Below are 137,549 nucleotides of genomic sequence, written 5' to 3'. Positions count from 1 at the left end.
GTTTGTACAGGGGGGGGGGAAAGGATGTTTTACATTAATAAACTGATAAATAACCTCTGTCAATTTACTAAAATGTATTTTTGAATATTTTGTAATAGTTTTAATAGTTTTATAGAAATAAAATGTGCCATGCACAGTCTGGTTAGTATATAATAACAAAGAATTCCTGGTGCATCACATTGTTTTTTTCTTTTTAAAAAGCTGCGTAGGCAGAAATGTGAATGTTCAACCTCGAGCCAACTTTTACTGCATGACCAAAGCTGTCACAATATTGCAGATTCAGACAAATGGAAAGGAATATTGTACCATCAATAATCTGGTCCATGCCAATCGTGCCAGTTTGTCATGTGTGCCATTTTAAAACAAAGAGTTATGACATTTACAGCCCAATTCTATTGGGTGCTTATGGTGGCAGATCTCCTGATCCACTGCTGTAACTGCTGGTGCAGTGTCACCAAAAGTGCACGGCTGTCCCACACTGCAGTCCACCAGTGCAAACACCTGGAGGCCCTGCACACGCACCAACAGCTCACCCAAGCCATGCTGGAGCAGGTAAGGTGGTGCTGGGAGTGGATCATGGTCTGTTCAGGGGAGAATTAGGATGGAGAACAGGCAAGGCAGGGGTGGAAGGAAGTGGACCTCAGCAGCAGCAGCACATATACGAAGCTCCTACTCTCTTTCCTATATGTGAATCTGCCCCCAAGGCTCCTTGGGCTTGCACCAGCTAAATAGTTAAATAGCTAGTGTCAGTCTGAGAAGACCCATTGGTGGCCAGGTGGCCCACTGGGAGGTAAGTAACAAATATTTTTACTTACCTTTCCCAGGCCATCTGATCATCTCCTCACCAAAGGATACAGTGTGTGCTCAGTTGGCACGACTGCATTGTGTAAACCACTGGAGGGGGGAGAGGACTGGGGCATCCATCTTGGCAGTTTGTACAATAACTATTTCCACTTTAGAAGTAACATACTTCGGTTTTAAATTTTTTCAAGACTCAGTATTTAATGAGAAGTCTGACTAATCCTGCATTCTTTCACAGAAAAGGTTTAATATCTTCTTTTGATTTTTTTTTAAGCCTATAACAATTAGGAACTTAACGTGGCAGGTCTTTGACCAACCCTAAGCCTCTTGAGCATTGGGCAGAACCAGTGGCATAGCTAGTGGGGGTGCAAAGCACTAAGTTTTGCAGGAAGCCTCCCTGCGGCATGCAAGCGGCCCCTTCCTCTTCCCTTCAGAGCCATTCTGGGCAGTGGGAGCAAAACAGAGGCAAATGGAGGGAAGCAGGAAGGCAAATGCCTCTGTTTGGCCCACCCCAAATGGTTCAGAAGGGGAGAGGGAGCAGCTGCTTGCACCCCATGGTGAGGCTCCCTGCAAAACTTAGTGCGTTGCACCTCCTCTAGCTACACCATTGGGCAGAATGTTCCAAATATGGGATGTAATTCAAGCATCCCCATTGTGTCACAGACCATGCTGCCTGGTGACAAGTGAAATAGGTTGGAGTTAAGTCCCAACAGATAATTTGCTGTTTTTGGGAAGAACTTCAAAGAAGGAAAAAAAAAATTGAGAGGAAGGCTTAGAAGCTCCACTTCTTGCTTGGTACTCTAGAAGTCTAGTTTTAGAGCCATGTTTCAAGTTTCAATTCAAGGTAGGGAGGACTAGTGGTTTAAAACAAAGTGGCCTGGGGGTGGGAGTGGGACGTGAAACAGGGCAGAACAAAACAGAGGTTGGGGGGACTTTAGGATTTTGCCCTCCCTGTGTTTTTGATCCTGATGGTGCACCCTGCCAGTAGCGTAGCTGTTGGGGCAGCAGCGCAGTATGTATTTCAGGTATTGCAATGCACCATGTAAAAAAACCCCTCCCATTCGCCACCAGAGCCATTTGGGCAGGGACAGCAATGCGTTGCCATCACGGCCCAGAATGGCTCTGACAGCAAGTGGGAGGGGCCACATACATGGTACACTGCAGTGTCTGAAACACTTACCGTGTTGCCACTCCTGTAACTACATCACAGCTATCTGTAAGAGAAAAAAGAATCATCAATTGGCTTTCAATAAAAACTTGCTTCTCTTTAAAATAGTATGCTGAGGGGGTGCAGGTGACCAGGAGCAAAATGGTAGCAGGGCACAGTGCTAAAGCCCTACTACCACCTGGGCAAAAACATGCCCAGGTTGCTATTTAGAAAACAGATCTCTGTGCCACATTCTGCATTTAGCTTAAAATGTAATCAGGTCCTTGACTCTCTTTCTGCATAAATTGCCTTGCTCCAAAAAGGATCCCCCCTCCAGAGGCCACATCTTCTTAATGAATCTAAGTCAATCAAGAACAATTATAATGACACTGGGTCATGAGAGGCTGCTGTCTCCTCCACCTCCTCTACCTTGTCCTGGGGGGGAGGGTTATCTCATATGGGGTCAGGCAAGGCATGCTGGGTCCCTGGCGGTTCAAGAGGTCACACAAACGCAGGTTGTCTGCTTTAGGGAAGAAGAGTTATTGACAAAGTTTCCAGCCAAGCCTCTGACTACAAATAGGTGACAATGTCTAATCTTTGCACATAGTTCCCTCGCTGGGGGTTTTTGCCTCCTTCTCTTAATTGACCTCGACCTCCTGGGTACCCCAGGCTCCCAGGGAGGAAAGGCCTAAACCACAGGGAACTCCAGTGAGCCTGAAAGGTCCTGGGTCAACCCAAGTGCCAGGTTTACCTTGCCTTGCATTGCCACCTTACAAAATCTGGGTTATTTATAAGATGGCAATGCAGAATTAATTCATGGTGCCTGCACACAGCTCAGCTGAGATACAAGTATGTTGACAGATGTTATGGAAGGGGAGTGGGAATTTAATGTACGGTTGCCAAGTTTGGTAATAGCCACATATTTAACGTAATATAAAATTTCAGGCTGAGTTCCGTTTAATGGAGGAGGCTTTTAGAACAATGATCATCCTCAGTTCATATCAGAAGAAGAGCCTTGGCCCTTAATTGCCACAGCAGGATCTGTACTTCTCTTGTCCTCTCGGATGAGGATGGTGCATGCTGTTACACGCTTCTTCGGGGTGTGACAATAATATCAGGGTTGTAAACCCGCCTTTAAGTGGGGCGTTGGGAACTCTCTCCATGCAAGCTGCTGGCCTTTGGGCCCATGAAAACCATTCTCAGCTCACCCAATGCTGTGTCAATATCATCAAGGTTGTAAAGTCTCTGTTGCTGGGAGGTTGTTAATACACCTGAGGTTATAAACTCTTCTGAGTTTAGATTATATACATTTCTGGGTGTATGCTATGATCTTTAAAGACTCTTGAGTGATTGATAATACTCCCCCTAATTTCTCTGCAAACAAGCATCTAAGAGCTCTCTCATTATCGGCTGTACTAGTGAGACATTTTTCTTTGGGTGCCAGGTTCCAAACTTTGAAGCATGAGGTTATGTTGAGAGGCACCATATTGATAAAGATCAGTTTGGGCACCAATCTGTAGATGCTGGACAAGCAGAAGACCAACATTTACTATTAAAGGCCCTTCTTTTGCATGGGACCGAGAGCTGACTTGAATACCCTGGTGCACCATTTGTTATGAGAAATCATCCATCCTCCTGAGTACCCTAGCAGGTGTCCAACTTTTGCAATCTCCATGCTGTAGTTCAGATACAGATGGTCTGTGAAACTCCCATTTGCACCCCACCCTTCCTCCCAGGAGCTAGAATGCCAAACCATGGTTGCAGCCCCAAAGATTGATGAGAGAGAAATAGATATGCACAGCCGTGTGTTTTTGTTTTCATTTTAGCTTCAGGACCCAAACTGAAAATTATGAGCTGAATATAGGCAAGATTAACAATGTTTTTGCGCCCTAGCAAGCATTGCTTCCAGTTTTAAATAAAAAAAATGGCATGCACATGATATCTGGTGCACATCCGGTGCAATTACTGGTATACTTGGAGTTATTTTTGCCTTACAACAACACAGTGAGTAGGTTAGGCAGGCTGTAAGCAAGGATTTGAACCCAGGTCTCCCCTATTTGATGCTGTCCAAGGTGACCAGGATGTACAGCAGTTATAATAATAATAATAATAATAATAATAATAATAATAATAATAATAATAATAATAATAATAATATGTGTTGGCAACCTTCAGTCTCGAAAGACTATGGTATCGCGCTCTGAATGGTGGTTCTGGAACAGCGTCTAGTGTGGCTGAACAGGCCAATCCGGGAGTGACAATCCCTTCCACACTGGGAGCAAGTGCAGTAAAATAATAATAATAATAATAATAATAATAATAATAATAATAATAATAATAATAATAGTAGTAGTAGTAGTAGTAGTAGTAGTAGTAGTAGTAGTAGTAGTACAGGTATTTCTATACTGCCTTTCTTGGTTCTCAGATTTCTCCTTAGACTTTATTCAAGGCGGTTTACATAGGCAGGCAATTTTTTAAATCCCCGTAGGGATTTTTACAATTTGAAAGAAGGTTTCTATCTTGATTTTCACAACAGCCTTGTGAGATAGAGTAAACCACAAGATATTTATTTGTTGAAATGTTTAGTAGGGATTTGACCTCAGGTTGCTTAGGTCAGCACTTTAAAGGCCCAATCCTATCCAACTTTCCAGCACAAATGCAACCATAATGCAGCTTCAAGGTAATGGAACAAATGTCCCCTTTTAGACCTCCATTACTGCCTCCCCCCCTCCACTACAAGATAAAGCACATGCCCCATTGGCATGGTTGTATTGGTGCTGGAAAGTTGGATAGGATTGGGCCCTAACTATTACACCACACTGCTGGTGCACAAGCAACATTGCTTGAAAATGTACAATAAGCACAGACGGACAAAACACTTAGGCTACATAAGTATCTGTCCTGCCCTACCAGTTCACAAGAATGGTTACAGATATCCTTGAATAGTTATTATCTTCAGCCCTGGGCACCTCAGGTAGACAGGAATGCTGGTCACATCAATATGTTTAATGTTCTAAGTGCTTCACATATGCTAACTTAGTAGCTTTCACTAAGTAAGTGAGTACCCTGTACTATTGGTGAATATTATTATCCCCATATTGCAAACAGAGCTGGGCTGGGGCTGAGCAGAGAGAGAGAGAGGAGAGGCCTACCTGAGGCCACTTAGTGTGAGAGGTAAGATCTGAACCAGTGACTTGCTCGTTCACAGCTCAGCTTCTTAGCTACATCACAGTAGCATCTGTGGTGTATGTTATACGTGGGGCTCTTGTCAAGTGTGCGCACGGTTTGTTAACTAACTTGTACCTAATGTGAAGGTGAAAATGAAATTAATGTAGAAAACTGCCATCCTCATTCCCTGGTGTGTGATTAACTCAAGGACTTCCTGATGTGATGGTTACAAATCAGCATTCTTCACCACTAGCCGGTTAGCAGTGCCCCCACTCCAGTTCTCCTTATGATGTTTAGGACAGAATTCAAAGTGCTGCTCTCCTCTTATGTCTGCCCTGATGTGTACAGAACAGATCTCCTGAAGCCGCCTGAAAGGGAGAAGGCCTCCTGACTAGCTTCAAAAATGCAAGGAATTCTAGGTGTGTCTATAGGACCCTTCTCCTCCCCTCTCCTCACACACAGATTAAACACTGGGTGGACTGCATGATATTTGCACATGAAATAATCTATGGAAGTGCAAAGGAAGTCAATTTGTCAAAGGACCTTGGTGACAATAGGAGATGAGTGTGCTGGGCCTGTCCTCCCATCCTTTAGGTTGGCATTGATGGTGACAATGGAAAGCATATGTAGTCACTTATTTAACTATTTATTTCCCATCTTTCCCTCTGAATAAATGAAGCACTTTTGTGAAGACAAAAGAAAGGAAGGAAGGATGTTTACTACCCTTGATGCAAGGGCGATATAAACATGAGAAAAATAAAAATCAAATAATAATACTGAATAATACTGAAAGGCCACTCTCTACTCATGCAATGAGTTTATACAGTTGCTCTAGTGTGGGTTGTTTTCAGTGTGATTGCTTTATTGAAAAGTTGTATGTCATGTTCACCTTTTTGAACAAATATCTGACAACTGAATGAGCAATACATTACGAGCCTACTTCGCAGTGGATTTTCTATCCACGGATCTGGCTCAACCTGAACCTTCTGAAGGCGATTGGAGTTGCGCTCTGGTTGCCTCTGGAGGGCTTTCTGAAAGCCTTTTGAAATCTGGCCCTCTGAAAGCCTTCTAAAGGCGTAAAAACCTGGTTTCCCTCTGAAAAGTGGAAGTAGCATTTCTTTGCCTCTAGGAGGCCATCTGGATCCACAGAAGTCATGCACAGCATCTATGGGTTTCAGAAAGCCTTCAAGATGCTACCAGAGCAAAGTTCCAGCTGCCTTTGGAGGTTTTAGGGTCCGAAAACAATGGAAAACATTGTTTTCAGTATCCACAGGGTGGGGGCCCCCAGAATGGGTCCCCCAGGGACACCAAGGTCCCACCTGTAATTAATAATGGCTGGGTGATGTTCAAACAAGTGATCAAAGGCAAGTTTCTGAAGACTTAGATACAGTAACTGATTCACAAGTTTGGTCCTGCTGAATACAGTCAGTGGCCAGCAGGACTGCTAAGAGTTAGCATTGGGCCTGGAGCAAGATGCCTGATTGGCCCCCTCCCTTCCTAAATTTTCCTACAAACTAGATGTTACTACAGTTTTTAAACAAAATTTTAATTGAAAATTTTAACTCAGCATGAGCAAGACTGAAATGAAAGGAAAACACGTATCCGAATGGGATCAGTTCCTTACTTTGAGTAGTGCTACTGTTTTCCTGTTCTTCTATCTCAGTAAAGTCCTCATTTGCTTTTGCTTCTTCTAATAACAGACAGGCACTCAAGGACTGGCTTTCACTATCTCCCTCATTACTATGTGATAATTTTGAAACAAAGCCCAGGTGAAATAAACTTGCCTAGCCTTAAAAAAAAAATTACTCTCTTCCCCCTTCCCTTTTTTCTTTTCTCTTCTGTACTCCAGACTTATATTTGTACTCCATGCTGCTAATTTCACCTTCAAACAAAGCAAAAACACATGTAGACTTCATTCAATGCCATGCGTTCTGGACTCACACTAAAAGAAGGGGTGCAGCTTACTATTGGAGCCTAGAAATTATGTGAACTGAACTTGGTGACCTCCTGCTGGGACCTAGCAGTTCTGATCTGAAGGTACAAGGTGTTTGAATTGTGCAAATACATTTTGGTGCTTATGGAGAAGACCTGGGCTGCATTTCCACAGCAGCTTTAATCCACTTTCTGTTGCCTTTCTATTCCCCCAATGCATTCTGGAGGGACTGTAGTTTGTTAAGGAATCTGACAGCTGTTAGAGCTACCCTCAACTCATTGTTGCCTGGTTCACAGGTATGCATATTTGGTCCCTGTTGCATATATGGGTAGAAATGTTAATGAACTACCATCTCCAGAATCCATTGGGGTAACAGAAGTGGATTAAAGCTTTGTAATGGAAATGCAGCCGTGGATCGACTGAGATTGATGTACCCAGATTTATTTTGTAATAATTTTTTGTGCTTTATAGGTTGTTTTGCCATGGCCTGGGCCCCAGGGATTTTGCCAGTCTCTCCCCCCCCCCCTTCTCAGGCCAGTTGGCCAGGAGCCTAGGCTGGCACTCGCAATGTGCACAAGAGCCTTGGATCTTCAGCGAGCAGCTCATGCACCTGGTTACTCTCAGGCTATCTCCATCCCAGCTCATGTGTCCCAGCTCTTGGAGAGAGTAAAAACATCTTTATATTTTTTTAGAATCACAGTTGTACCCCACCCTTCCTTCAGGGAACTTGGGGAGCTGTGAATGGGTTTCCCCCACTTTATCTTCAGCCTGCACTCCAAACTGTTTGCCTGGATGAACTGCCCCACTGCCTCCCCACTTGTTTCCCCTGATCCAGACACTCAGAAAATAAAAAGTGCTCAACCTATCATCTGGTTCTTACAGGGTGAAAGGACATAATTGATTCATCAGTTAGTCTAATTGATTTAAAAGCTTGGAATGGACTAAAAAGATGCCCTGAATTAGTTAGGCAGCAGAGTTTTTACGATCTCATCTGATCTCAGAAGCTAAGCAGGGTCAGGCCTGGTTAGTACTTGGATGGGAGACCGCCTGGGAATACTGGGTGCTGTAGGCTTATACCAAAGTCTTTCGAGACTGAAGGTTGCCAACTAATCATAAGAGTACAGGTATTTATGAACATGGCAGATGGCAGCATCTTACAAGAGGCTTCCACCCGCCCCCCCTTGCCTTTTGTAAGATGAAGCCTGCTAGGATGAACATCAACTGACAAAAAGCAAGGTAGCAGGATGTGCAGTAGGTGGGTGGGGAGGTAGGTGAGGCAGAGCCTCCCCACCGAAGTCCTTCAAAAAGCACCACCACGATGTGAGGTGCGAAGCTTTTTGAAGGACTCTGGAGGGAATGCTCTGCCTCACCTGCCTCCCCACCCACCACACACACCTGCAACAGAGTGCATTCCCTGCTTCAAATTTTGTCTTTTTACCCATGCTACTATTTTTACAAATATTTATATGCTGCCTTTCAACGAAAAAGATGTTCGCAACACAATTTAAATAGCATAGATAAAGAAATGGTTTCCTGTCCCAAATGGGCTCACAATCTAAAAAGAAGCACCATCACACAGCCACTAGGAGAGACAGTGCTCTGCAGGTGAATAGGGAGAGTTGCTCTGGCAGGATATGTCCCCTAAGTAAATAAGAAGGGATCCACCATTTTAAGCATAATGAAATAATAAATGATGGATTGATTAACACCCTTGCAATTAGTTCACTTTAAGATGCCTTTAATCCAGTGATAAAGCTGGATTTTTATTTCAGGATCGTTTGATGTGCCACAAATTCCCACTGGTTTTAAATTTAAGCTCACAATGCTTACAAAAATCTGTACACATGTGAGAGGCTTCCTTCATTCTGTTGTCAACTGCATTGCAAGTGCAACCGATGAACTCTGAGTCGTGTCTATTTGATTCATTTCTGCATTCACAACATTCTTTATATATCATGCTTTCCAGCATCTATGACTGGTGTATTCTTAGCCTGTTCAACACTTCAAGGGTCCCCTTCTTTTAAAGTGGAATAAAAGTGACCTCTAGTGGCTCCTGGTCATCCTTGCAGGAACACATCATTGCTGAATAACACTGCTCACCAAGCCAAATCAAGGGCGTGCAGTAAGTTTTGCACTCATTTTTGATGGTAAAATGGCTAAACTGGGGACTCAATTTAGCCATGACTAACTTTACATCACATTTAGATGCCGGAGTAATAGAGACTTGCCATTGGCTTGCATCTGCAGGAAAGAGGACCTGACTGGATCTAAAGAAGCTGGTGTGGAATGAGAAAATGACCTACAGCTGTTCTGTGCACTTTTGTGCAAAGGATCCTAGATCCTAGAAGATTCCTTGCAGTGCAGAGCCACACTGTATGAGAGATTGCAGGGCAGTGGGAGAAGCATGATGAATAAGGACAATACAGACTGTAACATTTAACTATGGTGGGCTTGGGCCATAAAAAGTTTGAAGACTGGTCCCAGGGCATGCACAAATGGAAACAGCCTGTCCTAGTAACCTGAGCAAAATTCATTTACTTTTACTTTGAATGACACCAAGAGTCATTCCCAATCCTCAGAAGAACTACTGGGGAATGTTGTATCATCTAGAGATGCTTCTCATCTGCAGTGTTCTTTATGAAGTTTGTTGCACTCAGCAGTAGAAAGTGGGTCCTGCAAAACATTAAGGAGTTCTGCAGAAACATTTCACCAGCATTTACCAGTATGTTGAGGTTCCAGAACACAGTATAAAGGCATATGATACAACCAACATTGCTGAATGCAATAGATGTAGATCTGTGCCTGTTCAGTGCCTGGATAGGGGAATGACTGGCTCAAGACCTCTTAGTGCCCTAGTCAACATTTCAAATGCTGCCCACCACCTGGTGATGTGCCAGCCTCTGCTGGTTCCTCTGCTTGGCTTGGAAAAGAAAGTAGCTCTGATGCTCTAGCTTGCCATTCTTCTGTCCTCCACACATTCTCTTCTGTTCCATCTCCCCCTTCCTTTTTCTGTGAGAGGAGGAGGAGGAGGAACAGTAGTTGTGGTCTGGAGGAAGAGCTGCTTGAAAACTACCAGAAGCTAAGCAGGCACAGCATGGGACCTGTCTGGAGGAGAGACCAGAAAAATCACTGATAAGTTTTCCTCGATCAATATCTGAAGAGCGCTCTGAGGAGAAGGAGGTAGACGAACCAACAAACAGCTGAGGTGGTGGAGGTGGTTTGCGGCTGGAGGTAGCCACCTCAGGGCCCAATCCTATCTAATTTTCCAGCAATGCAGCCTCAAGGTAAGGGAACAAATGTTCCCATACCTTAAGGAGACCTCTGTGACTGCTGCCCCACCACAAGATGCAGTGCTTGCCCCATTGGCATGGCTTCACCGGCACTGGAAATTCGGATAGGATCGGGCCCTCAGTTGGCTTCATGAATTGGCTGGCCCTGGATGAGGAACTCCCTGAGAACCTTTGAATGCTGCCTTAAGTACCACGATAGAAGTAAGGTGGAATATAAGTGTGCCAAATTTGCTCAGAAGATCAGCATAACATTCCGGGAATGCCTGAAAAACAGTCAGTTCACTGCTGATGTCGTCCTTTTGATAACTTTGTAGGACAGGGAATCATTTTTGTCTCCCTCCCTCCCTCCCTCTCTCTCATGTTCTTCCAATAAACTCAGAATGGCCGAGGTGTCATTTCAAGCAATCTTCCTTCAGGACATCTTGACCTATTTAGCTTCTTCAACTGAACTGCATCATGGGCTCTGGGACCATTTAATTGTTTCAGAAGATGAGCAGTGTCTCATTCGCAGTAGCGTAGTGGGGGGGGGGAGCCGGGTAAGTACTGTAGGGGCTGCAAGTTCCAGTGTAAGTGGCTCCTCCCAGTTGGGGCAGTAATGGCAAAGCGCAGGCCCTCAGTCTGCTGTGAATGGCTCCAGCCGCGACTGGGAAAAACCCAATTACAAGGAGGGCACAAGCCTAACCAGGTCTACTCGGAAGTAAGTCCTATTTTGTTCAATGGGGCTTACTCTCAGGATAGTGTGGTAAGGATTGCAGCCGGCGAGTTGCAGAGCCTGCTGTACTTACCACACTGCGCTACTGCTAGTTCAAAAGAGAGAGCCCCACGTGTGCTTTGTTGCACAGAGAGCTCCTGAGCTAGCAGGGCTCCCCATCCATTTCTGAGGAGGGGGAAGCTTTGCCTGTTTGTGTCTCAGCATATGCAAAGCTGCCCCCTGACTATCTTTGCAATAACTTCTGGCAGCAACTGTTACCCTGCACATGCTGGATCTTGTCTGATCTCGGAAGCTAAGCAGGGTCACGCCTGGTTAGTACTTGGATGGGAGACTGCCTGGGAATACCGGGTGCTGTAGGCTTCTACCATAGTCTTTCCAGACTGAAGGTTGCCAACCATTAGACACAAAGCCCATTTTTTCAATTTTTGTTGTTGATGTTACCTTATTCAAAAATAGATTTTCAAACTATTGATCAAATAATATAATGAAGTAACTGTTGATTTTTATGAGTAAATAGAATTATTGTGAAGGAAATTTGCTTATACACAGTAATAAAAATGTAGCATTAAACCACAGACCATTAATGATAGTAAAAGACCAAAGTGGTGAGATTTTTCTATTGCATTGGAAACATTTTTGTAGCAAGAACATTAACAGAAAGGCTTGGCTGTAATCTTTCATTTGCCTTTAACATGTATACACTATACAAGTGTTTACATTCTCTGTTCAAAACTGAAGAAATCAGATCTGAGTGTGGAAATCCCCTTGCAGATGTCCTAATTTTACCAGTCATTTAAAGTCAATTAACTGCATCAGATCAGCTGTTGCAATGTTGTATTCAAGGGAAGGCAGCAAAGGAAAGATGGTCTGCAGTCATTACATATGTGGAGCGCCATCTCCTGGCCCATTTCTGGAACATCTCTTTTAGAACATGTGCCATTTCATGTGTTAACACAGATGCAAAGCCAGGTATGCTTCCAAGCTTAAAAGGTAGCTGTTGCCCCAGCATGGCTTCCTGACAGTTTGCCTCTGTGTGTTTCTAACACACACATTAAGGAGAGTGTGATATATTCCGTGGGGCTCAACTTCCACCTGTATCTCTGTGTTGCTATTATATGTTTTCCACTTGAATTTCGCCCTGGTCACTTACTTACTGAATCACTACATATAGAAAAGCACAGAAAGGAATATATGGACTCAGCTGCAAATATATTTAGTCCAGTTTGGCATCCAGAGGCTGGCTCATTAATGTAGTAATAAATAATATTTTAGGGAATACAGAATTCTTTGCTGACCGGTATATCAACACATGTGAAAGCTTGTCTGGAACAAGAGAGTTAACTTTTCTTTAAAATACTAAAGAAAAAATGACTGCAAAGTAAAAGACACTATTATTTCATACACCTCTACTCTCTCCTACTGAGAGATCCTACTGGTTTGGCTTCTCAGGGAAGCTACTGAGTATAGGAAGCTGTGTGATCTTGAGTCACATTGTTGGTCCAACTGGGTACCACATATCCTGACTGGTAGCAGTTTGCCAGGGTTTCCAATAGGGGCCTATCCCAGCCCCACCTGACAATGTCAGAGGTGGGACATTGGCCTGTCTGTATGCAAAATATGGGTTCTGAGCAACAGCCCCTCCCATACCTGTGGCTCAGGCAATTGGGGGCAGATTCCCTATGAATTGATTCATACAGCAGCTTTATTTACTTGACTCATTTTTGCCCAGCCTACAGATTTGGTCCCTCTTGCACATATGCAAAGTTGAGCAGAAACAGAGTGTAGTTCATTAAGGGTGTAACTCCTTCCTGCCCTTCTTCAAACTGAGCTCACGTTAACCATGAGGAGTTGTGGTTTGTATGCCATATGGGATAATAAAATAGATTTACATACAAGGAGCATAAGGTGACATAATTCTCTTTTCACAACTCAGCACCTTGTGAGCAAGACTTTTATGACCGAGTGGGGATATGGACCCAAATCTTGCCAGTCCTAATCCAACCACTAGACCGTGCTGGAGTGGCATATAGTTGGTGCTCCTTGGAGTGATGACATCTGCCATTCATGTTCAAAAGCAAGAATGGATCCATGCAGACCCTTCCTCTCACCAGGTAAGCTTCTGGTGGGTAGGCAAGATCTCATGGGCTTCTGGTTGGTCGAGCATGGAAAGTACATCTGAGAAGCCAGAGGGAATGATGCTTGTTGATATAATAATGAAGGAGAGTGGTCTCGATCTTTCCTGTACCTGACATTTGGTCCTAGACTTCCTAAAAGCAGCTGGGGCAGAGGAGGGATGAACCATTGGCCTTTGCAGATTAAAGAATTGGCTGTTTGAGCACACACAAAATTTGCTGCCACAAATTATGCAAATATTCACTTCCTGAGACAGAGAATCCACCCCATTCTAATCAGCACAAAGGGGGATTTTTGGCAGGAGCCCTACCACCAATTGAGGTTGGGAGGGGGGGAAGAGGAGCTGTTAAACTAATTGTCTTTGAAAATCCCAGGAAAGATGGAGTGACATGTCTTGACAATGCGAGATGTTGCTGCACATATTTTATATACCAAGGAGCTGATCTTTGCCGGCTTCAGCCACTGGAGGGGAAGGCATAATCTTTCCACCCAAGTGCTCTTGGCCTGAGTGCCCTCCAGGCCTCTCCCCGACTGAAGCCCCTTCATCAGTCACATTCAGCACAAGAGCCCATCTTGCTTCTTCGAGAGGAGGTAATTATTTCTTGGCAATTAGGTTCAATCAGCGCACCTTAAACAGCTGGCAGTCTATAATCATTCAGCCTCATTTACAAGCGTGATGGCCTTTTAGCTGTTCTAATTTTCAGGTGCTCAGGACCATTTTCCTCATAAATCCGAAGGAAAAAAAAATCATAAATGCACAAGGAAGGGAGCAGGAGGGGGGAGGGAAGGACCAGAAGCAGAGAAGAGATGAAGGACACTAAAAACTAATCTTCAATGAAAATTAGGGTTCCTGACCACCCGCTGTTCGAAGCAGAGTGATTGAGGGTTTGGCTGATGAGATGTGATGTTGCCACCTCCTTCCTCACAAGAGGAAATGAGTCCCCCATTCAAGATGTCGCTGATTAAATGGGACATATGGGCAAGGCCCAAGACAAAAACCATGACATCATATCTCGTTTCCTAAACATGCGCTCTGTTGCCAACTTTACCGAAAAGGGTGTTATCTGAGAAGAGGCGCTATGAAAGACTGACAAAATGAAGTACCTCAAACGAAGGAACAGAGCAAATCTACACAATTATGTGCTTCGGTTTTGTACGTGGTAGAAAGTGGTCACATGAGCATCTGAGGCCCCCCCAAAATCTCCATTCATTGACATTCTCTGCCTTCTCACGTGGTGAAGTTGAAATTGAGGCAGTGCCCCCATGTGGCACAGCTGCAGTATTAGCAAACACAGTCACACATACACACCACTACACTGAATGACAACTGAGAAGAGGTGTGTGTGAAGGGGGGTCTTTTATTTCAAAGAGATGTACAGCCCAGATAGCCCTTCTGTCTATAGCCCTGATCTTGTCTGATCTTGGAAGCTAAGCAGGGTCAGGTCTGGTTAGTACCTGGATGGGAGACCGCCTGGGCGTACTGCGTGCTGTAGGCTTATACCATAGTCTTTCGAGACTGAAGGTTGCCAACCATTGTACAGGCCAGGCACCACATAGCATTCAGAGCTTTGCAAGAGTGCAGGGAAAGTTTCATGCATTGAAGTGTATTGAACTGCTCCATAAGACTTTTAAATTCCCTTACAGCCGTGGTTCTCACACATTTAGCATTGGGACCCACTGTTTAGGATGAGAAACTGTCAGGACCTGGCGGACGTGATGTCATGACCAGAAGTGACATCGTCAAGCAGGAAAATGTTTAACAATCCTCGGCTGCAATCCTACCCACACTTACCCAGGAGTAAGTCCCACTGAGCATCATTTTAAAAGAATATACATAGTAGCTTGTTAAAAGTATAGGCCTGTAACATTTCCCCAAATGCAGTCACATACTATGGCAGCATCAAGTCTAATGTAGTAAAAATAAAATATTGAAATGAATGGGGACCCACCTGAAATTGGCTTGCGACCCACCTAGTGGGTCCTAGTGACCCACCATTTTAGAAACACTGCCATACAGATTTCACAAAATTGAAACACACTAGAAGAATGAACCCAATTACCAAGACTGTCAGCCAGTCTTTGTATTTTGTAGTCTGTTTTATAGCTGCTGCCAATCCTTTCTCTGATGGGGAGGTTTGAGGTACCGTCTCTCTGACTCATGTTCCCCTAGATAGGCAGAACTTGTGGCTACTGTGTCATCCCCTTCTTTGTTACCCTTGTACTATTCGAAAATACCAAGATTTTAAAAATTTTGGCCAGTAGTGGTACTATCCCCCCTCTCCGTACATGTCTCCCAGTGCAGCCTGTACCCCCTAGTGATGCCACTGACTTTGGCAAACTATGCAGTTGAAATTGTTGTCAGTTGCAACATTGCCTGCAGGGCTCTGGACAGCAGACTACTGGCTAGTCATCCAAGACCCTCTAGCTGTCCTCTTTGGGGACAGGTAGGTGTGTGGTATCCATTCTAGTTTCTTCCTCCCTTCCAAGCACATGTTCTCTTTTATTCCCAGACTGGATGTGGCTGCTGGAGCTCCTGTGCTCATGGTTATGTGCTGAGTACACAAGGGAAACAGCTTTAGAGTTTCCCCTTCCCTAGTAGAGCCTCTCATCCTAATGAGATGTATGTAACCTACGATCTGTTAAGCAAAACTTTTTCTTTCGAAACTGTATCCAAGCCAGTGGTGTAGCTAGCAGGGTGTGGGAGGTGGTTCACCCCGTGTACCACCCTAGTGACTAAAATAACAAAAATCATGGTTGTTAGGAATAATACCATCATGCTATATACCGGGGGTGCCCACACCCCAGCCCTGGGGCCACTTGTGGCCCTTGAGGGCTCCCAATCCAGCTTTCATGGAGCCCCCAGTGAGCCTCTGGCCCTTCAGAGAATGCTGACCTGACACAACTGCTCTCAGTGTGACTGCCAACTGTTCGACCTCTTGCGTGAGCTGTGGGACAAGGGCTCCCTCCACTGCTTGCTGTTTCGCATCTGTGATGCAGCAGCAGCAAAGAAAGCCTGACCTTGCTTTGTGCAAGGCCTTTTGTAGGCCTTCAGCTATTGCAAGACCTTCATTCATTCATATAAGTTCTATCTCTAATATATTAATATATGTAAATTCATTCAGATTTGAAATGTCAATTAATTCTTTTTTCCCCGGCCCCCACACAGTGTCAGAGAGATGTGGCCCTCCTGCCAAAAAGTTTGGACACCCCTGGTCTAAAGTAATTTCCTTAACTCCAAACAGACTTATGAGACTGATTAAGAGTGTAGAAGGCAGCAACACTGGGAATATAAACTTCAGGTGGTGAATTACACACAGTATGAAGGGAAGCAGTGAAGCCATTTCAGGGGGTTTGCAGCAGAACTTCAAAGTCCACTCCTGAATATTGTATTGGCAACCTTCAGTCTCGAAAGACTATGGTATCGCGCTCTGAAAGGTGGTTCTGGCACAGCGTCTAGTGTGGCTGAAAAGGCCAATCCGGGAGTGACAATCCCTTCCACACCGGGAGCAAGTGCAGTCTGTCCCTGGTCTGTCTCCCTGGCTATGGGCCTTCCTTCTTTGCCTCTTAGCCTCAGACTGTTGGCAAAGTGTCTCTTCAAACTGGGAAAGGCCATGCTGCACAGCCTGCCTCCAAGCGGGCCGCTCAGAGGCCAGGGTTTCCCACTTGTTGAGGTCCATCCCTAAGGCCTTCAGATCCCTCTTGCAGATGTCCTTGTATCGCAGCTGTGGTCTACCTGTAGGGCGCTTTCCTTGCACGAGTTCTCCATAGAGGAGATCCTTTGGGATCCGGCCATCATCCATTCTCACGACATGACCAAGCCAATGCAGGCGTCTCTGTTTCAGCAGTGAATACATGCTAGGGATTCCAGCACGTTCCAGGACTGTGTTGTTTGGAACTTTGTCCTGCCAGGTGATGCCGAGGATGCGTCGGAGGCAGCGCATGTGGAAAGCGCATATTCAGCGCATCCTGAATATATCCACGATTAAATTGCACCCGTCCTATAGCAAAGTTTTTGACATAGATACTAGTGCAATGGTTCCCAAAGTTTTTAGCACAAGGACCCACTTTTTAAGAGTAATCTATTAGGACCCACCTAGTTTTACAAAATTTTGAAAAAAAAAGATGTTTACCAGCCACTTGAGCCTCTGTTTTTATCCTTTTGACAATGGTGGTAGAGGGGGCACCATTTGGCATTTGTTGAGATCCATGTTCATTAGATTGGGACCATTCTGGTGGCCAGACATAGACAGGCATTCCCCTCTGCCTGGACTTCAAAAAGAGCAGAGGCATAATTGCCTATTCACAAGTAAATACACACGTGCGACTCAGCTTCACTTTCCATAGGGCTCAATTCCTTGTCAGCTTAGAGGGGGATTTTAACTGGAGAACTTTTGGGGACCTACGTTCATCAGATCAGGATCATTCCATTCTGGTTCCTCTCAGCCTGCTCTTCAAAGCGGACCAAGACATATGAGCATATACTCTTCCTTTCAGTTTCCATAGGGCTCTATACATTTTTCCTTGTCAGCTATCAGCTTGTCAGTTTCCGAGACCCACCAAAAATTGGGTTGCGACCTAGAGTTTGGAAACCACTGCACTAGAGGCTGGGAAGGATAATCTCCTGAAGTGAAACTCCAGTAACAGAGGGAAGAGAATAGAACTGGCCTATGGATGAGAAAGTGACCAGGAAGAATACAAAAGCCCTTAACCGAATATATTTTTTTCCATTAAAAAGTGAAGTAATACATTTTAACAAACCCATTGTCTTATGAACTCTTTTTTAAAATAGAGAGTAGGTTCTTAAGAATTTCATGGACTGCTAGAAAAAGGAGTCTTTAACCAATAGGCAAGGTGCAATGGGATGGAACCTCAAAGTTAGAACATGAAAACGCTTTGCTCAAAATGTTCAATTAAGAGCCCATTTACCTTATCAATATTTTGATTGAAAATGTGCTAGATAAAATACAGAAGACAATGCACTATTTAAAAAGTTTTTATTTACATAGTTACAGTAGATAAAATTGAACCGCATCATTTGAAATCTGGAACCACAAGATTTAAAAACAAAGCAGTTTGTACACTGATAATTTATATGAACTCATTCTTACATTTGTATTATGTCAACGAAATCCAGATGAATTTTTTAAGGTAAGCAGAAATAATTTAGCACTGAAAGGCACAAGTCTACAAATCTTAAATGTAATTTAACTTGGGTAGCAGATGCAGAAGAAAGCAGGAGGAAGGATGTGCCCCCCAAGTGGAGTAATGATACTGACACAACCATCTTTTGAAATTATCCTAACACGCACACTCACACAGACACACACACACACACACACAAAGACACACAAACTTCACAATCCAGATGAGAGAAGTACAAGTTTCAAAAGGCACTGCTGATGGTACTCAAATATATACAGTATTTCACGAGGTTACAGGTTAGGAAGGATCACATTCAATAATAGTAGTACATAACTCAACAATTTTATGCTATTGTTACATGACAAGCATTACAGACTGTATTATCATCAATGAGTACTATGAAAGCCTGCAAAAAGTAAGAGAAGGAAAAACGTGGTTAGCAAAGCCATATTCTTCAAATACAGGCATGGAAATGGCATCTTCCTGTAAAGATGATTAATCTGCATAAACAAAGGTTAAATGCTCTCGTTACCTAGGATACGCATCATTCCTAAAGGAGGAAAAAGAAAACCTGCAAAGAAAAGGTATCGGTTCCACTTTAGCAGCAGCTACTTGAAACCTCCTTCAAGGGAAGCAGGAGCACCTCTCTTCTATAATATAGGTATGAAGAGCCTTATTGGGGAAATAGGCCAAGGATTCCAAAATGGTGGATCAGCAAGGACCAATGAGGCACTGGGTGGAGGGATCCTGTGGTTGGGCAACTAGGTTGCTGACCATGGGTTCTGAGGTCAACAGGACTCAAAAGAGCTTTATTTCCTTGTCAGAAGTTTGCACTGACAGATGCAAATGGAAAGACAACGAGATTAAAACTTCTTTGATGGAAGGGCTTAATTTGGTTAAAGACCAAGTCCTGTATTGGTCTATATATTGAGAGCAGGTGGTAGAGTGGCTCAGTTGAGGCCAGCATAACCTATAGCTGCAAGGAAAGATTTGCTTTCCTTGTACACAAGCTGTACAAGGAAAGATTTGCTTTCCTTGTACACAAATCTAGTCAGAGCATTTGCATGATCCTTCCATGCCTCATATTCAAATAGCTACAGTTCCCCCTAGGTTTCTAGTATTTAAGCTGGGGGGGGGCACAGAAGGCCCAGATGTCCCTGTGTTAGCCCCTGAGTTGTTTTAAGAAGACTACGGAGACATGATTTGGCTGAAATTGGGAGGCAGTGAGAATTGGTCTTTTGGATTTCATTAAGCTCCCCAATCTTTCCTCCCCATAATCTGAGCACTGCTCAAGTTCCCAGCATTAACAGCTGTGCCTGGTAGAAACAGATCTGACTGTAAAGAGGAGAAAATGACTGAGTTTTCAATGCGAGGCAAATGCTCTGGTCACGACATAGCATAGCAGAGATCGCATGTAAGAGAATGAGAAGGCTATGCTGGCTTCCCGGACAACTACTATGCATTCTGCTTTCCAAGTACACCGAAACCAAGCAGGACTGTGCCCCAAAATAATTTTTCTAGGCACAAAATGGCTGAAGGGAAGTTTCTTGTTTGGCTTCAGCTTGTCTCCTAAGAAAGGAAGGAGAGCTGTGGAGCCTGATGGTAGTAAAGATGATGTAGGTAAATTGCCTATGAGAATGGACCTATCTAGTGTAGTGGACAGTGAAAGCTTTAGACATAAGGGAGCCAGATTCAAATCACTGTGGAGCTATCTGGATGGTCTTGGGTCTCTCACAGTTCTTTCAGTGGGGGTTGATGAGTTAAGAACTGTAATGCAGTCTTGTACACGGAGAAGTGCTATGGGGACACTAAAAAGCAAAAATAGGCAGAAAGAAAAAAGCAGTTAAAACAGTGCTAAGAATTGCATATGATGCACAAGCCAGAAACTCTGCTGTGAAGAAGTGAGTTTAGTGCATCTGTTGCACCTGCAAAAAGAAAAAGGTTTATTTCCCAGTCAAATTCTGGGGGCTGGAGGTGGGAATCATACGCCATCTCTCAAACCTGTGAAGAAAATTATTTGATTATTTAAAATTAAGTAGCATTTATTCCTAGTTATAGGAAAGTAGGAGAAAAATTATTGCACAAAGAAAAAACACCCCCTCATGTTCATAAGCACAATCATATAAATACGTTAAAAGTTAGCGATTTTTTCCCAAATCGCAGATAACATTTCTGTAATGGGTCATAAAAAAGGAGAACAAAATAACTGGATATCTCATTTAAGAATTAACTTCCGTTCCTCAGTATGCACTAACCACTTTTAGCAAAGACCTGCTGAAAAACTAGCAAATGTTAACATTGCCCTCTTTTTTGCAAGATCCAACTCACTAGAGAACAGTAATGTGTTTAAAAGAAACTGACCTTTCTCACCAAAACTCTAAATGTAGTGTGAAGACATTCCTACCAAAGATGAGAAGGGAAACTGGGAATATATTCTTTGAATGTCACAAAGGAATTAAAAAATGATCCTTCCAAACCATATTTTACCAGAAGATGGTATACATGAGATCCAATATGAATCAGTGGTCTGTACATAAGGCCTCTCCAGGCTTATGTTGATTAGTTAAAAGTGTGATAAAAAAGTTAAATAGGTTACAAAAAAACCTTACGCAAAATCCTTAGGATTAAATACTTTCGCAATACTATTTATAGTACTGTATTAATTCATTATGAATTACAAAATTCATATTGATATTTAATAGTGATGCTAACACAACATTCGACTGTCAAATTCCAACAAGTTGAGTCTAGAAGTGTCTTATGACTTATGCTCCTTTAAAATCGCACCCCTCTGGTGCCACTTAAGAGTTCTCCAAGCCTTAGCTTTGTTCGAAATTGCTGCTGCAAAACAAAGTTCAGAAGATAGTGAAAGTTCAGAAGTCAGTGAACAAGAAAAAGAAATCCAAAATAGTAAATATTGAGAGCACTAAAGTATAAAGGTTTTGACTAAAGCACAAGTAACAAAAGCCCAATGGAAAGCATAATATACTATCAACAGAACTAAGATAAAACAGGACATCTAGAGCCTACCCCAAAAAAGTTAAAGATCCAGGAACATATGCTGTTACTTTCCCTAATAACAGGGAGTCTATGGAAAAGGTTCTTAGGAAATGCCAACAAGTAGAAAGCTGACCAGCTCAAGGATATAACAGCAAGTCAGAAAGGCAGGGTACTGATTTATTAAATATAAACATACTAAAATATTTGCTACTGAACGAGTATCTTAAATGGATCCTATAGATAATTCTTAATCCAACTTTCAGATGTCACCTAAAACTTACAAACAAAATCATCCTGTGAAACTATGTTTCAAGTTTCATTATGCAGCAGACCAAAGCCATGGGCAACATATGGCAAAACTAACGGATAGAGAAACTAAAGTTTATACTGTTAATTCTCGCAGGGGAAAGTATCACCACACGATGACATTTTTCTTTTACTCCTCTGTGGTTGGTGCTGTTGGTATACATGCCTCCTTGGTAGGGAAATACAGATAGAACCATAAAACAGCCAGTCACTGAAAAACATATGGGCATCTTGATTTAAGGACATGCATCACATTTAGAAGAACAAGCAACAACCATGGAAGAATGAAGGTGAAATGTCACCTTATGCTGACAATTCCTCCATAAATATGACCACACAACTCACTCAAAATTTCTAGCAATCTGGTTCTGTCCCATATTTTGTGGCATTCACTAAGCTGCAATCCAGAGGCCAATTATTTTGAAGGGGAAGGGGGTCAATGCAACTACACTGAATTGTTCTAATAAATCCATTGCAATAGGGGGCTGAGGATTGCAGCCACATGCACCTCCCAGGCAATTTAGCTGTTCCATCTTTCTACTGCTGTTCCTTTAGTGGTATCAGACAAGTATGGGTGGGGCATAACCTGCATTTAGATATTTACTTGAGTACTTTTTTTTGTTAAATATTTCAACAAATCCTTTTGATAAGGTAGAGTTAACACTACTAAAGGGAAGAGTGCCACAAACTCCCAGGGACCACACTGACCCATGTGTATAAAGAAAGTCACCCCCTACTTCACAGTCTTGATGGAAACACTATCATCCAACTGATCTACTTATCTCATGAAATTAAATTATCAAAATCTTGGTCCAAGCTACAAAAAGCCCCCAATATGAAACTGAAAAAACCCAATCCTATCAAGACAATGGTAACTCTATTACCCATTTAACCTTCAACTATAAAGTCATGATTAATATCACACATAACCTGGCCATACTTTTTCCAGAAGAGGAAACATGAAAAAGTGAACTAGAGAATGATGCAAAATTAAATGAAGCTCACTCTAAAAAAGAGAAAATATAGCTCCACCTATTGGCTACAATATCCATACCAAAAGTTTCTGAAACTTTATGAACAAATAATACACGGATTGGGATACATGTATTGACTTGCTAGCATCTTTATAAAAAATGTAAGAGTTACACAGAAAAAGAACATGTACGGAACCATTTCCATTCAACTTTGATAAGACAACACAGCCCAAGTCCTCCCTACCCAAAGAGCTTTGATGCAGCTGAATTATAAGCATGTGAATAGCATCATTTAAAGTTCCATATTTACATAATACATTAAATGCAATTCTTGCATTTAGCATTTCGTTTTAAATGCATGATACAGAAAGAACAAGATAATGGTTGCCACAGATCTTCTACGAAAATTAAGTAGTGATGGGTTGTGAAGTGTTGTAGAAAAGGGCAGGACCTCCTATTTTTGCCTTTGCAGAAGGTGCTTCCAACTGTTAAGAGCCATGCACTGATCCTGCCTTAGAAATCCAGTTCTAAGTTATTGTATCTTAACCAACTTAGTGCTCTTACAATATTGATTACTCAAACTAGTGGCTGGGTGCCTGCCACCCAGGGTCATCAGATTCCTGCTGCCAGTTATGGAAGGAAAGAAGAGCAAGCACTTTGGGGGTTCATCCTTTTCCCATAACCAAACAAGGAAGTTCTTACACTGCAATAGTGAGCATACAAGCTACCAGTGTGTGCATACATGCACAATTACACGCACTTACATGACACATAATATCCTTCATAGCTGGAGGAGTCTGCCAAACACATGTCAAACTATACAAATGCACTCAACACAATTTTTTAAGTGCTGTATCATAGCGTATTACCCAATGATAGAGCTCTAAAACCTTTGAATAATTTTTTTAAAAGTCTCATGGTTTCCATAGCCACTTAAAGGTTATCTACCTAAGAAAAAGTCCCACTAAAGTAAGAAAAAAGGTTTTCCCAGATCTGAAATTGTGGACTTGTGGTTTAGGTAGATCCCCTCTTTTGGTAGATCTTTTAAAACTGCCGACTGCTGAATCCAAAGCATTAAAGCGATCCACATGCCAAGCAGTTCAATGATCACCTTGACCCATCTATTTTCCAGATGTAGGTTTTGCCCAACCTAGTTATTACGGAGAAGCAATTATTACTCGCTGCTATGCAGTGGGATGAAAAAAAACTAGTTTGGAAAACACAATCCTAACTGAAAGCTTAACTTCTGCAGAAGAGCCCAAAGCTCATTTGGAGATGGGCGCCATCCACTGTCATGTATATTCTTCTTATCCTTAGCCCAATACCCATAAACTTACAAAACAATCCTGAACAAACTGAAAAAAGCTAATGTTCCCCATAAACCAAGATTCAACTTTAGAAACATAAATGAATGGACCATATTGAGAAAGACAAACATTCACCTTCACCGCATGCTTCAGGGGTTAATTCTTCAAAGATGGTGCTTACAAGCTATTCATTAAAAACACCTTTAAAATAGCTGTACTTCGGTAGAGTATCTGAAACTATCTACAACACACCAATTAAACTACTCCTGCAATATTTCTACTGGAAAAATAAAGCAAATTGGCTTTAAGGAAAAGGCACTAAACAATATAGCTTAACTTCATTCTAACTGATTGCTCTCCACTGGGGATGTAGTTTTTTTAAAAAAACTACTCAATTTTTTCTTAAATTCTACTCAACCAGCAAAGATGAACCTCTTGTGCAATTTCATAAGGAGAAACGTTTTTCAATGGTTCATCTTTTCTCTGCTCTGTCATTTTAATTTTAGCCACCATTAAAAATAATACTTACGTTCACTTTCTAATGGCTGGTTATTATCAGTTTTACCGAATTATCCACAATTTCAAGGGGTGCTTCATTCAACTTATACATTAACACTAAAATGTATTTCTAAAAACAATTAAGGAAGCTCTCCCCAGCCCATCCTGGCTGGAAACACAAAGCAATTCTTGGTAACAAAGGAAGTTTTCATTTGGAAAAACTAGCAGGATATTATAGCAGGTTCTACTTACTGTAACACCTTAAATCTGGATATAATTTTCAGAAGTCCACATAATTTCACCTTGGTGGGGCAACACACAAACACCAGTCAATAGCCTCTGCCATTATTGTAGTTTCACAGCAAATCATTAAATAGAGTAAATCCCAAGGATAGTTGCTAATCAAAGTCACAGATTACAGAAAGCAAAATCAACACCAGTGGTACAGTTCACAATCACAGACCATCAAGAACAGACCTTGTTTTTTGTTTACTACCGTTTGAGTTATAATGAACCTGAACATTTATAGCTCTCACCATGTGCTTGCATCCTACAATTGCCCTTGAAAGCAATTTAAGTAAATGCTAATAGGCATGTCTCTAGGAGAGTCCAGGAGGGTGAAAAGAAAGATACTTTCTATGCCAAGAGGGGGACATGGCAAGGTTATTCCTATAAGGCAGTGATGGAGAGGAAAGATGGTTGAGAGGGTATGTTAGACCATGTTGCAAGGGTGGAATTAACTCATCCCATCAGGTATAGGAACTTTCAAGAATTGGCTTCCAAGCCCTGTGGTAAAACACCAACAAATTAGGTAGCCCATGTTTTATTCTACATATTATATGCACCTATCTGCTTGGCTACAAAAGGTATGTACAGATGCAATATATTGATTTCAATACCCCACACTGAAGATAAGAGCAACCATTATCAAATATTCTTTGCTATGAAGAACATAAAAAAGTTTCAAAGTTAGTGTTCTTTCAATCTGAGTCACTGCAATTTCACAGTATGTCTCTTGAAAAACAACATGAGTTTGTACCCTTTGTACACAAGGGCATGGGATCCGTAGTTCCATGAAGTTACACAGTAAAAGAATCACAAGGCCAAAACCTCTCCATTTCTTGATCCATGTAAATTCAGCTTCCTGTACAGCAAATGCAGTTGCGGTCTGCAGTGTCTCAGAGTAGTCTGAAGCTTCAAAGGAAAACTGCAAAGCTAGCACTGGAAATCACAGGGAGACCCTGCCTTGTGACTTCCTCCATAGCATGCTACCCGGAGAACAAGGACCCACTGCGTTCAGTAGGTCACTCCACTATCAGTGCCACGTTGATGTGGGACAAATCGATCATATGTCTGTAAAAAGGATGAACACACACTGTCAAGGTACAGGTGTCGTATAAATTGCACCAAAAAAACCTTATATACTGACTGTGCATGCTAAGGGCACTTCCTTGTTGCATATTTCTACCACAACTCTAAAGGCAAATCTAGAGGATCATAGATTGTATGACTCTTGTATAGATTGTATGATCCATATCTTTTTTTGTGAATGCAGAAAGAGCAGGCAAGCAGATCAAGACTCCAGTGGGGTGGGGACTTTGTCCTCACCATAGTCTTAATCTAGATTGCTTACAATGTTTTTGAATGCCCAGATTAACCACAAATATACCCCCCAGCATTATAAATAATTACGAAAAACATATATACTAGACAGACATATACACTCATAGTAATCACAAAGAGAATTCTTATGCTCAAATCTTATAAGGAGAAGTGACTAATTCAACAAAGAGTACAGTGGATAAGTATCCAGTCCATAATAACTACTCGTATTATAACATTTATAGCTGAAAAGAAAAATAACTGAGAATTAACAGGAGATGAGTCTTTGCTGGTTTAATCAAACTTCCATTTCACTGTTATTGCAATTAACACTGTCACATTTTTGTTCATGTGACAAAATGATTGAGGCAATGGTGGTTAACAGGCATTAATTCTGAGGTTGTATATTTATAATTCTCAAAAGAAAAAACAAATATCGTTTCAAACCAGACAGGCACAAAGGCACAGCTATCCTCTCGAAGACGTGGTTCAGATTTAGCCACTGAACATTCACCTTACTCTGTCTCCGCCCCACAGCCTGCTTTCTTCTAGTCCTAATCACAGGACTTCACCAAGATCTGGGTCCACAAACACGCAAATACAGTATGTGTATCCTTGTACTTGCAGCTTCAAAGGAGGTCAGTAAAACATTCCTCTGAATGCCAGATGCATTCAGGGAGTGGCAACAAGATGCAAGTACCTTGTTGTCTCGTGTGCTCCCAGACACAGCTGGTGGGCCATTGGGAGATATAGGAAACTAGACGAGATAGGCCCTTGGCCTGATTCAGGAAGGCTCCCTTTATGTTCTTAAAGCACCTTTTTCACTTCTACAAAGCCTTTGTGTGCTTTATGCAGAAGTGAGAAAACAAGATTACAAATCAAGATCAGCATTGAAAAATGTCTCGAGATTAAGTATCCACACAAAGACAAGGAATAGCATAAGTACAAATTACAAACAAGACTTTGGATTAATATTTACCTGTGAAACTTCTGTTGAAATTTCAAAGCATCCGCTGGCTCTTTAAATTTTGCTATGGCCTTTCGTTGTTGAGGAAGCATTTGTAAACTCTACGAGAGACAAAAAACCAAAAAGGATTTGATTTGTTCTTCTTAGAACATCAGTGATTGGAATCATTTTCCTTTTTTGAAAAGAGGAATCAGACTGCTGGAAGGAATCGGAGCATCAGGTTTAAAGGGATAAATATTATCTTTTTGTTACCTGCTATAGAGAGGTGGTTTAACATGAAAGCCATGGAAGGCCTCCAGTCTTTATATACAGTCACCCATAGTCACAGCTTTGCTGAATTCTGATGGGAAAAATCAGCTACTTGGAGAAGAGTTATGGTGCCATATCATTCCTCCCTCAATCCCCAAAAGCAATTTTAGAATTATTTTGAAACAGAACACCCCATTTCTCATATTAGTGAAAAGAATCTGCAGGTTAGGAATATTGCTTTAATATACTTTAACATAGTCAGTTCTCTACATGGCTCATCTGCTGATTCCTTCATATATGTGAACAAAGTTTGCACATTTAAATATTATTGCAGTAACCTGGTTTCTTTGGTACAAGCGATTAACAGATGGTTTAAGAATATTTCATGCTAAATATCCAGGCTCATCCTAATCTGTTATAATTTGAGGTGTTTGAAAACAGTGTTATTTACTTCACTCAGAAGTAAGTAAGTAAAGAGCCCATTGTGTTCAGTAAGGCTTAGGTTGTAATCCTATTTTACCAGAAACAAACACCTCTAGTTATAATGTTCGCATTCAAATTAATGGAGAGATACACATTATTGACTCCTCCCCTTCAGTCAAGTAATGGAGGGGACAGACAAGAGAAATTCTCAAAATATAAAAAGGGCAAAGACACTAAAGTAGAGGGTTCATTCTGGCTTGAACTCCTATGCTACACCATCAATACTAGTCCCCTACTGATGGAGAGGTTAGGGTCAGGAGGACTATATACAACTTTAAAAAGATAGAGGTGAAAACTGCTGGTCCTTGTCAGTCCAGTGCTATTACACGAGTGTAGAAGCCCCAGCAGGTGTACAGCACTTTTCATGCAAAGTGCCAATAAAATCTTCTGTAACTTGGATCTCAGTAAGTTGGGAAGCATGCGTATTAATCCTCCCATATATTCAAGTCAGTCTGGAAACCTATTATCTAGCTTTCTGAGCAAGATACCCTTGCAGGATCTTGTCCGTTTTGCATTTTGAGCCACTTCTTATTAGGATTAGAGTCCAGTTTTAATTTGACAATCTGTTGGGTTACAAAACCATCATTACAATATGCTCATTAGCTGACAATATCAAAACACACCAACCATAGTTTCATAATGTTGTCCATTTTTGCTAGTGTAAACTACCCTTTTCTACTTGCAGAGTTCTGCTTAGGAACTGTAGTGTTTGTCCTCCTAGATAAAAATGTAGATTTTTTGGGGCTCTTTTGCCCCTGTCACAGAAACCCTGAGGCATGGTAAGATGGGTGCAGTACTAAAAGGTGACTTTTGCATACATACAATCCCTGGATTTTGAATGGTTTTTTGTGAACTAGGGTTCCTTTCACACTAAGGCCCTTTAATACTGGTGAGTCCCCAATCATCTGAAAGTAGAATTAAAATGATAGTCCCACAGAACAAGTAATACAGTATATTATTCAATTATGCCTATTCCCAGGACCAAGATCCTCCTTTACTCAGAAGACAATTCCTTTCAAAGGTCCCCTGAAACTTAAATTACTAGCTTTTGCCTTGCAGGTTCTCCCTGTCACTGCTTCCTGTTGAGTATGGAAGCTTTATTACTGAAAGGCCACTTCATGGGAACTTCACCAGTTCTGGATGCCTGCAAATGGGGGGGGGGGTTGGCTTTAATTAATGATTGCCTCTCATAAATTTCATGCAGACAATGACTAGCATTATATCATGTGATATGTTTTTCTTTGGTTAATGAATGTATAATTGCAGAACACAGAAACAAAAGAATCAAGCAAGGAAAACACAATGTCACCAAGGGTAGAGATAAAGGGGCTTTGTTGTAACATTTTATGTTTCATTAAAATCTCTAGCCAACCAAGCTACTATCTTGCAACAATATTAGAATGACATTCCACTCCTAAAAGATTTGTATAGGTTGGTTCCAATGTAGGGCTTGGGGGCCCATATCCACAGTTCTGTTTTCTTGTTGTTCGAACACATGCTTAGAAATTTTCCTCTTTCACGAATGAAAGACAAAGATACAATGAGTCACTGCTGTGGCAGGAATTAATTCCTGTTAGTAAAATTATTTTTCCCCCTTCCCAGTTAAAAGTTAGAGAATACTGACTCTGCCAAGTTACACAACCCAAGGTTCAAAGGAGGAAGTATAAGGATAGGAACAGTCATGTTAAGGGCTGCCAACACCTACCTATAATACAGGCCGATTTAACAAGACTACAAAGTACCTATAACACAGGCCGTTTAACAAGACTACAAAGTCATTGCAAAGTTAGTTTATTATATTTTTATTATAAGCAGAAAACTACTTCACAAAGTGGGGGAAAAACTTTTGCACAATAATTATATATATATATATATATATATATATATATATATATATATATATATATATATATATATATATATATTTATTTATTTACAAAATCTCTAAGTTTTCCTTTTCTCAGGGCTCACATTACTTGAAAAATGTTAAATACAGAAACACAGATTCTTCCTTTTCTTACAGAGATAATTTTTAGCACACAGCTCATTGGTACTGAGAACATGTACACAAGGTTAATTATATTCCTCTGTTATCACCTTTCTTGAAAGTCAGCCTGTACATATAATCATTAAGTACATGTACTTAAGCACTAAAACTAGTTGCAAACATTCTTTTCAGTCACCTAAGGATAGACTTACATGACTAATTCAAGCAATAGCATACTGAAACATTGTGTCTCAATGACCAAGAAGTTGGCTACTTGAAGCTCTGATAACTGCCACAGTTCTGATAGCATGATAAACTCTCTCGGCTTAATGCTAAATTATGGTAGGCAAACCAATGAGATTGGCTTCATGCAGTGTAGCATTCAAGTGATACACAGGGCTACTTTCTACATTATCTTTAAACCAAGTAATGAAGATGCAACTGGATAGCCCAGGCATGGTCATAGTTCTGAGGTGGGTCTCTACAATTTTCAGAGCCTGAGAGTGATTTGAGATGTGACAGTGATGTGGAATCAAAAGGAAGCAACTATTCCTTGTATTATCTATTTGTTCTGTAACACTGCCATGTCCCAAAGCTTACTTTTGAAAATCCCCGTGCCTGAGAAGATACACAAGCTTCAATGGAAGGTTAGCTTGTGCATCTTCTGGGCAGGGAAACCACACTTCAGATGACTTAATGTTGCAGAAAAGCAAGGCACTATGCAACACCACCAATCTCTCTCATATGCTTTGAGGGCTGGCCACTGAACACCTGCTCCACATGACACAGAGATGCACATTTTTCCATGGCTTCATAACCACTAATTTGGAAAATGGACTTGGGTCAAGTTACATATGAAGTTTTCTACCATAAGCAACACTGGTTTCTACCTGGATATGTTATGAAATATTATGACTGAATAATCCATGTGCAGCAAGTTTCTTTATGAGCAGATGATGAGAGTTCTGAAAGTTTTGGTCACATATTTTCAGAAGGATCCATAACTCAGAAAAAGGTGATTAAAAAAAAACATTTCTGCTTCACAAACATGGGCAGAATGTTGACCTTTATATTTCAAAATACAAATAATGATGTGTGAGGCATTTGAAGCGTTCCATGAGGCTTCACAGGGAAGACACATACACACAATTCTTTCATAAGGAGTACTAAACAAAAGAACATTATCTGCTTTTAACTTAGACCCCTTCCCACCCCAACTGCCTTTCAGCAAAAATAATAGTAAATCTCAGCAGGACCAAACAGTTTAGGATATACATTTAGGGAAAAAAATCTAGCAATTTGAACACTGCAATAATAGGCGGTAATAATAAATAAATAATAAAGGAGATCCTTCAACTATTATTAAGCCCTGTTAAACGTATTTTTTATGAACACAATACAAACAAAACAGTGCTGTAAATATTACTACATAAGCTGGATAGAGAATCTCAGTTCCAGCTCCCAGGATGCTGATATGGGTAAGACATGATCAACCTGGGCTCGTTCCTTTGCTTGCTCCTTTGTAAGTGAAGCTGCTCTCTTCTATCTAGTAGAAACACCTTTTAATTCGCTAGGCTACCTTCCCACTGTTGTTTAAGCGGATTAATAAAATCTGTTGTCAGGTCAGTGTTAACCAAAGTACACTCAGTTAACATAAAATATTTACAAAAAACAGACACTGTTTGCATTTAATGAAAGGAATCACAGCTGGGATATCAACTGCTAATAATGAAAAACTTCTTCTACTCTCCGAGAGGAAAGACACACTTAAATGTCCATTCAAGTCAGCATGAGGGACAAGTGACCACAGGAGGACATCATCTCCCAACAGCGACATGCAGCAATTCCTCCTCTGTCAACTGGTGCTCTCCCCTCTCCTGAACTTTCTTCGGCCCTGCTGCTAATAACTGATCCTCACAACCAAGTTAGGTATGTCTCTCTCAACTACTGCAGAACATTCTCCCAATGCTTTAGCCTCCAGCTTCCTGTGAGAGCCAATTGGGAGAAAAAAGAAGAAGTTGTGTTTAGCTACTGCACCACTTCTCAGAATAACATTTTATACAACTCTTACGGTACCCAAAGCTAACAGTAATGTCATGAATTAAGCTGGCAAGTCAAACTGGAAAAGAGAAAAGCATAGCCTTGATTTATGAACAATGCAAGACTGGTGGTCAAAACAATGACCAAGCCAATTAAAAAAAAATCACTGTTAACTACAGAGCCAACAGTGACAGAACAGACCCACTTATAAAGGTCTGTGACCCAGCCTGAGCCCTTAGGACAAAGAATAACTTGGGGCTGTTGATGAAGGGAAGTCAAGTATGGAACCTTGTCCTTCCACTGAACACCAAACCAATTCTATAGTAAAGAGCAGTGGTTCTCAAACTGGTGGGCTGCGACCCACCAGTTTGTGTAATGCTTATCCTGTAAGGGGTGGGAGGAGAGGCAAGGAAGCAATCCCCAGGATCGTATCCCTAAGGGAGGGTGCTTTTGCTTACTTGATCTCAGTGCATGCTGCTGGAGCCTCCACAGGGCTCCCGAGGTTTGGAAACTTGAAAAGGAGTGACTGCAAAGCACTTCCTGTTTGCAGAAGGTGCAATGCAATCACTCAGTTTCAAGATTCCAAGCCTCAGGGAGCCCTGCAGAGGGCTGGCCTGGGCTCCCTGCATCTCCTGCAGCCTGCACTGGGACTCAATTAAGTGAAAGTACCGCCCTTTGTCCCCCTTAGGAATGTGATCCTGGGGCACACTTCCCTGCCCTTGCCCCTCTCCCACAAAGACTTACTGAAGGAGTAAAGCTCCCTCAAAGTTTGAATACTATTGATATAAATAGACTAATGGCTTCCCATCTCTTTAACTAGGGAATGTTGCCAACAAGTTTCATCTTTGGCCTACTGTCTTTTCCCACACAACATTGTCCCTGCTGCTAATCATTTGATTTTTTCATTCCTTCTGCCAAAGTTCCCAAGACACCAGCCTGTCTCTATATGCGGTTCACTTGAAAACAGTTTGCAAGTCACAGCCCAGAGCATGTTATCCTAGTTAAATAACACACTTATTATTTGTTAGGTTTTATTTTGTTTCACTCATTCTAAGTAAGAATTCTGCCAGTCCATCCTGCATGAATTTTAGCTCACTTTTCCTGTCTTCTGTCTGAAGATCAGCTTTCTATCCTTATCAGATTGTACTTTCGCTCTTTGTACACTGTACTATTTTCACTGGCACAGCTCACATGAGCAATAGTGGTTCACTAAGGCAGCCATGTGCTACTAGTTTAACCATGCGGTATATAAGCAAGTTAAGGTACTTTTACTGGCTTGTTCAGTCTACTCCGAAAAACTTATTTTTAGAGATCTTACTGTTAGGGGCAATAATTACACCATACACCTAAGATTTTCCATTATATTAAAATAAAACAGTAATTAGCACATTTTTGCCTGGCCCACAGGTATACACATTTGGTCCCTGCAACTTTGGGCAGAAATGTTAAGGAATGTTTAATGGATGTGAAGCATAGTTACTATATACAGTCAATCCCTGCTATCCACAGATTCACTTATCTGCAGGGGGCAGGGGTGCCACTTACCTCACACTATCCTGCTGACTGTTCTTGGCTACCTGCAGATGTTCACTGCATTCACAGGCATTCTAAAGTTCTCTGCAGCCTCCTGAAGCTATTTGTGGAGGCCATTTTAGCCCAATCCCTACTAATCTAAAAATCTTTTCTGCATACAGCAGGCATTAGGACCACTCTGCAGTCATCCTGACACTATTGGGACTACTTAGAGCTTTCTGCAAGCCTCCTGAAGCTATTCATGGCAGCCATTTTCAGCCCTGTCCTTGCCATTCTAAAGGTCTTCATAGCATCCATGACCTCTTTGCAGCCATCCTGACATTATTGGGACCATTTAGGAGCTCTCTGCATTCATCCTGAAGTTATGCACTATGGCCGTTTCTCATGCTATCCACACCATTCTGAAGGTACTGCATTTGCTGCTGGTATTCCTGACAGGGTGAGCTACCCTTCCCACTGAATCAATGATTTCCTATCCAGGGATCTGGTATCCGCCGAGATTTCCAGGAAGCTAACCCTTGTAGATACCAAGAACAGACTGTACATAAAATAGGAAATAGGCTAAATTAAATGCTTCTTTTACATCCAAAGTGCATTTCCATTCAAGTCTCTGCCTATTTAGATCAGGAGTCTCCAAACTCCAGTCCGGGGGCCAGATGTGATCAGCGACAAGCCTCTATCTGGCCAGTGGCAAGCTTCTGGTTCCCTGCAAGCCTCTGGCCCACTCAACCGAATGTGACCAGAGCTGTACTCCAGTTGATGCAACTGGAGGGTGCTCTGAGGGCCAGGGAGGCCATGCGCCTCCCCTCAGAATGTCTTCTAAAGGCCTAAAAACATCACTTCCTAGTTTTCCTGAAAAACCAAAAGTGACATTTTAGGGCCATCTGAAGGCCTTAGGCTTTCTAATGTATGTATCTAAATTTTATATTTAAAATTTATTTTTCTGGCCCTCGACACCATGCCAGGTATTTGATGTGGCCTAAAAATTTAGAGACCCCTGATTTAGATGAAGGGTATCTGTGCAATCCTAAGTATTTTCACTTGACGTTCTACTGTGTTCCAATGAGGCTTACTAAATACTTAATGGATTTATTGTGTTCCACCATGGACAGTCTTTGTGACTATAAACAAGCAAATTCCAAGGAGAAAATCATCATCTATTTGTCTAAAATGTCATCTTCATGGAAGAGCCCCAATATTTAAGCTTTGAAACTGATCTGAATAACTTACTTTACCAGGTTCTGCTTTTGGGATTCCAAATACAGGTGCTAGGAAAACATATAAAATGGAATTTAGTTACATATCTTAAGTTACTCTGTTACAGCAACAAGAAGGAGAGCTAGCATAGTACTGTAACTAAAGAGCCTGAGCACAACAGGTTGTCCCTGGTTAGAATCTCACCACCGCCATGAACTCACTAGATGGTCTCAGGCAAGCCACTACTTCTCAGTTTTGGTTTCCCCTCTGCAATATGGAGATAATACTACTTACCACCAGGGTTGTTGCAGGGTAAAATGTGTGCTAAATACTACTGTTACGTAGGTTGAAAGCTCGCTGAATGCTATTCCCAGTGAGTGCTAATAAATGGCTCCATATAAACCTGAAGAGAGGTATTGAGTGGATACCACAGGTCTCTGTCTTGGCCCTGTGCTGTTCAGCATGTTTATAAGTAACTTGGATGAGGCAACAGAGGAGATGCTTGCCAAATTTGCTGATGATACAAAGCTGGGGACATAACTCATACCCTGGAAGACCAACAGTGAGCAGTGTGAAACAGCTGCCGTAAAAGTTAATGCAACAACGGACTGCTTTAGCAGGAGCATCTGGATCTATTACTTCCAACTTCTACTTTGCAATAGTCAGACCTCACTTGGCGTACTGCATCCAGTTTTGGGTGCACACTTTAAGGAAGACATTGATAAGCTGGAACAGACTCCGGAGGGCAAAGATGGTCTGGAAACCACGTCCTATGAGGAACGGTTAAAACAGCTTGGTGATTTTAACCCAGAGAAGACAAGATTAAAGGGAGATATGACAGCCAAGAATCTGAAGGGCTGCCATACAAAAGGAGGGGCTTGCTCTCTGCAGCTCCCAAGGGCAGGACTACAGCCAATGAGTTGAAACTACAGGGAAGGAGATTTCAATGAGACATGAGGAATAATTTCCTAAGAGCTGTCAGGCCTGGGAATAGCCTTGCTCATGCACTACTAGGTTCTCAGTTGTTGGAAGTCTGTCAAGCAGAGGCTAAACAGCCACCTGTCAGGTATGCTGTTGTACCAATTGCCTGTACTGAACAGGGAGTTGACTAGATGGCCTCCAAAGTCCCTTTCAATTCTAATGATCTAACAAACCCCTGCAGATGCCAAAAACCACAGATAATGGAGGATAATGGCAGGAGGTCTGGCTCAGTTGGTAGAGCTGACGCCTTGTATGCCTGAAGATCCGAGGCTGCCAGTTTGAAACAACCGGAAGTACCCAAGAACTGACGACACGCTGATATACTGATGAGCTGACCCTTGGTGGCAGAGAGGAGTTGCCGTCAAGTGGAGCATAGAAGCGAAGGGCCAGAGAGAGGCCAGACCAGGAAGGAATCCAGCTGGAACGAGGAGTTCTATGAAAGACTAGAACTATTCAACTGTAAAAATCCCTACAGGGTTTAGAACAGCCTGCCTATGTAAATTGCCTTGGATTAAAGTCTGAGGAGAAATCTGACGATCAAAAAAAGGCGGTATATAAATACCTGTATAAATAAATAATAAAATTCATGGTCTGACTTATTTTCTGAGCTGTAGGGAGGTCGCAGATGCTGAAGACTGACCCGTATGTAAGAAAGTTTCATAAAGTTTTTAAAAACCTGGATACATTTGCAGTTAAACTAAGAACTCTGTGAACATAGTAATATCAGAGCTAGTCAAATGACAATTACAAAGCTTACTAGACACTAACAAGTTTAGAAACAGGGCACTGGAATCAGTGCAGAAAATAAGCAGTTATTCTTAAGCACATTTATATTTTTTACTGTTGGACTGAGTCCATAACCATAATGGAGTACAAGAAATTTTATAATCTCTCCTCCTGCACAGATCCATAAGTTTCAGTAGCATTTTCTTTTTGCTTGAAAATATAGAGTTTTGTTTTGAAGCAAGAGGCATAAAAGGATTTACATGGGGTTGATACAAGCTGTAGAAAACATAACAAATGCCACAAGGAGTTGCATACTGATATTATGTGCAACTCTTTTTCTAGAATTATACATCTTCACGACCACCCACAGGTAACTCTGCTCTTGAACTCAGCTTGAAGGACTCTACAGTTCAGTGGTAGAGCACCTGCTTTTGCTGTGCATACAAGGTCCCAGGTTAAATCCCTGCCAGTACCTCCAGTAAGGAATGAGAAAGACCTGTCTGAAACCTGGAGAGCAGCTGTCCATCAATGTAGACAATACTATGGACTAAGGGTCCATAGTCTAGGGTAGCTTCATGTAACAAATATGAACATATTTCTTATCTGGGCTGTTAGGTTTATGGTCTCTACATGTCACCACATTCTGCATTAATTGCAGTTTCCAAACAGTCTTTAAGGGTAGCTCCATGTAGACAGCATTATAGCAGTCGAGTATAGATGTGACCAAGTTAGGTCAGGTTGACTCAAGTACAAATGCAGCTGGCACAGCAGCCTCAACTTGGCAAAGGTCTCCATGGCCACTGCTGCCACCTGACCACCCAGGAGCAGTGAGGAATATAGAAGGACCCTCAAGCTGTGAACCTGCTCTTGCAGAGGGGCTGCAACTGCATTCAGGACAAGCTGATAATCTAGCACTTGAGTCGTAATTCACCAAACTAGGAGAACCTTTTTCTGGACTTTATTTTCAGCTTGATGACCCGTGTTCCCAGCTGCTCTCGGGCAGGCAGATAGTTCCCAGTTGGTATTACTATCTGCTAGATAGGACTGGAACCACCACTGAGTAGTGCCCCCATGTTCCAGACCAGGCAACTGGCCCAGAAGGACATCATGGTTGATGGTTTTGAAAGCTGCCGAGTAGTCCAGCAGGACTAACAGAGACACTCTCCCTGTCCAGTCCCCAGGGCAGATCATCCACCAAGGCAGTCTTTGTCCCAAATATTGGTCTGAAGTTAGACTGAAAGGGGTTCAGATGATCTGTTTCACCCAGGAGCTGAGGCACCAGCTGGAGCTGGTGCTTCAGAGACATCTACTGGAGATGAGACACCACCATCCTGTCAGCCGTGCAGAATTGGGAGATTTGTCGCTTAATTATCCAGTATGGTGGGGTCTAGGATTCACAGGAATGCCACCATTAGCTTTAGTATGGCTGGCAATACTCCTCTTTCAATCACCGTTCCTGCTCACCTGGCCAGCCCCCTCTGGATAGACAAAATAACCCAAGCTAGGCAAGAGACAAACACAGTGGTTCCCAAACTGTGAGCTGTGGTTCTCTGGGCAGCTGCAGAAAGCTGCCAGGGGAGCCAAAGAATCTTCAGGAAAATCTGCCTCCCTATAAAAGTTGGTCCTCTTTATCAGCAGATACAGTATCTGCGGATTTGACTATCTCTGCAGGTTCTGAACTTGTGATGTTGGACTGACCCATACCCTCCAGACACAACCGAAGGTTTCCTCTGGTTGCATATGGAGATGTTTTGAGACACAGGGAGGCTGCACAGTTTTTGGGAAAACCAAAAGTGCATCTTGGATGCCTCTGGCAGAAGATCCGGTAAGTGTTGGTTCATGGATTCCATTATCCATTGATTTTGGCATCTGCAGTGGTTCCAGGAATGGAACTCACATAGATGCCGAAATTCAACTATACAATGTATAGGATTGTAGCTCTAATGTGAAGCTGTGGCGAATGGCCTAGTAGATCAAGGGAGCCACCAGTCAAAAAAGTTTGGGAACTACTGCTCTAACAGACTGGTGGAAGATTTCACTTATTCATATCCTCAGGTATTCAAGCTGAAAAGAATCCAAAATAATGAACAGTGTCAACATGGCACCCAAGACGTGACAAATATGAACAATTTTATCTACAAAGTGCCTAGCAAACCAGTCACAATAAGCAGATGAGCTGACCTCCCGACCTCCCTGGGGAACCAAACTGAACAAGTCTTGGACAACCCAGAAAAGCTCAACAGGATGGCTCTCCAGGACACAACAGTGGCAAAGAAAAAACCTTCACAGCTATCAGACCACAGAGTAGGCTCTAACATGAGCCCTAAACAGTATTTAGATTCGTTGAGTTTTCTGCTACAGTTGTTCATATGTTTGCAAAGCCATTTCACTGCCTGCACTTGTAGGACAACCAAGCTACACTGGCACTATGACACAACAATGGTCGTTTAGGAGCAATGCGGTATGTGATCCTGACCATCTTCTCATTCCAGAGGGCAACCAGGGCTTTGGATTAGTCACTGGCCCTGGCAGCAGGGAAAATCCCCCCCCCCCCAGCCCTCAGAAAACTTTTTGGATTCCTCAACCTCCAGGGACGCACCATACAGTTCAGTCCCCCACCTCTGACAAAGGTAAGGGGCTGCAAGTAGCCTAAATCCTGCCAGAAAATGATCTACCCATGAAAAAAGAGTGAATTTTATCTCCTCCACATCCAGCTGACTAACAGTAAGCACTGGATTCAGGGCGTTTCCTGCTACATGTGTTGGGGCAGAAATAACCTGAGTGTCCCTGGCAGCCATGAGATCCGGAGTGGATCCACCACTGGGCTCCACAGATAATAAGTGAAATGCAAAGCGAAAGTAAAAGCCATCCATAAACTCTTATTGACATGCAAATCCTCTTTAGCCATTATGGTTTTGTGCTGGTCCCTGATATTCCTCCTGTCCCAAGCTTGCCCCCAATCCCAAGCTGGGAAGGAGAGCACTTCTAGTCCTGTCTTCCTATTTCAATTGTAAGAAAGAAATGCCAGCTATGACACAATTAAACAGAGGAAAGAAATGGCACGTCTTATCAGCAAGTCTCCTGGTGTAAGAGAGTGAAGGTGATTCTGCTGGAGAGGTTCCCACCAGACAACACCTGAGCAAGACTGCATTCTTATCAACTGCCCACTTCTTTTCAATGAAGTTTGCAAAGGGAAAGATACCAGGAGGTTGTGTTCAGGACAACAGATCTCTGTTCTACTTATCCAGAGGCCAGAGAACAATAACGTTCCATAACACAGTTCCCCTCCCCTGTACAATGGAGGAGAAGAATAAAAGCTTACGCTTTTCAACAAATCATGAGTTTCCAACTAATTAAAACTCAGGGAATTGTAAGTTAAAGCTGATATCAAACCATAATTTGATGTTAGTTTAACAAACCACAGTTCCCCAAGTTCAGACATACTGGGAAAAGTGTGGTTGGTTTAAAAGCAGCAGCAGTAGCGCTATCTCCTCTGGAGGAGGAGAGAGAAAGAGAGAGAAGGATGTGAGCCCAAGAGGAGGACAGGTTGACTCATTATAACCTGAAACCTCATCAGGTCAGTTTCAATGTTCACTGTTAGAGGGTGTATCACAATCAAAGGAATTGAGGATCCCACTTTTGACATTCAGTTCTATGTGGCAAGGGTATATTAGAGCCTGAAGATCACTTCTGATTTCACTACACCTATGTGAGGCAAGATGAGCGGTGAGGAGTATTTGAACAGCCTCTTAAGGTGTCACTCTGTTTATGTGGAAAATTAGGAGAAGCAGGTAAATTAGTCAGTTAATGCACCAGCAACCAAAATATGCCTTTAAGAGAATATTCACTTCTTTAGATTTTATTGCTCATCCACTATACTCTTAGTGAGAGAAGCTTTGAGCAAAACGCAAGAACATGAGTGATGCTGTACTCTGCTTACTGTGCGGTAGCTAAAAGACATTATTTGATCTGGAAATCTTTTTGTTTCAGACACACTGGGGGAAAGTATCTTTAAATATATGTAATTAACCACTAAAAGCCCTCCATTGTATTCCTCCCATCAGAGGTATTGAGCTTTGTAGGATGAAAGATTTCTGGCACGAATAACACAAGCAAAGGGTGTTCTACCTGAATGGGTCCTACTGACATCAGCAGGTTCTTCAGTTGGACATCAGTGGTTGATGAAGAAAGCCCTTCAACTGACACGACACAGGGCTGAGGTTTGCACTCCACCACTCGCAGGTTCTGCTTATTTGGCATCAAGCGTCCTCGGCCCATCTGGCCTGCAATGCCTCTGCCTCTCCCGTGCATAATGACCTGTCAACAACAAAAGTAAGCTCCGTTTTTTACTTACTTGCTCTCTCTTAACTGAATCTGACAGATAACACAAAAAGTTAGTAATTCACTTAGAAAGAAATGATGAAAGCAGAGGCCGATTAAAAGATGTCATGCTGCTGTTGGCAAGTTTTAAAGGCCCACAAGTCAGCTTGTTTGTCAGTGTAACAGCCAAACACTGCTCTGATTCATCACACATTATAAATGTACGACTCTGTTGAAATTCCAGTGTAACTTAATGAGGATTTGATCCACAGGGAAAAGTGACAGCCCAAGAAGGGCAAAGCCATCATTTCCCTAAGGACTTTTTAAAAACTTTTATTTGCACTGTTTTGGGTTCCCTAAGGGGGAGAAAGGTGAGATAAAAATGCAGTAAATATATAAACAAACATCTATAAGAACATAAGAACAGCCCCACTGGATCATGCCATTGGCCCATCTAGTCCAGCTTCCGGTATCTCACAGTGGCCCACCAAATGCCCCAGGGAGCACACAAGACAACAAGAGAAACTACATCCTGGTGCCCTCCCTTGCTGCTGCTTCCCTGCCCACTGCTTCCTGGCCCAGAATGAGAGGCTGGCATCCCTAAGATCTTGGTTCTGCCATGCCATCAGCCCAAATTTGCCCTCACTATTTTAGCAGGTGAACAACTTGGCTAGTCTGTGGGACAAATACAAGGAAAGGGCAACAGCCTGATATACAAAACTGGCAAGAAACCAATATGAGTTTGCAGATAAAAAGGAGCTGGTGATAATCTTTATCAGAATTATCAGATTATCAGAATAATTTGAAAAAGGAGTGATAATCTTTTTATCAACACCAAGAATCGCAAATATTTTATAAGCCACAATGAAGATGAGAAGGTTACTGTTAAAATGACAATTCAAAAGGTGCAAATACTTGGCATGCCAGCATTAGTGTCTCTAAATCAAACTTTCCTTCAGTTTCTTCTACATCCAGCTTAAATATTTAATTGGCAAAGGGTCTAACTAATCAGAAGCAGTTATAGTGCTAGTGAAGAAAGTACCCATACAAATTTGAATTGCTACACCACCTTTTTAGCTTGATGTATCCCCTGAATATTTTTCAGTCCTTGAGGAACTGTTGAGTGAATCTGTGCCAGTTGGTGCTGATGTAGCTGATGGGGTTGCTGGACTGTTCCCTTTGTCAGTGTGACCTTCCGCACTGGCTGATGTCTCTGTTCCGGTGGCGGCTGTAGGCGGTGGGGAAGCCCCTCTGCATGAGGAAAGCCAAGGTTCTCACCACTCTGTGGAAAGCAACCACACAACGTTCAGATCGGCAGTATGCAACATACCTTTCCTGAAAGAGCTACTATGAACCTAATAAGCTTGTCAATAGCACTGATGCCACATTCTGCAAAACACAGAATTTGCTTCAAAAATCAGGGCTATGCTAATTGAAATAGCTTCCTGAATATTCTGAAAGAAGGAGAAAGAATAGGGACTCCTTAATAGCTGCAATGTACAAATGCCCTGGATGTGTCTAGAATTCTCTTAACATCTGGGTGTGAACCAAATGCTCAAGCATGGGAACATCAGTGAAGAAAAGGTGGGCCCTCTCCACCTATCAAATTAGTCTGATGGCAGTGGGGGCTGCCCACTGAAAGTGGCTTAGGCCATATTCCTGGAGCTTTAGTGAACTAGGGCCAGTATCAGTCCATGTTAGTTTCTAGAACAAAGAATGAAGAAAGGGGATCTGAAGTTATCAAGATATTGAAGCATCTTCCCTATCATGAAAGGATATACTATTCAGGCTTTCTGTGAAAACTGATGATGCAATTGAGTTTTATAAAGTTATGAATGGCATGTAGAGAAATTTTTTTCCCCCTCTCATGTAATAGAAGAGCTCAGGGTTGCTCCATGAAACTGATTAGCTATAGATTCAGAGCCAACTAAAAAAATCACTCCTTCACACAATACATGATACTCATAGAACGGCCACTGGCTTAGATGGCTTTAAAAGAGGGTTAGTCATATTGACAGAGGAAAGACTTAATGGCTATTAGCAATGATGGTTAAATGAAGCCACCAGGTTCAGAGGAAGCACTCCTTTGAATGCCAGAGGGTGGGGTGGGGCTTTTGCCTTCATTCCCTGTTTGTGGTCTCCTTGGAGCACTGGCCTGGCCAATGCTGAAAAGGACTAGATGAATGCTTGGTCTGATCCCACAGGCCTTTTATGGTCTTATTCTTCAGTGTCCAGACCTGGCAGCTAATTAAAGCCAATGTCTCAGAGGATGCAGACATGTCTCAGAACTATTCTGATGTTCTAGTACATGTTTAAGACTGCTGTGGGACTAAGGCTCATTAGAATTAAACATTTGCTAAATGTTTGACTTAGGCAAGCTTTTTACATGGTTTAACTAGATTGTTTGCGCAAGCAACCCCTCCCCCCATGAAGCTTCCCTGCAATGACTGTGTCACCCAACTCTTCTAAGACTGTATTTGCATAACAGTAGGTATGCCTGATTCTCTACACTTACAGACTAGATACAGCCAATCTCAGAATTGAGTCATTAGCCAACAAACAAGATATACACAAGTACTTTGGTAAGCTTGCTGACACTCCAACTTCAAAATGAGACATTTATTCATTTTCCAATAAAGATACCAAAATACATATTTTTCCTATGGTAAGTAACAGCTGTAGGTTTATGAGCAGGAAAAAAAAAACTAGCAGAAAACCTAAACTGTGAAGAGTTCTGGTAGCATGCAACTTAAAAACCTATATAACATATAAACTTTAAAACCTATATATTGCTATAACATTCCAGACCATATAAATTTTAAAAATTGCTGACAGCAACCAACAGTCAAGGAATGTGTGTCCAAATTACTATGTTTATTACACTGCATAACAAGTGAATCGTACTAAAGAACCTAATCTGGACCAATTTTCATTAATGGGCAGAAGATGTTTCTAAGCTAGAGAAGGTGCACCCAGATTTAATTAAAAATCAAATTGCTCTCATAGTAAGCTCTCTGTTATTTGTTTGTAAGTCACTCTGAAGGTCCAACTGGGTTGGAAAGATGGGTAAGAAATTTAAAAAAATACAACACAGTATGAGCTAACTCTCTTTAGTTCCTTATTTGCAGAAACTAAACGCTTAAGTAACTATTCATTACTATAAAGTAGGTCCATTCTTTAATAAAGAAAGAAATGAAAGAGTTCCAGAATTTTGTGAGCTGTGCACTCTATCATGGATTCTCTGACAGTTTCACAATGAAGATAAAGTTTGTTTGCCACCAATATTAGCCAGACAAATTTATTTATAACAAATGCTTTGAGATGTCCTGATTTAAAAAATTCTGCCCATTGATACTGTCAGTCTCTTGCAATTTGACAGATCAAATCTTATTTTAATTCTTAAAACCCCATGAACGAGCGATATCACCAACTTGCATTCTGTAGTGAGCAAATTGATTAATCCCCTTCTATAGAAATCTCAACTCTTGATTACACCTATCAGACGTTAAGCAGCATTATTCAAGAGTGACAACACTTGACAAATTCCCCAACCATCTCTCTCAGCCTTTGTGGCCCTGCTAGCTTGTATTAACCCTGATGAAAAATTAATTTTCCTTATCTGCGACTAAACCCCAAAATCCAAATCCACCAAACTGGCAACTCTTTCTGTAAAGGTATTATGAAAACCTCCAAAAGATTAATTGCATGTCTTCAGGTGACATTAAATTAATTTCTATACTCATGACAGACATTTGATACTCCGTACTGAGAGGACAGATAACATTGTCAGGATACACAGAAGGACAGTGGTGGAGTGTCCCAGGGCAGCCTCTTATGAATTCTCCTTTTGATAAGGCCATACTTCACTGTCATTGGCACTGTTACTGATCTTGCAGCCCATAGACCTCACTGCACAGGTTTCTATTAAGGATGACAAAGCTGTGTTTATCCATGTAATCTTTTCTAAAGCTAATTCAAAAATCACCCAACAGCAAGAGAAATGTGCATGCTGGATAAAGCATTTAAGGGAAATAAACTTGGGTTGTTTAGTGGAGTGTCACACTGCAGGGACACATGCAACTAAAAGCTACCTTGCAATCACATTTTGTGAAGATGAGCTACAATGTAAACAGACTATGGTGCCTTATGTCAAAGGAACTTCAAAATCGATATAATCTGCATTGCAATAAAGTCTTCTTCAACATTTGATTTACCATCATTTCAAAAGGTTATTTCTCCAACAACCCTAAACATCCCCCCCCCCCCAAAAAAAAACTCCAAACAAAAACAAAACATTGAACAAGAGTGGCCACCAACTCCCCTTTAACATGTCTGTAAGTCTAAAGACAGTGCAGAGAATGCAACTGGACATGACTTCAAGCACCAAGGTCAAAAATGAAGGAATCAGGAAACCTATGGGGATAAGTTATGATCATCACCCACAACAACCCACAATATTCAATTCTGTATTGAATACAGAATTTCATCTTCATTTGACTCTTTTGAACTAAGCAAAAAGTAAGTTACACCGCAAGTGAAAGATTAGACATTTTAAACCTTTGATCAATTTGGATAACCAAAGCTAAGAAAGTAAAAACATATACAGGCCCCCCACTCATTTGACAGGTTAGGGACCTCAGAAATGTTGAAAAGCAGAAATGGTTGAAAAGCAGAACCCAATCTTTTTTTTTTTTTTTTTAGTTTACAAATGTGGCTTTCATATGCTTTTTAATCTAGCAAACTGCAAATGCCTTTTTTATCTTGCAAATTTCTGCTGTCAAAGATTTCTGCAAATGGACTCTCATTAACACCTTAGGGAATGGGAATAGATCTGGAGCTAAAGGTGGCACTCTCTCTCTCTCTCACCCACCCACCCACCCCAAAAGAGTTTGAATCACCATGTCATATGCAAATCAACATGGGGGAGGGCAATTTTAGCTTTAAAAATAGCAGAAAGAGGTTGAAAGAGCAGAGCATGCATTGAATGAATGATTTCCGGGTATAATCGAAATGTGTTGAAAGAGGGGATTGTTGGAAAATAAATCGTCAGAAAGTGGGAGATACATGTACTTATTTTTATAGTGGGTGCCAGAATGGGAAACTGCAATGGAGTTTAAATGCAACTATGCCCCATTACACACTGCACTTCAAGGTATTCTGCTCAGGTAACTAGCTCTCTCTGCTTTGAAAGAGAAAGATGGTATGTAGACAGTTACACACCTCTGGAAATAATCAATACTAAACAATCAAGGCAACTTCCTGGCTTATTTCTGGTAGTAACACACTGAAAACAGGTCACTGAAAAAGCATCTGTAGGTCATGCATCCTGTAGCAAGATCCAGAAAGGATCCAAGGCTCTTCCTGTCCCTGAGATCTGCAACTGACACAGTAAATGCAGGGAAGGTAAAACTGGCATACATTTCTTTCTGCTTTCAGGTAATATTTGAGAAAGTCTTCAATTTAGTGTGCTACTGAAAGTAGGTGCTATGCACATGCCCAGCATGAAAAGCATGAGCACCATGCCAACAAAATCCACAAGCTTTCAAGTGACTGCACAAAGATGCTAGGCAAGAGCAATTTTGCACATAGCAAAAGTGTGTCTCTGCCATTTTTACTGTGCCATCACTTCCCTGTAACTTCTAAAGTGCATTGATATCAGCCACACTAGACGCTGTTCCAAAACCACCTTTCAGAGTGCGATACCATAGTCTTTTGAGACTGAAGGTTGCCAACATAGCTAATATACCTGAGAATATGTCCTTCAAATGTTAGAGAGCATGGTAAACTTATGGTGAAAATGCAGAGAGTGGTCTTTGCGATAATATATGATGTGACCCTGGCAACAACTTTAAACCCTGAGCAACATAATGCACAAGAATTGTTTTGAAGGTACAAATACATGCATATTGGCAAGAAAAATTCAAGAGGAAGCTTCTTTAACATATGGTGCAACTAGCAACATAATGGGCAAAAAATTATAAGGGAAAAACACACACCCTTTCTAAGATTCTGATTGCACTACCCAAAAAAATGATTGTAAAGATTATTTCACTCAAAGAAAAAAATGAAGATGCAGACATGAATGTTGAAGGCCGTAACAAAAAAACCTGCAACGTTCTCCGAGTTTTTTACTCAGGCTTGGATAACCAACAAAGTCATCTCATAAAGATCTGTTTTGTCTTTTTGTTTATATAAAGAGCAGCTCTGTGGCATCAAGCTAAAGATATGTCTAGTTCACAATTGGGTCCTCCACAATAGCCAATTAGACGCCTCCCAAAAGCCTGCAGTTAGGAAGAGAAGCAAGCACACTCTGGATAGGATTCATTTCTGTTGGGTGACATGTTTATATTCAGACCAAGGAAAAGGTAATCAAACCACACCCAATGTATATCGCAACGTATCTTCTAAATAAGGATACTGCACATTTTACTCTTACAATATTCCAGATCTCCACTTTAGAATCCTATGTCATTACAGGTTCCCAATTCATATTCTGCAAAAGCCAATCACTCCCATGAATGTAGATGGAGATTTTACAGGTCCTTAATCTCATGCCTTCAACACAAGCTCACAGCAATAAAACCATACTCAGTTTAGTTTAGTGGCTGACTGACAAATAAATGACAAGAAAAAACTTCAGCATGAATATATTTAATGCTTTTTACATAAATTATTATAAAGCAATGTATGTGTTTACCATTAGTTCAAGCTATGCTCAAGCATAAAGGGCAATGTTCCCATTGTGGATGGGGAACACACCCCATTGCGGTAAAACTGAACATGCATTCTGCTCGCAATTTTTAGCTTGCTTCAGAGCTGAAGGTAAGGACCAGTTACTGAGGTTGGTGGTTGTAGGGGATCAAGCAATGATGTGCTTGTATGTGCAACATATGTATGTGTATGTGCAACCTCCTGATTTTAGAAATTGGCTATGTCAGATGCAAGGAAGGGCACCAAGATGCAAGTCTCTTGTTATCTGGTGTGCTCCCTGGGGCATCTGGTGGGTCGCTGTGAGATACAGGAAGCTGGACTAGATGGGCCTATGGCTTGATCCAGTGGGGCTGTTCTTATGTTCTTCTGATCAGATAAAACAGCTGCAGATAATCAATTCAGAAGCCACAGACCTATGGTGGAAAACAAATTCAAGACAGAGAGTAGCAAGGCAGGTGTATTATTAGGCAGAAGCTACTTGAAGGAAAAAAGTAGAGCTTAGGGGAGTTACAAGGCCAATCTGATGGAGAAGTGGTGGCCTTGCACTGGCAAACGTGGGGGCATTTGGGGGTGGTCCCAGAGGGGAAAACAGAACAGGGAAGAGAGAAAAAGACAACTGGATTCACCTCTGTCCAGGTTTATCCTATTGTACTAGTCATGATTATACTGTATCAATTAGGAAATTTTCGCCAATTCTTTAACTGTATACTTTTGCTAAAATCTTGTTAAAGACTATGTGAAAACCGAATTGCCTTAATTGGCTATGAATTAGCTGAGTTTCAAAACAGGTTGTTAGCAAATAAAAACAGCTGAATTATTTGATGTACAGGCATCCGTGGGGGTTCCCACAGAAATATGTTAGAAGCAGGAAACCCGCCAGAGAAGCGGTTGGCCCTCTGGATGGTGAGGGAGGGAAAGGGGAGATAAAAGGAGACTTAGAGATGACAGAGAAATTAAATGAGTTCTTTGCATCTGTCTTCATGGCAGAAGACTTCGGGCAGATACCACTGCCTGAACGGCCCCACCTGACCAAGGAGTTAAGTCAGATAGAGGTTAAAAGAGAAGATGTTTCAGACCTCATTGATAAATTAAAGATCAATAAGTCACCGGGCCCTGATGGCATCCACCCAAGAGTTATTAAGGAATTGAAGAATGAAGTTGCAGACCTCTTGACTAAGGTATGCAACTTGTCCCTCAAAACGGCCACGGTGCCAGAAGATTGGAGGATAGCAAATGTCATGCCTATTTTTAAAAAGGGAAAGAGGGGGGACCCGGGAAACTATAGGCCGGTCAGCCTAACATCCATACCGGGTAAGATGGTGGAATGCCTCATCAAAGATAGGATCTCAAAACACATAGACTAACAGGCCTTGCTGAGGGAGAGTCAGCATGGCTTCTGTAAGGGTAAGTCTTGCCTCACAAACCTTATAGAATTCTTTGAAAAGGTCAACAGGCATGTGGATGCGGGAGAACCCGTGGACATTATATATCTGGACTTTCAGAAGGCGTTTGACACGGTCCCTCACCAAAGGCTACTGAAAAAACTCCACAGTCAGGGAATTAGAGGACAGGTCCTCTCGTGGATTGAGAACTGGTTGGAGGTCAGGAAGCAGAGAGTGGGTGTCAATGGGCAATTTTCACAATGGAGAGAGGTGAAAAGCGGTGTGCCCCAAGGATCTGTCCTGGGACCGGTGCTTTTCAACCTCTTCATAAATGACCTGGAGACAGGGTTGAGCAGTGAAGTGGCAAAGTTTGCAGACGACACCAAACTTTTCTGAGTGGTGAAGACCAGAAGTGATTGTGAGGAGCTCCAGAAGGATCTCTCCAGACTGGCAGAATGGGCAGCAAAATGGCAGATGCGCTTCAATGTCAGTAAGTGTAAAGTCATGCACATTGGGGCAAAAAATCAAAACTTTAGATATAGGCTGATGGGTTCGGAGCTGTCTGTGACAGATCAGGAGAGAGATCTTGGGGTGGTGGTGGACAGGTCGATGAAAGTGTCGACCTAATGTGCAGCGGCAGTGAAGAAGGCCAATTCTATGCTTGGGATCATTAGGAAGGGTATTGAGAACAAAACGGCTAGTATTATAATGCCGTTGTACAAATCTATGGTAAGGCCACACCTGGAGTATTGTGTCCAGTTCTGGTCGCCGCATCTCAAAAAAGACATAGTGGAAATGGAAAAGGTGCAAAAGAGAGCGACTAAGTTGATTATGGGGCTGGGGCACCTTCCTTATGAGGAAAGGCTACGGCGTTTGGGCCTCTTCAGCCTAGAAAAGAGACACTTGAGGGGGGACATGATTGAGACATACAAAATTATGCAGGGAATGGACAGAGTGGATAGGGAGATGCTCTTTACACTCTCACATAATACCAGAACCAGGGGACATCCACTAAAATTGAGTGTTGGGCGGGTTAGGACAGACAAAAGAAAATATTTCTTTACTCAGCGTGTGGTCGGTCTGTGGAACTCCTTGCCACAGGATGTGGTGATGGCGTCTAGCCTAGACGCCTTTAAAAGGGGATTGGACAAGTTTCTGGAGGAAAAATCCATTATGGGGTACAAGCCATGATGTGTATGCACAACCTCCTGATGTTAGAAATGGGTTATGTCAGAATGCCAGATGCAAGGGAGGGCACCAGAATAAGGTCTCTTGTTATCTGGTGTGCTCCCTGGGGCATTTGGTGGGCCGCTGTGAGATACAGGAAGCTGGACTAGATGGGCCTATGGCCTGATCCAGTGGGGCTGTTCTTATGTTCTTATGTTCCGTGCACCCCCGTGGGTACAGAAACTGCAGATATGGGGGAACCCTATGAAAATAGCAGCCCCTGTGCTCATTACAGTGCCTTAGTTTTCCTGTTAATGTTCAATTAGGATCCCTGTAGAGTGCAGGCTGGTTGCCTGCAGTCATGTTCTTCAGTTCAGCAAGGAAATTGCTTTGTTAAAGGAGGAACGCCTGCACTTCCTGGTGACTACACAAAAACTAAGGTACTTAATGGGCATGGGGGGATGTGAGGGGCAGGCATGGGTCGATGGATAACTGAATCTGTGGACACAGTAGATGCCTGTATTAACCATTTTTATGCATTCTAAAAGACCAGAGTAGTGTAGCTGGGGGGGTCACAGGACCCTGGACATCACTCTTCCGGGATCCTGCACCTCCTCTGGATGTGTATGGAGCTGTGCTCTGGTTGTGTCCGGAAGATGTACTAATGCCTTTAGGAGTCCTCAGAAGGTCACTTCCAGTTGTTCAGTAAACTGGAAGTGAAATTTTAAGGCCTTCTAAGGCCTGGGAAAGCCTCCATGAGAAGTGGTAAAGCAGGAGACAATGCTGAAAATCGCTGCCTTAGAAGGTCTTAAAATGTCACTTCTGGTTTTCTCAAAAAATGGAAAGTGACCTTCTAAGGTCTCCCGAATGCCTCAGAACACCCTCCGGATTTGGCCGGAGCACAGTTCCAGTCGCGTTTGGGGGGGGGAACACGGGGCCAGACCTGGAAGGTGCGCCCGTGGAGGAAGTGGTGACTCAGATCTTCATACTGCCAAATGCTATTATTTTAAGTTTACCTTCAGTTGAGAACAGGTTACATTAGGCTCTTGTTCCTTGTAAGTGACAGATCTAGAGATGTAGAGAAATTTCAGATGGGAACCCTCCCCATGGGTAGGATCATAACTTTGCAGAGGTTCTACTCCCAAGTTACTTGGTATAATGGTTAATCTAGCCCCACCCCACCCCACCCCAAAAGTGAATTAGCTGCAGCCCGATGGCTCACAATGGCATTGAAGCAGCTGAACCATCTTGAAATTACACAAATACACACACTATCTATGCAGCACTGACATCATGCAGTTCTCCAAGCACAGGTAATGGAGGTGAATTTAAGTATGAGTGTCTTCTGAAGTTGGGGCAGGGGAAAGAAAAGGAGGTTAAAGTTGAAACAATATTTTGCACTTTCTATCACCTACCCTAGCATAGTCTACCACTTTGGGTCCACTGGTATTTGAAAAGCCTGCATCACAATTTGTAAAATTCTACCAATTTGAAAGCGCATCACCACTGATTTCACCAAAGGTGAAGTTTATCAATTTAATGAAATAAAGCAGAATGAATTATGCAAAATCAGGAGGGGAAAAATAACATTTGCTCAATTGTTTACACAGGCTGTAGAAATAAATACTTTCTTGAACCAGAATTTAGGCTGCTGGGTGCAAATTGATTCAGTCAAGCACACAGCAATGCAGGCGTCTGTCAGTTACGGGGCTACACAGGTTCGTTAAGGGGTGTGTGTGTGGGTGAATGAGTGAACAAGCACATTTCCAAGACTGATTTCTAATATTCATTCTTGAGACTGAATCAAAGTCCTCTCAAGGGGAACCCTCCCGAGGAGTCAAATTCTGCCTTAAACTATCAATGCTCTGCCCTAAAAAAATTTGAGTATTTGAGAAATCAGATCTGTTTCCAACTTCACTGTTGCCTTCCTCATAATGAAACTAATGTTATGATCTAAGAGATCACAATAAAAGGGCTATAAAAAGTGCAAATTATTTAAATGTTTTTATTGCATGAGATGAGCAATACAGATGCAAAAAACAAAACAAAACCATACAATAATTGAAGTCTGTATCAATTGAGATGAACACACTTTTGGAATAGTTCTTATCTTCAGAAAGTAATGTTTGCTACTCAAAGTTCTTTTTTTCACGTCTCTACCTCTTCCATCCTCTTGTCCCAATCCCCACCCTGGAAATACAATAGCAAAAGATCATGCAGTGCTGAATTCCAAATAAAATTCTTGTGCCAGCTGCTTGTTTCAGCCTTTGCAGACACCATGGCTCTCAACAGTTACAAGTACATAAAACAAAGCAATTCTTCCATACACAAAAGACCCACTAGTGCAGCTCTCCACAGAGACAAAGAGGTGTGTTCTTGCTCCAGTAAAAGACCCAGCATTTTCAGACGACAGAGGACTAGATATATCACTCTGAGCAAGGAAGGTCAGTCTGTGGCTAAGGAGAAATCACCCAACAACAACAATATAAGATGGTTGAATAGCACAGTTAATAATAAACCACTACTGTAAATCATTCCAGTGCAGATAAAGGGAAATATCAATAAGCACAGCTTAAAAACTGTGCTTTATCTAAAAACTGGGCATTATCTACAAACCTGCTTCCTTAGTCAGAACCACCACTACAGCAGCTTGCCAGCTAAGACAGACTCCAAATGCATTCTGTCCTCATGGCTTGCTACTCCACAGGCTTGTGGGAAAGGAAATACATCAAAGATGGCCATGTGTCATCCTGGCCCATGACACAATTTCTCACTTGACCTGAGGAACAAATCCGAGCATGCAGAATTCATTTTTTGTCTCTCACAGTTGTATGATGGATATCAGATTGAATAAATATGTCTTCCAAGCCCCTAGGGAGCTATCACAACTGGGCACAGAAGAGAAAGAGGCTTGCTCTGCTAGACTCCATGCTCAAATGCAAGGAACTGAGAAAAAGAGTGAATCACGTATTGATACTTGCTCTAGTTGACAGGAGCAGTCTGCCTAACTCAAGGACGGTCAAGTAAAGTCAGAATGGCTACAAGAATGCATTGACAAGAAGATCAGCTCCCAACCTAGAACTTCTCAGACCCAGCAAGTCTGATCTTGCATTGACCCATTTCTGTATTGCCCACTTTCTGCAGCATACGCCATCTGTTCATGTGGGGCTCCTTTCTCAAGGCATATGCTTGTTACAACTGTTCCTCTTCCTGTATGTCCTGTTTTAATGTCAAAGTTGGATATGAAAAGGGTCTTCAATTCTTTTATCATTTGGGAGCTTCATGGATCAGGGAGGGAGAGAAAGGAGAATAATAATAATAAACACTATCTACAAGGTACATTACAGGTTTCTCTGACTGCACAGGTGATCTGACAGCCAGCGAGGTATAGTAGTTAAAGTGCTGAACTAGGGGCACAGAGACCTGGGTTCAAGTCTTCATTAAGTTACAAACTTCCTATGTCACAGAATTTTTGGAAAATAACCATGTACCTCTGGGTTTCTTGGGAGAAAAACTGCATTAAAACACAATAAATACTCCTAAACATTGTATTGAGTCTAGTGCTGAGGATGCATGTGCCAGCAAGAGAATATTCAAACATGTTAAAATTTCTATGAGGTAAGGGGAGAAAAGCCAACATGCAGAGCTGAAGGACTGGAAGGTTTGTGTGATGAAAGAATAAGGAAGGTATCAAGGCAGAGAGACTGAACACGTATGCTCCAAGTAAAAGATTATCTACAAAGACAGGGAAGTGAAGAGGCCATAATCCAGAAAGGTTTACCCATGATGAAACTCCACTGAATACAATGAGATGTTACTGTCATAATTTCCGTTGGCTTCAATGGGAATCAACTGCAACTAAAATTTAGCTTAATTGAGGCAAGAGAGGTTAACAGGAAAACGGAGTAGGCAGTGTCCAGGGCTGTACGTGCATGTAGAAAAGAAAAGGTAGACACAGCAAGGAGCTGAAGGTATCCCATCAGGCAAAACAGGGAGCAAAGCAAAAAAAAGGACTGGAAAAAACACCACCACACATTGACTAGAAATTGTCCCCCACATAGGGACTAGAAGCAAGCCTATATTGGGAACCTATATTAGAAATACCACCTAGAACTTGGTACATCTGAAAGGCCTCTATGCCAGTGGTTCTCACACATTTGTCACTATGACCCACTTTTTAGAATGAGAATCTGTCAGGACCCACTGGAAGTGACCTCATGACCAGAAGTGACATCATCAAGCAGGAAAATTTTTAACAATCCTAAGCTGCAATTCTACCCACACTTACCCAGGAGTAAGCCCCATTTACTATCATTGTTAAACAAATATACACAGTAGCTTGTTAAAAGTACAGGTCTGTAGCATTTCCCCAATTGCAGTGACATTTCATGGTAGCATCAAGTCTAGTATATTAAAAATATTGAAATGGGGACCCACCTGAAATTGGCTCGCGACCCACCTAGTGGGTCCCAACCCAAAATCTGAGAAATGCTGCTCTATAAGAAAAATGAAGCAGCATGAATCAGATCAGAAACAGTATCCACCATGAAGGAGGCAAGAAAGGCAATTAAAGTTTGATGCAAATAAACAGGCATGGTTCTACAGGATGGAAAGGATATGCGTTGTTCCAGACCCCAAAAATGAACAACTGCCATTACCCTAAAAGAGCTGTCGTTCTGAAAAAACACCCAAGGTGGTTAGAGATAGTGGGTTTTTGTGTTGCATGCCCCACTGTTCAGTTTAAAGGAGCACTTTTCCTAATAGCCTCTGAAAATTTGGATAAATTGAAAAAACCCTTATGGCAGTATTTTCCAAACTTTTAGGGAGATTTACTCCCTACGTAAGTTTTTGCAGGGGAGGGGCAAGGGCAGTGACGCATCACTAAGGGGGGGCAAGGGAGTGCTTTTACTCACACAGGGCTGTAGGACATTCCAGGAGATGCAGGGAGCCCCGCACAGCCCTCCGCAGGGCTCCCCGAGGTTTGGAACATTCAAAAAAAGTGATTGCAAAGCACCTCCTGGAAACCAGAAGTGCTCCATGCTTGTTGTGTTTTTTTTTTAACGTTCCATGCCTCGGGGAGCCCTGCAGAGGGCTGCGTAGGGCTCCCTGCACTTTCTGCACCCTGCTGCAGCCCTGTGTGAGTAAAAGCAACCCCTCACCCCCCCCCTTAGCAACACTATTCGAGGGATTGCATTGCTGCCTCCCCCTTCCCTTAAAGGGACAGGGCAACCTTTACACAAACTGGTGAGTCACAACCCACCAGATTAAGAACCATTGCCTTAGGGAATAATAGGCCTGAGAAAATATGCAACAAAAAAACACCGAAGCCAGATAATTATAGCCAAAGACAGATGACAAAAAAGATCACAGTTATGACATTTCATAAAACACTGTGAGCCAGTAACTATTAAGCACAGTTTGTTAAAAAAATCAAAATCAATAGGTGGCAGAATAGGTGCAAATTGAAGCAACATTTCTAAAGTTCTCTCACATTCATGGTTGTACTACAGGGTAGACGGGGCTCTAAAATATGACCTACAAGGATAAAAGAGGTGAAGCAAAAGCCCTGCATTGTTCTAGTGCAACAAGTCACCTTGGGTCCTTTTAGGGGAGAGGGGCAGAGTAGAAATAAATAACAAACAAACTAGCCTCCAACGAACATGACAACAAATGAGTGAACAGTATGAAAAAGGTCAATTAAAGGCAGTTTTTGCTTTCACAAACTTCACCAATCCTTCTCCTACCAAAATTTTTTCTAATGTTGGCAGACTGTGCATGTATCATAAAAAAACCAGCCAAGATATATTTGAAAATACTTGCTTTGCCTTATCATGCTAACATCTGAGTGTGGTAGGTATATATTTGGGCATTTGTTTCTCTCTCACATGCACGTGGGCAGCGTTCATATGATTAAACAAATTTTAGTTGTTTGATATGCACAAAACCAATAGTTTTGAAGAACAGACTATTAATTCAGTGGGGCTTCTTCCCATGGATATCTGTAGAATTTAATCTTATAGTCACCTGAAAGTGCCCAGGGTGGTGTTTTGCTGGGGGAGAGGTAACTAATAGTTAAGAATAATCACTAGATAATGCAATGTTAACTGGTTAGTCATACGAATTTTAACACATGAAGTTTGCAAGGGAATTAAAACAGTTTTGAAGCAAAAAGTACATTTTTAAGATGATGAAGTTACAGATGTGAAGCATCATATCACATAAGTATGATATGACACAGTATGGTATCTAACTAAACACAGCGTGGGAGTTCTATGACTAGAACTTCAAATGCTTTGGAATTCTCCCCCATACCCCGCAAAAATAAGCAGCTATAAGGCAAGTGCATGTGAGTGATTTGGATCAGGGCCATGGCACAGGAAAGGGGGCCTTGCCACCCTTCTGCTGTAGTCCAAATCCAAACTGCTCCCCCAACTGTTATTAGCCATAAAAGAGAAAATTTACAGACACAAACACTGTATCTGTAATTTTTCCCCTCCATGCAGTAGCAGCTTTGGATAATTTAAACCAGGTACCTGCTTCCCAGTCAAAGGATTAACTATCCTCCCCCCTGCAACCCTGATCTAGTCCCTGCTCCCCTGCATATGCTTTTTGCCAAAGACGACAAAAATTGGGAGTTTTCATCATGGAATACCCATATGCTATATCTAACTTGACCCTGTTCAAGATGGAGCTTTTGCCCTCTGAAGTTTTTAGAAGTATATGTATTTATTTTAAACCTATTCTCCAATTACTCAGGCTAAGTTATAGATGATAAATTGATTCAACACTGAAGCCTTACCCTTATCTGCCTTAGTACCCTTTTCTGGTTAAGCCAACTCATCCAGGAAGTGAAATGAGGCCACTTAGGTCTCAATCCTATCCAACATTCCAGCACTGAGGCAGCTGTGCCTATGGGGCATGTGCTGCATCTTGTGGTGGTGGGGGAATCACAGAAACCTCCTCGAGGTAAGGGAACATTTGTTCTCTTATCTCTGGGCTGCACTGCAGCTGTATCAACACTGGAAAGTTGGATACGTCTGGACCCTTAATGGTGCTAGAACAGTTCCAGATCGCTAACTCTTCATGTCCATGGGGGGGGGGGGGAAGAGGAGAATAAAAATAGCAGGCACCAATTTGGAGAGGGAATCTCTCCTAAAATGACACCTAGTATTCAGGAAGTCATTTGGTAGGTTTACAGTCCTATGTAATAGGAAGTCTACTGGCCAGAGGCAAAAATGTTTCACTAAAATACAGGTACTCCCCAACTTGCAGAAGACTTGATGGGTATCTGAGAAACAGCCCTAAGTAATGTGCCTAATGAGCAAACATGAACAAAGTAATGTGCGATACATTACTAATGGCTGTATGACTGATGGCTTCAGTTCACACTTAACAGAGAAAAAGCAGCACTGCAGTTGGCTTCACAAGTTTTGCACATCATGCACCTGTGCTGGAGAGCTTTTCCAGCATCAATGCTCCTGTTGAAATGCTCAGAACAAAAACAAAACAGGAGGAGGATAGTTTCAAATTCTTCCAGAGAAGATTGCAATAAGATCGACTGAATGTTCATACACAAAATGACACAGCTGACCCAAGATGAAATAGAGCACATTGAATCAAAATGCTGAACCAAAAGAAAAGTACATGGGTGCTGGCAAAAGAGGTTCTATACAGGATTCAGAACTAGATATTTAGTAGGGTTGGAAATCTTTATACCACACAGGGAGTTCTGACAAAGCTAATCATTTTGTAACCCCAAATGGCTTCCCCTGCTGCCTTTTCTCTGTGCAGTATGTGGAACAAAGTAGTATCAGTTTTTGCCTTATGACAAACTATTGAAAATTTAATCAAGTGCCTTGATCAAGTGTTTTGATCTAAGTGAATTTTCATGCTTACTTTCAATTTTCTGTAATTTTTTGCAGCAAACACAAGTGGAATAATCCTGAAATACTGACACTGAGCAAAGGAAAAGCAGCTATACGGCTCCATGTGCATGAAAGCCGCTCTCCTCTCATTCAGAAATCTCCAAGGCAGAAACATACAGCAAGCCCCCTAGGATGTTTGTAGTGTGAAGAAAATCAAAGTTCATAAATGCAAATTCAATGAACCCTGAAATTAATGCACCTCAATTCAACAGACTTCAGAATATTAGTCAGCTGCAGAGACCAGTAATCATCCAACATCTGCAAAGGTCTGTTAAAGTTCGACCTCAGTGTTCTTCAACCTGTGTTCTTCAATTCCAATGGCACTGCAAAATCTCACTTGGGTGCTGCAGCAACCTTTCAAAGCCAATGCAAGAAAGGGCTTGGATCCAGTCCAATCATAGTACTGCCTTATCAAAACTGAGTTCTTGATATAATCCTGCACAGACTCGCTGTCTAACCCCGTAGCTCCTAAGGATGGCCCTGCTCATGCTGTTATCTCACAGGGTTGTGAAGACACAAGAATTTCCTGTGGAACTCTCTATTCCTAGTTTGTCCTACTTGAGTGTGGAAAGGAGAGTGACAGGACCAGCTTCAATTCCTACGTTTAGGGCAAATGGGGCAGCAGGATGGGAGGTGGCAATGATGGGGCAGGTTGGGTGGACTGGGTCCTGGGAGAGGGGCAGGATCAGCAATGGGTTGCCAGTCTCATACAGACTTACTTGATTGGGGTCATGGCATGAAAAAGGTTGCAGACCACTGCTCTGCCTTACAGAGCTCTCTTGGCAGCACTTAGGGAGCTCTGTACAGTCGTCAAGTGTTGGAATGGGCTTGGGGGCAGGCTTACCTACCTAGCAGGACTCCCCTGCAGTTGGTGCTGTCATTCTCCTTTCCACCCTCAAGGCAGGCACAACTAGGAATAGAGAGTTCCTCAGGAAGTAGGTTCCAGGGAGTTCCTAGGGCAGACTCAGGAAATGCTTCCATTCCCAAAGTGCCCAGTTCAAGGAGAAGGAGGGCTAGTACAAAAACATTTGAAGGAGCCCCTGAAAGTAGGTAAGATGACTGCCAAGCCAATTCCAACATTTACCTATCTCCATCAGTACTCTCTCCACCCAGACACTCTTGGAATGGAAACATTCTTCCATTCTTAGAGAGCTCCAACAGAGAGCGAAGCAGAGCAGCAGCGCTGAGGGAACTTTCTAAGAAAGCAATTTAATGGACTCATGGGGAAGGAAGCAGTTTAATGGGCAAATAGGGAAAGGTATCTAAACTTTTGGAGTTAACTGACATTCCCTCCCCCCCCCCATGAGGGCCCAACTGAGGGCCCAATGCAGGTCCAGCTATAGACATGGCTGCTCTGAGAAATGGAAATCATATCCTATCGGGTGTTCTCTACTCAGGTGTATAGAAGTACAACTCAACTTTATTCAGTTTATATAGGTTGGAAGAAAATGTATGTAACTGGTTATGCTTTATGATGAAAATAAGCCTGTCATAACCCTTCAGGAAGCAATTCCTGAAAGGATCATTCCAATCAAAACTTGGAAGGGATTCCTGGACAAGTCACTTTGGCCTTAAGCCAAAGAAGCCTCTCTTCACAAGAACTAACTACATACAGTTGATAGTTCTCTGAAATTCTCTGCACACAGCGAGCAGCTCATGCAGCCAAGGTGGCAAGGTAATCTTCCGCTCAAAAAGCAACTTGCTTTTTTGGCAATGGAGATGTTACAGCTAACCTTTCCAATCCTAACCCCCCCCCTCCCAGGTTTGTGTACGCGTCTCCCTCTCACGCAAGGATTCTTTGGTCTGCATCCTCCATACTTAAAATGAGCACACATATCCATTCAGACTTTTCAGGAACAATTCCACAGAACAAGATTCTACAGCTTCTATAGGCATCTCATTCCCCAGGAGAACCGTTCTCACAAATCAGGATGCTCCCTACAAAGCACAGCTTCAAACACTCCAAAACTCTGGGTCACTTTTTTAGCTTGAAACCTGTAATTGAGAGCCAGGACAGTATAGTGGTTCTGGTGTTGGACCTGGAAGATACAGATTCAAATCCCTGCTTAAGCCATAAGCTTCCTGAGTGACCTTGGGTCAGTCATTATCTCTCAGCCTAATCTACCTCACAGGATTGTTGAGAGGACAGAAGAAGGGAAGGAAGGAGCTCCTTGAAGAGTGCTATAAAAATGTCAAAATAATAGACCACAGCTATCAAAATAGCAAAACAAAGTAGTAAGTAATAAATTGGTGGTGCCCCATTTGTGAAATTCCTTCCCTTCTGAGCTCAGGCTGGCTATGTCTCTGTACAAAAGAAATTTTCTCTTTTTCTTTCTGCTTTTCAAGATTTGAAAATCCCCTTTGGGGTGTGTGTGTGAATTTTTGTTAGTTCTCTGACTAGACCACATTTTTTTCTGTTTTTCTTTTGTTGTAATACATTTTATTGATTTTTTAAAATTGTCATTATAAGATGACCTGAACATCTCCATCTGGATGAGAAAATAAATATTTTAAATAAATATTTTACTGGAAGAAAACAGAAACAAATGGTTTAAATTTATCTAACCAGTTTCCTGAATGGTTTACAAAGCTGTTGCTTGCAGCTAGTCCCGAGATTCTGACAAGGCTGTCAAGTCCACTCCCACAGAGCTGAACAACCCTTAACTGAACAATCAGTGCTACAGGTTGGTGTCTAAGGTCTTTCAAAGGCTATTTCTTCAATAGGTGTGGATAACTTACATCCACCAGTGGGCTTTCTGGCCATACTTGCTGTGAAAATTCAGTTGCCAGACTGTTTGTATTCAGCATAATATACACACCAAAGGAGATAAGCCCTCAATTACATTCTAGCTAAATTGTCTAGCCCTTTGTGCCTCCCTACTCTCAGTTTGTGCTTAGAGCAGAGAGTGGTTTGCTGACATGCACAATAGGACAGGATTAATACTTTCTTTGTGGGGTAGGGAAAGAAACAATACAAGGACAGAAAGGAAGAATCCTTCTACCAGACGTTAGCTGAAAAATTTCAGACTGTCCAGTGTGTTGAAATACTAACAAAATTGTGGATCATATACCTAGGAATGTGTTTACTGGAAACAGTTAAACTATTTCCCACTTAATTCACACACACAACCAAGGGTGGATGGAAGAAAAGGAAAGATGTTTAAGCATACACCCCAAACTTCCTTTCAACTGAATCATTTCCTTTTTTCCGCCTGTCTTTCTTCCTTCTCACTTTATCTCCTCACAGTAGTTTCTCCTTTTCTCTCTAGAGTACCTATAGAAACATACAAAATTCAGACCATCGGTCTATTCAGTATTGCCCACAATGACTGCAGTTTACGGCCATATGGAAAAGAATCTGCTTTGCATGCTGGAGGTCTCAGATTCAATCCTCGCACCTCCAAGTAAGGCAGAGAATTCCCGTTTGAAACCTTGAGAGCCACTGCAAGCCAGTGTAATCAATTGAGTTAAATGGACCAACGAATGATCTGACTTGGTATCTAACGCAGCTTCCTTTGTTCTGATGACTGGCGGTGGGTGACCAGAGTTTCAGACAGGGCTCTTTCTCAGTCTTGCTTGGAGATGCCAGGGTTTGAACCTGGAACCTTTAGTATGCCAAACAGGTGCTCTCGCAGAGGTTCTCCTTCTCAATCTACTTGGTTCTTAAAGCTTTCCCTCACACAACATGCTATCTTGCTTATTACTTGCATTTCTATTCTGCTTCATGATCTTAAAAGCATCCCTCTCCCAGCAGCTTACAGTATAAAAGGCAAAACAACCTTTGTTCTTTTTTTTGCATGGTCCCAACTGTTTTACACTGTCCTTAAGGCCTAGCACCCCAGGTCTAGTGTCCTCTCTTTAGTTAAGCACAAGACAATATTACTATCATTATCCTATCCTGGACATTATGCTTCTGTTAAAGGAATGGGGAAGGGGGGAAGGAGAGAGAGAGAGAGAGAGAAAGGAAGAGGGGATTTGTTCCTCAACATAACCACACTGATTACTTGTGTTTGGTCTCATCCACTAGTATCGCCTGATCCTTGCTTTTGGCTGTGGTGAGATATTAATCTCTTCATTAGTCTGAATCAAACCTGAAATGAAGCCACAAAGTACTACTTTTCAGTAATAAACCTATCATCTACTGCCTTTATGCTTGCACTCACTCTGATCAGTATACTCCATCAGTTCAATGATCCATTTGAGATTACAGTGTAGGAACAGATAAACGGGGGGGGGGGGGGGGAGGAAGAATATGTATATAAACAGTCATACACATCTTTGTCCACACACATGCCAGTACAAAAGTATAACAGGAAAACTGGAAATGTGAACTGCAGAAAGGTTATTTTTCCCCAGTGGCTGTTTCTCTGGGGCTTTGCCAATGGTACCAATCAGACAAACACAGACAAACCACAAGGAAACAAAAGACAGACAAGCCTGGTAACTTACCCCTCCTGACAATTTAATCACCCTGACTTTGGTGCTGACATGGGGCCCATCTCCACTACCACTGTTTGCCCGCTGCATGACAGTCCTTTTCACCCCAGGCTTCAGTTCCTGAGGTTGGCCTTGCACTGATGCTACCCGAGCAATCGGAGATGGGTTCAAATGTGCTGTAGAAGGCTTTGTTTGCAACCCTTTATGAAGTGGCTGGAGCTCATTTTCTGGCATCGTCCTAGGCTGTCTTAAGTGCTTTACAGTCTTTATTTGCTGCCCTTGAAACGGCGCATGATCCCCGGCCTGAAGGACGTTCATGGGTTTAGGCTGAATGGCTGGGGAGGATGGAACTATAGGGTCCTGCTTTTTAACCATCAGCCTGTATTTCACATTTTGGCGGGGCTGCGTGCCAGGAAGGGGAAGCAGGGGGCTTCCATTGGTGGGCAACTGTGATGGTTCCTCTTCCTCTTCCTGTTGCTGAGCAGAAGAGCATTGCTGCTGTTGCTGGGCCAGCCTTTCAAGCAATTCTCTCTTTCGAGCACCAGCCTGAAGTTGTCGCCTGAGCTCCTTCTGCTTCAAGATCTCTTCTCGTAAACGTTTCTGTTCTTCTATCTTCAGGCGGTACAGTCTGGTTTCTTCATCTTCATCAGGAAACTGTAAAATAGCAGAGGAAAGCAGTTGGGGTAGTAAGTCCTATTTAATTCTGCCAAAATTGTTGTGTTTTTTTTTTTTTTTTTAAATAAAGAGAATGTGCAAGATCCACAGCTTATTTTCAATTAACGGATATAGGGCGCTAATGCTTTTAACGCTACAGCCACAGAAGTAGCCAAGCTACAAAAGGGTCAAAGAAACTATGACTCTGGTTCAGACTTTTTTTCTCCTTTTTAAAATCAGAATGCTGAAACTGAAGCCTTCTACATTGGAACTCATTTAGAAGTTACTGAAACCAATTAAACTATTAATATAATTCAGGATCTCAAAATATTGTTTCAAATAGAAGCTGTAACAATACACAGGCAGCCCACTGTCACACAGGTTTTATCTTGCTCTTTTCTGACAAACTAACAAAAGGTAGGGTGGTAAATGACCTGAAAGGCCCTGATTAGAACTATTGATTTTTCTTACAGAATTTTCAGCCTGATCTGAAACTCATTTGTCACACAATAATTGGTTATAATGAACAGCACAAGTCAATCTCTCTGACCTTGAACTCATGCACTCTCTTCAGAATTAAAATGTTGCCAAACGCAGTGTTGGAATATTAATGGTATATCAGGAATGGCTTTAATATTCCAGCCTTACTGAAATTATATCCTTTGTGCATCAAATAACCTTCCTAAAAAGTCTGAAACTCTGAAAAAGAATCCTTACAAGAGGCTACAGGAAAGTAAGACTAGCTAAAGAAAAGCAGTGTTGCTCCTGAATTAGCAAGCTTCAGCATGATACACATTTTATTGAGTAAGTTTGCCCTCAAATCACCAACTGGAATGCTTTCAAAATGAACTTGCATATCTCAACAAATGAGCTGGTTGTTTATCGCAACCAAAATATAGCAAAAAAAATAGAATTACAGTAATTAGAATTCAAAGGAAAATGGATGCTGGTGGATCCAAATTTTAAAATTTATCAGTATGCAACAACCAAGAAGGCGCATTAGAAATGGTTACCTAATGGATAACACATTTATTCATGTTTTGTGGAACAAACTTTTAGCAGAATCCCTATCAGAGACATGCTCTGGTTAAACACACAAAAGAGAATACATTACACAATCACATTATCAATCTGGAAAAGATACTACTAACATAAGACATCTGATATTTACTAAAAGTAAATTAAAATAAATAAATTGGATTTTGAAACGTTAGTCTATGTTAAGAGAAAACTACTTCCTAAAGTTCATAACATTCAAGAACATCTGGGAAAAACTCCTCAAAAGTATTGTATGGCAAAACAGAGCAGAGAGCTGTAAAGTTCCATCTCCAATGAGGTTTAGATAATCTTTTTTTCCTAAAAGGGACACTTTACAAGAAAACTGTTAGAAAATTGATTTCAGTGGCACTCTGGAAGATTTTTAAAACCCATAATACTAGGGAAGGCAAATATTGGTATTGTCATAAAAAAAGGTGAATTTGTTTTCGTCTATGGAGGCTTTGCAGAAGAGTCACTGAATATTAGAAGATAGTCATGAATACTCATTCATGACTGTTTGTGAGATCTTCCAAGTACAATAAGTGAAGCACAAGTGCATTCTCTCAACTTTCTTAAAAATGTATTTCCAAGCAATATACATGATCAATTCCTATACATACTTACAGTAGCAAGGAACTGGATAGCATTAACTTATAGAAGGACAGAATGATTAAAGATAATATAGAATTTTATTAGTTAAAATGATCTTATATTCTAAGAAATTCCAATAATTCACCTATGAGTAGAGGTGTTTGTTTCCAATGAGAGGATTACAGTCTAAGGCTTAATGAACACAATGAACTTACTTCTGAGTAAAATAAGAGTTTTCAAACACTTCTACTTATAAATGGCAACACAGCATGTTTTTCTCTGATATGAACTTGTCTAGAACACTAACTGAACTTGCTATTGGAAATTTACAAGTGTGTGTTTATAACTGGAAACAGATACAATATATTTTTTAAAAAGCTGGCACTTTCATGAAGATTTTTCAATAGAAGGTATCAGATCTACAGCTTGTATATCAGACAAGTTAATGCTATCCTATGGATAAAGCATGGGACACAAAATAAAGTTTATGGATTTGCCCAAAGCCCAAAGGCTAAAACAAAGAAAGAAAAAAAAGAGATCCACAAGACAGCAGGGAAGCAAAATGGCATTCTTTACACTACTTTAGGAGAATGGCTGGAATATAACCGGCCAAACCTGGAAAGGTGAATGTATATCCTTCTGGCCTTTCTATAGGCATAAGAACAACCAACATGCACCAACAATGGAAAGAAAAGGTATCTACAAGCACAGTCTAGTGCAAGTTCTGGTTAATAAGGCTTTAGACCAGGATGTCAAACATAAGGCCCAGGGGCCGGATGCGGCCCCTGGAAGCTTTTTATCCAGCCCTCAGGCTCTCAGCTGCTGAGGAGTTACAGCTGAAATGGCAGCCCACATGAAAATTGGGTTTTCCCAAAACTTGGAACATGATCATGATTTGGTTACTTTCTGTTCTGTAAATTTGCATTTAATGAGTTTCTGTATGAGAACAGGGTCTGATTTCTGGCCATTAGCTGCTTAATGAGTCACTTTCTGCTTAATGACATCACTTCCGGCCCTAAGCTGGAGCCCTGCATGCTAACTTCGGCCCTCTATATGAAATGAGTTTGACACCCCTGCTTTAGACTTTACAGGTGTTTCTTCCAAGCAAACAAACTTTTCTTCAAATCAAACAGAGGAAGTGAAGTGTAATCAGACCAGATAAGCATTTTATCTCTGTTGCATGGCCTGGATGTTGTATTTTAACAACACAGGCAGCTGTTAAAACTATAAGGATGCACCCCCATTTCTGCAATTTAATTTACAAATCTAGCTGGCAATAGTTACAAAAAGTTATACACACATTCACAGCACTTTTAAGCATTTTGGCATTAACAGTATTTATATACCGCTTTTCAACTAAAAGTTCACAAAGCGGTTTACAGAGAAAAATCAAATACCTAAATGGCTCCCTGTCCCAAAAGGACTCACAATCTAAAAAGATGCCAAGGAGTACCAGCAGACAGCCACTAGAACAGACAGTGCTGGCGTGAGGTGAACTTGCACTGGAACAGGCAGGTTAGCACAGACTCACCCTGCTCTTGGCCTCACATCAGAGCGGGGAGGGTGGCACATGTCAATGTGCCAGCCTACCTCCCATGAGAGTGGTGCAAAAGTGCTTTATTGCACTTTATTGACACTCAACAGCAAGCGCAAGGGACTTGCGCCAGCTGAGAAGGTGTTTTGGATTGTGCCCTAAATCATTTTTCCATCCAAAGGCGGCTTATATTGCTAAACAGAATGTTTGAGATCAGTCACCTGATGTGATCCAAACTACACTTTGTTACTTCAAAATAGAGTAGCAAAATTAAATAAATGAATGAGCAGAAGGTAAGGATTTTTAAGTACGTATATAGGAGGTGAGTATGCTACATTCTCTAGATCTAGATCATATCTGAAGAAGTCAGGAATGACGAGAACCAATTTCAAAGTAAGCAAATGTCAGGGAGCTTAAAAGAAAGAACTGTAATTTTTATCTGCAAGATAAACTGGAATAGATATATGGAATGATTTGGGACAATTCAGGATTCTGCTCACATAAATAGGCATGATCTGTACCCAAAAAACACTCATATTTTGTGTGCATAGGAGCATGTTCCAACAGTATTTAACCAATTTCTGACCAGTCCACAGGTGTACGCATTAGATCCCTGTTGCATATATGCAACGTTGAGCAGAAATGGCTTAAAAAAATCTCAAGTGATCCAGGGCCAAATCCTAACTGAAGAGTTAAGAATAGCTTGAATCCTGCGTGAAAATGCAAAGCTCTCCCAAGAATGCATTTTGTCATCTGGTGGCAAGCCTGTCACAGTATGCGTGGGTCTGAAAGGCACCCTGGTCTTTGAGTAACTAGAAACAAGGGCTGCCACTAGAAGGCGGAATGTAGCAAGTCCCAGTGCAAGCAGGAACATTGATTTTCTGGATTCAAATCTGAATGTCTACTGCATTTCACAAGTCTACAAAACCATTTTAGTTAAAAACAAACAGAGGTTGACACCAGCTTGGAGTGAAAGGCCTTGGATATCAAAAGGTATAGTAACACCACAAAGTCTTCTATGTTAGATCTTACCTTCACCATCACAGAGGAATAACATCTTGCCTAGTTTTCCTCAACTTAACCTATCCCCTTTCTCACTGTGCACCTCCTTTTTTACTCAGAACTTGTCATAAAACCTTGTTCAGGTGTCAGTTCTATGAGAAGAACATCACATTTACAGTAAACAACCTTCTTGATGGTTTGCCTCTCTATGGACAGCTCTTCTGTATCATATTCACCAAATCTGATTGCCCAGGTCATTCAGTTAAAAAAGTGAAAGCATTCCATTTTAGACAGGCACTTAACCTTTTAACTTCCTAGGAATTTAATTTGTCCTGAGGTTTTTCTCCTGCGATTTTGTGTGGAGGTATAACTGATTTGAACTATTGTTCCAGAATTATATACAAGAATTCATCAGCTTCCCAGGCCCTCAGAATGCTTTTTAAAGGCATATAAGCATCACTTCCAGTTTCCATGAGAAACCCTATTTTTCATTGTTTTGCGCTAAATGGGCATTCTGAGGCCTGTAGATGGATGCGGGCAGCCTCTGTGGGCCTCAGAGCAACTTCCCGTTACGACCAGAGCATAGCTCCGGACACCTTCAGAGGGTCCAGGTGGGCCATCCCCCCCAAGGGTTCGGAACCCATAGATTATGAGATATGTGGGTACCAAATCCATGGATGACGAGGGCTGCCTGTACTTGATTATCTTACTTTGAGAATTTGTAGAAGTGGAAAACCAGATTCCACTAACTATCACAATCTCCCAGAGGCCAAGAAGATACCTATCCCTCCTGGCCATCCCAAATATACACTTGGGAATCAAGATGGATACCAGTAGCCTTCAATACCTGGTCAGAGTTACCAGGGCCGGTGGGGGGGGGGTAAAGGGGGTAATTTGTACCTGGGCCCAGGAGCCAAAAGAGGGGCCCCAGAAATTTCCTGGGATCTCACATGCTCCTATCTCACCTGGACTCACTGCCCACACAAGATGCTGGGGCACTACTGAGGGCTATAAGCCTTATGCACCACTCTGAGGAATACATACATGACACTCTTTAACACAGCCTAAAATATGAGAGAAACTGGACTGCTACAGTAGCTCTTTCGCTTCTGTATCTACTTACCTTGATGGAGTGCATCAGAGCTGAGGGATACAATTGTAGAACTACAGCTGCTGTAGACGTTTTGATATGCATAGGACACTTTCCATTCTAGTGTAAGACTAAAAATGATGCTAATTTTCTGCAACAATTTTCTATTTTTAAAAGATTATAGAGACTTAGGAATGTGTTTGGTTTTCCATATTACTGTATCTAGTAATGCTGATGCTATGCTGGCAGGTGGACTAGGACTCCGAAGACTATTCTGGCTGTCACCACCCTCCCCCATCCTGTTTTGCCCCTCCTCACCCCCTTTCTACCTGCCCCATCATCACTCTCCCCCGCTCTTCTGCTCTCTCCCCCTTTGGGAAGGGGCTCAAAAGAAACTTTGTATCCCCTGATAAAATTAACCTCAGAGGCTCTGAAAGTTACAATGGAAATTATTTTTACTATGAGAATTCTGCTAAGCAACAGAAGCAATTCCATTTTGCCACTGGATGGGAAACCTGAAACATACAAATGGACCATTACCCAATTTTTTTCTTTATACATGTCTGAAATCCAGCTACACAGAGGTGGTCTGCTTGCCATTTTCTTGTTTGAAACTTAACAGAAGGGATTCCTTACCTCTGGCTCAGATTTGACCTCCACTTTGGGTTGGGCTACCAGAGTAACTTGTCTAAGTTTCGCCTCAGTTCTTCCTGGCTGGTTCTTGACACCTGCAGCGGGCCTCACGGCAGGAGTAGTGCTGGTAATGGGCTTCACCTGAGCAGCAGGTGCCGAAGTTCGCCGGTTGTTAGCAGCCTCAATTGTGTGCAGAGGTGCTATTGGCAATTCGCGCAAGTTGCTGTTCCTTGGAGCACCTGACTGGAGTTGTTGATTTGAACGCTTCACAATGTTCTGAGATGGTGTATTCTGAAATGATCAAAATTAAAAAAATTAGCTGGTATTATTTTTCCAGTGCATAGCCAATAGTAAAAATTCTTCTGCAGTGTCATGGAGAAGTAGTGTGTTCTGAAGGCGGCTACAGTATTTTGAATCAGATTTGGGGTACAGCCATTTCAATAGCACATGCAATTGTATTTCTCCTTTGTTGTGCTAATGAAAATAGTAACAATGATCATCAGCTGAATAATTCATCTTGGACTCTTCTAAAGACAGGCATGAAGCAGAAGCAGAACCAACCACCACCAGATTGTCCTGAGAAAGCAATTTCTTCACAGCACTTCTATTATGCAACTGTATCCATTCATCTGCAAGAGCTCAGCAGAAGCAGATCTGAACAAAAATACAGGTGTGCCTCAGTATCTGTGAGGGTTCGCTGCTGCAACCCCCCACAGTTAACAGAAACCATGGATATAAGGGAATGCCCCCCACCCTTTCGAGGTGAGGGTCCTCTGAGTCCAGTAGAGGCAGCACACATCCCTTGGAGTGAGCCTTAGAGTAAAAAAGTCAGGGGCTTCCCCAGGTCACCTAATGCCTTATATAGCATTAAAAATGTAACTTTCAGTTTTACAAAAATGGAAGTGACTTTTTTGCTCTAAGGCTCTGTCTGAGCCCAGCAAAGGCTACAGATTTGTGCAGCTTCTGCTGGGCTCAGAGGACCCTCCGAAGGTGCAGGGAGTACAGGATCCGCAGATATGGGAACCCTCCTGTAACTATATAAAATCCTTTAAGAGCTTAGATAGCTAAGAAAGAAAGCAGTATCAGACCTCTACAGTTACAAGATTTGTAACAAGGAATGACAGAAGAGATGGATGAAATGAGTCATCTTCCCCCACAAACACAGCCTTCCATAAGTGCCCCTTAATACATGCAACATCAGTCCAACCCTCTTTCAAGTCCTTCCACATAAGCTATGAAGCTGTTTTGCATAATCTCTTCTCCTTTGCTGTGCTCTACCACCAGTTAACTGCCCAATCTCATCTTTCTTAAACCCTTACAGGAGAGCTACTTCTACGTTCTGTACTTATCACACTGCTAGTACCAGAGTAGTATTCACTGACAGCCTTCTGACTGCTCACAGGTTAAGAAAAAATTGTCTCCTAGTGAGCTTCCATTTGCCGACAAGCAACTTGGAAAGTGTCTCCCCCACCCAGAAAGTAAGAAACAAACAGCCCTCATGGATGGCTTCAGAACACAACTTCCCTTTTTAAGACACAGAAGGGAAGTTGGGCATAAAAGCAGTCCATGTAGGCCATCTTCCTGTTCTAGGAAGAAAGGGCGGGAAAAAAATTCCAAAAATGGTTTCCTTCCGTTAGGAACAGGTCATAGTGAGGTAGAAAGACTGAACTGTGCCCCTCTGCACACTACAATGCCAATATGGCTCTTTATCTTACCGGCAACCTCCACAGCCCTGTCACTGCAGGCAAGGGTCTTTTCTCCTTACTTTACAGCGAGAAGAAAAAGGAAGCAGTCTCACCTGGAAGTCCCACAAGAACTTTGTGGGTCCTCCTTGATTCAAGTAATTCTGGAAAGGAGAAAAGTCTTGCAAGCAGGTTTTAGAAAGGCCTGCACTCTCTTTTTTTTCTTCCTAGTGTGGAGGAGAGAGCTCTGCCCACAGCTTCTACAGCACTTTCACATAACACGGGCAGCATCTTAGAGGATGTGTAGGTTATCAGTAAGACTTGTACTTGTGTTACACAAATGCATGCTGCCTCTCATTAATCACTTGCTGTTTTCAGGGGAAGAGGGGAGAAGTGACAGAAGAGCGTGAGATGAGGACAGGGCTGAAGTGAACTTGACTCAAGGGCTGAGCCATCACTGCCTAGAATTTTATTTGCAAGCCTGATAAAAGATGCGACAATGCAGATACTCAGAAAACAGAACATGAGAGAGATACCTGTGGTGTAGGTGAAGGGAAGTGCTACACATACAATACATGAAAAAAGAGTCAGTGGAAGAGTGCCAGTAAAGGTCACAGAAGCAATGCGCACAGATCTAAGATGTGAATGTGGAGCCATCTTTCCTCTTTCGGACATGTTGCTTTTGAGTTTTTACTGCATTCAAATGCCACTTACATGCCTGGGCTTTACCAGACCCTGTCGCTGCTGACACTGCATCCTGCTGTTGCTTGGTTGTTGCTGTGAGGTCTGCATATGAGGTCTGAACTGGGATGGAGCAACAGGAATCAGAGGCTGGGGAGGCACAGCGAGGAGATGGTGTGGTTGCTGCTGATGTGGTTGGTGTGGCTGCGGGTGCTGCTGATGCTGGGCCTGTGGGTGCGGCGGGTGCTGCGGCTGCAAGGGAGGGTGCAAAGGACCCTACACATTTTGAAAGAGACAGGCATGCATTTCAAACTCAAGAATATCTGCTCCTGAATGCTCAACTGCCATATAGCTATATTATATTTATTAATAACAAAGGAAGGACTTGAAATAAAGTTCCTTCCTCCCACAACCCTTCTTCTATTCTAAGGCTGCCTTATACTAACCTAAGATCTTATAATGCATAACAGTGTGTCTCATTTGTACCACTAACATGGTACATGAACTTGAACCTGAAAGAACATTCCACTATGACTCAAGTACATTTTTGTTTCCTTTTAAGCTGTTGAAAAGATCAAAGGATGACACTGCACTGCTATGTATTTCTTAGCACCCTCACATGAAAAACACAATTGTACCTGTAGAGGGTGCTCTAACCTTTGCTGTAATCCAGTACCATTATTTTTTCCTAGATGCATGCTTAATCTATTCACCATACAGGATCATTTTTTTAAGCAACAGATTTTCATATTTCTGTTGGAATAAATCAATTTTAAAAACCATGGAATAATGAACTAAATGTTGCATTACAAACTTTTCTAATCTCATTACCTACAAATAACTTCCCAAAAGAATCAAAGCAGTTTAACATCTCCATTTGAACTACTATGCTGATACAAAGCTACCACCAACACCTGTAATTCACTTCACATTAGGCACAAACAAGCGTTCATGCTTGGCGCAATAAAAAGTGACAATTAAATTCCTTCTGTATTTTTATCATCAATCTAAACCAGGGGTGGACAAACTCGCAACTTTAGGGATCCTGAATCTTTAACAATTGTGTAGGAGAAAGAATTTCAGCAAATACAGCTTATCTGTGACAAGCTGAACCTGCTGAAATTCTCTCCCTACACAATCATTACTTCAATTTCAGCTGCACTTGCTGAAATTCCCTCTTCTGCACAATTGTTAAAGGTCCAGGATCCCTAAAATTGAAAGTTTGCCCACCCTGATCTAAACATCGAATATTTCGAACCCCTGCTAATTGGGTAAGAGGCACTTTTTCAAGTGGGTGTTCCTTTTTTTAGCAGGGGGAGAGTAACTGGCCCACCTCCCCCCAGCAGTGTCTGTTCTAGTGGCTGTCTGCTGGTATTCATTTGCATCTTTTTAGATTGTGAGCCCTTTTGGGACAGGGAGCCATTTAGTTATTTGATTTTTCTCTGTAAACCGCTTTGTGAACTTTTAGTTGAAAAGCAGTATATAAATACTGTTAATAAATACTGTTAATATTTCAACCCTGCTTACAGGAGGGGTGCTCAAAGGATTCCAAAGCAATCCAACCGCAACAAAAGTCTGATGCTTCTTAAATATAACCAAGGCAAAAAACCAATCTACCTTTATTTTAGGGCTACAAGGATCATGAGAAGAGAGAGGCTCATCCACATATGCTTGAAGGCCAGGAAGGCTTTTTAAAGGCCAGGAAGCTAGGGGGAGAATGATAGCAAAAAATCTGGGAAATTCTTTCTCCAGCACCAGTCACCACTCTTCTTATAATGAAGAAACAACAACAGCAGGTCTTTGTTCCATCTAATCTTTAAGACTCTTACAAGATGACAAGAAGAGGGTATATGCCAAAGAGGGGCTTCTCCCTATAACTTCCTTCTACAGGTTGGTGTTGCACTGGTATTGTTCACACTCAGTCAACACAGGCTATGATCTAAAGCAGCAGATGCAAAATTGTTAAATGCAGTGACCCACACAGAGCATTATGGTTTCCTACCTGCATGTTGGGCTGTGAGTGAGTTGCCAAGAACGGTTGCCCAGGAGCCTGCAAAAATGGCTGCCTGGGAGGAAGGAATGGTCGTGTGTTTGTTGCCCCTGGTTGGCTGAAGTGAAGGACTCCTACTGGACCCTGAGGCTGAATGTTTGGCCTCACTAGCCTCTCTCTTGGAAACATGGGTTGCTGTCCTTGTTGATTAAAGGCTGGTCCAGGCTGGTTGAAAGGAAGCGGATTCTGGGTGGGAACAGGATGCGCACTGTTGAGAAGTGGAGGGGGTGGGGGAGGAGGAGGACTCCGCTGCTCAAATAAGTGATGGCTGGGAAATCTTGGCTCTGTCAAAATAATAAAAAAAAGAGTCACAAAACCAATCTGACCATAAAACAAATTGCACATCTTTCTCTCCTCCCCCCCCCCCCATACACTGCAGATAGTCACAAAACATTCAAGCTTGGAGAGGATAAGAGATGCTTTTGTTTACTTCTATGGACCTATGAACTGCAAATGCCAGGATGCAATAAGGGGAAGAATTGGGTTAGAAGGAATCACTTGGTTCTGCAGGCAAAATGCCTATTGTCAAGTCAGAGCACCGCAGATATCCCTCCCTTGCCCCCAATCAACCCACATAATGCAGACAACACTACAATCAGAGCAGTTAGCGCCTGCAGAGCCAATAGCGGCTAGCTATTCAAAAGGGAAGACCGTTTCAGCAAGAAATTCTATTATTTCTGAATTGAAAGTAAATGTTAGTAGCGCGCACACACACACACGCGCATGCACACACACACACAGAGAGAGAGAGAGAGAGAGAGAGAGAGAGAGAGAGAGAGAGAGATTTCTTCACTGCCTGTTAATCATATACGTGGAATTTAAAGTTCGATGAATTAGTGAAATTGACATACAGGTTGAGTCTCATTCATGAAGGTTGCATTCCCAGAACTCACGTGGATGGCAAAAATCGCATTAAAGCAAATCCATTTAAAAAACAAGGACCCTTTGCTAGGCGATTTAAGAACAGCCTTGCTGACCTTTGTGATGTAAAAGTCACTAGGCAGACAATCCATCAATCAGTCTCTTTCCAGGCGCTTAGAGAAGTTTCACTCCAAGCCAGCGACCCCCTCCCCTTCACCAATGCAAAGTGATTATCTTTCTTTCACTTGCTCAGGGGGAAGGAAGGGGTTCCTGCCTTGGAATGAAGCTGAAGCTACCTGGAGAGAAAATGATTAATGGATTGTCAGTCCTCTCTTGCATTAACAAGGCTATTGTTAAATAACTGATTTCCTTTAATTTAGGGCCCTTCTCATTGCGGTGAGATAGAAAAATCTATGGATAATTAACGTATACCTGTGGAAAATTAGCTTATAGCTGTAATCGCCTGCATGACTCTCTCTCTACAACAGTAAGAAAAGCAGTTTTTTAAACTGTAATTTTAAAGGGATGCATTTTTCCCCTTCTCCAGGGATCAGCACATTCCTTCTCATTTGCAGTGCCCATTCGTGTTGAGACAAATCCATGCATAACAAGGTTGGACCTGTATATATGTTCCGAAGAAAGGCTTCACCACTTTTACAGATTGCACACACAAGCCAGGTTTACAGGTTAACTTCCAAATAACAGCGGCCTAATATATTATTGTAACAGAAAAAGGGGTTAACAGTCTCCTGTAAATTCTGACCAATCAGGATGTGTTGAGAGCTGATATTGAACTGCTACATTCTGGAAAAAAAACCCAGCAGGCTCAATTGTTAAAAGAAAAGTCAACATGTCACCTCCCTCACAACCAAAGAAGATGTCTCTTCTGAGCACCAGAGGGACATTACCTCCCATGAAGAAGGGTTCTCTGTCCTGTGGAGGTGGTGGGGGCAGAGGTGGTGGAGGCCCTCTCCACTGATCTTGGAGGGGGAGTCTTGGGGCTTGATTGAAGTTGGAAGGAACAGGTGCAGGTGGGTTCTGCTGAAAATCTGGAGGACCCTGAATAATAAGGGGGGGGGAGAGAAAACCAAAGCAATGAGGCTTTGACAATCTTGAAGCATTTATTCCACAGCCTATTTAGAATATCTACTTAAATGAGAAGAAAGAGGGGAGAAAAAGGATCAAATCATCTTCCAGTAATCTGTACAAATTGGGAACCCTACTGAGTTGCCTTTTCTACTGTGGCAGCAAATGCAGAACCTACACACAGTATCTTTACAAGGAATTCAAATGTTTTAATAATCACAGCAGCACCACAGGAATGCCATCTCTTTTCCAAGCTTACTGAAATCCATGCAATTATTGACCTTCTATCCCATTAATCCAAAAGTCTGAATGTCTACTTTAGAAAATGCTCCTGACATTTATCTCTTTAAACCATGCTCTCTGCTATCTATTTAGTACAACCTAAGCAACCAAAATGAAGCTACTTTAATTTTCTGGATGTCATAAATTGAATTCCCCCCCCCATTCTGAAGTATAGAAATCATATTTCAAGAATAACAGTGAATCAACATTTGACAAAGCGTATAACCCTAAATACTTAAGTGTCTGAAGCATTCATTACAAAAGGGCTATGAAAAATTAACATAAATTTGCCATTCTTGGTTTTAAATAAGCGCTTTACAGACCGATACAACATTCAGCTATTTCACAATCAGAAATAGAAAGAGCCATTTAAATTTAAGCTCAGTAATTGAAATTCTTCATAGAATCAAAAGGGGATAAAGAATGTCATATAATCTGCAGACAAGTTAAGACAAGGGAAAATTATGATACTCAGAAGGTAATTAACTTAACTGAGAAGAACTGACACTGTTATGTTGTTATACTAACTTTCCACAGTACATTGAACAGTACGTGTTGAGTACAGGCTGAGTAAGCTCAGCCATTTTCAGGTGAGCATTCAACACAGATTGCCACCTAAAATCCATACATGCATCCATACATTCATAACAAGCATGCTAAGAAAATTCTGCAGATTCCTCTTTGAGGGGGCTAGTAGAATCCTGGGGGATCTTGAACACTACCAATTTTAACGTGGTTTGAAAATAAAGCCTGAAAACAGTCCGCTGAAAACTGTTCCAAGCATGATCAAGAACAGAGTCATTCATATATAATGCTTATGGTGTCAGCCTGTATTCTGATTACCCTATATTTCGGAGTAGATGTTCAAGAAGCAGATTTCACAGATCATCTCTGCTGGTCTTTTCAGCAGCTGGCAGAGTTTTAAAGATCTTTCCAAAAATGCAGACTGAGGAGGTGGCCCATCTAATGTTGCTAGTAGCACTGAAGTACAGCTATACTGTACAATCATAACAAACATGCCAATTCACAGAAAGTTTATTTTGTTTCCGAAAAGAGCGTTTAGTTTCCTTCTAATATTTGAAAGAAAGACTTAACTGACATAACTGGTGTGTATTCTTTAACTGAACTGAACTGTTTTACAGATAGAGCATGTATCCCGAGCTGAGGTTTTTCCAGCTCCTGAACATTTCAACAACTTACACACATGGATTTGGATTTCAATATCATACACAAATGTGAAATTGGGTTTTGCCATTTTAAAAAAATCAGGATTTTCATGTTATAGTTTGAAAGCCCCAAAGTTTAATTCTATAATGTTTTATCAAAGTTTAATCTTTGAATGCACAAGTTAGTACTAATTTTTTGCACTCTGCAACAAAACCAAATACAGCAAACTGAGGAGAATGAGTACTTGACACAGAATAAATCCTGACACACACCGTAGTTTTTTCCCCATTTTCATTTGGCCCACTTCGAAGAGCAACAAGACACTAACTTTCAAGTAACATTCTTCTCTTACATATACGCATATACGGGCCATTGCAAGCACCAGCCTGTGGGAGAGAGATGAGGGGTTGAGGAAACCAACTCTAAGGTGTGCTTGGTCCCCCACTTCACAGATATTGATTCTTTTTCATTTCTTCTTTCATTCCAAATGAGGGGGTACTTCTATTTTATAATAATGTATCTAATTTTTACATTAGATATCTAATCTATCATAATCTAAACTAAATGTTGCAGCCCTATTCTTTCCCTATTAGGAATCGGGAGTTGCACCTAATGCTTCTGAAATGATTCACAAGGCATTGTTTAGCAATTCTTCCTCTTATATGTACTCCATTATGAACCATATCAAAAGCATAACCTGGCATCAGTGCTACTTGTTCCTACAGTTTGTTATGGAGATCTGAATGACTCATTGAACATGACTTCCACATATACAGGCAATCCTACTTTCTGAAAGAACGTGAGATAAGGCTACCTTAATCCTGTCAAAGTATTACACTATTTTGTGTGTTTTTATATCCTCTCAAATATTCTCCCTAGTTAAGAAATTAACATTCTCTCTCATACAATTCTTACACAAATTGTACTTTTACTTTTTGGCATCTCTGGTTAATTACATGATGTTATCTGCTATAATCTATTCATGAGCCACTGATAACTTTGGCTACCAATAAAAGAGAAAACTTTGCATAAATTGCTTAGCACAAAGTTAATCTTATAAAGCAAGGAATAAAGAGGATCTAACAGCTATTATATGACTTATCAGCTTTCCTAAAAGGGTCACTCTATACTTTTTTTAAGAGACTAATTAAATACCTTAACAATGTCACTGAAACTTCATGAATCTTTCTATAAATTACACCCTCTCTCTACAACATGTTTTCAGTTATTAATCTCACTTAAAATGCAAAGAGGCAATAAGAATGCCACTGACACCAAGGTAGGAACACTCCATTAATTCTTATTAAAGAGGCGTATATGCAAAGGATTTGTGATTACTGTAACCTATGGCACAGTTAAAACTATAGCTACTGATCACAATATGTTAATCCTTTTACTTTAGTAGCCACTGGACTACACTTTCACTTGGGGAAGTGACCATAGTTCAATTCAATAATCAGAATAGCCAGATGCGATTGGAACACGCAAACACCTCCTAAGTAGGATAAAATGTTCTCCAACGATTTCTACCAAATGGCATTCAAAGTAGACTCATGGAGTCCTTATTAGGTCTGAACCAAGAGGAACAATAACTAAAAAGGAACAGAGGTCTAAGGGCTAGAGGACACTGGCCCCATTACCTTTTGTGCAAGCCCTCTTAAGCTACTGTTTTTCCAAAGACTATGAGTCTTTGGTCTGATATGGCTAAAATGGGAGAGGGTTGGGACTTGTGGATTTCATTAAGCCCCCCCCCCTTCCATTTTCTCCTACAATCTGAGCATTGGTTATGCACATTCAAAAAAAGATCTTCAAGCCAAGCCCTCAAAAGACATCTGAAGTCAAAATAATCTCCTCTACCACCCCTCACTACTCCAGCACTCTAGTGATTCAGGCAAGGGTGACCAGCTAGAGTGCTACCACAGCAGCCATGCTAGAACCAAGGAAGAACAAGTGATCTATGACTGCTCACACAGACCTACCTCACAACAGGTCAGCAAGCACATGCAAGAGTTTTGTCTCTCCTTGTTCTTGACAGTATTTCAGTGAACTTGTTCTCATACCCAAGATACTTCAGTATCTTGTTCTCATACAAGAAACGTACATGCACTTTATGAAAGAATGATTCTAAATTAAAACCATATCATAAATTTGCAACTTATTTAATGTTGATTTTTGTGACTTTCTGGCTCCTCCTATCTTGGCTCCAAGACAACAGAGAACACTATCCTAGATTAGGGTGCCAGAAGCTCCTATTTCAAGAAAAATTGTCTGAAAGATCACTAACCAGAGGTTTTCTTGAACATCTGATATTATCAGTGTTTCAGTAATAAGCAAGTCTGGGGTGGTAGTAAAGAAAATAACACGTGATGATTATATGCAAGCTCCAGTTTTTAGAGGAAGCCTATCTCTAAATGCTAGATGTAAGGGAGTGGCAAAAGGATGAAACTATTCTTTTTTCTTAAATACTTTAACAATTGCTCAGTAAATTTTTTTAAATTAAAATTTCTAACTTTTAATATTTCATTGATATTAAAATTATACAGACACTTCCATGAAGAATGGCTTAAATCGACAGAAAGCACCCATGTTTTGGCTTAATTTTATCATTTGTAAATTGAATGCACAGTAGACAGAACACAACAAGGGAAAAAGGTTACTTCATTTTAGGAGTTCTCTTTTTCACTCTTTAATAGCCGTTATCATCATGTTTAGCTTCTGCCACTTCTTCTGCAGATGGGAATTCATTGATATGATTAAATTTGATGGTATGATAATATATGGTAATAGTAATTAATCAGAAGCCTACTAGCAAATGGAGTATGTTTGTTATTATGACACCTGCATTTTAAACTGCATTTCCCCTCTGCCAGTCTGACTGACATCTTGCACTACATTTCCTGGCTACTACTTTTAGATGCAATAACTAAAAACATTCATCTCTCCACCACTATGGTAAGTGCTGTAATTACAGACTATATAGACAGGTTGTGAAAACAGCAAGGGCCCATAAGGAAAGCTTGCTGGTAGATGCCGAGGAAGCTCAGTTGCACATCTGCAGAGGCTATAATAGGAGAGAAATGTAATCTGATTCAGCAGTCTCATTCAAACATGATTTGCATGAAATGCCATACAAAGCTCTATCCAAGAATGTCAATCATGACCACCTGATACCTTGTATCACGTTAAAAAGAAAACAAAATGCTTTCCATACTATGTTGGATTTGCCTTCACTGCTACAGAGTAATAGAGTGAAAATTTCATTTACTGTTGGCAGTGTTCTAACAGCACTGCCATAACAAAAGGAGAATCATTGTGGAAGCAGTGCAGCAGGCTCTTTTTTCTGTTAGTTGACATTGAACAACCTACACTAACACAACTACAAGGGTGTAATCAGCTATCAGTCAAATGCTCAGAAGGATCACAAGGTTCACAACTTGAGCTGGCTGAAAGTGCTTATTCACACATTATATGTTAAAATGTACACCCAAGATAACCCATATATAGACATAAGTGTGTAGTATGAATGTGGGCCCAGACGTACAACATAAAAGGTACACTCAAAAGTGAGCTAGACTGGTATCAGCTCCGTGTTAGGTGTACTCTGAGTCAAGCCCAGGATTCACACATGCCTAATATAGTAGACACTTGAAAAAGCAAATCTCTTCATTTGCCAATTGCCAGAATTATTTATGGTTTCTTACAATTGAGACCTTCCACCACAGTGTTTCTCAAACTGTGGGCTGGGACCCATTAGGTTGGTTGCAAGCCAATTTCAGGTGGGTCCCCATTCATTTCAATGTTTTATTTTTAAGATATTAGACTTGATGCTACATGGGATGTGACTGCATTTGGGGAAATGTTACAGACCTGTACTTTTAACAAACTACTATGTATATTCTTTTAACAATGACAGTAAATGGGACTTACTCCTGGGTAAGTGTGGGTAGGATGGCAGCCTAGGACTTAGTTTTTCTGCTTGATGTCACTTCTGGTCATGACATCTCTTCTGGTGGGTCCTGACAGATTCTCATCCTAAAAAGTGGGTCCCAGTGCTAAATGTGTGAGAACTAGTGTTCAATCAGATTATTATATCATGACCACAATCATTTTTATTAAGAAATAAGAGTGAGGGCAGTGTGGATATGGATCACAAGTTACTTAGATTCATTTTGTTGTACCGTGTAGGCACTAGAAGAATTTGATTCTACTCAACAGAAGTTTTTTCCCCCCTTCTTCAGACCCTGGGAATACATGCTTTGTTTTGTCATTTAATGCATATTTGAGAAAGTGAATAGGGAGTCTCCAATCAGGTCTGAAAACGTAATTTCTCCTGACTGAAATATTTGCGTTTAAGATATTCTAAACGTACTGCAAGGAATAGGATGATAAAATTCAAGGAGGAAAACAGAGTTGAACACTAATTGTCAGCCCTGCTGTACATATCAGCAATCAGACTGCCCCGCAAGCTATAAGAGTCAGACCTGTGACTAGGGGGTCAAACTGTAATTGGCGTTTCAAAGAAAGCCATCTCAGTCTGAAAACAGACAATACACTACCACCTGTGCAGTCATTTTTCCACAATGTTCAAAGCTACTAGGTCACAGCTATAAACTCAGTATCTGCTGAAATTCTAGGGACAGGCTAACCCAACACAGCCATATTTTTCTCAGCTCTAATTCACTAAGAACCCTGCTTTACTCTCCCTGCCACCCCGACAAGAGTACACAGTGAGAATGACAAATTGTTGGCCAACAGACTAGGTCCTGAAGCACTTTTATCTTGAACATAGGAGCATACAAAATTATAATCAAGGGGTGGAAAAAAGATTGCTCAGCTTTACTTGTTAGGAATACATTTGAGCCTCCAAGTGCATATGCTCTAAATTTTATTGCATTCATGATGTCATTTGCCTTGGGCAGTTTTCATAAAACGGAAAGGCAGGGCACAAATAGACTGAATAAGTTAGTATGCAAATTTGCATTCTGGAAAAACCAAGAACTACCACCAATCTGTCACCTGAGGGCATCATTTCAGAAGTACATGTGTTTTGCAAATCTCAGTTTGAGAGCACCCTAACATCCAAGCTTGCAGGCTCTATACCTGAAACCGACTGCTAGATGATGTCTACAAAGTTACAGAACCTGACTATCCAAGTGTCACACTGTTTGGGCTCATGGACACATTCAAGACAACAGGTTGGCTGGTCCTAGTCCCCATAATGTTCACTTTCTGACAGTCATGACACACTTCTTCCATTCTTTAAGAAACTTTAAAGATTAACAGGAAGCTAGATATGTAACAACTGTGTTTTCTTCAGAAAGAAAGAAACCAATGCATAACAATTATGGCATTCTCATAATATCAAACTGAGATTTATTAAGTGAAAAGTACTGCCTCTGCTTACTTAAAATTAAAGGTGTGGTATTTTTGCACACACAAACATTCAAGCAAGCACACATACAGCATGCACTCTACTTTAATCTTTCATAATATAGAAAAGCTTTATAAAATTATTAAGATGCACATAGGTTTCAAACATTTTCAGCAGTCTGCAATATAAATTCTGCAGTAATTACTATGACTATCAGTAATCCTTCATAGAAAGAGCAGGCATAGTAATTGATTAGATAAGCAACTTTAAGAGGAGGAATAATCCTCCTATTATGGAATATGGAAATCACAAATCCACTCCCGTATTTTGAGAGGTACCATTCTACTTTTATCTAATGTTTGCAGAATTCTACCAAGCGGCGGGGATGGCATACATGTAGTAAAGAAGTAGCTGTTAGTAATTCTGAAAATTCTTAAGAATTAAGAATTTTCTGTCAATATTGCTAGTCATACATAGGCCTAGAAGTCTGACAAATGAAGGCAACAATATTTTCCAAATATTCTCACTATGTATTTGATGCTCAACATGAAGCAACTGTAACTAAAGCAATGCAAGATTGAAAACTAATTTTGTGAAATTTAGATATTACAGGAATATGAATGGCAAGAATTCTGTGTAATCAACGCCATTCAGAAAAGTAATCAATCAAGGTGGTGGGTTTCCTAAAAGAAAGAGCTGGTTAGGATGTTTCAGAAGCAAAAGGGTGGGGAGGGTCACCCAGCATCAAATCAACATTCGATATTAAATGTTTAAAATAACCACAAACGCAAGACAAGATCAAATATGGTGCCTTTCAAACATGGTGCACTTAGTCTGCCCTTTATATTAAATAAGCAATCTTCCGGTTTATACTGAAGATTGTGCAATTGACAGAAAGTGTGCAGTTTTTTTTAACCAAGCAAGTGAATTTTTTTTTTTAAACTCCCTATTGGAAGGACTATTCAACAATTTTACAATTAAACAAAATTAATTCTGCTCTCAAAAATTCATTGACCTTAAGCTTTTAACAAACAATTTTCTACTGCACAGATCATTGTCAATATTTACAAATTCTTAACATTATACTTCACTGGCACTGCTTTTATTTGCCAAATTAATATTCTTTGCAAATGTATGCTTATCCATATCAGAGAAGACGAAACAGCTGCTACTCACGGGAAATCTCTGGGGTCCGACAGCAGGTCTTGGCTGGCTTGGGACTGGCAGCAAGGGCACTAAAAACAAGGAGCACACCTTTTAAATCAATTTGCTTTAGCTGGGACTCCAGGCCATATGCAGTCACATCCACAGGCAGCTGCTTCCCCATTCCCACAAACAGCTGCAGGTAGGCAAAATTTGTTAACAGCATGCAACAGGGCAATAAGGATCCTGATGGCATAGGCTAGAAAACATACAGTTCTTCACTTTGGAGATTAACAACCAATCCTAAATTGACTGCCACCAGCAAGACAGCACGTGCACTGCTGCAAAAGCGCTGTAAAGTACATTACAGCAGTACGAAGGATCGTCGTGCTGATGCTAAAGCTGGCCTGCCACCACCAGTCAAAAGCCTGTGCCTGTCAAACAGTTAGGACCTCCGCTGGCCAGTGGGGAGGGAAGGGCAGAATGGGGGCAGGGATAGGCATTACAGGGTTGAGAGAGGGTGGATCAGGTCTGGGAGGAGGGCAGGAATGGTGGCTTTTGCCATATTCTATTTTCCTTCATGGGTTTAAAAGCCCGACACAGGGCAGTTCGGGTATGTGCCAGCAATATCACTGTGCACATCCAAATAGTTCCATTGCAGCTTCTGGGGCTTTACCCTGAGGAGACTTCCAGGAACTGTAATTCCCATGCTGGGTGTGGCAGAGGTTGCACCGGCACTACTACTACTACTGCTGCACCAGTAGAATGGACTTTTGTTAGGATTGGGCTGCCCAACAAATAACCCATATCCAATTAAATTAGATACATATCTTTAGTCTAAATGCAACTTGTGGTGATGGTTTCAACGTACAAACTACCCATGACTGAACTAGGTATCAAATTTTTACTCCATGCACCAGAGACTTGCAGAACTTCACTAATAATGTTCTGGAGAAACGTCTTGTAGCAACACCCTAGGTAACAACCTGGTTAGGTAGTCAGAACTGCCCAATGTAGATACAATTAGCTTATTTTGAAAACTTAATTGCATTTCCAAACATTATGTTTTCAAAGTATTTGAATCCGTTTTGCATGCAATGACTTTGACAGAAAGATATAAACAAAAGTGCAAAAATAATGCTTAAGAGGAAAATATTTCTATACAAAATACTGCATAGACATAATACCTGAGGCAATGTATACCAAGTCTAAAATGCACACTTTTAACTGCTTTTCTTCCACACCAACCCCTCCTTCCACCCCCTTCTGCAGAAATGAAACAAAGAATAAAACAAAACAGTGCATGCATAAAAGTAACTTCTGGGTTGCATCTACAACATGGGGAAAAATAAAACTATGCACTGTATATAGTATTGCCAGTGTAAGAGTTAAGAGATGCCACACAGAGCTGGTGTGCCATAGGGGCTAAAAGACTGAGTTACAAATCAGGACTTCCCCGATTTCAATCTTGCCTCTGCCAGGATCTCACCAGCCTTAGGCAAGCTGCTCCCTCTCCACCCCAGTTCTCCACTTGCAACAGGGAGACCATAATATTCACATTGCAGGATTGCCATTAAGGACAGCATTGTGGTAATACAGATGAAGCATCGTGCACACTCAGGAACTACTTCAGAGATGCTAATTTTTACGTTTCCAAAACCTGGCCTAACAAACGATATTCCCGAAACCTAACCTAACAAATTCTCACCTTGCACAGGTGTTACTACAGTCCCTTTGAAGTGAGGATTTATGTGTATGTTTTTGGGCTGCTGAGATGTCACTGGAGGAGGATTCATCAGTATTCTTGGTGTTTCTAGCTGGGGTGACATATGAATCCCCTGAGGGGGAGGGGGTGGTGTATGATGCTGAGGGGGGATGGGCAGCAAACCCTGCAACTGTTGCTGCTGCTGGAACAGATTCCTAATAGGTTGTTGATGGGAAAACATCCTCTGTGAATGTGCCTGAAACAAAAAAGCAGAAAATCATATTTTCTTGAAGTTGTATTACCTTAAGCACCCATTATTTCCTTGCTCTCAAGAAGGTATCTGGGAATGCTTCCCATACAAAAAATGATCTCCTCCTACAAATAACAGGAGGCATCTTCTGAAAACATGTATGGACTTCAAGGGAATTAGATAAATTCAGTGACAACTAATCTATCAAGCTACTGGCCTTGTTAACAAAATGCTACCGCCAAGTTCAAAGAATATATTTCTCAGAATTACAGTTTGAGGAACAAAGCTGGCACTGGATGGAGGATGTGAAACACTGAGCAGCACCCTCATTCCCTGCTTGTGGGATTCCTGAAAGCACCTGGCTGTTCACTTCTAGAATATGGATCTTGAACTAGACAGACCCTTGGTCTGATTCAGCAAGGCTTTTCTTGCATACATGAAGGCAAGTTTAACATTCCCCTGATAGAATTAAGGAGCTTAGAATATTGTCTCTGTAAAAAAGCAGCCCTTGCACTTAAAACTTTTGGCACCACAAACACATCCAAATACAGATCCACTTCTAGAATGGAGGTTTATGGTTCGCCTAATCCTACACTTGCTTCACTGGACATGTTGGGGGAAACTGCGTTACTAGTTCTGTGAGCCCAGCAGAGAGACAGGGTGCAATCCTGGGTCACCTTGCGCTGGCCCGGTAGTGTTGCAAACGTGCCATAACACAGGTTTGCACCTCCTTGAGAGTTGGGGAGGCTGACACAAGGACACATGCCAGGCTCCATGCACTGGAGCAAGCCCCAGGACTAGTGAGCTCATGCTGGTGGCGGGTGTCCCGTACAGAGGTCTGGGGAGGGCAGGAACTGGGGCAGGATGGGTCCAGGAGGGGATGGTGGGAGTATCTGGTTTAGTGCCGAATCCTAACCCCCCTCCCTGGAAACTCAGCCTAGCACAAGGTTGCTCAGATCTGCGCCATCTCTTAAGGTGGTGCAAATCTGAGTAGCCCCATTCAGGCCCTGCTACATTACCCAGGATAAAGGGAAACAATTCCCCTTGCCCCAGGTTGCACCGCAGTCAGCCCCAGCCCCAACCGTGCTACATATGGGGGAGGTCAGCTGGCCTGCCTGTTCCAGCGTGGGTTAGAATTGGGCTGCCCATTACATTTCCCTAAAAGCGGTTTTCTGTATCACATGGCAAGCCATCCTAAAGTGGGTTCTAAAGCAGTTTGGAGGTGGTTCAAGAACACACATTCTCCAGATTATGACGCAGCTCTCCAGATTAAGGAGAGTTTAAAAACACAACTCTCCAGATTATGATATAAGCACTACATGGAAAATGGGCAAAGGACCACTAAACTTCTCAGGACAAGACAATGAAACAGGCATACTGTTTTATGATCTGCTGCCAACACCATCTTAGCTTTTTTGTAAGCGTGTACACAAAATTTCCCTCTCAACAACTGAACTATTCAGATGAACCTTAAACAGCTGCATAAGGCCAGACCGGCTTGCTTAAATAGTAAATTCACCACCACCACCACCACAGCAGTACCGTAACAGCTGCCTGGGTTGCCAGCAGTGCAGGCCTGTGATCCTTCATTCGTCCTCTTTCATTATTGTCTCTCCGTTGTTCTCCCAATCCACGACACATTAAAAGCCCTCCTCGACGTGCTCCTCTTCTGCCATAACGGCCCTGTTTTAGTTGTCTCTCCCTTTCTTCAAATTCAAATAACGCTGCTTTGGCTTCTGCAGAAAGTTCTATTATACAAGAGAAATAGGTCTATCTTTATTTCTTTACCAAGTTAAACAGATGTCACTGAGGCTACATACAAATGCGCAGGCCCCTTTGCTAATATAGCATGCACCTGATCCGTTAATTTTAATTAATGCAATAATTTTGTATTTTATTGTATCCCTTCAAATTTGGAAACAGAAATCCATGGCTTATGGTTTAGTGAGGATAAAATAGATTTTATTCCGTTAAAAGTAGCTTCCCCTTTGAAGTTACTAATTTTAACAGATTCTCTCCCCACCCTGAAACTTATAAATTTGGTTTTTAGAACACGAGGGTGAATCCAAAGGTTTCCTTCCTTTTTCAATCAACCTTTCAGAACCAACCCATAAGCATTTGTACAACAGAGAACAATTGTTTCAAGATCTATAAATTGAATTATTCTTAATGTTTCTTTGTCACAATAACCTCATTATGACAAGAGGTCAAAGCACTACTATTATCTTGCCATATTTCATTAAAATAATAAAAGATATGCTTTAAATACTGAAAAAAAACATTCAATTCTTAGCAGAGGAAATAGATTATGAATATTTCTTTTAGGAAGTATGGGCAGGAAGCCAAAAAAAAAATATGTCTCGCAACTTATATCATTGCCACTTCCTAACAGGACCAATAACCACCTCTTTTCTTTCTTTAGATGCCACCCTTCATTTTTCTTTCAGAAAAAATAATCTCAACCAGAAATATCCATCAGCTAGATAATTATTTAAGTTTCTAAGGGGGGGGGGGTTATACAATGATACAATATTCAGTTTATCACAAAAAATATGTACAACTTTTTCTTCATATCTTTACATTTTCAAATAAGATTATGTTTAACATATGTGCAAATGGCATGGTTCTAGTTTAGCTCTAGACATGGGAAGCAGCCCTATACCTGGATACCAGTCTCCAGTGGAAGAGGACAAACAGTTTTACTGTGAAGTACTTTCTCTGGATCTCCAGCAGAACCCACATAAAACAGATCTAACCTCATCACCCTCTCATGGATATTCGTTTTGTCCTTCAAGTGCCTCAAGCACAACCAAATTATATCCCTGGGACAGTGATATATAGTGATATTTTTGCCAGGATAAAAAATCCCGGAGAAAACTAGTTTGACCTAGTTCAAGCATACTTCCTCCAATTATTTTCTATTATCACATCTGCCTACTTGCATAGCAGATTGCAATAGACTAACTCTTATTTTTATTTTCAAGATATCATCATCATCTATGGCTGCAAATACACAAACATATTCATGGTTGTCAAACAACATAGTAAACTCTCAGGCACATTTAATCAGCTGCTAAACAATTCCACGCACACAAACCCACACAGTCTGCATTTTTGAGAACGTTTAAATGGAAATATGGCAAAAACTGGCATTTACTAACAGACTAGCTAAGACTTATTTTCTCTCAGGAATTTAACAGTCTTCCTACTTTATTACACTGTTACTACTGCCTTATATATTTTTCTCCTTAACCAACTAACATCCTTCTTAAAGAAGCATAAAATGCTCTGGAAGATAACTCTGGTGACAATATACGAGGGACAAACTCTATGCAACTAGATGCATTTCTGTCTGGGGCTGTCCCCACTACACATAAAGAGAAGGGCATTCATTTTTTTAAACAGCAAAGATGGAGGCATACATGAGCATAGAACCCTCCCCACAACCATTACTTATCTCCCCGCAAATCTTCCCAACAGGATCAAAACATGACTGAAAAAGAGTGGCTGGAGAGTCAAACCCTAAGGAGGGATACCACTAGACATGGGTGAAAACAGTGTTAATGAAACACACACAACATACTGCTTTCTGCACTTCTTATACTTGTAGAAAAAACAAGAAACACTCTAATCTGTGAAAAAGATGAAACATTTTGTCTGAGACCCCCGGCCAACCTCCTCTTGCAGGGGGAGGCCCCCATGTTGGGTGGCGGCAGACACAGCGACAGGGGGAGCAGAGCAGGCAGCAGCCCCATGGCCAGCTGCAGCAGTGAGTCTGCATTGCCACCACAGGCAGGTCCCTGAACCCGTCAGATGAGCTACTGCAAGCTTGTGGCGGGCTAGCCCAAGCGCAGGCCACAGCTCCGCCCCTCCTGACATCAGAGGGGGTGGGGCTGCACACACCTGGGCAGCTGCTGGGGGCCGCTGCCACAGTCTGCAACTTGGTGCCCTCGCCTTGGCGGCCTGCCTACAACAGCAGGGCCTCTGTGGACCCTACTGCAGGCAGGAAGCCTGAGCCAGGGAGAGTTGGGTGGATGACATGCCTGGCAGGCAGGCCTTCAGCAGCCACCCTGGAGGCCCAGGCTTCACTGCCATCACCCACGTGACTGGCTCACTGCAACAGCACCTGCCACAGGCCTAGTTCCTTCTTGGGACATCAACCATGGCCACAACCTTAGACACAGGTGCAGCAGCTAGAGGGACCAGGTCAGGGCATGGCAAGGGTAGATGGAAGGAGGACTAGTTCCAGGGGCCAACCTTGTAAACCCCCTGACAAGGAAGGGGCAGTGACTGAAGGTGCCTCCTCCCGCAGAAAGCCCAGCCCAGTCAAGGATGAAGGGCAGTGCTCGCTAGGCTGCTGGCTGGAGTGGAAGCCAGTTACCCCATGAGCCAGGAACCACAGGGGATAGGAACCTCCGCAACTATAGGGCAGAAGGACCAGGTTGACACAGCCCCCTTCCCCCACAACCCTACTGAGGCCTTTGGGCTGGCCAAACCCAGCTGTGCCCTGCCACTACTCCTTATGGACCTGCCAGATCTAAGCAGCCTCGGGGCCCAAGAGATTATAATTTATAGTTATAATGAACAAAACCATAACACCACTTTCTGCACGTTTAACTTTGGAAAACACAGAAATCCATGAAAAATATAACTGTTTTTACCCAGCTCTGACATCAGAAATGAAGGGGACGCATGAATTTCCTGTCCAAGTACTTTTTGATGTTCAAATCTGGCATTTTTCAAAAACAGCTCTTAAATCAGACACCCTCCCCCCATTCACCTCTCTCAATTAAAGTGGGTTAGATTGATAGTCCTTGGATCTATTCATTTTCCATCTTATTCTAAGGGATTAAGGCATATAACAGTTAAAGAGCCATTTATACACAGCTGGAGTATAGTAGCTAATACACTGTACTGCAAATCAAGACCTTCTCAGTTTGAATTTCACCTCTGCCATGAACTCACTAGGCTCCCTTAGACAAGCCACTTCCTCTCAACCTCCCAGCTGCAAAACAGGAATAATATTTACTGAGTTTTACAGGGCCGCTGGAAGGATTACGTCAAAATAATGCAGGTGACATTTTTTGCACACCCAGGGAAAGTGTCAAACAAGGCTAAGTACAAGGGGGACCCATATCCGCGGATCAGTTCCTCTGGTCTCCCTCCAAAGGGTCGTCTGAGTCCAACAGGAAAAAAACCGCTACTTCTGGTTTCTTCATAAAATGTCCACCTTCACACAAACAAAACAAAAGCCTGTAATCCAAGGTCTCTGTATGGTCTACTACACATGGCTTGCCCTGTTCCTACCACAGAGCCTCAAGGAATCCTCCAAAACTGACCCAAAAATCAGGTGAGCCTTCAGAGTAGCATTCCATGAGGTACAAGGGCCTGCTGCTATTAGGAAAAAAGCCAGCAGCACCACCCACATGCACCGGCCTCTGAGGATCACCATTATTTCCTGTTCACAAACTCAGGCAGTACTCCTTAGAACTCTTCCAAACCAAGAGTTTCTCTTCCAGATCCAAAAACAACGTTCAGGAGATGCCCCAGCTCTTTTCATGAGGAAAAATGTTTAACATATTTTTGCCAGCACAGACCCAATCTTGACAGCAAAATTATTTCACACACAGCTAATGCAGTGAATCAGCAATTATTTTTCTAGAGCCTCAAAGTGTCAAGATTAATTTCACTACCCTTGGTAATAAAATGGTTTCAAACGACATCTTTAATCAGCAAGTAAGAATGCTTCCCTCCAATAGAGACAAGCTGTCACGAAAGGTCACCAAAAAGTGACAGGATGGAAATTACGTCTGTAATTTCAAATGAAATATTAATTTCTCTTTTAACTGTTTTCTCAACTTATGTCTAGATTTTAAAGCAAAAAAATGTAGCTATACAACCAAGTCTGATTTTTAGACCCATAATTCCTGTTAAGCACAATCGGTCCTGAAAGGAAGTAATATTTATTATGCCAGTTCTACTACATTTTTTACTCCTATATGGTTGATTCCTAATGGACATCAATTACCACAGATCTCTTAAGGGCTTGGGCTGACAAGGTTTATCAAAGGAAAAGCTTGGGCATAAGCTCCAAAATTAACTGGAAGATAAATATAAAAACATACTTTCTCTAAAATTCTTTGCACTGCGCTAAACCAGACGCTACAAGTTTACATTTCATGGGCAACACAATATAACAACTTTATCATTTGGTCTGAATGTACACATCAATAGAATCTGTGTCTTGACATATTTCTTAATATCCTTAAAAATTCTTACAAGGATCAATGCAAATACAACTCAAGAAATGTTTGGGGGAGCCACTGTGTCACATTAACCACTTTCCAGATTGCAAGCTGTTCCAAGCGCCACAAAGGACCTTCTGCTCCCACAGCCAAAGCAAAATGGCTTCTGCAGTTGGGGATGTTTTCAGTCATAAAAATTTATGCTGGTAGAATACACAAAGATCTCTTTAGACTAGACTGTTGGAGGGTTGTGAAGCTGCAACTGACCAACTGATAGCTGATGAGCAAAAAGCATGGAGCCCTATGGAAAGTGAAACTGAATTGTATTTTTTGTGTGTGGTAGTGGTGCTCAATCTGGTAATCCATGGGGGAGCGCCTGGCAAGACACTGGAAATGCCAGCTATGGGGGGGTCCATTCCCCACACTTTCTGATGATCCACGGGGAAGCATCTCGCCAAATGAGTGCTCCTCCCCAGACTACCAGAAAGGGTGGGAGGGTCCATTCTTCACAACTGGCACTTCAGTAAGCTTTGGACCACCAGAGAGGGAAGAGAACAGACTACCTACAGCCACAGCTGACATTTCAGTGGTCCATGAGGGAGCACTCACTTCTTGAGACACTAGAAGTGATAAAAGGTGATAATCCTTTTTTCCCTGAGACCTCGGGGACCACTTCTCAGGATCTCATGAACCACAGGCTGGGAACCACTGATTTACAGCCTGCATATCGAGGGAAAAATGTGCTTGCTGCATTCTCAGGAAATCACTTCCTCTTTGATGATGTCACTTCTAGTCATGACATGATTCCAGGTTAATGACATCACTTCTGTGGGTCCTGGATAAACTGTCATTCTAAAAAGTGGGTCCCGGTGCTAAAAGTTTGAGAACCACTGCTTTAGACCAACCTTCCCAAATGAGCCCTGCCTCAAAAGCAGCCTTGCAGATTTTCCATTATCAGAATAAGATACAACTGAAACTTCCCACAACAACAAAAAGCCACAAGGATCAGGCAGTGTAGTGACATTTTACTCCCAATTTTTCAGAATACTGGGTAAGCAATATTGGGCAAAAAAAAAAAAAGACAAACACAAAAAACTGCTAAATTTGTGTTGGCTATTCCCTGGCCCATCTGCTTAAAAATCTGGAATACTTTTCACCCCTGTGCTTTGTTTAAAAAAACAAAACAAAACCCAACACCAGTACTTTTGAATTCTAATATGAACTTGCGTTTCAAGCTGCTGACTACACTATCTAGAACAGGGGTGTTAAATGTAAGGCCCACAAGCTGGATACAGCCTACAGAAACTCTTTATTTGGTCTTTATTTCTTCCAGCACCACCACCAGCTGCTCTCAGCTGCTGAACTGCAAAGCGATGCATTCATAAAGTGGCACTGCTTAAAAAGTAGCACGGAGACAGACCAATAATCATGTGTAAACTACCCTTACAACAGTGCCACTTCTGCTGAGATGTCACTATTGGATTGGCACAACCAGCAAGATAATTAGACTCCCTCAGCACTGCCCTCTCAGCATTGCTGCTTCTGCCAAGGCAACCAGCTGGTGTTGCAACTGGCAAATTAAGTCAAGTTGGTTACAGAAACACCAGGCAGCCTGCCAGTCACTACGTGGGAATCAAGAAAAAGAGTCAAGTCCAAGGGTAGCCATCAGCTTCAATCCTCCTCTTGACCCCATATACCAGTGGTTCTCAAACTGTGACTCCCTAGGGAGCTGTGAAAATAAACCAGGGGAGTCATGGAATCCTTGCGAAAAACTGCCACCCTATACAATGTAAACTATTGTAGACCTAACTGGGATCCATGGCCAACAGCCTAGTAGGTCAAGCGAGTCATCAGTCCCAAGGGTTTGGGAACTGCCACATATGACAGGTATAGCCAACTGGTCCCCCATCATCATAATTCAGTCCTATCTGGTCTGAATTTAATTTTATTATTATTATTAACAACAGTATTTATATACCGCTTTTCAACAAAAAGTTCAAAGCGGTTATTTGAGAACTATATTTATTTACCCAAATTCAGACAACCAGTCTCAGACACTGGCTTAGGACTACCATTGTTATTACACCTGGATCTGATGAGGAGAGAGATGTACCCATTACCTGACAGTTACAGAGCTGTCTTCAGACAACAGAAGGCACACAAAAAAGTTTTTCACATTATGCTTAAAAATGTTTTTAAAACATACAGAGAATTACAATTCAGGCAACTAATGCCAACTCAATATGTAAACTATAGAATTGCCACAGGCTTGCCAGTCACAAGTCTCTTCTTCAGCCATGTCTGCCAATTCATATGTTACTTTCATAAAGGAATTCAGATTGCGGTGTGTCCCATAAGGGTAACATGCAACAGGAGATGGAACCCCGAGATTGCTTGCACTCTAGTATATACCAGCTCACACCAGCAAATTCTGTCTGCAAATCACACACTCTCTCTCTTTATCCTGATCTTACAGCTGAGAACATTTCAAAAGGGCCTTGTTTGCATGCACGTTTTGAAGACGACACACTGGGACTGTAAATAATTCATTAGAAACCCTACCAATTCCACCTTACCACAATGACAACATGAATCTGAGATTTTTTTCAGATAACATCTTTAATCAGCCAACCCTTCCAGAAAAAGATCTCCCCATGTTGACATTATGTGTCACCGTAAAAAAGAACGCATTTGTTCCCAAACTGGAACTGACAAGACACATCCAGGTATAACTAGGGGGTATGCTTTTACAATGTAAAAATGCCTCAAAACTCACAGTTGATAAGGCAGATTTGGTTTTCCCCACCCATTCCCCCTTGAACAACTTCCCATCTTGGGAAGACCTCAGTTATTAAAACTCTTATCATAAATTAACCACCCAATTAATATTTTTCATAAGAACCATACATCGTGTACTGCTGCTTTTCATTAGAATTCTTTAAGAAAAGTTGTACTTAAATCCAGGATGACTTACAAAACAAAAATAACCCATTATAAAAAATAAATACAGCAGTATGTATTGTTAAGCTAACAATACCCATGAGAAGGCTGAAAGTACTCTCTGCTAACTGGACAAAGAGAAACCATTCTTAAGTCAAGGGGAAGGGAGTTCCATAGCGTTGGTGCCACTACTGAGAAGGCCCTATTTCTTGCCGCCACCCCATGTAACTCCCTAGGCCGCGGCACTTGTAAAAAGGCCTTCTCTGATGACCTAAGAGGACGAGCCGGATTGTACAGTAGGCGATCTCTAAGATACCCTGGCCCAGAGCACTATAGGGTTAGCAGTATAGAGACTACAGCTCAGTTAAACTCAAATACAGCTTGCATTCCTTCTCCTCAGTCTGTGTTTTTACCCGATAATACTCAATGAAAAACTGTGCAAATGATTTGTTTACAAGAGTTTAGTTAAAGAAAAAGAACTGATTGTCCTTACTGCTTCTCCCCAAAAAAACTTACCCAAAGTTTCAGGAATGTTTCTTCGTTCTCTTGTTACATCTGAAAGCCTAATGATTGTTCCTTCTTTTCGTTCAGTTTTAAAACGTAATCGACCAGACTCCTGATCATCCTCCTCTTCCTCTTCAGACTCCTCTTTGGTTTCTTCTTGAAGCTCCAGATTTTCAATAGCTGCCTATAAATACAGGAGAATATGTGAGGTTTTTAATATGGTTGAGTTGGTCAAGTCTGTTTGGTGGGGAGAGTTTAAAGCGCACAGTAATGAATACCTCAAGTTCCACAAACTATTCAAAAGTATTGAAAACACTGAGTGAAAGTCTAAGGCAGTTTCATGTGATTGGATGTTGAATCCCTCTCCACCCCACAGCTTGGTGATTCTGGAGGTCACTTTTCATGTAACATGTAACAAGTATCACCCGACTAAGTAATCCTTGTTTTTTATTTTACTTGGAACAGATACCGCAGGAATGGTATAAGATGTCTCAATATTATTTATAGACTGTATTCCACTGTTATATGAACCAATCTATTACAAATATTTGAAAAGTCAGTGCAGTAAGTTTTAGCTATGTTAATCTTCAAAGGTGCTTTTCAAGCCTCTGAAATCCTATTTTCAACAACTGCAACGTGACTTCAATGTTCTGTGTTCTGCAATAGAGGAAATACTTCCTACATGGTTAACAAACACAGGTGACCAAAGGCTTTCAATGGATTCCCTACAAACCAAATGGATTCCCTACAAAATACTAACAAACTTGAGTGATGAGTTTGGGTAGCTCCCCCCTCAAGATCGCAGAGGGAAAAAAGTAACTGCCTGTCAATCTAGCTAAAGCTCCAACTTCCTAGTTTAAAAGAAACTGAGAACCAGGATGAAGAACCTGAAATCCAAAAGGATAATATAATCCCCTGCCTCAACTGTTGGCAGTGAAAGCTCAGAGTGGCAGCTAGTCTCTTGCAGAAGAGGAAAAGAAAATAAATGCGTCAGACAAAAATGAACTTATTGCTGAAGTGATAATTGGTCTTCTCATGGACGGCTGCCCTAAGCCACTCCATATTCCCTGTCTCCATCTGCTGGCAAGATGTCTGTTTATCCAAAGGTCTTGAAATGTCAAATGTCAGAATTTTTGTGATATATAGCACAAGGCATTTTTACTGGAGGTTTGGCTGTGCTTAAGACCTTCATTTCCTTGCCTCTGATTCTTCCAAACTTACGAGAGATAAAATGGTCCAGTGGTAGAGAGCCTTCTATGGATAATTCTGCAGAAGGCTGGTTACTGAATGCTGCCATTCACGTACACCTAAAGTAGTAACTAACGGTTAAAAATTAGAACTACTTTCCAAACAGATAGCTAAGGATGTCACTAGGACACAGATAAGAATACATACCAATATTCCGAGTGGCAAAATTAAACTGTTACAATTATGAGAAGTCACCCTAAAAAGATGAACCTAGAGATCAACACTAGGGAGTGAATCAACTCCTCCAGAGAGAAAAGGTAAAAATAAATCAAGGGTTTGATATCACTATCCAGAATATATTAGTTGTCTTTCAGACATTTTAAAAAGAGAGAGATGCTTTCAACTATGGAGTGCTACTTAACAGCTTGTAATTTTAAGTCAAGGGCACCAATGTTCTATATTTCAGAGCTATTTCAGATGTTCAACACAAGTTGTGCAAGCAAAAGCATACACGATTCAGATTTCCCATCTTGTCTGAAGGAAAAAAGATACACATCCCATCCCTCCTTTTTTATGAACTCATAATGCATATTTATACCAAAGTTACTTATCAATCCAAAAGATAAACATGTGGGTTAAAGAAAACTCACATTCAAGAAAGGAGGATAGTGCTGTCCCTTGGGGCTGCTAAGATCTGGCCAATAACTAAGGAGGGCCTTGCAGAAGTGCAAGTAGCTGGGAGGTTGCCAGAAGGGAGAAATAGTGAGTGTCAAAGAAACAACAGAGAAGGAAGAAAAAACAGCAGGGCGTGCATATTATGAGGCTCACAGCCACAATGACTATGGAGTCAGACTTTTGAACACAGAAAAAGGAATATGTTTCAAAAAGCAAGGCTAATACAGGATCATGGAACAGTTTTGCTCCCTACTCTAGTTTAAAAAATACTGATTGCATATTAAGGACTACAACAGTTTGTATTTTGTCTGCGCTACTTTCTTAAAGACCATTCCTGAAATACTTTAAATCTCAAATGGCAGTGATTCCCAAACTTACCATGGTCACAGCGCCCTTCTTCCGCAGCCTCTTCTTCCTGGCTCTCCTGGGAGCTGCTATCTTGGATCATGCGATTCTCATGAGACCATGTGTGATCCAAGATGGTGGTGTCCAGAAGAGACAGGAAGCAGAGGGCGCCGGGGACATCCTACAGCATCCCTGTGAGTTTGCGACAGTGTCACAATGTACAGTTTGGAAACCACCGCCAAACAGCAAGCTATATTTTGCCTTTAACATATCAAGTGTCCTGAATTACCTCCTCAGACTCATTTGGAGGTGTCTGGCTCTCAGCAACTTCTTCCAATTCTTCTTCAGCTACATATTCTTGCTGCTGTTCCATTGCTTGCTGCTCACTATAGGACTGCATATAATCTTCATCCTGAATTTTATGGAGAAAAGTTTGTTATAAGTAAACTTGATTGCTACTCCCCCACTGTTCATTACAGACTAGTGCAAATATAATACCCCCAATTCTTTAAAGACTAAGGGTCCAATCTTAACGAGTTCGTGCTAGCACACGAACATGCTGTAAGGTACATTTGTGGGCCCTAGCGCTGGTGGAGCACCAGAGCTCCACTGCTTGGCGGCTGCGCAGACAGCCAGGTAATGGAGAGGTAGGTGGGGAGGTAGGCAGCTGCCTGGGGCATGCTGGATGCAGCAGCAGACATTTTAGGCACCACTGCAGCCCTGAGCACCAGGCAGTTCAGGACTGGGTTGCCCAAAATTAGAAGCAGGCACCATACTGCGCATGTCTTTCCCTACAACTCCTTACATTTTTCAAGATGCTCTTTCCTCTGCTCTTTCCTTCCTACAGCTTTCCTCTGCTACTTTCTCAGCCTGCCTTAGCCACTACATCAACACTGGTATATAACCAATATTCCCTCTTCATGAGAGCTTGAGGCTGGTTAGCAAACTCTGATTATGAGTAATTGTGAAGCTAATGTACCAATTAACTGTGGTTAAACCCGATGGAGGGCATACAGAGGAATCTGCACATGGTGACAAATGAACATGCAATCCTGCTGCTTGCTCCTGATGTCTTACTCATGATGAAGATACCAGGAGCATTATTTCTGCATTGGCCTTGGATAGTACGTTACAAGTTCTGACCATAAGGTACTTAAAAACAGCTTACTCAAATAGTTTAGCCAAGTATAAGTTAGTTACCTCCAGTAACATCAATCCATTAAATTCAGCTTATTAAAAATATTTGCAGTTTACAATTCTCATGAGTTAATCAGCAATAACTAATACGAGTTTCTCAAGACTGTACAGTTCTTTTTTCCAGTTATGAAGATCTGGTTTATTCAAGAGTATTACTACATTGAACACCAATACTATTATCAGTCAGTAAAGGTTTCTCCTTTTATTATCATAACTGATCAGCCCAAAAGAGCAACTTCTAGCAGCCACAATCAACTATCATTGTATCATCGATACTGTATTCTAAGTGCTGTACAAAGAACACCACAAAATTGACAATAATCTGCAAATAACCCCTGCTAATTGGGTAAGAGGCACTTTTTCAAGTGGGTGCTCCTTTTTTTAGCAGGGAGAGAGTAACTGGCCCATCTCACCCCAGAAGTGTCTGTTCTAGTGGCTGTCTGCTGGGACAGGGAGCCATTTAGTTATTTGATTTTTTCTGTAAACCGCTTTGTTAACTTTTAGTTGAAAAGCGGTATATAAATACTGTTAATAATAATAATAATAATAATAATAATAATAATAATAAATGTCAACTTTTAAGTTTTTCTTGCAAAATATTTTGGACAAAAAGACAGTACAAGTTTAGTAGAGGGGCAAGCCCTTCAGGATCCACTTAAATGAAAGCAAATTATGCATATGACATTTTCTAAACTAACCTGCAATCTCTTTATTCACATTTAGACAGTTCTCAGTTACAAAAAAAGAGTGGGGGATGAATGAACAGAACATCAATCACTTTGGAATATTAGCACCTTAAAGATGTCTTTAGCAGGTCAATAATCTTTTCACCTTCCAAGGACTTTATCAGATCTTGTCTAAAGCCTGGATAAAAGCTTTTGCATTAAGTACTTCTAACAATTGGCAGTGTCTCCCCACCACACAAAGCTGTTTTCTTCCTTAAGGATACAATCCTCAAGGTCATGATTCTAAACTGCCTTCCAGAATGACAAAGGAGCATTACCTACAGCCAAACAAGCTGTCAACACAAACTTTGTCACAGCCTAGATAAAGAAACTGGCAGACAGTGATAATAGGTCTAATTCCCCCCCCATCCCTAGGGAGGTAAACAGATTTCAAATCAGTCTAAAAACCTAGGCACGTAAAGCAATGTTATCTCAGAAACTACAATAGGAAGAAACTCACTGGAAATTCATCTAGCGGTTCATTGATTTCCAGATCTAGCACTTCATCATTATAAATTTCTTCCTGATCTTCCCCATATTCTATTTGGTCTTCTGTCAGCTCAGTCTCTTGGCCTTCATACTGTCCTTCTTCTGTGTACTCTTCAGCATACTCTTCAGGCACTTCTGATTTGTCATAAGCCAATTCATCTTCCCCTTGTTCATACTCAGAATCTTGCTCGACAGACGGATCATTAGCACTTCCTGAGAGCTCAAAGGATGTAACCATGCTAGAAGCAGCATTAAGACTAATCGAAATATCCTGTGTACTATATTAAAAATAAAAATAAGTAATTATAATTTTAAACCATAAGATCTGGTATGTTATTTTCTTCAGGATATAGACAGAATTCATAGATTTTTCATTTACTAGTAAAAACACAGCTCGTACATCAAGTTGCCTCTGTGCCTCAAACTTACACCACAAACTTATCAGCTAATATTTGACCAAATGGACAAAACCAATCAGATGGTCAAAAAAAGCTAGGCTGACAAGTGATTCTGCAAACTACATTTAATTTTAAATTCCCAGAGTAATAGATATGTAGAATTAGAGCAACTGTGCCAGTTTTCAATAATCTCAATGCTAGCCACTCATTTTCATGCTAGCTACTCATCATTTTCCACTACTGCTGCAAGTATCTGACTACACTGAACTGGCATTTACTTTTTATAAGGAACCAATGCTTTTAAAAGGGATATTCACTCAGTTTTAAATGAGAAGTACCCTATCTAGAATTTGTAGATACAACATATTAGCCACATATGTTTTGCAGAAGAATTCCCTACATCATCCAATCAAACTAAGAGCTAAAGTGATTTTCTGAATCTTATAAGCCTTTTTACAAAGACAGTAAGAAACAGTTCTCTAGTCTTCCTGGAAACCTCAATGAGAACTATGGCATGTTTGTTTGCTTTAAATATCTAAAGCACCTCTCATCCACACACCCAATATTTAAGGCATGGGGGTGAATAACTTAGTGCAAAAAAACATGGGACTAGACTGGGAAGCAATGAGCTCTGCAAGTTTGTCCTAAGTAAGTTTTATTCAATCAGAATTTCTCTTTAAAAATATGACTCCTGAAAAATTTCAGGACAGATATTTTAAATACAGCACAGTATAATACATCCCAGAAAAAAGCTCTCCTCAGCTGCCATTTTCTCTTTAATTCATTAAAGGTGGATTTCTAATCACCTTCTTCCATAAAAGTGAAAAGCAGTTTATGTCAAGTATCACTTCTGAATATCTCACCACTGTGCAGAGGTTAAGTACCCTGTTTACCACTTCAGCATTCATATAAAGGACTGACCCAGAAAACTATTACATTAGTAATTTTAATAAGAGAAAGGGACAAACCTGAAATGTTGATCCTCTTCATTGTCACTCTGTAGAAGATCATCATTCAGTTCTTCATCCGACATATCTGATTGAGTCTAAGGTTTAATCAGAAAAAATCCTTGAGATAATCTCAACATACAATGTTTTTAAAAGTAGTAAATAATGTACTCCCCTCAGCAGTGAGTGTTTAACAAGATAATAAGCAGGATGTTTTTATTCATGATTAAACTGGACAAGAATGCTGTGCTTTATTCAGCACATAATCATGTGATTGGAGAAAACTCTTAGCACAAAACACTTGATTTCAATTGAGCACTACATAGACTATGAAAATAAGTTTTTAAATCCCTAACCAAAGTTCAAATGTCAACACCCAAAAAAACCACTCAACTATAGGACAAAGTGAAGTACAATTTCCAATATGCTGGGCAATATAGCCTTATTCAGATGTTTAACATGGGCAACACTGAGTCGTTGGGAGACGCAGCAGTGTACCTGCAGAAGCATTATTTGTTGCTACAAACAGTATCTCTGCAGACAAATGCTGTACTTGTGGTAGGCTGGGCAGAGCAGCAATTTACAGTGCACATGGACAGGGTATGAAGTGAGATTCCAGTTCTCCCAAACACACAATGCTGTCCATACTGAAGGCAACGTCTGGAGTCGATTTAGAAATCTGTTAGATGGCAGTAATTTTTTTTTTTTTACATTTATTAGCATGCCCACTGTCATTAACAACAAAGACATGTCATTATTTTAATACAAAACGTGTATCAAGTTAAAAGCTTATGGTTCCTGTGTGGGGGAAAAAACCACATATATTGCTGTACCTTACCACAACCTCATGCTGGGACACTGCATGTCGAAGTGATTAAAATACATTAACTTGAGACAATAAAATGACTTTTCTTGGACTGAACAGTAAATAACAAACTGATAAATGGTGCTATTTGTTTTCAGTTCTATCCTGTTAAACAACTTCATGCTAGAGGTTGCTAATTAGAAAAGCAAATGGAAAGATCTAGAGATATTGAAGAAACTGGAAGGAGTTCAGAGAACAGCATAAAAACTGCCAGGGTTAGAGGATCTCTAATGCTGCTCTGAACTCCTTCCAATTTGTTAATTGTGTTGTCAACATTTGTTTTTCTCCAACAAAAAGTTGGTTATGGCACCAAATGAGCCAGATTGGAACAGCCTGTACAAAAGACAAACCAATATGGTTTTAAATTCTTCGGAAGACATGGTTTTAAAGGGTGCAAGCGTTGTTTTTTGTTTTGGTGTTTTTTTAAAAGAGATAATAGAATGAATGTTCATTAGAAGATGGTTATTAGAAAAATGAATGGAGAGGGAAGACAGACCTTTCACTGTTTGTTGCATAGTGCCCTATGGGAAACTGCAGGAGAACCATGCCTTGGTATGTTCAAGGACAAGTGTGGACAAACACAACAAGTTGCAGAACTTCTGTTCTATTAGGATTACACTAGAACAGAGCTCACCAGACCCTGGCCCATGGAGCCGCATCCAGCATTCGCCAAAATCCCCCCCCCAGGAGCAGCACTTACTATTCCACTGCTCTGCCACTTTGTTGTTCGCCCATGTGGGCATAGAAACATTCTGGGCAGTCATGTCTATGGTCCATGTCATAGCAGGCTTTGCACCAGGATGTCTAGGTCATAGAAATGACTGCCTGCAGTGTCCCTATGTCCACATTGGTGAAGAACAAAGTGGCAAAATAGCAGAATAGTAAGCACTGCTCGGGACGTTGAGGGAGTTTTTGTTGTGCAGTGGTCTCCAGTTTGGAGACTGCTGCACTAGATTATTATAAATATGCCAAAAAGGAGTTCATAATTTTAAAACAGGCAAGTTATAAGTAAACTAAACAAGGCAGAGACAGAGTAGCTTGGCAATAAGAATCATCAGCATCAAGAAGCATCAAACATTTAAACTAATACTGAAGGGCCATTTCCCTACATGAAATTGCCCATCCCTGACCCAAGGTTATCTGAGGTGACATTTGTGGATGCACAGTTAGTAGTGACACATGGGGAAAACCCTTTCTGTTGTGGAACCCACCTACGGAATTCCCTTCCCATTCAAACAGCATCTGGATTAAGCCGAGTTAGTCTGTTGTTGCTTTGTGGTTGGCACTACTTCTCTAATCATGTTTGTTTTGATCATATCTGACTGTTACAGTATTTGATCATTTGTTGTTTTACTGCTTTTGTGATCCACATTAAATTGAATGGTGAGAAAAGCCGCATATAACCAACATTTCATCTTATACATCCAAAGCACTTTACATATATATTTAAAGGTTTTCCGAGTTACCTTTTTACCAGTCAACAAATCTTCTCCAAGCAAATCATCATCCAGTTCACTGGAAGAAAAACAAGGTATTCATATTTGGAGAACAAGTCCTTTCTGACACATGAATGTATTGTTATAATAAATACACACACATATGTCAAAAATTTTATTCAGCTCCAAAACACAAAAAGAAGTCCTTCAAAATACAGCCAGTATAGTCTCAATTTAAGAAAACAGTAAAGTACCAAAATAGGAAAGAAATCATAAAGGTAGTACAATAATCATAAAGCACAATAATCATATTGCAGGATTATGCAATAATCATAAAGGTAGTACAATAAAAAAATTAAAACAAAATACAACCACAGAAACCTCAAGACACCTAATTAAGAAAGGCAAGCTGGGTGAAAAAAGAAAGTCTCCAGTCACTGCCAGAAGGCTAACACGGAAGAGGCAGTTCTTCCCAATGGGAGGGAGTTCCATAGAGAAGACCCTGCTCCTCACTGCAATCAATGTAGTCTATGCCATTGGTGGCATGCCCAGCAGGGCTTCCTCTGCTGACCTCTCAGGAAGGGTCAACTTGTATGGGAAAAGACAATTCTGCAAATATCTTGGTCCTGAACCATATTGGGCTTTAAAGGTCAAAACTAAGACCACACATTGAGCCTGAACCAGTTATGCCTTCTAGTTAAGCCAGAACATAGTATAGTATTGGCAACCTTCAGTCTCGAAAGACTATGGTATCGCACTCTGAAAGGTGGTTCTGGCACAGCATCTAGTGTGGCTGAAAAGGCCAATCCGGGAGTGACAATCCCTTCCACACCGGGAGCAAGTGCAGTCTGTCCCTGGTCTGTCTCCCTGGCTATGGGCCTTCCTTCTTTGCCTCTTTGCCTCAGACTGTTGGCCAAGTGTCTCTTCAAACTGGGAAAGGCCATGCTGCACAGCCTGCCTCCAAGCAGGCCGCTCAGAGGCCAGGGTTTCCCACTTGTTGAGGTCCATTCCTAGGGCCTTCAGATCCCTCTTGCAGATGTCCTTGTATCGCAGCTATGGTCTACCTGTAGGGCACTTTCCTTGCACGAATTCTCCATAGAGGAGATCCTTTGGGATCCGCCCATCATCCATTTTCACGACATGACCGAGCCAACGCAGGCGTCTCTACCCCAGAATCTTCAACAGTATTTGAAATGTAGGCTACCAAAATGGTGATCTAAAATTTTTCACATAGATGGTGGGATTTCTATTTTGAAGGACAGCTATGGACCAAGACAGGAAGAGGCAGAATGAAAACTTTCACTTGCGTGTTGACTCCAAAGGTGTGCTTCCTATTTTTAACACCACAGTATTTAGTTCTGAATCCTCCCAATCATTTTTGCCTACTATTATTGCGGTATTTGCATATAGTAATCAAACTAGGAAGTACCTTGATGGCCATCTACTTTTAAAGAAATATTCACTCTCTCAAAACAAGAGTTATTGCTTGCCTTAACTCTTCACAGGATAAGCTACTTACTACAGCATAAACCACTTCTAGCAAGTGGTAGGAAGCCTGTTCAACATTCTGTACTGTAAATATAGCATGAGCTAAGGAAGGCTACTAATCTGCATGTAACATAATTTGCACTGAAGACTTTATGAATGTTAGGAACACGATGTCTTATTTCTGCAGTTACGCTTATGTTGTGGCCACTGGACTCTGCTGAACCAGGTGATGGGAAATCACAGCTTTCTGCTATAAGAATGAGGCTCTGCAAGCCATAAGCTCATTCCTCACCCTTCCACTCCCCCATGCGCTAAAAACGGAAAGACATCTTTTACTTTCAGTTTGGAGCAATTCAATGGCACACACAAGCTTGGGTAATTATGCTTAGTTAAATCATTATCAGGGAACAAACTGAGATATGAAATTGCAAGGATTTCCCTAACCATAGATTCAACTAAACCACAATGCCGAAAGTTTGCTACTAAAAGGTTTCCCTTGCCATCTCTCACAGATGGAAAAGGGAGAGAGGGGAGAATATGAGAGCAGAGGCTCATTCTCACAGCCTGGTTTCTTATCACAACTGAGCCTATGCCTTGCAAGGCATTTCATTACTACAAAATAACTCTTAGCACATTGGAAGTATGAAACATTGGGCAGTTAAAAAACAAGACTCTCCTGGTCAGTTAAAAACAAACTATGGCAAAAATATTGAAAATCATATAAATGTTTCAAAAACCACAAATCCCCCCAAAATCTGCTTAAGTATATAATAAATTTCTGGTTTGTTTGATCATTCTTCCGGTTTCTAGACCTTACACACAGAGTTCCCATTTCAATGAAAAATCACAAATGCTGGATATCCACAAAATAAGCTGTCAAATATACGTTTTTCACACTGTCATCAACTTAGTTAGCAACAAGCACCAGCATAATTAAAAAGTAAAAATTACAACAATACTAAACATACAAACAATGCACAAGTTTTACATAGGCATAATTCATGCTTGGTTTTCAGGAAGCAACTCCCAAATCTCACAAAGCTGCAACTTCTCCACAAAAGGCATCATCATAGTGCAGGCCACTAGTCTGGATGGCTTTAAAAGAGGATTGGACAAATTTATTGAGGAGGTCTATCAATGGTTACTAGTCACAATGGCTATGAACAACCTTCAGGATCAGTGGCAGTATGACTCTAATAACAGCTGCAGAGAAGCCTGCCTCTCTCCTGCTTGCGAACTTCTCTGAGGCAACTGGTGAGTCACTGTGCGAAACAGGATGCTAGACTAGGTGGGTCCTTGGTCTGATCCAGCAGGGCTCTTTTTACATTCTTAGGAGATGGAAATTAGTTTTCCATAGAGAAAGCACTTCCTTACAAGAGCACAAGAGTGAATTTGTCATGCATGACAATCTGATACATCTATCTTCTTGCATGCACATACGTGTAAACATACTAAAAGCCAAAGCGAATCATGATTTCCCAGCACATACTGATGCAGCAAAACAAATGACACATCTCAATTCTTGTGGCTTTCTAACTGTTTTCTGAGTATAAATTCACAACAGTCGAACAGCAGTGCTGTCTTCAAATACTTACAGAGCAAAAAGACAGCACATAGCTGTCCTACCTGGCAGATGCATTTGCCTAAGCTGTGTTTAGCAAAGCATTCTCAATGTTTTCTTCTGAGATTTTTCTGAAATTAAACATGTGCGGCAAATAATACTCAAGGATAACCAAGGTCAACTGGCTAGGCGGAGCAGGCAGTGCAGTGATTTTCAACCTTTTTTGTCTTGTGGCACACTGACAAGGTGCTAAAATTGTCAAGGCACACCATCAGTTTTTGGACAATTGACAAGGCACACCATGCTGTTGGTGGGGGGCTCACATACCCCAGTGGCTCTACTAATAAATGACCCTGCCCGAACTTCCGCAGCACACCTGCAGACCATTCGTGACACACCAGTGTGCCATGACACACTGGTTGAAAATGACTGGACTAGAGCATCAAAAGGGCAAGAAGTACCATTATATGAATGGTCACCACATTCAGAAAGAAATAGCAACATCCAAGTGAAATTCACCTGTTTTATTCACAAATACAAAAGCTATGCAACCAACAATTTCCATTGTATAGTCTTTTGAAAACACTGAGAAGCCACTCCCCTGCATTTTCTCTCTCTCTCATTTCCCCTCGGCTCACACCAGCAGCTAAGGCATTCACACCACTAGAATATCAGTAAAAGGCCATTAATACGTTTCAGGTGGATCAAGCTCCTGGCAATAGAGAAGAATTCAACTACAAAGCAGAAACACACAAAAAGCAGACTTTTATGCTTGTGATGTTCACAGCATAAACACTAGAAAGAAAGCACCATAGGCAAGTAGTACACACAAGGCATCTGATCCTATGCTCTGCTGCACAGAAACAGGTCCAAGTAGCAATTGTGCCATAGCTCTGGTACTGGTTTTTTACTATTCCACTACAGCACCTTTTCCAAGTCCTTATATTGTACAGGAAGAGGGTGGCAAATGAGATGGGGCTTCTACAAGTCATTTGCACCCCACTCTAAGAGCTACAAGATACAATTGTTTTCATTAATTTATTCTCTACTTCCAGATCAGTCATGGTCCTTGAAGATGCGTAATCCTTCTACCAACTATTGCATGTGAATTTTTCCCTTTACAAATCAGGGCAAACAGGAGCACAACTGTGCAGTCCTGCTTGACTGAGCTTAGCCAAGAGTCACTAGTATGCAAAACTGTGTGAAGGGGAGATCGTGGTCAAGCCTCAGGCCACGGTTTGCACTGCAAGAGCTACAACAAAAGACAGCACCAGGCTTCACCATCTGTTATTGTAAATTGGTGCAGGAAGGCTGATTGTAGAAGAAAGCGAGATGTGTCACTATAAGAGATAAAAGGATGTGGTCTCACATCTTTTACCTGAGCCTACTTGATCCCACTTGCAACTCACATAAGCAAAACCAATACCTGCTATGCTATACCAGTAGCCACCAAACTCCGGCCCATGGGCTGGATCCATCGTAGCAAGATAAACGTCTGGGCGTGGCGGATGTTTTTCGTTCTGCACCAGCCTCTCCTTTCTCTTGTCAACCTTTGCAGTAACTTGTACCGGGCACTTGCTTCCACCCAGAAATCAGGGCACAGAGCCTGCTAGGGTGACAGGCAGTGGAAAGGGCTGCCTAGCACGAATTTCTGCAAATTGGCCATGGGTGGCAGTTTTTTCACCTACTCCAGACTGCTGAGGGAGTGACGGTGTATTCAGTAGGTTCCATGTTTTAAAAATTGGTCATTTGTATTTAATAAAAGTGGCCCAAATTAAACCCAAGCCACAGGGTGGTGTCTTCATTGGGGGTGCAAGGGTAAACAGAATGCCAGATGCAGGGGAGTGGCAGCAAGATGCAAGCTTTAAAGACTACATTTAGTTAACAAGTGGATTGTAAAAGCAAGCCTACCCTGACAATATTTTATGCTATGTTCTACATTATATTATGCTTGTTCACATTTTTTAACTGTAAGCTTTTTATGGCAGGTATAGTTCCAAACAATTAAGCATCTGACGTGCAAATGCCAGATAGTAATGAAGTTTATCTATTGGAATGTGCATATTTTAAAAAAAGCCAAAAGTACTAAAAAAAAGCAAACGGAATTCCACACAAAGCATCTAAACATGAAAAAATGACTTACCTGTCCCAATCATCATCTCCAGTTCTCCTCCTCCAAGATCTTTCTGCACCAGGCTTATCAAACTGATCAAAGTCATCATCTGTTGAGAGAAGACATTAGTGTTTTATGTGACATTACTTAGAAGAAAATACACAGATGTAACATAACAGTGCTGACTTTCTCCTTTCTGCTTTTACCTTCTATGAGAACCTGCCCTTCTATGAGAACAGCTTGTATACTTAAGTCTTTAAACCTTTCCAAACTGTCATGAATACCTAAAGCAGAACAAAACAATTTAAGTGAAAATACCGTTAGCAGAACACCCAAGAGCAAGGAAGGGACCAGTGCAACTCCCCAGTCTGAGGCCCTGGACTCTGGCCCCTTAGGGGGCAGGAGGAAGGCAGTGATGCGATCCACAGGGGGGCGCAGGGGCTGGCATGTACTTACCAGTCCCTGCAGCAGCCTCCCAGGGGTGCGGCCTGTACAGGGCTCCCCGAGCTTTAGAAATTGAAAGTGGAGCAATCACGCCCCACTTCTGGTTTACGATCGCCCACCACCACTGCCTTCTCCGCTCCCCTGCATACACAGCAGTTCTCAACCTCCCTGGGAGTTTGAGAACCAATGGACCAGTGTACTGCCTGTACAAAATAAAAAGATAAAAAACTGATCTTTCAAATAAGACTAGTTGACACTAGTCTGTGTTAATGTTTAAATACATACACATTTAGGTAATTATTAGGATAGTATCTTACAACAAACCCAAACTACCCTTGAGGTAAATACATATGATAGTACAGGCTTGTATAAAGTCACTTGTCTGTGGTAAGAAATCACCTCCAAGTAAGCCAGTAGGGAAATTTTACAAATTTGTTTCTTGAGGTCATCAATGTGCCACCGATGACCAACATTTCAGTAACAAGGTAGAAATTTTTTGGACGCTTAGGTGCGACATTATGGTAGCCCCTTTTCATAATCTCCAATTATGCTTGCTAATATATCCTTTTATTAGTCCAGGGGAAAAAGCTCAACCCAGCTCATTGCCCAGATACAGTATATTTGGAGAGACAGATCTGGAAACCAGTGCAAGTGCTCTGAAGCCAACCCTGTATAAAGCTAAAAATATTTCATATTTTCATCTAGTTATCCAGATGACTAGCTAATATTTTTCCAGTTTGTTGAGAAGTAGTCAACTGTAACACTATTTAGACAAGGTTTTCATCGCTGCATAGACATAATGTACAGATGGAGATTTCTGTGTCATTCCCAGAAAATAAGGAATACTAAAGACAGTAAGTAAGTCTTGTCCAAGTCAAATTGGTTTCTGATAGGTGTAATCACCTTCCAATCATTTTCCCAGCACCTTTTTAAAACCAGGTTACACTACTGAATACCCCAACTTTGAACTTGAACAGCAAGTTCAACATGTTCAACAGAAAAAAACAAATGAAACCTGCTGTTAACACCCATACTAGAAAGCACCTTGTACAGTTAGAGGACAGGATGAATACAGTATAAAAAGATAAGTACAGGAGGTATTAGTATGTTACCTGCAGCTCAATACTATGCGTGTCTACTGAGAAGCATGCCACATTGAGTTCAATGAGACATACTCTCAGATAATCACACATAGCAGTGTTTCTCAACCAGTGGTATGGGTACCACCTGTGGTATTCGCAGGACCTCTGAACACTTGCTGCCTGGCTGTGGGACCAAGAACACAACACAACAAACAGTGGTAGGAGGCTCGGTTCAGTGGGCAGAGCTCCATTCCACACTTGAAAAAGCCACCTCATTCACCCTGAGCTTCTTACTTATGTTTGGCACACTGCATCTGGCTCCCAACTCAGAAGTATCTGGCAATGATATCAAGTACCAGTTACTTCTGGTGGTACTTCAAATAGGTGGACTATGTGAAGTGATGCAGTGGAGGACAAACATTGAGAAACAGGTACAGGATGCTTTTTAAACATGCAGGTATACTACCTTAGATGTTTAAGTTAATGAAAACGCTAGACCTACATTTCTAGATAAATAAAATCCAAATTCTACCCATACATAGTTTTCTGAAGGCCTTTTCTACCTTTTTCCCGCAAAAGATGTTCCACACATGCTGAAGATAAAGAATGAAACCTATTCTCAGTCACAGTAAGTATAAATAGGGAGTTTAAGAGTTCTCCTGTCTCAACCACCCTATGGGTTACAAAAAGTCAGCTTGGCTACATAGTTGGTTGACAGGACCTCAGGCAACAAAATGGAGCAACATTAACCCATTTCTGACCAGCCCACAGGTGTACACATTTGATCCCTGTTGCGTACATGAAATGTTGATCAGAAATTGCTTAACTAAGGCATAATTCCCAATACAGGTACAATTGTCTAGTCCTGACATGAAAGCATAGGAATGTGACACAGCAGCAGCAATTGTCCTACCCAACCCTGCATATACTTCTTGAGCTTATATTTTGCAGTTCTAGTGTTACCAAAAGGGCTGTTTTGTTTAGGGAAATTACTACACTGCCCTTATGGGAACATTAGGATCATAGGCTGGATAACAAGACGGCGTAATGCAGAGAAATTCCCTTTTGTTTAAGGTGGAGACTGAGAGAAAAAGAACTTTCAGTAAAAGATTATAGTTTTATTACAAAAGCACAAAGGTAAACATAATGCACATGGAGAAATGATAAGTGTATGTTTCTTGGTCCTAATACTTGAATTCAGTGTACCTAGCTTTCATGGTGGTTGCGTGTGAAGAGTATTTGGTGCATCCGAGGAAATTAGAAATGGAAGGGGGGTTGTAGGAAAGGATTTTAGGGGTCCCTGCTCTGCCAACCCCAGCTGCTAACTAAAGATGGGGACAGAAGGAGAGAAAAAGGGGGGGGAGAAGGGAAAGAGTTCCAGGCGCAAGATAGTTACTTGTCCTGTAGAGCAGTTGGGGGGGGGGGAGAGAGTCCTGTGAAGAGGACCCTCTGATACAACACAGATGTGTTGGTCCTTGGAGAGAGAGTGACAGAGGAAGCCCTCACTTAAAAGGGGTTGGGAGACAGTGCTGAGCTGGATGGTAGCTTGATTACTACCACACAGCAGGGTGCTTGGAGCATACAAAACATTGAAAGAGGATCAGGATGTCAGTTATCAGAAAAATTCAATGGGGTCTATGGCTGGCTTCCTAGATGGGGGAACTTAAAACAATACAATGAATATAGTAATGTAGGAGACACTTAAACAGTGTTTTAAGACACCAGACTTCCTCCCATAATGTATGACTATGGGGGGGGGGGTTGTGTAACCATGAGCTTGTGGCTTGACCAGAGTTCCGGAAATGTAGCCTTTGTGCTGGGGGAACAGTTTAGCCTGCATGATATTTTAGTCCATAGTAACATAACCAGATAGAGAGAAAACCACAACTAAAAGGCAAAAGTGGATTTTCACGTTACACTAGGACTATACACAGACTGACCACTTAATTATCCATTCTAGAAGGTAAGAACTAGATTTGCTTGCCTCAAGTCTCCTGGCATTTCCCTGCTTCTCCAGGAGCTCTTATATACAGAGCTCTGAGAATCTGCCACTTCATATAGATAGAGGCTCTGAGAATCTGCCACTTCTTTGAGCACCCTAGGATACAGCTCATCTAACTAAGACTTGAACTCATTTACAGCAGCTCAGTGATCCCAAACTACATCTTTACTTATATTAGGCAGTAGCTTCCTCACTCTCTCCTTTGTTCCGTTTTCCCCAAGTTTGACTTAAGTAGAGACCCCTGGAACCTAATCTGTATTTGAGTAGGGGCTTAGTGTACGGTATTCATCAGTGAATTAGGTCAAAGCCTGTTATGTAATTGATCACCAGTTTGGCACAGCACTAGCCAAAACGTACACTTTGCTGACTGAAAAGCACAGCGCAGACAGTTATATTTTCCACCCTGCATTTCTGAGTGGTTATATAGTCTTTAACATTTTTATAATACTGTTAACATTACCCATAGGACAAAGAGCACCAACACAGAACACTATTATAAGAAGCAATGTTATAAGTGTTACTATAAGAACATAAGAAGAGCCCTGCTGGATCAGGCCAAAGGCCCATCTAGTCCAGCTTCCTGTATCTCAGTGGCCCACCAACGTCTCAGGGAGCACACAAATCTGAGTGCTGGTGCCCTCCCTTGCATTTGGCAATCAGAGGCAGCCTGCCTCTAAAACCAAGAGTTCACACATACCTACTATGACTTGTAACCTGTACAGAACTTTTCCTCCAGAAATTTGTCCAATCCCTTCTTGAAGGAATCCAGGCAAGATGCCAGCACTACTTCCTGTGACAAAAAGTTCCACAAACTAATTACACACTGGGTAAAGAAATATTTTCTTCTGTCTATCCTAATTCCCCCAACACTCAACTTTTGTGGATGTCCCCTGGTTCTGGTGTTTTGTGAGAGGGAAAAGAGCGTCTCTATCTACTTTGTCCATCCCCGTATAGTATAGTACTCTGTATAGTACTATATAGTATATTATACTATACTGTATACTATAGTATAATAAATTATATGCTATAGTATAGTAATATATATAATATGTAGTATAGTATAGTACAGTATAGTATAGTACTCTGTACTGTACAGGTGGAGCCTCAGTATCCATGAGGGATCTATTCTCAGACCCCTGGCAGATACCAAAATCCACAGTTTCAGCCCATTTAAAGCCTCCAGAAGCAATTGGAGCATAGCTCCAGTCAGCTTCAAAGGGCTTTCTGAAGCCTGCAGAGGACGCACTCGTCCACCTGTGGCCTCTGCGGGCTTCAGAAAGCCCAACTGGAACACAGCTCTGGTTGCCTTCAGAGGGTTCAGGTGAGGCCAAGTCTGGTTCAACACGGGTCCAGGGGACCAGCGTTGAGCCAGATCCACAGATATAAAATCCAGAGATAAACAGGCTCTACCTTATGCTCTACCTAATCAGAGTCAACAATTATCACTAGCTCAACAAAATCAACTTTATACAATTTAATGTGTCACAGCACAATCCTATGCCTGTTTACTCAGAAGCAAGATTTTTTGTTTTTCATAAATTTTTCGTGACCCACCAAAAATCAGCTCGCAAACCACTGGTAGGTCTCAACTTACAGTTTGGGAAACACTAGTGGATAGGATTGCAGACTAAGTCACAGTTCCTTTCCATTATTCTTCAGGTTTGGATTTTTGAAAATGGCAAGGACCACTGCATATGCTATGACAGAACGAAAAGCGGTATCATTTTGTTTGCATTAATATTTTTCCTAGAAGAACTTCACGTGGCCCTGGACTCCCTTGCCTTTGGCAAGGCACCTGGAAAAGACAGCATCCCTGCTGAAGTCCTAAAATGCTGCAAAGAGATCATCGTCACTGAGCTGCATGAAATCCTCTGTCTCTGCTGGAGAGAAGGTGGAGTACCTCAAGACATGAGGGATGCAAACATCATCACGCTGTACAAGAACAAAGGTGACAGGGGTGACTGCAACAACTACCGCGGCATCTCTCTCCTTAGCGTTGTAGGAAAGCTGTTTGCCCGAGTTGTACTAAAGAGGCTCCAGGTACTTGCAGAGAGCGTCTATCCAGAATCGCAGTGTGGATTCAGAGCCAACAGGTCCACCACTGATATGGTATTCTCCCTTAGACAACTGCAGGAGAAATGCAGGGAACAACGACAGCCACTCTTTATAGCCTTCATAGATCTCACGAAGGCTTTCGACCTGGTCAGCAGAGACGGCCTCTTCAAGATTCTCCCCAAGACTGGATGTCCACCCAGGCTCCTCAGCATCATCAGATCTTTCCACAAGGACATGAAGGGCACTGTTGTCTTCGATGGCTCCACATCAGACCCTTTTGACATCCGAAGCGGAGTGAAGCAGGGCTGTGTTCTTGCACCAACCTTGTTTGGGATTTTCTTCGCTGTCCTGCTGAAGCAGGCCTTTGGAACTGCAACAGAAGGCATCTGTCTCCGGACCAGATCAGACGGAAAGCTCTTCAACCTCTCCAGACTGAGAGCAAAATCCAAAGTCCAGCTGAAATGTCTGCGTGACTTCCTCTTTGCCGACGATGCAGCTGTCACTACCCACTCTGCCAAAGATCTCCAGCAGCTCATGGATCGTTTTAGCAAGGCCTGCCAAGATTTTGGACTGACAATCAGCCTGAAGAAAACACAGGTCATGGTTCAGGATGTGGACTCACCTCCCTGCATTACAATCTCTGAGCATGAACTGGAGGTTGTCCATGACTTTGTGTACCTTGGCTCAACGATCTCCGACACTCTTTCTCTCGATACCGAGCTAAACAAGCGCATCGGTAAAGCAGCTACCACATTTTCCAGACTCACAAAGAGAGTCTGGTCCAACAAGAAGCTGACGGAACATACCAAGATCCAGGTCTACAGAGCTTGCGTCCTGAGTACACTTCTGTACTGCAGCGAGTCATGGACTCTTCGCTCACAGCAGGAGAGGAAACTGAGCGCTTTCCACATGCGCTGCCTCCGACGCATCCTCGGCATCACCTGGCAGGACAAAGTTCCTAACAACACAGTCCTGGAACGTGCTGGAATCCCTAGCATGTATTCACTGCTGAAACAGAGACGCCTGCGTTGGCTTGGTCATGTCGTGAGAATGGATGATGGCCGGATCCCAAAGGATCTCCTCTATGGAGAACTCGTGCAAGGAAAGCGCCCTACAGGTAGACCACAGCTGCGATACAAGGACATCTGCAAGAGGGATCTGAAGGCCTTAGGGATGGACCTCAACAAGTGGGAAACCCTGGCCTCTGAGCGGCCCGCTTGGAGGCAGGCTGTGCAGCATGGCCTTTCCCAGTTTGAAGAGACACTTTGCCAACAGTCTGAGGCTAAGAGGCAAAGAAGGAAGGCCCATAGCCAGGGAGACAGACCAGGGACAGACTGCACTTGCTCCCGGTGTGGAAGGGATTGTCACTCCCGGATTGGCCTTTTCAGCCACACTAGACGCTGTGCCAGAACCACCTTTCAGAGCGTGATACCATAGTCTTTCGAGACTGAAGGTTGCCAATACTTATACTTAATATTTTTCCTATTTGAATGAGTGACCATGCGCATAAAGACAGAGCTACAATTTTGTTCCTCTTGTCCAGTATGAAGAGATACACTACAGTTCCGGACCCCTTTTATTTATTTATATACTGTCTTTCCTATGTTCAAGGCTATGTGAAATAGTTTAAAACACTGACTCCATGTGCCAAATGGAGTCTTCTCAAAACCCCCCCCCCCCACAAACTACAGGATGAACCCCTTTCAAAACATATGTAACCTCTTAAAAAGTAGGTTGTGATATGGCATGGGGATGTACGATCAAATGGAGAAAATAAAGACTGCCACTAGACAAACTCGGACTCTTGGGTGCGCGTGAAGTACTTTAGAAGACAAAGGTTGGGATCTGATGAACAGAGGTTGAGAGTTCTAATCCCACAGAATGTCATTTGTTTCTGATATGTCCTACCTCCACAACAACACACATTCTTAATAAGATTTTAACATGTGGCATTCAAGTGCAAGTTTTTATGAATGCTATCACAGGTGCAGAAGTTACCTAAATAAAAAAGAGAATCATGTGAACAAAGGGAACAGAAAGAACAACAGAGAGCAACAAACTTCAGATATGCCATTTCCAAAGTCATGGAAATTCTCCATCAAAAACAAACCAAACCAACCCTCAAGAAAGTTGTATAACAAAACAGAGATCTGTCCCTCCCTAATTTCAGGTAAGTTCTGAAGCAAGAAAATAAGTCTTGCTACATCAGACCAGGATTACTGTATTTACAAGAATTCCAGAAACAAAAGGCACTAAAGAATCCAGTCAGCTACCAGTGTGCTGCTGAACTCTCTTCTTGCCACAGCTGCTGAGCTACACAACAGCTTGGTTCAGTCAAGTTCAGATGAGCCACAGCAGTAGCAGTGGACAACAAAACAACAACATGATCAAGCAAGGAAGCAAGCAATGGTTTAAATGGATGATCCCTTGTTTATAGTTGTTTACATAGCTGTTCTGATTACTGCAATTCATCAACTGAGGCTTCTGCAAGCCTCTGTCATTTAGATCTTTTATCATAGTTTTGATTTGTTATAAAGAATGAATTTCAGTACTGATGTTCTAGACAAACTCTTGAGAATAGAACCCTAAACAAAGAATTAACTCCTCAAACCCAATTTCACAAAGCCCTATCAGATCCAAAGGACTGTCCTAGGAATTTGCTGTCCTCCTAGGTTGCACCTAGGGACAGTTGTATCTAGGTACAGGAGTTACAAGTTTATACAACCAACTTTTACACAAACTGATGGGTTGCAACCCACTAGTTTAAGAACCACAGCCCTAGAATACAGCTTCTTTTAGGGCTGTGGTTCTTAAACTAGTGGGTTGCAACCCATCAGTTTGTGTAAAAGTTCCCCAGTCCCTTTAAGGGGAAGCGGAAGGGGAGAGGCAGGGAAGCGATCCCCAGGATCGCATCCCCATGGGGGCAAAGAAGGGGTGCTTTCACTTATTTTAAGTAGGTTGGTCTGCTGGTTGTTGTTGGCATCCTTCAGTTTCGGAAGACTATGGTATCGCGCTCTGAATGGTGGTATCTGAAACAGAGTGTCCTCTCCAGTGCGCACAGCCTGGGTAAAGTAGATATGGAGGATAGACTGTTACCCATGCAGCAAATCCCCCCTCTCCATGCCACTGAAATGGTCCAATGGAAAGGCAGAAGCCAATACGGTTGGTTCCAGTGACATTGCAGGAGTTGCCAGAACTTGATTGTGTTCAGCCATGAATTGCCTCAGGGACTCCGGCTCCGGATTTTGCCTCGAGGTTGACTCCTGGTAGCCTTTTCCATAACTGGATGTAGCCACAAGGCAGTAGAGGTTTGGGATCAGAGTTTTCCTTCTCTCAGATGAGCTTCCTTCCCAGGCTAATGAGTCCCATCTACCTGGTGGCTGTTTAGTCGCCTCTTACAACAAGTACAGCCAAACTGAGGGCCTATTCTTATCTCCCAGCCCCCAAGGGTTTGGTCTGCTGAAGACTGCAGGAAATGTGGGGAGCCCTGTGCCACCCTCCACAGAGCTCCCCAAGGCTTCAAACGTTCAGTAAAAGCACTTCTGTTTTGCGCCCACTTTTACTGAACATTCCAATCCTTGGGGAGCACTGTAGAGGGCTTCTCGCACCTCTTGCAGCCTCCAGCATCCCCACCTACTTAAGAGTAAGTGAAAGCACCCCCCCCAGCAATGCGATCCCAGGGATCATGCTGCTACCCTAGCCCCTTCCTTGCAAAGACTTACTGAAAAAGTAAAGCTCCCTCAAAGTTTGAGAACCCCTGATCTAGGGAAATCTCAGGCAGCAGCACTGGAAATAATTTAAATTTCAAGGAACTAGTTCTTCAGAGTTGAATATTTCAAATTACCTCATGGCTGAACTACATTTTAGGTACTTTACACTTTTCTAGATCTGACAGGTAGGTAAAGAGAACATACATCAGATTTACTACAGAGGGCATTATCAGATTCTTGACCCATACATTGCTCCTCACCCTCCTTTCCTCAACCACTGGTTATAGAAGATCTTTCAAAAGGGAAGAGAAGAATTACCCCCCATGATCAGGTACATTGAACCACTGAGACCAAGGATGGGGCGAAGTCACATTTTGCAGTTCACTGGGATGTTCCTCTCTAATCAGATACACTCTGTACAGCACTGGACACTTTTCTTTCTTGTCTCTAGATTTCTACACACTCCATGAGAACACAGTGCATCATGCGAGAAGCATTCATACTGAGGAAGTGGAGGGTTGTCTATATGCTAAAATAGATGCCTTCCCGAGCTTTTGTAATTGTCCAGTTTTCATACAGTGATCATTGTGTAACTATATAGCTCTTCTTAAGCCATATGTAGAAAAATCATTAGCAAAACAATATCTGACAAAAAGATAGTTTTTTTAAAAATCCAAGCTGGCTTCAAGATTGTTGTTTGTTTTTAATTACATTTTTATTACATCTTTCCTCCAAGAAACTGAGGCAACACCATCCCCTTCCTTTGTTCTCATAAAATAATGCAAAAATTTGTGAACCTTTCCTGTGAAGTACATTAGACTGAGAGATGGTGACCTTGAGTTAGTCACTAATAAGCACTGCAGCTGAACAGAGATTTTAACCTGGAGCTCCCTGATCCAGTAAGCCTAACATACCAGCAACTACACCATCCTGGCAATCCTCTTAAAATGTAGACATTTTATACCATAAATGATTCAGGTTAACTGTCCCATCTATTAGTTCTGCTTCCGTTAGAAAATAAACTTAAAAATAAATAAGTTAGATGTTCTAAATTTAAGTATGCTATACAGTAATGATGCACACCTGGAAATTCACCCATACTAAGAAATCAAAAGTTCTAGAGTTCATGTACACCAAGGTTAAAAACAAGTTCATCCAAATGCTTAAAAACTTTGTTGACAAAAGAAAATGAAATCCCATGTAAACTTTTAAGGTTTTCTGATGTTCATTAAGACCATGATCTCCTACTAACACAAGTTTGGCAGGCCTCAACTAGACAGAATGCCCTCTTTATGGCAGTACTCCATCTGTGGAACACTCACCCTCCCAAGGGATTAGACTGGCACTCTCTCCGCAGGCCTTCAGTTACAGACTGAAAATCTTCCTGTTTCAACACAGCTTACAGCTGTCACTTTTCTTGATTTTTGAAATGGAACTGAATGACATTTCAATTGTTTTCAGAATGTAAAACTGTTTTAATTGCTGTTTGCGCAGCAACTTAGATAACTGTAAAAAGTGGAGCACAAACCTCCTAATAAATTACTATTAATATCTTGTTTTTTAGGAGGATTTTGGGACAAGCCTATGTCAAAGTAATGGATTTACAAAACAAGGCAGAAAAAGGACTTAAAGTACAACACATAGCAAATTATATTCATAATACAATTGCAGATATCATTTTGAGGAAGGGATATTAAAACTTAATCTTCCAAGCAAACCGTGTTATATATTGAATACCTAAGTAATTTAAAGCAGGACAAGATTCTGAAACATGTTTTCAAGATGCACAGGTATAACTTGTATAACTCATGAATTCAAAGAATTTCTGGGGTTAGTTAGCCGTCAATTTCCTTTTCAATTACCACTGCTGACAAACTACTGAAGAGATGCAAGGAATTTTACAGAGACAATAATTATATGACCTCATGTTGAATATCATAAAAGGCAAGAGAAAAATATTTAAAGTTCCTAATCCACAACTGGAAAGTCAACTTTGATAATTACGAAGTCTATATGACGAAAGAGATCTACAATATAAGACTGAAAGAAATGCTGTATAGCAAAAGCACTGAATTGTGGATAATAGAGATGTCGCAAAATAGAAGAAACTGAAAGGAGGGAAGTGAACTAATCAAAAGATCAGAATTAGATTGATCAGGTTTTATTCCTTACCTCCTACTTAATACAAAAGAACTTTTGCGCAATTTTTATTAAACCCAAGGTCACCCACACTTGTGATATGAGCCTGTGAGCGTTTTGAAATTTCCAGGAAATAAGCTGACAGCTACAAATATACTGGTTTATTAGGCAATAAGTTTATCTAGTTAAGAATCAGCTTTAGAACATATGAAGCTGTCTACGCATTGAGTCAGACTCTTAGTTCAACCAATTAACGACTGGCAATAGGTCTGACTGGCAATGGGTCTCTAAAGTTTCAGATGGGGTGTTTGCTAATCCCAGCCCTAGCTTTAGATGCAAGGGATTGAAGGTAGAACACATGTATACAAAGTATACACTCCTCTACTGAGCTATGGCCCCATGCCTTTTTAATGGTTGTTTGCTGGTGTTCTGCATTTTTTTTAGATTGTGAACCCTTTAGGGACAGGGAGCCATTTAATTTATTTGACTTTGTCAGTAAACCACTTTGTGAACTTTTTGTTGAAAAGCAGTATATAAATACTGCTAATAATAATAATAATATAGCTATTTTCAACCAGTGTACCATGGCACATTGGTATGCCACATCCTCAGATGAGCCACAGGAGTTTTGGGGAGGGTCATTTATTAGTAGGGCCATTGGGGAATGTGAGCCCCCTACCAGCAACATTTTGTGCCTTATCAATTGTCAAAAAAAACCACTGATGGTGCACTTGACACTTTTAGTAGGGCAGGAGGTCTGGTCTAGAGGGTAGAGCCTCAGTTTGCCTGAAGATAACATCTGAAGGTCACCAGTTCAAGGCCACCGGCACCCTGAATAGTGAGACCTTGAAGCAGCTGACAAGCCAAGTCGAGTTATTCCACCTGTAAGCGTTATTCCACCTGTAAGCGTCTTTGCCGCCCTTCAAGTGAGAGATGAAGGAGCTGCTTGTCAGCCTGCGTGGAAAGAAACTGGAGGCCAGAATGTGATCCATCTGAAATGTTGTGGTTCCTGAAAGATAGAACCTTTCTTCAATTGTAAAAATCCCTACGGGGATTTAGAACAGCCTGCCTATGTAAACCGCCTTGAATTAAAGTCTGAGGAGAAATCTGAGGACCAAGAAAGGCAGTATATAAATACCTGTATTGTTATTATTATTGTTGTTGTTGTTGTTGTTATTATTAGTGTCTTGTCTGTGTGCTGTGAGATGAGAAGAGTGGAAATTCACTGCTCTAATATCACACCATAAGCTAATAAAGATAAATGAAATTAAATATCGTATGCACCTGATATAATCTACACTAGTGAATCCTATAGTTTCCTACCTGTAAGTGTCTCACACAATCCATCTCAAATGCACATAAATACTGTAGGGGTTCAGTGTCTGGTGTTTGCACCAATCTGCCTGCCACCCACATCCCACTGCACATCTACAAGCCCCCATGGTCACTTCCTACTCTTGATACCCCAGACACATAGTCTCTGTACCACAAGTGCCACCAGTCCCTCAATTACTCTCAAAGCTCTAGCAACCTTCCTTCACCATAGACCAGTCATCTTCAAACCTTTCCATGCCACAACCCAAGTAAGTAAGCAAAATAAATAAGGCTGAGGACCCATTACTGTCCCCCGCCTCCTCCTGGGGGAATTTGCCCACCCCCTGCCTACCCTGTTTCCCCCTACCTCTCAAGTCTTCACAACAACCCTGTGAGGTAGCAGTGTTGCTACTTCATGGTACTGCAGCTCCTAGAGTCGGCCTTAGAAGCTGTGGGGCAAGACAAGGCCATGCAAGATTCTACGAAGGATTCAGTCTTGATAAGGCCGCCGTACCATGGCTGGATTGGATCCTCCTCTCTTGCACAAGCTTTGAAGCCTTCGTCCAACCCTTGAGAAAAAAAAGCTTCGCGACCCCACTGAGGGTCCTGACCCACAGGCTGAAGAACACAGCCTTAGGCTGCCATCCTTTCCACACTTACCTGGGAGTAAGACCCACTGACTGTAATGGGACTTAGTTCTGAGTACACACACACAGGATTGAGCAAGGGATACAGCCAGCGATCCCCCCCCCCGGGCTGATGCAACTAGCAGGTGCAACAAGAACTGCAGGCCCTCCAAAGTGATCCACATCCATCCTTCCTGCCTGCCACTCCCCCAGTGGTGGGAGCCCCCCAGACCCGGACAGCCAGGCTCCACTACTGCCACTTCCCTTCCAGGGCCTTCAACCCACGGGGGGGGGGGTTAGAGCCCAAGCCTATTCCTGTCCACCCAGAAGTAAGTCCCATTAAAATGAATGGGGTTTACTCCCAGGTAAGTGTGGGTAAGATAGTAAGGATAAGATTGCAGCCTCAGAGCCCCAGCCTGTGCACGTCTACTCAGAAGCAAGCCCCGTTAGAGTCAATGGGACTTACTGCCAGGCAAGTGAGGAGGGCCCAAGCCCCGCCTGTCTCCTCGGAAGCAAGGCCCACTCTAAGGAACGGGGCCTACTCCCGGGTAAGCGTGGCCGAGACTGCAGCCCCTGGGCGGCCCTGGAACGGCCGGCGCTCGGGCACGCGCAGCCCCGCCCCGGCCCCCCCGCCCCGACCCCGGGCGGCTGAGCCCTACCTGCGCCCTCTCCTCCCAGGGCGGCTGCCATGGCGGCGTCGCGGGCCCGCGGGCGTCTCAGCGGGCGGAGGTAGCTGCGGCCGCCGAGCAGGGTTAGCACAACATGGCGGCCTCGGTGGCGGGGGGGCAACACCACCGGCCGCGCTGCACTCTGGGACGGGGACGACCAGCCCCTCCCCCCGACAGCGGAGCGCGCGCGGGTTGGTGGTTGCGCCGTCCTGGAAAAAGTAGCCGCTGCTGGCGCGCATGCGCTGATGGAGGGAGCGCGGGTGACGCCACGGCTCCGGCGCCTGCGCAAAGCGGACACAAGGACGGTGACGCGCTGCGCTGAGTGAGCATGCGCAGAGGGGTGGGGCTGCGCGCATGCGCGGGAGGTAGCCTTACGTCGCTGGCCTTGCTCCTGACCACCTGAGTGGGAGCGATCCGCGTCCGCGGGGAGGCAGGCCCGGGAGGCGGGACTCCGGGAAGAAGCCGGGCCGGCCGCTCGGTCCTCCGCGCCGCTCGCGGCCCCTCACGCGTCCTGGCTGGCCGCACTCCGGCTCGCCTCCCCGGCCCTGCCCGGTCGCTCCGAGCCCGGCCCATGCTACACAGGGCGGCGCCCCGCACGCAGCCCCTCCTGCACAGCGACCCCCACACTGACACGCTCACAAAGCTGGATGCGTTGACACACACACACGTTGATCCACACACAAGTTGACACACAAACAACACACATGTTGACACACAAAAAGAACACACACAGTTGATCCACACACACGTTGACACACAAACAACACACACGTTGATCCACACATAAGTTGACACACACAAACAACACACACATTGCAACACACATTGACATGTTGATCCACACACAAGTTGACACACACAAACAACACACACACGTTGATCCATACACAAGTTGACACACACACAAACAACACACGTTGACACACACGTTGATCCACACGCACGTTGACACACAAACAACACACATGTTGACACACGTTGATCCACACACACGTTGACACACACATAACAAGTTGACACACACAAACAACACACATTGACACACACATTGATCCACACACAAGTTGACACACACACAAACACACGTTGATCTACACACAAGTTGACAAACAACACACACGTTGACACGCACACAAATAACACACATTGACACACACACACGAGCCACACACACGTTGACACACACAAACAATGCAAGTTGACACCCAAACACAGACATTGACACACACACACACACACACACGTTGCTCCACACACAAGTTGACGCAGAAACAGCACACAAATTGACACACACACAAATAACACACACATTGACACACATGTTGATCCACACACAAGTTGACACACACAAACACACACATTGACACATGCACAAACACACCTTGATCCACACACAAGTTGACACACACAAGACACACATACGATCCGCACACAAGTTGACACACACATAAACAACACACACACTGACACACACAAACAGCACACACAAACAACACAAATTGACACACACGGAAACAACACACACACTGACACACACACAAACAGCACACACATTGACACGCACAAACAACACAAGTTGACGCACACACAAACAACACACACATTGACACACACACAAACATGTTAATGCACACACATACACTGACACACACACACACACACACAGGTTGCTACACACACATTGACCCCCTTCTGATGACCTGACCGCCTGGCTGCTCCCTGGAGGGCTCCGTCGCCCCCTTGTGGGAAGCAGAGCAAGTGCTGCCTGTGAAAATGTGGCACAGGCGTAGCAAGGGCAGAGCTTCAGCATCACTCCCTCACTCATTCTGCATCACATTCGGCCAGAGTGCCGTGAATGGTGTACAGCTGTGCCATGGGAGTCTGGGAGGGGTCCTTCAGAAGGCCGTTGGGGGACGTGAGATCCAGCAGTGTGGTGTGCTGTGTCCTGCCAGTTGACACCGATGGTGCGTCTTGACAATTTCTGTGGCTTACAGAGCTGTTATGCTTCGCCCCAGAGGTTGTCCATGGACAACTGGAGGTTGTCCATGACTCTGTGTACCTTGGCTCAACGATCTCCAACACTCTTTCTCTCGATACTGAGCTAAACAAATGCATCGGTAAAGCAGCTACCACGTTTTCCAGACTCACAAAGAGAGTCTGGTCCAACAAGAAGCTGACAGAACATACCAAGATCCAGGTCTACAGAGCTTGCGTCCTGAGTACACTTCTGTACTGCAGCGAGTCATGGACTCTCCGCTCACAACAGGAGAGGAAACTGAATGCTTTCCACATGCACTGCCTCCGGCGCATTCTCGGCATCACCTGGCAGGACAAAGTTCCTAACAACACAGTCCTGGAACGTGCTGGAATTCCTAGCATGTATGCACTGCTGAAACAGAGACGCCTGTGTTGGCTCGGTCATGTTGTGAGAATGGGCAATGGCAGGATCCCAAAGGATCTCCTCTATGGAGAACTCGTGCAAGGAAAGTGCCCTACAGGTAGACCACAGCTGCGATATAAGGACATCTGCAAGAGGGATCTGAAGGCCTTAGGGATGGACCTCAACAAGTGGGAAACCCTGGCCTCTGAGTGGTCCGCTTGGAGGCAGGCTGTGCAGCATGGCCTTTCCCAGTTTGAAGAGACACTTTGCCTTTCCCAGTTTGAAGAGACACTTTGTCAGAGGCAAAGAGGCAAAGAAGGAAGGCCCATAGCCAGGGAGACAGACCAGGGACAGACTGCACTTGCTCCCGGTGTGGAAGGGATTGTCACTCCCGGATTGGCCTTTTCAGCCACACTAGACGCTGTGCCAGAACCACCTTTCAGAGCGCGATACCATAGTCTTTCGAGACTGAAGGTTGCCAATACAAAAAATGCTTCGCCCAGGTGCCCAGGCCAGTGAGTGATGTCATGATGTTGTGCAATGTTGTGACATGTTGGAATGTCCCTGCCCCAGGTTCTCTGCAAGGCTTCTGTGAAGGCTGGCAGCCTCACAGAACCCAGGATGGGGCACTGCAAAGCCAGCAACACACTGCCCTTGGGAAAACCTGGAGGTGACTGGATGGAGCCTGGGGGCAGTCATGCACCCCACTGGCATGGTATCCACAGCATGTGCCTCTCAAGCTGTACCGAGCTTGAGCCTTTGAGCCTCTCAAGCAAATATGCCTTTGCTTGTCAGTGTGCCATAAGATGAAAAGGGTAACAAATCACTGAGCTAGTGTAAATGTTATTTATTTGTATACTGCATTTCTGGCCAAAGTTTCCACAGTGGTGTACATTTTAAAATGACAACAAAATAATCCGTTTTTCTCCCCTTTGGGACCGCAGGTGTAAGAGTGCCCGTCAGCTGGCATCCCTTCGTCTTCTATCTCAAGTGTCAGAAAGGGTGGGGTTGGGGGGACAAGGCTGCCAGCTCAATGGTTAGCTTGCTGCTGGCTTCTGACGCAGACCTAATACATGACCCAATCCTATACATGACTATTCAGAAGTAAGAGTCAATGGGGTTTACTCCCAGGAAAGTGGGCTGTTAACCAGCCCCCCCAGGGGAAAAAAATGGCTGAGCCTAGCATTAAAAATAGAGTGCTGGCAAACAGATGTATTTGGCTTAACCTAGATTAGTGGTGCCCTCTTATATTTAGCAGGGGGAGAGCAACTGTCTGTCTTCAGCCCAGCAAGGCATCTTTTCCGGTGGCTGTTGCTGGTGTCTCCTCTGTATTTTTTTTTTTAACTAGATTGTGAGCCTTTTTGGGACAGGAAACCATTTATTGATTTATTTTATTATGTAAACCACTGTGAACTGCTCCTGTTGAAAAGTGGAATATAAATATTCTTATTCTTTTGAAGAAGAAGAAGAAGAAAAGGTGGTAAGAAATGAGCACACCAAAATCTTTTGGGACTTCAAAATCCAGACAGATAAAACTCTGCAACACCACACACCAGATATAACAGTGGTTGAGAAGAAATGATTGAAGCCTATTGATGATGTGGTCATTCCAGGAGGTAATAGAATTGAAAAGAAACAATAGGGAAAGCTCACAAAATACAAAGAGCTAGAAATTGAAATATAGCTCCTTTGGGGAAGGGAAGCAACAACTCCCTATTGTGATTGGTGCACTAGGCCCAATCCCCAAGGCCCTTAAGAAGTATCTGGCCATCATAGGCATTGACAAGATAACAGTCGAACAACCACAATGAGCTGCACTACGAGGAACACAGCATTATACAGTGATATTTCACCAGTCCTTAAGCTCCAAGGTAGTCCCACTGCAGCCCCAAGGTAAGGGAACAAACGTTTCTGTATCTTGAGGAGGCCTCCCCAACACAGGAAGCAGTGCATACCCCATTAGCACATCAACACCAGCACTGGAAAATTGGATAGGATTGGGCTTTAAAACTCTTGCTACTAGGAGCATTTGTGTCCGTGCTTTAAAATGTCACATCATTGGGGTTTGTTTACATTCCACTGTTTGCTTTCAAAATGAGTCCAGATGCAGTCTATATCTGGCATGTCTTTCTACAGAACAGCATTGACAGTATCTATGGGCACAATCCTAACCAACTTTTTACCACTGGCATAGCTGTGCTAGTGGGGTATGTGCTGCATCCTGCAGTTGGGGAGCAGTCACAGGCCTCCTCAAGATAAGGCAATATTTGTTCCCTTACCTTGGAGTTGCATTGCCATACCTCAATACTGGAAAGTTTTTCAGGATTGTGCCGTATGTTGTACAGCAACTATGGTTTCTGTGGTAGCAAAGGTAGGAAGGAGAGAGCTGGCCTCATTGGGCATGTACTTTATTTAAACCCACAGCCTCCTGGGCTCTTTTGATTATCTTGCCAAGCCATCAGATTGTTCTATCTGTCAGTTGTTCTCCACATTAAGCTTCACACCTTGTTTTTAATTAATTTGTTCCTTACCACAAACAAGCGAGGTAACCTGTCCCCTTTACACCCCACACTACAGTACAACAGAGCCAATAGAGATGCCTCATTCAATATAGACACAATTTTTTGAAGTGCTATCTTGAATAACCAATTATTGACTTCATTGTACTAGGATTTAATTAAGCGATAAGGCCCATCATAGTGGGGTTCTTTATCTTTCAGATGAGGATTTGTTTGGTTTACCCCAAGGAGGTCTTTATCTGAAAGATAAGGGGAAAGTAACATAGGTGTCTCCTTATTAGTTTAAATCCTTTAATTAAAACGACCTTTTAAAAAAAGTTGTCTTTGCCTCTGCTCTTGAAAGATGCAAACCAAGTAAGGTGGTACTTTGTACTGGACCAATATTTTGTTGGCAAAAGAGTACACAAACAGTTCTGTGTAACTCTCAGACTTGACCTGTGTGGTTACAAGGTGGTGTTGAGAGTCAGCCTCATAGTCTTTGGTCCACGGGGTGCCACAAGACAAGATTTGAACTCCCATGCTATTCAGTGATGGCATCAAGCCACTGGTCTTCCAGAGGTTTGAGTTGAGAGGTAACCCACGCATGTCAGGGGCACCTTTCCCATCAGCAAATCCAGGGATTCAGTGGAAGTCAAAGCGTGATGTCAGTTTAGAAGTGGGAGAGGGGAAAACACGGAAACTTAATCAAGACAACATGGGGGTGCCACTGGTTAGGAATTCTGGCAGTCTGGGAGAGACTGGGCAATCTGCTCCATTGTCTTACCCAAAGGAGTAGTCACAGAGCTTGGGTTTCTGCAGGATTCTACCCTTTCCTGCCTAGTTGGCAGTAGTCATCTTAGGCTATAATCCTATCTACACCTACCTAGGAGAAAGGCCCACTGAATCCAGTAGGAATTACTTTTGAGTAGGCATGCATAGGATTGTGCTATTAGCTGTTTCAGCTGAGTCACCAGGTGCAGTCTTTCTGGAGTAGCAAAAGGGAGGAGCTATTCCCTGGTGGCAGAGTGCCTGCTGTCCTTACAGGTGGTTGCAGGTTCAATCCTCACCATCTCGACATAGAGAAAAATTTCTGCCTGGAGTGTCACTACCAGTCACTGTTGACAAGACCATCTAGCTACTGAATGACCTCAGTAAAAGGTCACTTTCCATGATCTAGTATTCGTTTTTCATATATTTGTTACCTCCAAATTGGATTATTGCCCTTATGTTGGTGCTGGAAAGTGGGTTAGGATTGTGCCCCAAGTGATTGATGGGTTTGCTTGGCATAATGATCCCCAAACCTCCTAGGTGGTGCTTCACACAAGTGGCTAATTACACACTGTTTTGCTCTTGTGTTAGTCTGTATAGCCCTGCTGTCATGACCTCTGTAACCCACACATCCACTGGAAACGCCTAACCTGGGATGTGAATTGACAGTGCCACTGTGGTTCTGCTCTGGATGGAACAGTGGACCAGGAGGAAAAAACTGGCACCCTGCTGAGTTTGGTTCACATCTCTCCATTAATCTGTTTCATCCATCTGACCATGACAAGGGGCGGTCTAGGTGGCTGAGGTAGGGTTTCCCACCCTAAAAGTAGAATCTTGATCCTCCAGACTTCCGTAAAATAGGGTGGCTGGGTTGACATGATATGGTGTACATTTTGCTCCAGGAATTTCAGAGTTAACTCTGATGTCACACTTCAATGGTTGTAGAAAGTAAACAAGAAAACTGAAACTAAGCAAGAGATCATGGCTAGGGGCAAGTCCAGGTAGCTTGCATTAGGATTCTATTTCATTTTGCCCCTAATTTCAAGTACACTTTTTTCTTTTGCCTTTTTGAACCTTGCCTATTTTCCTTTTTAATTTCCTGAATAAACAATTACAGTTTTTGAAATTCACCAGCCTGTTTCATTCAGACCAGAGTAGAGAGTGAGTGCCCCTTCCTCTCTTACAGATCACTCATAGTGAAACGATTGTGCAGTGGAACTGGGGGATTAGCCAGACCTGTTGGCTCCCCAGTCATTCCTCTCAGACCTGGCATCCCTGCTGGAGTAACCCTGCCCCAGTTTGATCCTTTCTCTGATCACCACAATTGTGCCGATGGCTGGTCTGCACAGTGTGCAGTGCCACAGCCAGCTCATGGCCTTCCAACTTTTGCACTGGTGGTTCCATTTCACACACCATCAGAGATACAGCTGTGATGGTGCAACATGCAATACTCTGGCAGACCCCAGGATCGGCCAGCACACTGCAGATAGGATTGGGCCATAAATGACATGCTTTAACCCAGGGCATGACTCAACTGGACATTGTCCTGCAATGGAAGTAGGACCATGCACCAGTTCTGCTGGACTCTGACACAGCTCCCAATCTTTTCACTGAATTTCATGTCATAAATTTTTTCCACTAAGAAAAAAATAGTTCCTAATAGTACACTTAGTTCCCAAGCTATGTTAGATTTAATCTGCACAACAGAATTTGGACTAAAAAAATCTACTTAAAGAAGCAAATCACAACAAGCTTCTTGTTCCAAAACAAACTCTTGCAGACCTCTGGGCACCAGTGGAGGAGCTGAGGACAAGCGGGGGGGGGGGCAGTTCTGTGATATAGGATTGCAGTCCAACAGCCCAATCCTACCTAAATCCCTGTGTGGTGATGCAGTGGCACCAGCACAGCTTTTACTGCATCCGGCAGGGGATTTTTGGTTGCTGCTCAGGGTGACATTTATCTACTTGCCCTGGGGTAAGCCTCAGCAACTGCTATGTGGCAACTCAGACCTGCACCAGCTCAGTCGCTGGTGCAAGCTTGCATTGCCCTATGCAGGCTGATCAGGCTGATCAGGCTATGCAGGCTGCCCTCCCAGGCCCAAACTTCTTTTCCCCTGTCCCATCTCCACTGTGTTCTGTGCTCCTGAATCACTGAGTGCTCATCCCTCAAAGCCTCCAGTCCTGCACTTCAGCAAATGAGTTTCTCAGAGTTTCTCATAAGCTACATCAGGAAGAGCCCACTCAGGGCGGGGGAGGGGGGAACACAAGGATTTTGACTTCGCTGTGTCCATCTGGAAATGATGCTGGTCTTTCAGAGGCTGCATATGAATTTGGGATCTGCTCTCCATTTCCATCCACCCCAAGCAATGCAACAGAAGCAGGATGCCCAGACCAGAGAGGGAACTGTCCAAGGGGAGAGGGTAGTCAGGGCAGGGATTCAGTCCCAAGCCCTGGACGGAGAGGGGAGCTGTCCAGCAGCAAGCACTGAATTTCAAAAGTAGACCAGGGAACTAACCCAACAGAGCGGTAGATGGGCAGGGCAGGGTGGGGGGAGGGCATACGGAGGGTGGTCCCTGAGGCAGGTGGACGTGGAGCGAGAGGCGGGGCTGGGACCCAGCAGTTACGCCAGATCCTAACCCCCATTCCCAAGCAGCGTGGAGCGACTACAAGCCACTCCACTCTCCTAAGACTTATGCCACCTCTGGAGGTGGTGCAAGTCCAAGGAGATGCATTGGGGCTGCAGTGGCTTGCCCAGGGGTAAGGGGAAGAGTTTCCCCTTCAGTTGAGCCACTTTGGGCACCTATTATGCACTGGATACGGTGCAGGCCTCCTGGTCTGCCTGTTCCAGTGCAAGATAGGATCGCACTGTAAGTCTCACCCAGTTCACTTAAAGCAAATTCCTAGTAAGACTGCAATCCTATATACACTTATCACAGAGTAAGTCCTACTGAAATCAATTGAACATTCTTCTGGATAGTGCATAGGATTGGCTATTAGTGTCCTAATGACCATCCTGTACAGTCCACTAAAAGCAACAGGGTTTAATTAGTTGCAACTTATTTGGTACTTTGGTCCCAATAGGATTGATTATGATTAACTTTAGCTGGATTAAGGCACATAAGTCTCATACTTAATCATTACAAGGAAACAGATCATGTACATTGCTCTGTTGTACTGGTAAATTCCTATAATTCAGGAATGTGGGGTGAGCTCCCTTGTTGCTAGCTGAGCAAGATGTGATCTTGGGTTTAACTTAACCATTTGGTATTCCATTTGTACGTTTGGTAATTTGTCAATTAGGAAGCTTTTTTGTACTGCAAGAACATCATTGAACAATGGGATATTATACTGAAATGTGTTACACAGATTTAGGACACAAATACATATTACAGGTTCAAATACCAGTTTGATTGTCCACACATTTTCAAATTGGAGGGGGAAACTGCAAAAAAAAAATAAAAATGCCTTGCTAGAATGACATGTATGTTCAGGACAATGTGCTCCTTTCCAAGACAGACCCCAAGGACACCTATTTTCATGGGGAGGAGGGATGTGGTAATTATGCAAAATACAACACAATCCAATAACTTTGAAGAGCTTTGAGATGCCAGAATAAAATTGATATGCACATCCAGGACACAATTATATAATTTATGTTCAAATCCAAGCTCAGCCACCACCTATTTTCATGGAGGTTAGGTCTTTGTCAAACATTGTGTGCCACTAGTAACAATTTGTCTGTACCTGGTAATGTAAAATTTGCTTGTGAAATGAATATTTGAAAATGGTTTTGTAGTCTGTGATTTACATGTTCCTTTGAAGCTCTTGCTGAGAACGAAAGCAACTGTTATCTGACATCAGTTTATTGATTTGGATAGAAGAACAAAGCACAGAAACTGTATTTACCCAGATGAGTATACTTTTCAACCTCTAATTGTAAAACATCTGGCAATTCCTTGCAAAATAGCTTTGACACAATGAATGAACCCACTGATATAATATTGCCATTTGATTTTAACCAGTAATAGTAAACAAAAGTGTCTGTTTGTGTTAAAACAGAATAAGATGAATATATTAGGCAGTTAAGCTCATATTGATATTTTGATCTGAAAAGGGCAGGAGGTGTGGTCTGGAGGTTGAGCTGTCACCTTGCCTGTAAAACTAAGCAGAATCAGTTGCTTGAATGGGAGACCAAGAGACTGGGAGATGGCAAGGACTGGAGTGTGGAGGAGCTGGTAAAAAAAAAAAAAGGATAACAACTTGGAGAAACTGATCTGAAGTTTGGTGCAGCTGCCTGAGAGAGCTTGGAAAAGTGCAAGAAGTCAGTAGTCAGGATTACTGCACTAGGAATGGAATGGAGGAATCTGGACGAATGGAGCTTCATGAGATTTTGTCATGGAGCAATACTTGTAAAAACCCCATTGAAAAAAATGGGTTTATGTTCAGTCTGCTTATGTAAACTGCCTTGAGTCTATGAGCAGTAGCGTACTTAGAGGGAGTGCAAGCACTAAGTTTTGTATGGCTCCAAACCATGATATGCAAGCGATCCCCCTGCTCCCCTTCAGAGCCCTTCCGGGTCAGGGATTGCAATGCCACCTCCGTTTTGCTCTAATGGCCTGGAATGGCTCTGAAGGGGAGGGGAGGGGAGGAGCTGCACACCATGGGGAGGCACTGTACAAAACTTAGTGCTTTGCACCCCCTCTAACTATGCTGTCTATGAGAAAGGTGGTATGTAAATACTGTACCATAATAAATAAAGTAAATAAAAGTTCAGCAAAAGAATAAGGGAGAAAAATCAAACAGATGCAGGAAAACCAGGTATTTCTAGAACATAGACATCATCATCAGCCAAAACATTTTTCTGCACAAGTCACATTGAGATGAATGGAAGGCACACAAGGGCAATATTATGGCATTGCACAGTTCCCATTCATTTCAGAAGGGTTTATACGGAAGAGTTTCCCAAAGAATAGTCTAGTCTGAAGACCCACACTAAAATGGCAGATCAACACCTAAAGCACCCCCAGCAGCAACTCCACCCATCTTTTCTGGAAAACACACACGAAAGAAAATGTAATGGGTCTCTGTAGGTAGATGATTGTGAACTGTGCTCTTACAGTTATGAGACTTTCATTAGTGTGAAAGTATCTTTTAGGGACTAGAAAATTCAAGTTTGTAATTGTATCACTGTTAGGTTTACAGTGTAAGTAGACCATGGGCAGAAGTTTCCTTTGAGCATCATTCTCTGTCTGGGCATGCATCTCTCTGTACCAAACCCATCTGGAGGTTTGCACTAACCCACAGGCCTAATCTGGAGGTTTGCACATACATATTGAATGTACATGCATACTTACTGTTGATGAATCTGATGTCTGGCCCCTTTGTAGAAGAAGACTGCCAACCCCTGAATGAAAACCTTTTTGCTTTTTGCTTGATGCAAAATGGATAATTTGGGCAGTTGCTCTCTTTCTGTTCGGTTATATCAGTGTTTCTCAAACTGTGGGTCGGGACCCACTAGGTGGGTCATGAGCCAATTTCAGGTGGGTCCCCATTCATTTCAATATTTTATTTTTAATACAATAGACTTGATGCTACCATGGTATGTGACTGCATTTGGGGAAATGTGACGGACCTGCACTTTTAACAAGCTAGTATGTAAAGTATATTCTTTTAACAATGATAGTCAATGGGACTTACTCCTGTGTAAGTGTGCGTAGGATTGCAGCCTAGGATTGTGAAAAATTTTCCTGCTTGATGATGTCACTTCCAGTCATGACATCATTTCGGGTGGGCTCTGACAGATTCTCATTCTAAAAAGTGGGTCCCGTTGCTAAATGTGTGAAAACCACTGGGTTATATCATTTGAAAAGTCTCAGAGTAGGTGTTCTCCAGACTCACAAAGAGAGTCTGGTCCAACAAGAAGCTGATGGAACATACCCAGATCTAGGTCTACAGAGCTTGTGTCCTGAGTACACTTCTGTACTGCAGCGAGTCATGGACTCTTCACTCACAACAGGAGAGGAAACTCAACGCTTTCCACATGTGCTGCCTCCGACGCATCCTTGGCATCACCTGGCAGGACAAAGTTCCAAACAACACAGTCCTGGAATGAGCTGGAATCCCTAGCATGTATGCACTGCTGAAACAGAGACACCTGCGTTGGCTCGGTCATGTTGTGAGAATGGATGATGGCCAAATCCCATAGGATCTCCTCTATGGAGAACTCGTGCAAGGAAAGCGCCCTACAGGTAGACCACAGCTGCAATACAAGGACATCTGCAAGAGGGATCTGAAGGCCTTAGGAGTGGACCTCAACAAGTGGGAAACCCTGGCCTCTGAGTGGTCCGCTTGGAGGCAGGCTGTGCAGCATGGCCTTTCCCAGTTTGAAGAGACACTTTGCCAACAGTCTGAGGCAAAGAGGCAAAGAAGGAAGGCCCACAGCCAGGGAGACAGACCAGGGACAGACTGCACTTGCTCCCAGTGTGGAAGGGATTGTCACTCCCGAATCGGCCTTTTCAGCCACACTAGACGCTGTTCCAGAGCCACCATTCAGAGCGCGATACCAGAGTCTTTCGAGACTGAAGGTTGCCAACAACAGAGTAGGTGTACTCCCATTCATCTTCTGTTCTCCTGGATGCCCTTGTTCTTTTAGCTCTTTAACACTTTGTAATTTTTTTTGGTTTCACATTGTACAGCAAACTGCTGTGCAACAGGGACGTGCAGTGGGTGGGAGACATGTGAGGCTGGTGAGGCAGAGCCTCCCCATCAAGTCCTTTGGAAAGCACTACCTCCATGTGAGGAGCCCAAGCACTCACAACCTATGCAGCGATGCTTTTCGAAAGACTCCGGCGGGTAGGCTCTGCCTCACCTGCCCCCCATCCACCACATGTCCCTGCTCTGCAATCCTATAGGTGGATGATAGGCCAAGATGAACTCACAAGGAAACAATACATGCAACAAAAGCAGTATGACTACTACTCCAGTTGTGTTAAAGACCGCGGAGCATAGTACAGTGTATAGATACACAATGCATACCAGATATGCTAATTGCCATCTTCTTCCTAACAGTTCATGATAATGACATAAAAGCAGATCGGAGACATCTGAGGCTCGCCAAGGGAATTGTCTACAGCAGATGTTTATGGGTAGGTGTGGTTATATGGTTATGAACAATTCCAGAAAATTTCCATGACACCCACAAGTCGAAGAGGTACAAAGAAGTGGTTCAAGGTGATTTGGAACCAGATTCTGGAGTATTGTGTCCAGTTCTGGTTGCTGCATCTCAAAAAGGATATAGTGGAAATGGAAAAGGTGCAAAAGAGAGCGACTAAGATGATTGCTAGGCTGGGGCACCTTCCTTATGAGGAGAGGCTACGGCGTTTGGGCCTCTTAAGCCTAGAAAACAGACGCCTGAGGGGGGACATGATTGAGACATACAAAATTATGCATGGGAAGGATAAAGTGGATAGAGAGATGCTCTTTACACTCTCACATAACACCAGAACCAGGGGACATCCACTAAAATTGAGTGTTGAGAGAATTAGGACAGACAAAAGAAAATATTTCTTTTCTTGGTGTGTGGTCGGTCTGTGGAACTCCTTGCCACAGGATGTTGTGACGGCATCTGGCCTGGATGCCTTTAAAAGGGAATTGGACAAGTTTCTGGAGGAAAAATCCATTACGGGTTACAAGCCATGATGTGTATGTGCAGCCTCCTGATTTTAGAAATGGGTTATGTCAGATGCAAGGGAGGGCGCCAGGATGCAGGTCTCTTGTTATCAGGTGTGCTCCGTGGGGCATTTGGTGGGCCGCTGTGAGATACAGGAAGCTGGACTAGATGGGCCTATGGCCTGATCCAGTGGGGCTGTTCTTATGTTCTTATTCTGATAAGCGACACAAAATGACATGCTATTACACCAGCACCTCTTCAAACTCAACAGGAAGCAGGTTTTCCCAGTGTCAGTACTGCCAATGGGCTGGGTACAAAATATCTTGAACTGGCCGAGTCAGGAATACTGTAAGGGACAAGAACCTGTTGCATTTGGTGAACAACACACAAATTCCTGAATGTTGTTCTTTGTTCCCAGCTTGAGATTCTGGTTTTCCTGCCTAGACATTTTCATCTCAGTTTTCTCCTACTTTCTAATTCTCCAGCTCTTCTCCCCAGCCCTTGTTATTTGCTCAAACTTGCTTTCTTCATCTCCAGAGGAAACAAGAAGAATTTCTAGGCCAGTTTTACACCTCTTTGACCAATGGCCCATGTTCTATTTTTTTTCTGCTCCGTCTTGGCTTTGAGCCTAGGCACTACTTGCCACAAACTGACAACAAGGAATCTGTGGGACACTTGCTGAGGTCCAAGCCCACTGCCAAACTCTGAATCCTGTTTGCCCCTGACAGACTCCTCCTTACTGCCTCTGCCTGTGCACTTGCTGTTTAGGAGTGAGCAAGAAGTGAAAAGAATGAGGGCTACCTTCTCCCTCTTGGTGGCCATCTGAATTTGACCCAAAGGAAGCTCCCAAGAAACCCACTGGGCAATGATAGAGAAGGAGTACTACATCATCATACATGCTGTGAAAAGTTTTCAACCATGTCTGTGGAAGAGCAGAATTATGCTCTTTATCAGAGAAATAATTCCTCTCTGCAGTGACTGGACCACTCCAAAAGAACCAATCATGAGGTCCTGTGGTGGAGTTTCGCCCTTTAGACCTTTGACTTTCACATCCATCCGATTCCAAGGAAGGCTTGCATTGTGGTGGAAGTGCTGTCCCATGAAGATTTTGAATTTTGAAGACCTGTAGAACTCACACTACGTGCCTGTTTTGAAATGTCTCTCTTTGCTGTGTGTTGCCATTCTTGCTAATGCTCCCATATATTTGTACGGCTTTGCTGTTATGTAACCTGTAGAACCCATGTGCTTTTTATATTCATGTTGTCAAGCAGTGTCAATCTGGTTGCGAGGAATCAGACACAAGCCGTCTCCTCCCTCTGTAGAGTTGGAGGTCTATCATAGGGGTGACACACTGGCCTCCTTGCAAGAGGCTAGATTTAGGGACAGCTGACCCCAGGAGTGGGCTAGTTCAGTGATTCTTAAACCTAAAAGGCTTCTGTAAGTTTTATTTAAAGCTGGCATTAATAAATGCATTTTATAGATTCATGTCTACACATTTTTCATTTTCTATGATGGAGTAAATCATGCATGCAGATCATGCATCAAAATCAAGCAGGGGGTACAGGTGCTATTTTAAAAAGTGTCCCAAAGTTGAACAATTTCTTTTTGGGGGTGGGTGTCAAAGATACAATATAATTTGATCTAGGACCAGCCCCGCTTGTTGGAAACCTGGAAACCCCTAGAGCAAAGGCAGGTGGTTCTACACAACTCTTGAGTATGGAAGCTGGGCTGGAGGGACAAGTCTTTTCACAACATGCAACACCCTCCCCACCCCCCACCCCGAGATCTGGGGCTGAAACTGCATTTTCTTTAAGAACTGAGGCAACACAACTAAGGCTAAGTATGTGGGAAACCCCCAGAGTTCATGTTTCTGATGCAAAGCATCTGATTCAGCACCTATAGGAAAACTTTTGGCAGGACTTTAGTCCCTGACGCCCTCTGGACCCTGCAGTCAGATGGGAATGCATCAGAAGGAAGGAGGCACCTGGAGCCTGCTCCTGCACTCATAAGCAGGGCCATGCACTCGGCAGGTGACTTCCTTCACCATGGTAACTGGAATTCCATTCTCCCCCCTCTGCTACCAGGTTGGGGCAGGAAAGCAGATCCAGCCTTTAGCTGCTCACAATTGGCTGCCTGCTTCC

The 137,549-nt window shown here is 42.4% G+C and overlaps 1 protein-coding gene across 3 annotated transcripts; it reads right to left on the bottom strand.

Moving 5' to 3' along the window:
• Window positions 1-22,739: 22,739 nt before the first annotated feature.
• On the bottom strand, window positions 22,740-122,210 carry RBM33 (RNA binding motif protein 33). 3 transcript variants are annotated; one of them, XM_066627629.1, is made up of 19 exons: window positions 122,086-122,210; window positions 108,085-108,163; window positions 102,923-102,971; window positions 100,613-100,689; window positions 99,218-99,524; window positions 97,125-97,247; window positions 94,640-94,811; window positions 86,481-86,686; window positions 84,692-84,944; window positions 83,017-83,075; window positions 74,843-74,993; window positions 73,026-73,357; window positions 71,057-71,299; window positions 68,664-68,951; window positions 62,131-62,772; window positions 41,566-41,778; window positions 40,305-40,493; window positions 26,993-27,081; window positions 22,740-25,764 (listed from the first exon to the last, which is right to left on the bottom strand). In XM_066627629.1, the coding sequence occupies exons 1-19, from the start codon at window positions 122,114-122,116 to the stop codon at window positions 25,716-25,718; spliced, it is 3,552 nt and encodes a 1,183-aa protein (XP_066483726.1). In that variant the 5' UTR covers window positions 122,117-122,210; the 3' UTR covers window positions 22,740-25,715. The 3 variants fall into 3 exon arrangements, with proteins under 3 accessions (XP_066483726.1, XP_066483727.1, XP_066483728.1); XM_066627630.1 differs by having other exon boundaries at window positions 71,057-71,275; XM_066627631.1 differs by lacking the exons at window positions 22,740-25,764; window positions 26,993-27,081; window positions 40,305-40,493; window positions 41,566-41,778 and adding an exon at window positions 51,828-52,212.
• Between the last annotated feature and the right edge of the window lie 15,339 nt (window positions 122,211-137,549).

This window comes from Tiliqua scincoides, chromosome 5 (genome assembly GCF_035046505.1).
Source record: "Tiliqua scincoides isolate rTilSci1 chromosome 5, rTilSci1.hap2, whole genome shotgun sequence".
Lineage (NCBI taxonomy): Eukaryota > Metazoa > Chordata > Lepidosauria > Squamata > Scincidae > Tiliqua > Tiliqua scincoides.
This window is presented reverse-complemented; position numbering and strand designations above follow the sequence as displayed.

Bases quoted from the DNA above. Each gene is read 5' to 3' on its own strand.
- RBM33 (XM_066627629.1), bottom strand. From the start codon at position 122,116: ATGGCAGCCGCCCTGGGAGGAGAGGGCGCAG. The intron at 102,972-108,084 runs GTAAGTCATTTT...TTTTTCTTCCAG, and splicing joins GGAGATGATGATTGGGACAG to TGAACTGGATGATGATTTGC. The intron at 73,358-74,842 runs GTAATGTCCCTC...TTATTTTGACAG, and splicing joins AGAACCCTTCTTCATGGGAG to AGCCAAGATTTCCCAGCCAT.